The sequence below is a fragment of the Lolium perenne genome, chromosome 3 (assembly GCF_019359855.2).
Source record: "Lolium perenne isolate Kyuss_39 chromosome 3, Kyuss_2.0, whole genome shotgun sequence".
NCBI classification, from domain to species: Eukaryota; Viridiplantae; Streptophyta; class Magnoliopsida; order Poales; family Poaceae; genus Lolium; species Lolium perenne.
Genome location: NC_067246.2, coordinates 8,352,020 through 8,496,198, shown reverse-complemented (window position 1 = coordinate 8,496,198; position 144,179 = coordinate 8,352,020). Strand labels below are relative to the sequence as shown.

The following is a 144,179-nucleotide window of genomic DNA, read 5'->3' as shown; positions in this document are numbered from 1 at the left end:
AAAAAGATTGCTTCAACAAGCTTATGGAACATTTCGTTCTACCTCCGGAATACCGCAAATACGATGAGGAGGGTAACAAGATTGCGGAAAACAAGGAGAGGCGCAAGCTAGTCAAACAGTTCGCTCTTTCTAGGATGGCCAACGCATTCCGGAAATACAAGCAAAATCTAGCCCATGACTTTGTCAACCAGGGCAAGACTCCGGATTTCATAGGACAATATGAGAAACTGCAACATGATTGGCCAGAATTTGTGAAGCAAAAGAAATCGGAGCAGTTCCTTGAACTATCGAGAAAAATAAGGAAAATGCGGCCAAGAAGGAGTACAATCATAAAATGGGGCCAGGAGGGTATCGCTTTTGGCAGCCTAAGTGGGAGAAGATGGAGAACGAGCTGAGGGCGCGAGGAATCCGTCCAGGTACGGAGGGATGGGACCCAAGGGCCAAAAGCTGGTGGTACGGGCATGGGGGATCGCTGAACCCGGCGACCGGGGAGTGTGTTTATCAGGGCAAAATAATTACACCCACCCAAAAGCTTATTGAGGCAATGAGGGAGGCTCAAGAGGGGAGGATCAGGTTCAACAGAGAGAACGACGCCCTGACAAAAGCCCTCGGGAATCCTGAACACGGAGGACGTATACGAGGCATGGGGCCCATTCCGTGGAAAATAGGGTTCCCCCGGAACGATGACCCGTACGGTTACAGAAGCCGTAAGAGAAAGATGGATCGGGATGCAGATGTTGTGGCGAAGTTGGTAACTGAAATGGATGTGATGAAGAAAACCGTGAGTGTACTAGTCGCCGAAAGAGATGCAGCTCGGGCGCAGCATGCTGAAGATCATCCAATGGATCTCGGAAGCCAGCAGAGAAGAAGCAGCGTGGCTTCCACGGAGGCCTCACCGGCTGGTGCACCGACGATAGAAATTACTGCACCGGAGCCTCTGGTGGTCGAAATTACTGCACCGGAGCCTCCTCGCTACCCCGTGGACGATATAAAGGAGATGAAAGCATGTCATCTGTATTATCCTATCGGGAACATGTCCATGAAGGTAGCCATCGGCAGTGCTTTACCACCTGGAGCACTCCACCACAACAACCCCATTCAAGATGGCTATGCTCGTGTGACGGTGGAGGAGATAGTCCAAGGGTTTGAGAACCTGGACATTGACATTGCTACACCTGAAGGGGTGAAAAGACTTGGAGATGTCAAGCGCCAGTTCATTCTATGGCAGAAGAAATTTATCAAGTTTCCAGGCGAGGCGCCAACAAGTCCACCCCCGTACGGTGGTGGTGGTGGCGGTGGCGGTGACGGTGGCGGTGGCGGTGGCGGTGACGGTGGCGGTGGTGCTTCACCTAATACACCTCATTCACGTCAGCCCACGCCGCCGCCCCCCAGTCCTCGTCCGGCGGGTGATCAGACACCGGTACCGCCCCCCAATCCACCTCCGGCGAAGAAGCAGAAGCAGTCCTGGGTTATTAACCCGGACCCTTACGTACCTAAGAAAACAAAGGTACCGGAGGTATCACTGAAGCCTCTCCCCACGAGGCCTTGGGAAAGTAGTGCCGAGGAAGTCGAGGCGGGCGCGGCTGCTGATTTAGAGAAATGGAAGGCGAGCGTCAAGAGGAAAATAGAGGGCGAGCCCAAGCCAGTATATTCTGACAAGGAAAAGCAGTGGGCTAAGTCATTTTTGAACACACCGTCCCAAGCCGCGAAGAATCTGCCTGACGACTATTTACGTGAACTTCGTAGGCAAGCACTCGCGTTCAAGAACAGGAAAGAGTTGGCGGAGAAGAAAGCCGTGAAGGACGAGGCCGAGTCAAAATTAGAAAGGGGGAAAGAAGTTGCCCAGCTCGGGGAACAAAGTAAACAATCGATCGCCCCGCTCATAGTGCAAGCCGCCGATCCTGGATGCCCCGATATCACAGCAGCAGCCGCAGCACATGGATTGACTGTAACGAGTGACATAGAACAAGCGGCCGAGTTAGGTATCACTCTTCGTGCACTGCTAGGCCTTGATGAGGCGCCAATGAAGGACGTAGTATTTACATATGTGAAGAATGGCCCTCTCGTCGAGCCTGCGCAGGAAGGGGATCTACCTCGACAAATGCTAGGTCTGCTAAATTGGTACAAGGGTTACATAAAACATAAAAACGCCAAAGACTATATCTATGCGGAAGTTAGATATGAGCATCACTTCAAACATTACTGGGTACAAATTCCTCTGAGTGAATTGTTCCAGCTGTTCAATCTGCGCGACCTCGACAAATCTATCATCAGTTGCTACGTTCTGTAAGTGATTTATTAATTTCTACCCCATCTCGTTCATTGCCTGCACTGTCCTAACTATCTTGTTGTGTACGCTATTATGCAGAATGAAGAAGCGGGAAATGCGAATAAGGAACATCCATGATGTTGGGTTCATTGACCCACACATCGTTAATTCACATGTGTTAGAACACCACCCCGCCGACGTGGAGGATGACCTGTGGCGGTTTATTAGAAAACAGCAACAGAAAAGTGATATTCTATTTCCTTACCATTTTGGGTGAGTGTTTCTGTCTTGAGCACATTCTCTTTTGTTTACTCCATGCATGGTATGTGGCTAATCGATGAGTTATGCATGACTGTGCATGTATCGTGTCCGCAGGTTCCACTGGATTCTTATGGTAATTAAAGTTCAGACCTCCTCAGTTCTCGTCCACGACTCTCTGAATATGGATCCGGCGCTTTGGGGCGACATGAGAAAAATGTTGCAAAAGTAATTATTTTCATTCATTTGCGCTCTATATCGATCGGCCTATTTCGTTCATCATTTCCTAATATCAAGTAACTAATTAATAACTCTCTTGCTTATTTAATTTTCTTTGCCTCGTAGGGTTTGGAGACGGTTCGTAGATACCAAGGTCGGTGAATTCAAAAAAGAGCTATCTTTTAAAATGGCAGTGCGGACGACTGGGGATACTCAGCCACCGGGGACCAATCTATGTGGATACTATGTTTGTGAGAGGATCCGGAGATACTGCAATGAGCGGGACCAGACGTGTGAGAACAACATCCTGAGGAATAACCTCCGGAAGACGCTTAGTCCAGAAGCTCGCTTCCGACCACTTCAAGAGGAACTAGCTGGATGGTTGGCGAGGGAAGTCATCGATCCTAGAGGAGAACACTATTACGATGACGTAGAACTTTATATGCACCAGAATTTGTAACTAACTTGTTCAAAATTGTATATGGTCATCCGATATTGAATATATATTGTATATGGTGATCCGATATTGAATATATATTGTATATTCCTCTTGAATTCTTTTTGGTTCTAATTTCAAATTTGTTTGAAATTGTACATTCATATGCATGTATGTATACAGTACCGTAGAATATGTGAAACTCCTTCAAAATTAAAACCCAAAAGAAATAAAACAATACAAATTAAAAAGAAACCAGATTTAGGGGGAGGGGGGCTAAAACCCTAAACCCTGCGGAGGCCTTTAGTCGCGGTTGGCCAGAAGAACCGCGACTAAAGGTCCTCCGCCCTGGCGCTCGCCTGCGGCCCACGTGGACGGGCCTTTAGTCGCGGTTCGTAAGGAACCGCGACTAAAGGGGGGGGCCTTTAGTCGCGCTGCTTTGGTCGCGGTTGGGCCACCGCGACTAATGGCAGTTGCCAACCGCGACCAAAGCCCTTTTTTCCACCAGTGTATAAACATTTCAGTGATATGGAAAAATATGTGTTTTTATGTAAGATTAATTTTGCTTCTAACCAAACATTCAAAATGGCTTTACTTGTTTGCTTCCGTACCTGAAAGAAATGCTTCGATTCTATACAAAATATTTGTGTTTTATGTAAAATTAAGTTTTGCTTCTGAAGTATTACAATATTGCTTAGTGATTTTTTTAATGGAGGAGTTATTTATTTCCATCGAACATGACGTAAGTTCGGTATGAGAAGTACAACCATGCCAAGCTAAAATGTAAAGTGTTTCCAAAGAAAATGGCATTCATTTCCGTTGAATAGGAAATTTGCTTCAATGAAAATTGCTTCACACTATACTTGTACGGAAGCCACACGATCTGCAAGCGCACGGAGACGGCCTAGGTGCCGGCCGCTGTGCAACCATCCTTACTAGCACGGAATCGGCCAGGGATGTGGAAGCACCCACGGACGACGATAGAAGCTGAACGCCAGAACCGTCGATGCACCCTCGCTGAGGACACGGTGGAGGCAACATGGGCGGAGGCCGTGGAAGCACCCTCCAAATCTTCACCTAGTAAAACACTTGAAGAAAATGAAAATGGATATTGCTGCAGCTGAATTCCTTCTACTAGGGATGCTCCAGCCTTGTCTTGGAGTCATAGCTGCATGTCACAGCCACAAAATAAAACAGCACCCACTATATATGACAAAATATTATTCTAGTGATCCTCACAAGGTCAAAAATCACAAAATACATATGAAAAGTTGTGTTACTTCCTTTATCTGCTACTAGTAAAGGTGCATGTGTCATACACGTATAAAATACATAAACAACAATTAAGCATCATTGTATATAATATATTTATTTATGCACTGAGTATTTCGATAATGGAAATATATTAATATTAGGAGATACCAAATACAGCCAGCCTCTGCAACAAGACTCTGATCTTCACATGTGATGCCGTCCCTACTTTCATACTGCTGCTACGAAGGCCGGACCACCAAGCAAATTACACAACAAGGCAACGAATTAAACCTAATAAACCAATTATTAGGTCCATGCGGTGAACTAATAAACCTAATAAACCTACAGTTTTCCGGCCGGCCCCATCAGCAGAGCATCCGATCTACGCCGCCGCAAAAACTCCGATGATCCATGCCGGTGCCTCGCCGCCGCACGCAGCCCTGCAGGCTCCCTTTTCGGCGCATCTCACAGGAAACGAATCTGAGCAGACGGTGGTGACATGAACGAAGATGTAAAAAACGAGGGTATAGATGGATGTATCGATTCATGAAACAGAGCGAAAACGAAGAATCTGAGAATTACCGCCACCGGTCCACAATGACCATGAAACCGGAAGCCTCGACACACTGAATAGGCGACAGACCGCCCACTCTCCTCTCCTCTCCTCGACGAGTAAAGAGTCAAAGTCTAAGTCGTCACACACGACGCACGCGTTGGCTACACCCTTCCCTGTATTTATAGACTAGTAGAGAAGGTCAAGGTTGGAGGTTCAAATATTTTGAGGGGGTGCCTATGGCGGGAACAAGATTAGATGGAGGTAAAATTTCGGTTCTCTCTTTTGGCTGTAGATAGGCTCAGCTAGATCGAGAGACTTGATGGACCGCCAAGATTCAATGATACATCCCGTGTTCTCCCGGATCGGTGACGTGGAGGCCGATGGGGTGCATGGCTAGCTTAGATTGTTTTTCTGGCATTACGGCATTAATTGTTGATTAATTCTTTCCGCATATACTAATCACATTCTGTGTTCTGCCAAATGGCCGGAGCGACATTGGTGGAACCAGACTCGGTAACTCATTAAATGTGCGTGTATCATGCTCAGCTCTCCCAACTATGCCTTTTCTCTCTTTTCTAGCTCTTCTCTTTGCTAACTACTCCACCGATAATTAGTTTGGCACCTAAATACCGGCTCGTGAAATACATGCACGCACACTAGCTACCTACAAGCTCATGTATAGTTTACTTTTTTTCTCCTTTGCTAACTATATATAGTTGCTTTAGCATGCTAATCACCTCTAGTGTTCTACAAAACCGCCCAGATTCAACGATTCGTCGCGTGTTCTCTCAGATCGGTGACGTGATGGATGCCTAGTGAGCCAAAACGCTGGGGTGCATACATAGCTACCGACGATGGGTTCCATGCAATTAATTGCTGATTGATTCTCTCCTAAAAATTGCTTCCTCATGGTAATGGTATGTCGTACTAAACCGCCAGAAAATCATGCTCAGCTCTCCTGCCCGTGAAACCGTACATGCACGAGCACACTACCAACGAGGCTTTTCTCTTTGCTAACTATATCAATTACCATAATTAATTTTGAACCTAGAAATCAGCTCGTCATATTGACCTGTGTGGCTAATTGATTCTGTCCTAATAATTGCTTTTTCATGCTAATGTTATGTCGTACTGAACGGCCAAAGAGACATTAGCGGCAGCCGATGCGACGACTCAATAAACATGCACGTCTCAATCGTCTCAACTGTATCATGCTCAACTCTCCCTAGCCGTGAAATACATGCACGCACGCTACCTACGAGCTTATGTACATGTGACTTTTGTCTGGCTCTTTTATTTGCTAATTATATCAATTACGGTAATTAATTTGGTCCCTACCACAAATCAGTTGATTATTATAGGCGACAACCAAATGTTGGAGACTACTACTACCTCCGTCTCAGTTTAACAGGCACGCACGTAGTTTAAGAAATTGCTTTGACCATTATTTTGATCAATAATATGTCACAAAAAATATATCATTGGAAAACTTTTTAGCTTACGAATCTAATGATATAGATTTTGTAGACATAAAATTTATATTTTGTTGACCAAATCAATGGTCAAAGTTTGTATTAAACTGCGTGCGTACCTCTTAAACCGAGACGGAGGGAGTACCATGGATCAGTTGGTAGCGTGGACGCTCGTATCTTAAAACTAATATGGGTGGGCTCTTACTTTTGGAGCCCCAGTAATTATGCGACGGTATAGTTATGGATTGACAAACAACCCTTAATTCTACTATCTCTTTTCCTTTGCTTGTAGATCGGAAATGGATTTGCTCCTCAGGCTTTCCTTTGCTTGGACAGGAAATGAATTTGCCCCTTAGAGATACCCAGGATCAATCCGGGTCCTCTCTCTAGGGAAATAACCTTATTGGAGATACTGCTCAATTTGAGCTGCCATGCATGCATGCCTGGTCATATACATGGTACCTGTTTTAATTATTCGTGTTGCCAAAACATTGATCCTCTTTTCTCTCTCCCGATAATTAAGGTCTTTCTTCTCTCATCAAAAATTAACGTCACATGTAAAAAAAAAGTAACTTCCATGTAATTAGGGAGGAATTAACTTCTCCTAAATAATGAATCCTCTTTTTCCTCTCCCGATAACTAAGGATCAGGGCTCACTATTGTGGGTTTTTATTCTCACTGGAAAAAATAGGAAGGAGCGGAGGAAAACAAGGGATCTGACTGGAAGTTGTTTTTTGACAAAAAATAACCTTGGGGTTTACCTGCCTGGTGCGTGCTGAAACTGAAATTAAGGAAAAGCAGGAGTTTTTTTATTCATGTATGAGAACTATTTGATATGTGAATGTTCACATGTTAAAATTAAGGGCCTCAGAGAGAATGAGAAATCACTGATCGTTTCTTCTAGCTCAAACGTGCACAATTGGCTGTTTATCAAAAGTCAGATACGCGAGGGGCATCAGCAGGATCTTCTTTGGAAAATCACATTAGCAGTTCAGCCAATTAATCAGCTAGAGTTTCATCAGCTCGAAAGTCTCTTTCTCAGACATCATGATCACATAGCAAGTATTTACTGTACATCAAAAACTTGCTAGAGTGCACACAACACAACAAATTTGACATTCAAATATACAAGAGGTGTAAAACAATACTGAACAAGAAACATCAACGAAGTTGATAAAGCGCATATAGATTGTTCGACGACCAAGGCACATATACGATGACGACATCCCCTATCCCCCAGATGCACTAACCTGCAGCAGCTACATGTCACAGCTAAACTGGCTCGTCGTTGTCCTTGCCAGTCACATATCTTCGTTATGCACAATAACAATGATCTAGCATGCATAAGTACACGCGGACCTTGCATCGCACAACCTCACAATATGAAGGAATAAAAGAATTCGCTTTCCTAGATCTGTCGCATGTCATGGACATCGGGTGATCATTGGAACTGTGGGTCCATACTCCATAGAACCAAACCTTGCACCCGGACCGAGCCCGGCGTTGGTTGGCCAAGCCACGACCAGATTGTTGTCAGCAAACATCAGTCTTGATGAACAAAGGAGTCTTCACAGGATGCTGGCCAGTCACCAGAGGGTTCACATCTTCCAGGAAGTAATACACGTGGCCAGTAATCATACCCTGAAACGACAACAAGGTCACTGATTTATTTTAGATGCTAGAGCATACCCAAAATATATAAAAAAAAACAGTAGCAAATTATCCACAATTAGCTAACCAAACAGTTGCCAATTAGAGTTCATGTACAGCAGGACAATTATTGCTTTCATTTTTATTACTTGAAATAGGTCAGAAGAGGCAGCGGGAGGCACCTGCGGGTAGTTATCGTTCCTGTCCCCGGCGCAGACCGAGTGGGCTCCTTCCTGATCCATCCTCGCCATCACCACCACCGCCTTGGGCTGCTTGTACCACCACCAGACCCAAACATGAACCCTGAAGAACAGATGAGTTAAGCTAAGGCTTTTCACAGCAACCACAAAAGAAAAGCGTAGCATCAGCAAAGGAGGAACAAATGGCTAGAAAAGACAAGTATCCAGATTATTGCCACTCCTCATTATTAGATAGATAAACTACTACAAACAATAACATTGAACACCACATAATTTTCAATTGCAAGATCAGCACATGTGACATAAGTGCAAACACTCTAGGACTACTAGTGAACTACTTTGAAACCGAAATAAGTCGGAAAGGAACGAAGTCCATCTGGGAATATTGAGTAAGGCCCATGCAAGACCAATGAATTTATCAATCCATGTATAATGAAGAAATCACTAGATGGCTGCAAGACAATTTAGCAATGCCTGGCCATAATGAAGAAGTATGCTGCTCAGTTTTACGAGGAGTGGTTATTAGTAAACAAGTTACGATTAAATACAGCTTCAAATAAACAGACAGATGTGTCAACCAAAAAAAATGCAGATGCGGTAATTCCAGAAATTCTATGAGCAGAGTGGACTTCCAATGCAGCGCATGCACAAATGATCATGAGGATATACGAGGATTAAGTTGGAATAAAGCTTGATGGGCAGAATCTCACATTTCAAGAAGGCATCAAATAGTTTTCAGTAATGCCTTCAACTGTATCACCAATTGGATGAGTGCGGATACAATTCCCATATTTCACGTCAGGTTCTTCCTACGACCTTTTCCATCCTAACTTTAGGCTCCTCATAAGTGTCCTCCGCGTGCAAGGACAATGCAGATAGTGTCTTTCCTCTTCTTACCTACCAAATGTACCAACCAGAATCAGACTACAGCAGCGACATTCTGTCTAAATAAGTTGATCAGACTGGCCATCACGAAATAAACTAGCAAGCAGATGAGCCACTCTAGCAAGTGGAAGTTCCTGACAATGATATAAACATTTAGGCCTAGTACAATATGAATATATTATACTCATACAGAGTCTAAAAATCAACACAGCAAGTGGAGAAGACTTTGAACACCAAGTGAGGAAACCGGCAGTAGAAATATTAAATGAAGAAGAACCTTTCATCTAATGTTAAATACCAGAGCCGCAACATGCCGGTACTCACATCTGAGACCCCACCCATCCAGTATAAAATCTAACCTCACACTGAGCCCAACAGGAAAGCCAAAGCTTAATTAAACAATTTGCAGGGCTAAAGACGTTGCAATCCAAGGTTCGAATTAATCATCTGTGGACCAGATGGCACAGCCTCGTAACTTCGTTGAAAAATTCAACAAAAGCAATGAATTTGGCACCACATTAGCACTACTACTACATAGCACTTGCAATGCCAAACTAACTCGAACCATTGATTGGTTTGCAGCACATTAGGCAGCACCAAATAAAACATGACAGATTCATCGGTGGAAGACGGGCGGGCCGCGGGAGGAAACCTTACGGCGACACCCCAGTGGAAGACGGGCGGTCTGTCGTTCTTGTAGCCCGAATGGAGGAAGTCGCACACAGCTAGCTAGCTAGCTATGGTTTCTGCCCCACAACCACATACATGCAAGGAAAATAACGCAGCAATCCAGCATCAACATAGATGAGGTGGAGAAGGGAGGTGGTGCTCACCGGCATGCAACAGCAGGAGTTCGGAGTTCGTGGCAGGGAGGTGGTCCGTGTGTGGAGAAGGGAGGTCGGCCTCCCTTTCCAGGCAGCGCTGGCGCACCTGGAGGAGCCGGGTCTCACCGGACCAGCCCACCTTCGGCCGGGAGCAGCAGGAGGTATCTCACGCCGCGCAGCCTGCCGACGAGGGAGGCCGTCGTCGTCGGAGCCGGTACGGCCGGACCTACCCAGACCGGACCGCCGACGTGCGGGGGCTGCTGGGCACGGGCCGCCATTGATTTTCCAGCAAAGTGAATCACAGCCTCGAACCTGCACAACAATAACAACACGCCTAATGAGCATACAAAAACAAACAAGCTCAGGAAGATTAGCACATTAATGTCAAGATTCATAACGCAGTGCAGTACAAGTAATCCGTAGAAAAGGTGAAATAATACAACCAAGCTATAATGCATCAGAAACAAACAAACAAACATTCAGTTCAAAATTTTCTAATGCATTTTATGGACAGATCAGAGTTTGATATGCTAAATAATAACGGAACTTTGTATTCCTTTCCAAGACTGGGATTGCCAGGATAAATACATGGAGACAGGCATAACACGGATCAGCAACCAATATAATCTAAGTTGAACCATTTATGCTGAAAAAAACTATCATAATGATGTTTCACGATTTATAGCAGAGCGATCCTTCTAGTACATGTTGGAAAGTTCAATTCTCGATGTGAAACCGAGCTTGAACAGCAAATGCTATTATGCGCCGAAGGAACAGAGAAAAAACGTGAACAGCAGTAGTACACGGGAACAGCAGATCTTTATTAGTTCACAGGAATCTAGCTAGTAGTCAATCACATCTGACCAGGAACACTCACACGGGCAGATCAGTTTTATTTCACACGAAAACCAGACAACAACACAGGCCCATTCATTCCAATTTTCCACATGGCCTTCCCAGATTTTCTAGTACATTCAGGCCAAGACTACCCACCCATGCAAGTCAGCAAACAAAATGAACACGCAAATGAATCCCCCGACCACCAAGGTCGCAAACAATATGCCGTGGCCGTTCCAATCTTCCAAACAGCAGCCAGCAGCGCCACCCGACCACCAACGTCGCAAACGCAAACCCCCCAGCGAGGCCTCCTCAACACCAGGACGGCCATCCGCTCCCCTACTAGCAGATGATCAACTACAAAACTAGAGACTCTAAGCCATCAATGGGCTCAAACAGATACATACATAGATGTCTACCTGATGCACCACCAGAGCCAGAACGGCTTTACCTAAGCACCCGGAGGCAAGCCGACGCTACCAGCGCCAAGCACGTCTGCGAGGGATTCGGTGCGCAAGGCCAAGACCCTACCGAAGATGGATGCACAAATACATAAAGTAGAAGAATCTATCAGGTCTGAAATAAAAATAACACAACATCTTTTAAAATGGTGCAGACCAGATATAGAACAAACAGCTACAGATCAGGCCAACTGAACCAAACAGGCACGGACCAAGCCTCTGTGAATTGGCAACAAACTGCAATTGATACTTGTACAAGTATACAGAGAGAAACAGGCAGCAATACATGCTTCTACGGGCTAGCCATCTGTAACAGGAAAACAGAGATAACTATTGCATGTATGGAGTAGAGGCTTAAATCATTCTAAACTGACAGCTTCCTGGGGCTCTAGCTCTTGTACCGCAACCTGAATACAACACACTACTAATCATTTACTCAAACCGCGATGATAACACAATAGAAAACAAAGACACGGTTGCCAACACATCCTTGAGCTAATGAATCAGCTACATCAGGTCACGAATTTTTTTTGGCATGGAATCCTCTAAATTCTCAAACATCCGCATTGATAACATAGCAGCAAATACAGTGAGCAAGTCGCACAAGACCAACTCATTTGGCATCCAAATATGCACAGGTCAAGAAAATCTGCCATAAATTTAAGCTTCATTTGACAGAATCCACTATATCCAAGAAAGCAAACTTCACCTATATTTGAGGCCTATAAATACTACACAAGACTAGGAAATCATAGAGAGGAGCTAGATACTAACCCATAAAACACATGGAGTCGAAGAAGAAGGGGCCACTACGGTCGCTCAGTCCTCCTCGTTATCCTCGGACAAAATAAACAGAGCATGATAAGCAAAGCAAATACAGATATTTCGAAAGGACTGCAAAATAATAAGGCGACGATATTGTACACAACAGTTCAAGCATGATCGCGGAAGCGCGCGACGATTGGATCAAACGGAACCATGCGACGATTGGATCATACCAGCAGTGCATGCACCTATACTCACAGAGATGCTCAAGTACATATACCAAACTAAATAAGGAACCAAAAACAAATGTATGTGCATTCTGATCCTACATAAGTACAGATACTTATCATGGTAATCTAAATAATCCATGATACAGAAACCAGGGACAATTAACATTATTCCTTAAGAAACAACAAATGTACTAGTTCAGCTAAATCAAGAAACAAAGTGGAGCAAGAAAAAGGCATCAATATTAAATTATGTCAAATCACAAGCACAAAGATTCAATGAATAGCAATCATTTTCGAACTGGTTCGCTTCGAGAAAATATTAGGATTTTAATGGACTATATATACTTCACAATATTAATCTGCATCTAGCAAGTTTGGTAATTATAATGACCATCAAATGAAACACATGAAATAAAATCTACAGGAATCATCTCAAATTATGCATCTTGGAATATACCAAAATAGCAAACGGAGCAGGGAAGCCGGAAGCACCACAAGAGTAAAATTCATGTGATTCCTACCATCGTTCAACTAGAAAAAAGCAACCGAATTTATATCAGCAGCTACCATGTTTTTCAGAATTTCAAGCCCTTCACCAACAGTATCCAAACTTTCACCCTGCACAAACATTGCCAAACAGAGGTCCAGTTAGACAAAAATCTCAATGCATTCTGATCCTACATAATTAGAGATTAAATGCGTATCATGGTAAAGTAAATAATCCATGATAAGAAAACCAGGGACAGTTAAGATTATTCCTTAAGAAACAAATGTACTAGTTCAGCTAAATCAAATCAAAGACAAGAGTAACAGAAAAGAGCTTTCTGTGAAATCAAAGGAAGCTTTTACTAATTAGCCAACAATCATCATAAGCCCATATTACCTATAAGCTCAAATTTTACAAGATAAAATTAAAAGCGGCAAGAAAACCTAACCAATCTGGTTGAAGAAAACAACACATAATTCAAAACAAAAGCAATTATCTCAAAAGAAGAAGATCGTCGGAAGAACATGTACAGCAAGAAAGGTAAAAAGATGACCATTGTATCTCACAATCTTTCGATTCCCCAGGAAAATCTTACACCAGAACAAATACGCTCAATATTCTCACCTGGCAAAATCTCCAAACAGCAAAATGGTGCTGTATATTAGGGGGGAACATCAGTACACATGAGGGAAATTCAAGCGACTCTTAATCCTTGCTTGTAGAAGAGTGATGGTGCCGATGAGGGTGCCATCGTAGTAGAGCAGTGGGTTCAGCCCGACGAACTGAATCACGGCCTCGAACCTGCATGACAAGAACAACACGCCTAATGAGCATACAAGAAAACACAAGCTCAGGAAGATATTAATGTCAAGACTTATAGCGCAGTGCAGTACAAGTAATCCGTAGGACAGGCGAAATAATACCAACTAAGCTAGAATGCATCAGCAACAAACAAACATTCAGTTTAAAAATTTCTAAATACATTTTATGGACAGATCAGAGTCTGATATATGCTAAATAATAACGGAACATTGTATTCCTTTCCAAGATTGGGATTGCCAGTCTTGATAAATACAGAGAGACAGGCATAACATGGATGAGCAACCAATACTATAATCTAAGCTCAACCATTTATGATGAAAAAACTACTAGCATAATGGCGTTTCACGATTTATAGCAGAGCGATCCTGCTAGTACACGTTGGAAAGTTTCGGCGATTCTCGATGTGAAACCGAGCTTGAACAGCAAATGCTATTCTGCACCGAAGGAACAGAGAAAAAACATGAACAGCAGTAGTACTACACGGGAATAGCAAATCTTTATTAGTTGACATGAATGTAGTAGTCAATCACACCTGACCCGGAACACTCACGGGCAGATCTCAGTTTGCATTACACATGTATACAAATAAATTTGTGCTTCGTCAGGGACTAGTAGTATTGGAGCGATAGGAACAACTCTAATCAATCAAAAAGTAACTAGTAGCAAATACTGTGTGCACACTCATGGGCAGATCCTCCACCGCGTACACTGTAACTGAATATTTGCAGCGCGTATAAACAGAGAGAAAGGTGCAGGCGTGTTCATGAGCGAACTCGATCCAGTGTCTCCAAGATCCGAGTCCCTGTGCGCCGGGAAACCCTAGCAGAGAGGAGCGGGTCATGGGTGGAACCAATCGCGGGAGGGGCGGCGCTGGAAACAGAGCAAGGAGGACTAGTTGGAGGAGTACCTGCAGCTGCGCGCGTCGGGGGTCGCCGTTACCGGCGAGCACGCCGGAGGAGACGCCCAGGACGGATCCCTCTCCGCTGCTGGCCTCCCCTGCTTCGGCTCGCGAACGGGTGAGATGGCGGACGACGGCCCGCCGCCGCCGCCGCGTCATGGTGGCCGGCAACCCGCCGCCGTCGTGGAGGACCGCAGTGCAGGACCCGGCCACGGACACGACGCGGTCGGGCGAGCTCGACGGAGCCACGCGCACGGAGAGGCCGATGCACGCCGGCGCCGGCGAGCACGCCAGCGGCGCCGCCGCTTCTCTGGTGGGTCGATGGTGAGTGGTGGGAGGAGGGGAAATGTGGTTACCGTGACCACATTTTGGGTAGAAAATAAATACGCAGCCTTGCAAGGCAAGTTAATTAATGTCTCGCATCATTTTGGGAGGAAAAATAAAGAGCGGGTAATAAACAGCCATCCCCGATTCCTCCACCCAATCAACGACAAGCAATCATTAGCACATACTAAGTAATAATAATAGTAATATTATATTCATTCAGGAATTTCAAATAAGACAATTCTGAGATGAAATTGATTTCATTTGTCCTACCATCATATCCAAATCACACATCGAAATTATATAGAAATCAAATATCTCCGCCAAACTACTTTTCCTTTTTTTACTTTCCGATAATCTGAGTTTAGTTCCAAAACAAGCTTGCATCTACGGTGGTGGAGGTCTTGCGCTATCATACCATGAGCCGTATCATGGGCAAATTTTCTTAGTCTTATCTATCTTCGGCTTCTCCGCACCGTCACATAAAATAATAATACACAACAATGAGTCGACACATGAAATAAAATGTAGTAGTTGATTCCATGCATATATAAAAGAAGGACCCCTATAATGTGCGGCGACAAGACGAGACATGAAATGATAGATAATAACTATTTTTCTCCATGTCGGTCGTCTCGTCCTTCTTTGGGGGTACCGAATGAGTAGTAGCGTCAAACAATTGTTCATCTACCTCGCTAGACCTCCCGTAGTGCTCCAAGTCTGGTTGCCGCATGGTTAGACTGCCACCGCCCTCAACCGCATTGGATCTATTCTTTCTCGACCTCATCTAGGTCGGAACCGATCACCCCCGACATGGCAAAGTGGCGTCTACTAGGGAACTTTGAAGTCCATGTGGCCACCCTCGCCATAACCATTTAGTTCTCCTTTTTATTCTTCTCCTTGTTGTATAGACTTTGGATGTGAGTTGCCACCTAGACTAGGCCGATTTTGGCGTGGCAGTGCCGCTGGGAGTTAGATGTCAAGAGTGGCTTGTGTTGTGAAGGCATGATTTTTATGAAACTTATCTTTGATGTGTTGCCAATACCGCTTCCCGGTTTGATCCGTGTCGAACACCACATCCATCCCCACAGCCGCCCAAGCTCTGCACAACGTTGCATCTTCTATCATGGTGTAGTTAACGTCCCTTCTTCTCTTTACTTTACCCACATCGACCTCGAACACCTCATCGTCGTCCCCCCCCCCCCCGGTCGCCTCATCCCTCTCACTGTCAACATCATCCCCCACACATTACCGCCAACCGGAGCGAGTGGAGGATCGGCAATGTCAATCTCCTCTAAGAGATCCATGAAGGAAGAATCGCCAGTTCTTCAAAACCGGAGATTAATTTCCGCGCACAAATTCAATGGATTCGAGGATATAATTTTCTTAACTTGAAGATCCATCATCGAGAACGTTAGGGCACCGTTCGAGTTGTCGACATCGGGCGATGGAGAGGCAGTGGACGGTGGCGAGAGGGTGATGCGGTGGATTGTCTTCTTCAACTTCGTCTCCCTCGGCCTCGGTGACTAAATTTTGGGGCGGAACTCGGCATACCTCTGCCCGCCCCGGGAGACACGGTCACCACAGGAGAGGGTGGAAGAAGCTTCGAGTTGAGGCTCATCGCGCCGAGATCCGGCGGCAGCGATGCATTGAGGGAGGGCCAGTAACACTCTCTTGTTGCATGGAGTCCCCATGTTGGTATATAATGATGGCCTGCATGAATATGAATAACCAGTCGACAACTATAGAGTGGCACCACCTTCACAAATATGATTCTATCGCATAAGATTTTAGACGTATAATGTCAAGCCCACATTTTCAAGGTTGCTAGCCCAAGTCTCGCGGAAGTTTCACTCATGGGGCCACATTTCATGTGCATTGGGTCAAGGATAATCACACTAAAATTTTCAAATCTTGGATTGAAATAATATTCCTTTCTTTTATTGTTTGTATATATAAATTGACATCTTTTTACCCCAAATGAAGCAAAGAGAAAAGACACATGAAATATAACCACTTTTGACGGAAAATAATGGGATAGATGACACAGGGCCCTCTAATGGGGGTTCCGTCTCAAAGCGTTAGGGAGGGTCAGTACCACTCCCCTCTTGCATGGAGTCCCAATAGTTGTATATAATGACGGGATGCATGAAGACAAATAACCGATCGACAACTATAGAGTGGTACCTGCTTCACAAATATGATTCTCCCGCCAAAGATTTTAGACTTATAATGTCAACCCCCCATTTTCCAAGTCAGTGGCCCAAGTCTCAGGATCACTCATGAAGCCACATTGCATGTGCATTGGGTAAAGGATAAGGACTCAGAAATTTTCAAACACTGGATTGAAATAATCTTCCTTTATTTTATTGTTTGTATGTATAAATTGACATATTTTTACATGGTTCATGTTCCTATGACTTTTCCCAACTAAAACAAATAGAAAAGTCGCATGAAATATAACCACTTTAGATGAAAAATAATGGGGTAGATGACACGAGGCCCACTAGTGGGAGTTTCGTCTCAAAGCGTGAGGCAGGGTCAGTAGCATTCCCTTCTTGCGTGGAGTCCCCAGGTTGGTATATAATGATGGTATGCATGAAGATGAATAACCGATCGACAACTATAGAGTGGCACCTGCTTCAAAAATATAATTCTCTCGCCGAAGATTTTAGACACATAATGTCAAGCCCCCATTTTCCAGGTCAGTGACACAAGTCTCGCGGTCACTCATGAGTCCACATTTCATGTGCATTGGGTCAAGGACAAGGCTCAAAATTTTTGAAATCTTGGATTGAAATAATCTTCCTTTCTTTTTATTGTTTGTGTATATATAAATTGACATCTTTTTACGTGGTTCAATTTCCTATGATTTATCCCAACTAAAACAAAGAGAAAATTCGTATAAAATATAACCAATTTGACGGAAAATAATGGGGTAGATGACACGAGGCCCACTAATGGGTGTTTCGTCTCGAAGCATGAGGGATGGTCAGTAGCACTCTCCTCTTGCATGGAGTCCCAATGTTAGTATGTAATGGTGATATGCATGAAGATGGATAACATATCGACAACTATAGAGTGGCACGTGCTTCAAAAATATGATTCTCTCGCTGAAGATTTTAGACATATAATGTCAAGCCCCCATTTTCCACGTCAGTGGCCCAAGTCTCGCGGTCACTCTTGAGGCCACATTGCATGTGCATTGGATCAAGGACAAGGACTCAGAAATTTTCAAATCTTGGATTGAAATAATATTCCTTTATTTTATTGTTTGCATATATAAATTGACATATTTGTACATGGTTCATGTTCCTATGAATTATCACAACTGAAACAAAGAGAAAAGTCGCATGAAATATAACTACTTTTGAAAAAAAATGGGGTAGATGACACAAGGCCCACTAATGGGAACAAGGCCCACTGATGGGGGTTTCTTCTCAAAGAGTAGGGTAGGTCAGTAACACTCCCCTCTTGCATGGAGTCCTAATGTTGGTATATAATGACATTATGCATGAAGATGAATAACCGATCGACAACTATAGAGCGGCACCTGCTTCATAAATATGATTCTCTCGCGAAAGATTTTATATATAATGTCAAGCGCAGATTTTCAAGGTCACTAACCCAAGTATCGCGGAAGTTTCACTCATGAGGCCACATTGCATGTGCATTGACTCAAGAACAAGCACACTGGATTTTTCAGATCCTTGACTGAAATAATCTTTCTTTCTTTTATTGTTTGTATATCTTTGAACTTTTGTAAAGGGGCGGAGTTCTACTAAAATGTTGTGGGGATTTCGCACCACAGACGCTTGGTAAAAAAATGGCCTTATTGTGGGGGTAGACGTCACGGCGCCCACTAAACATCGTTCTTCTTGAAATACGCAACGCAAAAGGGGCACTTGCTTCACAAACAAGACTACCCTGCATGAAGATCCTCGACTTATAGTGCCAAACTACAACTTTGAGGACACCGACCCAACTCTTGTAATGAATTGACATATTTTTACATGGTTCATGTTCCTATGATTTATCCCAACTGAAACAAAGAGAAAACTCACACGAAAATATAACCACTTTTGAAGGAAAATAATACACGAGGCCCACTAGTGGGAGTTTCATCTCAAAGCGTGAGGGAGGGTGAGTAGCACTCCCCTCTTGCATGGAGTCATAATGTTGGTATATTATGACGGTATGCATGAAGATGAATAACCGATCGAAAACTATAGAGTGGCACCTGCTTCAAAAATATGATTCTCTCGCCGAAGATTTTAGACATATAATGTCAAGCCCCCATTTTCTCGGTCAGTGGCCCAAGTCTCGCGGCCACTCTCGTGGCCACATTGCATGTGCATTGGGTCAAGGACAAGGACTCAGAAATGTTCAATTCTTGGATTGAAATAATCTTCCTTTATTTTATTGTTTGTATATATAAATTGACATAATTTTATATGGTTCATGTTCCTATGACATTTTCCAACTGAAACAAAGAGAAAAGCCGCATGAAATATAACCACTTTTGACGGAAAATAATGGGGTAGATGACACGAGGCCCACTAATGGGGGTTTCGTCTCAAAGAGTAGGGAACGTCAGTAATACTCCCCTCTTGCAAGGAGTCCCAATGTTGGTATATAATGACAGTATGCATGAAGATGAATAACCGATCGACAACTATAGAGTGGTACCGCCTTCACAAATATTATTCTCTCGCCGAAGATTTTAGAGTTATAATGTCAATTCCCCATTTTCAAGGTCACTGGCCCAAGTCTCGTGGAAGTTTTACTCATGAGTCCACATTGCATGTTCATTGGGTCAAGGACAAGCACACTGGAATTTTCTAATCTTGGACTGAAATAATCTTCCTTTCTTTTATTGTTTGTGTATATCTTTGAACTTTTGTAAAGGGGCAGAGTTCTAATAAAATGTTGTAGGGGGTTTCGCACCATAGTCCCTTGGTAAAAAAATGGCATCATTGTGGGCTCGCCATGTTCGTATGACCTATCATAACACAATCAAATGGAAAAGGCCACATGGAATCACCACTTTTGTTGGAAAACTAGGGGCAGACATTCTGAGGTCCACATAATAGGTTTTCGCCTGAGATAACGTGAGGGAGGGTTAGAACCGTTTCCCTATTTCATGAGGTCCTAACATGGGTCTATAATGGTGATGTAAAGAGGAAACGCAAATATACAACCTGCAAGCGGCACCATCTTCACAAATAGGACCAGCCGGTAAGAAACATTAGGGTGACATTCTTGTAATAACTTGACCTCTTTTGAGATTCTTTATGTTTGTATGACTTAGAGCATCTCTATGCGAGGTGCCAAAAGATTTAGTGGAGCAAAATTCAGGAAAAGTTTCCCTTTTGATCCTCTAGCGTGCACCTAGATGAGCTCGGTTGTTGAAAAATGCCACCCGTTGGAGGATGGAGACGTCGTAGATCAACCGCCGCGGAGGTAGGCGTCCTTGGAACATACCCCCCAAGTTTTTTCTTCTTCGATGATTAGTATCCGGATGCGGCGAAGAGTGACGACCGCTAAGACCGCTTTCCGCGACCTCTACGTCGGCATCCGATCATCGCGCAACCCCGGTGGTCTTCTCTCTCACCCCTATGCGCCGTGGTTCCCACCTTCTCCACTTCTGAGGAGTAGCTAAGATATGTCTTTTTTATTTTGCTTATTTTCCAATTTCTTTGCGACCGACTGCTGCCTATAGATGAAGAGGTTGACGGAGATGATCTTCGGCAACTCTTTTTTCTATTCGGAGGGGGAGGAGGAGGAGGAGGAGGAAGACGACGACGATTTGGACATGCATGTGTTAATGATTATGAACGAGGATACACATCACTGGTGTCTCCATGCAGAATCTTAGTTGTGCCTTTATTGATGGATTTGAATTTCGATGTGTTTGAATTTGAGCCATATGATTTGTTACATTTATGAATTTGGTTTGTATTAAAAACATTTTAGGTTAACGGTTAATGTTGTTAAGTTAACATTTTATGTTAATTCCCCTTGAACGGGAACAAGGGCGCATTTGTTTTTTTGGATTAGGCGCGAGTGATTTTTTTATCGTCGCGAAATTGCCCCTGCTTCCATCTCCACCGTCCTGGAAAATCGGGAGCAGTTAAAGCTGTGGACGGCGTCCTTTCTTGGTAATCCTCGTCAGATTCCCAAAATATCGAAAACCAGGAGCAGCTAAAGCTGTGAGCTTATGAAAAATCGGCTCTTAATTGGCCTCGTGAATTAAGGAATGACTTTACCGAGATTTCATGCAACTAGAAACCACGATTTTACCAACAGATTGGAAAGTATAGTAATTTCGCTGCAACCTCTCCTTAATCACAGACATTCCAAAGATCGACTCTTGATTGACATCGTGAATTAAGGAATGACTTTTTTGGCTCTTGATGAGGAGATATTTTTTAGGAGCACGTACAAGAGCGCCAAATGCGTTAATGGCCAACCAAAACAATAAAGACCGTTAATTACTCTACTATATCCCTAATTCCCTCTTCCGCTATACTAAAACACAAAGAAAATATGCCGGCCTTGGAGGATCGATGGAGACGTCGTAGATCGACCGCCGCGGAGATAGTCATCCTTGGAACGTACCCCCAAGTTTTTCGTCTTTGACGATTAGTATCCGGACGCGGCGAAGAGCGACACGACCACTAAGACCGCTTTTTCCCCGACCTCTACATCAGCATCCAATCATCGCGCAGCTCCGACGGTCTTCTCTCTCACCCCTATGCGCCGGCTCAACTACGTCGGCCGCGGTTCCCAGCTCCTCCGCCGCTGAGGTGTTTTACAGAATAAGTAGGTGAGTCTATTTTTATTTTACTTGTTTTTAAATTTCTCTGCGGTCGATTTGGACATGCATGTGTTAATAATTATGAACGAGGATACACATCGTGGCTGGTGTCTCGCTGCAGAATCTTAGTTGTGTCTATATTGATGGATTTGAATTTCGATGTGTTTGGATTTGAGCCATATGATTTGTTACATTTATGAATCTTGTTTTGTATTAATAAACAAGCCAGGTTAGCGGTTAATTTTTTAGGTTAACATTTTATGTTAATTTCCATCGAATGGGAACGAAGGCGCATATTTATTTTTCAATTAGGCGCGGGTGAATTGTTTTTGTCGCCGCGAAATTACCCCTGCTTCCCTTTCCACCTTGTCCTGGAAAAACCAGGAGCAGTTAAAGCTATGGATGATCGACGTCCTTCCTTGGTATTGCTGGTCAATCAAATTTCCAAAATATGGGAGACACAGATTGATTGGCGCCTGGTTAATTAAGGAGTGACTTTATGTGTCTCTTGATGAAGAGAGATTTCGTGCAATAAGAAACCATTTACGTACTAGGAAAGATTTTACGGGGGCAGCAGCAAGATTGGAAAGTACTACTAGTTGTAATTTTCGCTGTGACCTCTCCTTGATATAAGGCTGGTGCCAATGCACCGTCCGCCTCCCGCCCCGCCACGTCAGCTTTTCTCTCACTCTCACCACACTCTCACCTCACTCTCACCCCACGGTGCCAGTGCACGGGCTATAGTGCGAACTCTCGCCTCCCTCTCGCCCCACTAGCGCCTCCCTACCGCCCCCACTAGCACCGCTATCGCCTCCCTCTCGCCCCACTCTCGCCTCCAACGCGGGCTATAGGCGGGCGGTACCGCGCCCTAACGCCGGGCGCCCGCGCCACCGCCCGACGCTACCGTCCCGCCCCTCTCCCGCCTGCCTCTCGCCCCGCGCTGGGCGGTAGCGCCTCCACTCCCGCCCCCATTGGCACCAGCCTAATCGTGGTGCAAGATTGGAAAGCAGTAACTTCGGTGAGCGGAGAAGAAATGCTAGTTATTGCGTCGCGAGAGAAGGAGAGTAAAGTTAAGGAACAAATCACGGGAAAGATTTCGTGTCAAATTTCCGAAGACTACTTATTGCGTGACCAAATATTTGCCTCAGATTATTTGCGTGACCCATTTTCTCTCCCAACACCGCGCCTCGCCGCAGCCTACCCAACCTCCGGCCTGTCCCCTCCGGCCGACCACCGCAGCTCCGGCGCCTCGTCCCCAGCCTATCCCCTCCGGCCGACCAAGTCCTTCGCGCATTCAATCGCGCCCCCGCGCGGAACCATTGCCGACCGCCGTCGATGCGGCCCGTCCTGGCTCCGGCGACCATCCTCCCGGCGAGACCTCGCAGCGGCTGGAGCTGCGGCGCCGCCGTCCCGCCGCAGACCGCCCCATCCCCGGCTTGACGCCCGCACCCTTGGGCGACCAACCAACAGCCGATGCTGAATCCATCCGGCGCTGCATCAGGGTGGAGCGAGACCCTTCTCCACGGCGACCACGCGCGTCGACCTCACCCGCCACGGTAACCTCCGGATCGATCCCGTCCCCTCTCCGCGTCCAGACCCCGATTAATTTCGTCACCCCCCTACCCCTGTCCCGTGCAGGTAAGCAGAAGCAGATCAAGGACGGCCTACCCACAGCTCCTCCTGCTGCAAGGCCAAGCAGAGGCCGGCGTCCGGAGATGGCCGACGACCACGCAAAAGGGCTCGTCCACTCCGACCTCGACGGCCAAGGAGGAGCTCGTCCGGTCAGATGACGCCCACCAATTTAAAGGTCCCTTCTTTGCCCCCTGTTCCGTTCTAGTTTCCCTTGTTCCCCATAGTCGCTCCACCAGCTGCAAAGTAGCCCGCCTGCCCTCTCTATGTGGGTCTAGTGCCCCAGCAATTTCCATTTCGACCTTGTAGTATTTCTCGTCTTGCTGGATCACAGCGAACACCGAACGCTACGCTCACCCTGTGCATTCGCAGATGGGGTGGATATCCAACTGACCGAGGAGAGCCGTCGCGGCTCAGCACCCGTGTGTTGTTATGCCGGTGGCGTCGACGACGGTGTCGGCACAGCCGCAGCCCCAATCGTTGTTAGGCCGATGTCGGTTGGGGGCGCTGGCTCACTTTGTAGCCCTGTTCCTAATAGTTGGTCTTTTTGCGGTTATACGCTGGCGTAACTAGTACAATGGCCAACTTACCAATCTCTGTATGCCAGCAATGAGGTCACGTACAGGGACCGATTGCTGATCACAGGAATGTATGTTTTGTAGCTGAACATTTCCGAAGCAAGACAATTCTAAGGGTTCAGGGTGTTCGTGTTTCTCTTTTTGCGTAAATCTAATCAGACCAATCAGTCTTATTTGACAAACCTGAAACTAGTCCTTTTTTTTTAAAAAAAATCATGCCTTGGTCATTTTCTAGCAATTGCAGTTGGTGAAAGTACTTATATTTACCATGCTGGGTTAACTACCTAATTCTTGATCATGTTTTAGTAATTGCATGACTCTGTACATGTATAAATGATCGTGCTGAGCATTATTAGACTGCAATAATTTGGCTGGAGTTTTGCTTATTTCAGCATGCCCTGTGCTAAATTTTTTGAATTCTCATGATGGAACTTGAGAATAAATTTTGATGTTACTGTACTAATATTGTGTTCTGTAGTTTTGCAACTGTTTGCTGCATCCTGGAATACTCATAATATATCTCATTATACTAGATTGACATATAATTTTTACTCTTTTTGTACTGAACTATATTTTGTTGAACAGGTCAGTTTATCCTGCATATGGAGCTAATGACTGTAGCCATCAAATGCCCCAGTCTGCTCCTCAAGCGGAACCTTATGGTGACAATCTTCCACACATCAATCCCAGGTACTGAATCTTGTTCATACAACATTTTCTAGCAGTCAAGTTCGTCTTGCAGCTCATCTTACTTAAATGTTCATACTGCACCTCACTAGAATTACCCTATAATTATCATCTTCACATGTGTGATAGGGGCCTACCGAAGCTGAGAAGAAAGAGATGGCGCCACGGTGGCTCTTGGCGACTTCGTGACCTTGGCCGGCTTGGAGGCTTGATGGGAGAGCTGCAGGTCTAGCTGTTCTGTCCAAGTTATATATGATAGTATTGGTTTGGCATTTTTAGTTGATTAACATTTAATCGCCACTGCTTAGGCTTATTAGGACAGTGGCTAGATTTATTGGTTGGGTAAATATTTACTTGCTCTACTTTAGCAGTTATGGTTAAATATTGACTTGCTCTGGTTTGAGTGGCGAAAAGGTTCAGACTAGCTCCGTTTTGTTTTTATAATGTGCTTGGTGTTACTTGGCAGGGAACCCGGAGGAAGCCGTTGAGCACCTGACCAAGGCGATCCTACTGAACCTCAAAAACCATATATGGTACAAAGAGGTATGATACGTAGGCAATTTACACAACGTTTCTTAATCCCGCTGTACATAGGGAACATCCTTGTGTTGGCTTTGAATCCACTCCAAAGGCCAAAGCACGTTCATGTTGGATGAATTGGCAAGTCATCCTGGTTATTAGACGTCCTGGCCCTGTTATGTGGGTGTGAATAACACTGGTTGTTATTGTGTGGCCTTTTTCTTTGATTGATAACTATGTATTTTCATCCTAGCACTCCATGGTTTAATTGTTTTCCTTGTCTACTCATTTAGAGAAGTATCATCTCTAGAGGAAGTTGAGTTTTTTATCTATTTAGAAAATGAACCATTCAGGTCATTGTTTACAATTTAGAAGAAAAGGGCACATGTTTATCATCATCAGAGCAAATTATTTTACCCTTTTATACGTTACCTTGTGCCAACTCACTTAAAGTTCTTGTAACCCCTGCTTCGTAGGTCAGTCACAATATCAGCAATGCTTGGAGAGCTTCCTGAGTTCAAAATGTCGCGACTCTTTGTATGTGGAGCTGTCCTCCTGAGGAGTTGGATGCAGAGTGAATGAACTTCTCAATCTCGACATGTAGAAGAAGGTGATTATGTTTTACCTGTAGTTTGTTTTAGTTGCACAAAATGCCTTGGACTGTGTGTGCTAGTAAAAAATGCCTTTAAGGTCATTGCAAAAACAGTATAGTTAAACATGCCTCATTTTTTTATATTAAATCAAATATGGTTTCAACATAACAACTGAAGAAATTGTTCTGTAGGTACTAAAACTTATATTGGTTTACAGATTTTGTGGTCACTATTAATTCGTACTAATAGACTAAATGGTCCGCCCAATGTGGACATAGTTGCTTTTAAATCTGAGATTTGGTGATAACTTCTGTGTTGGATTTCTCCTGAGGGATCTTATTCAATGATTTTTTTTAATCATTTTGTTGTTCATTGATCTTGAAGTTATTTTCAGGATTGATGACGGTGGGTCGGATCATGGAACATTATTTTTCATTGGTTTTGCCTTTTCTCATTGATCAAAACGTTTATTACACAAATGCATGATCTTGTTGATGTCATGTTAGAGCTTATACTCATGTTCCTGGTTCTTGTATATACCCAATTTGGGTCTTTCACTGTTACTTATATATGATAGTATTGATCTGGCATTTTTAGTTGACTGACATGCCACTACGAAGAATTATTAGGACAGCATGTAGATTTAGTGGTTTTGGTTAAAATATTTACTTGCTCTGCTTTAGCGGTTATGGTTAAATATTGACTTGTTCTGGTTGGAGTGACGAAAAAGTTCGGACCAACTCTGTTTTGTTTTTATAATCTGCTGTTACTTGGCAGGGACACAGAGGAAGCCGTTGAGCACCTGGCCAAGGCGTTCCTACTGAATCTCAAAAACCATGTATGGTACTAAGAGGTATGATATGAAGGCAATTTACGCAACGTTTCTTAATCCTGCTGTTCATGTTGAATCCACTCCAAAGGCCAAAGCATGTTCATGTTGAATGAATTGATACGTCGTCATGGTTATTATTAGAGGTAATCGGCCCTGTTAAGTGGGTGTGAATACCACTGGTTGGTATTGTGTGGCCTTCTTCTTGGATTGATAACTATATATTTTCATCCTAACACTCCATGGTTTAATTGTTTTCCTTGTCTACTGCATCTAGAGAAGTACCATGCCTAGAGGAAGTTGAGTTTTTTTTTCTCTATTTAGAAAAGGAACCATTCAGGTCATTGTTTACAATTTCGAGTCCATAGTAAGATCGTGATTTAGGAAGAAAAGGGAACATGTTTATCATCATCAGAGCAAATTATTTAACCCCTCGTTGTGTAATATTTGTGAACCGAAACATAGATTGTGGTCAGTTTGTATGTTTTGTGTTCTCTGATCTTTATTCCTCTCGGGTCTGTGATCTTGTAACTTAGATTGTTGGATCTAGAGCTTCTTAATCAAATAGATGCTTTATATTCATGTGTTCACTGATCTAGTAACTTAGATTGTTTGGTCTTATTCATGTGTTCTCTCGATATCAGAACTTAGATTGTTGGACCTGGAGCTTCTTAAACTAAAATTTTATTTAGTTGTTATCTGACTCAAGTATATGCCATTTGCTTATTTTATCTCAAGACTTGCTGCACATTTTCATTTTTCGTCATATAGAAAATGGTCAATGGTGGTAGACTCAAGAGCTGGATGTGTGTGAATTTCGCTCGAAACGTGCAAGACGGTGTTGCTACTGGATTCTCGTCACGAACTGGGTTTCATGTGCCAAGCCTCGTGGTCCCCGACATGCTTCAAGCCTGTTCTTCCGGCTATATACGTGCATCTGGATCAAGTGGAGCGCAAGGATCAGTTGACTTTGCTCGAAAGCTCAGAACATCATGCGATGACCATACTCAGATCGCAGCGCATGGAGCTTGAACAATGGCTCACTTTACGGTATGTGAACTTTCAGTTAAGATGATTTCTGTACTACTAGACTCAAGGTTCAATCCAAATTAATGATCATATTGTGCTGGTATCCGGGTGACCCGAAGCCTATGTGCATGATCGATCTTGGGCTTCTTTCCCAATGTTGTTTTACCAAGCAAGTGTTTAAGGTGAACAAGCAGATCCATGGCAAGCCTTGCTCTGAAGATAAATGTCAAGGTCGGTGTTCAAGCGAAACTTGCCACTTCTCGTTGTGCTTTGTGTGTTTCTTGAATCGTCGAGTCTAACATGGCACTATATTTTCGAAGGCTGATGCAAAGTGTCTAAGTTGCATCCCTCTGGTCACCGATAGGCCTGCGATAATATTTGGCGCTGATGCCACTCATCCCCATCCTCATTGTGGTGAAGGCATCATCCACCTGGCATCGTCTGCGATCATCCGAGTTCTCCAACGTTGGTGACCATCGCTGTCCCGAGGACCTAATTTCTCGATCTCCATGTACAAGCAAGTTTATATGTTGGTTCAGCTTATCTCAAGTGTCTGCTCAGTCCGCAGCCTAGCATAATTGTGTAGATTAGGTAGCTAGAAACTATTATATTAATCTAGCAGGGTTCTAGGTATATAGAGACCGCAATAACGTTGATCTGAAAGAACCCAACCCATTGATGTCAATTCCCCTGTGGAGATTGAAACTGGTTTACATCTATGTTGTCTGTGATGGCACAGAATAGAACAAAATCCATTTGAGCTCTTTAGTGTTACTGTCGTGCTGGCAACAAATCGATTTCTAAGTGCCAAAATAATTACCATAATTGATATAGTTGTTAGCATAGAAAAGAGGCAAGAAAAAGCCAAGTATAAATGAGTTCGTAGGTAGTGTGCGTGCATGTATGAACGACCGGAGAGGTGAGCATGATACAGTCGTCGTGACGATTGAGGCAAACGCATACAGGTTGAATGAGAGGCAACAACCATAGCCAAGCACGAGCTAAACTTAGCGTGCGACATTATTTTGCGGGTGTGACTTTGTGAGAGAAGTTTGTTGTACGATTTCTGACTTTGTGGTGATCACTAGAAAAAATATTGGCATATATTAATTAACAGATGCAGTTCATTTTTGGCCGTGACTTGCAACTTTGGCTGCAAGGAGCATCCCTAGTAGACTGAGTTCAGCTGCAACAATATCAATTTTCATTTCTTCAAGTGATGTTACTGGCTGAAGATTTGGCTCCAGATTTCATCTGTCTTCACCTGGCAGGATTGGTTAACCTGTAGCAACAACCAACTAGAGCATTGATGATTGATGGATCAGATCGTAGCCACGCAGGTGAATCACGATCGGAGGCTCTGCGGCCGCCGCGGCCACGCAGATGGGCGGCTACTGATAGGCCGGAAAAATATAGTCTCTTCTTTTTTCGTTTGGAACCCCGTAGCTGGCACACGCACGTATGTATTGATGCTTGTACTATCTACCTTGCACGTACCTGGAGTACATACGTATTGCGTATTGATCTTGATATGGTAGCGTGGAACACGTACTTGGGAAACTGGCACGCACCGAGTACCGTCGCGAGCATGGCCTGAATGTGGGGATGGAGGAATGCCACGTCACCGAGGGGGCAGGCGACCGCACCGCTGGGTTTGACCGGGCCGGGAATTAAGGAGGCGCAGCGGCGTACGTACGGCGCCTGTTGGACTCTGAGGAGTGCTTGACCCTCCATCCCTTTCTTAATTTTTCTCGCACAGCCACAGGTGATGCGACCCTCCACCGCCTAGGGTTAGCTCCCGCCGCCACCGAAATCCTCCTGTCCAGTGCCGCCGCCGGCGCAAATGGTCGCCAAGCTGTGGACAGGAGGTCGTCCTCCCGCTGCTCGCCCGCAGGCAGCGCCCTCAAACGTGTCGACCTGCACAACAGCTCGTCTATGGCAGATCCAAGCTCTGTATTGCCCCCATGGCACATCCAGTGATCCAGACCACGCCTGGAGCTCCCATGAATGAAACTGCCGCGTCCAACTCCCTCGTCAGCAGAAGATGACCACGCCCGGAGCGACACTGAATGAAACTGAACGGAACTTGCTGCTAAGCACTCCCTTCGCTGTTAACTGCTACTATTACATCTGATTCTCTAAACTTGAGCGGAAGGTGCAACATTTTCTTGCTCTGGATGCATGCGATATCTTCACTTGTCTATATCGCAAAAAGAAAAACCCTAGGAGCAACATAGAGATCACACATCTAATGACCCAAAACTCCATAAGCTCAAAAGAGGGGATTCATAGTTTCTACGAGCTTATTCAAACCACAACTTATTACCACCGATTTTCCATAAGCTTGCTTCTCCATAAGCATAAGTCCAAAAGAAGGGGGCCTTAGTGGCTCCTCAGTAATGCCAGGAGTGTGAGACATGGCCGGCAGGGATTTGTGGATACACTGAACCGACACACAACAATGATGCGTTTCTTATGCAGGCAGATGATTTGGTTGTGCTGCATTCAAGAAGTGGACAGAAACAAACAAGGAAACACACACAAAAAACCGAGACCATTCAGCACAATTTGAGTTCCATGCATCTGCCATCATACAATGCAAGCTACTTGGTGGCGGTGGTGCACCAGTAGACATGCCAACTATGTGGCGTCAACACAGATATTAAGGAACCAAAGTAAGACAGGTGAAGACATAGCAATGGTGATTCTGGGTGTGTGGCAGCCGTTTGCAAATCGGTGCGAAATACGATCAAAATTTGTGAAATCCTTATATCAGATAAATGTTCGAAAGAGATTCCTTCTGAAACCCAAATCTTCCTTCGTGACGTGCATCAATGCTGTCGGCTAAGCTTAGCAAATCAAGGAAGCAAGAGTAGTATTTCACAAGAGTCTCTTGAAGAAACTCCTCTCGGACCATGTGCCAAAAATTTTAGTCAGATCTTTCAGCTCATCCGCAATGGCCTGATAGCAGAACATGTATTGCTCCTGCAAATCACAAGATGGTCTTAGGGTGGAGTGCTACGATCTGCTTTGCAGTGTTCTGGGACACTACTTCATTAATCTATCTTGTACATGAGCTACCGATATATAAATTGAGTAACACGGCTCATTAAATAGTAAACAATTTCCCAATTTGATTTGAGACTTGAGAGAATATTGCGACTGACTCAGAAACAGAAATAAGTAAAAAAAAAACATTTATACCTCTGTTTGGACCATTCCAGGACGCTGGGATCTAAACATATTGACAGTTGCTGCAATATCTATAGCAGATTGTTCACCAAGCATTACCCTCTCTACTGCATTATGGATGGTGATGTAAGCACCAGTTCTCCCAATGCCTGCACTGCAAAAACGAGAAAAGGGAACACAATATTATCTGAGAGTGTGCAAGGGTGAAAAAGAAAAGGGAAATACTTTTGTACACCCACGCATGGGTGTAGGTGTTTCCGTCACCGTCCATTTATTTCTCGAGAATCAAACCTGCCATGTGCAACTATTTGGTACCCTTTCGGAATGTAATATAATCTTTTTAGAATGTTCCGTACATCACTGGTTTCATTTGGCACGCCATGGTCAGGCCATGTAGAGTGCTGGATGTGGAGAACATTATGCATTTTAAGTGACTGTAAAATAAAGACTGATAAGTTGCAAGGTATTTCTTACGCAATTATGTTCAGGAAAACAAGAGGAAAAGTAAACTTGGAAGAAAATTAGTATATGTTGAAAAATAAAGAATCTGCAGAATTTATAGCAACATGATAAATATTCACCAATTGTGTAAGCTAACGTGTACTAAAAATTGCTACTCCCTCCGATCTATAATAATAAGTGTCGGGGTTTAGTTCATTTAGTTCAAATTTAAACTAAAACTCCGACACTTGTCATGGATTGGAGGGAGTAGATCAAGTATAGCGGTTGGAGGAGGAATTCATTCATCACAGTACAATCAGGACACTATATGATAAGACTGATGAATCAATGCCTTCAAAGCTGAACTGAAATCTTCACTACCTCTGTAAGCATGATTGTCATAACAAAATGGAAGAAAAGTACGGTGATTATATAACTGATGATGAAAGATATCATTCATCAGATATAATCCATAATGTTATATGAGAGGACCTTTTCCTCAAATGTGAAATACATCAAGTTCCTTCTCATGAAAGCAAAAGCATTACATGCTTCTAAAGGGTACAAGAACTGTCTATGCATCAGTGAACAAGAGTAATGGAATAAAATAGAGTAAAACACAGAATAGAAGAGTCCCTCACTTGTACAATTGCGCAAGATATCTTCAAAATTTGACAAGACACGAAAGCAACAAATATATAGTATATGTACACATCTTTACCTCATTATGTTGCACCTTCACACTGCGCAAAATTAATTGGCCATCTTGTCTGACCTTTGTGATATTAATGTTAAATTTTCCGTAATTTCCTTGGCACTTGCTCAATGGAAGATACTCATCACACTGCCATTATTTAAATGTAAATCATATTAGATAGAATTTTACCAAAGGAAATGCATGGTTAAAATTTCGAACTGTGTGACTATTTACAAGATTAATGATCCCAGAATTTTATCATGGTAACAAAGCTGCAAGTACACCTGAAATATGTATCTCCCGGAGGTACAAGATAAACCAACAGACTCCCCCTTTTGGAAGGGATTGATGAGGGTTAAGGACGATTTTTTTTAGAAGAGGTTTTTTCAAGATAGGTAATGGTGTAAATACCCGTTTCTGGGAAGATACCTGGTTAGGTAAAACACCATTAGCTCAACAATATCCATCCTTATATAACATTGTGCATCACAAGAATGTAACAGTATCTCATGTGTTATCTCAAACGCCTCTGAATATCAGTTTCAGAAGGCTTTTGGTGGGAAACAAATGGACTTTATGGTTACAGTTATGTCGAAAACTTATGAGGATTAATCTATCTGATGAGAATGATCAGTTTGTTTGGAATTTGTCAACAACTGGCATGTTTACAGTGAAATCTATGTATGAGGATCTTATGAATGACCATACCCCCTTTTTGCGAAAATATCTTTGGAAAGTTAAAGTTCCTTTAAACATAAAAATATTTATGTGGTTCTTAAGTAATAAGGTTTTACTTACTAAAGACAATTTAGCCAAAAGAAGATGGCATGGTTGTACAAAATGTGTTTTTTGTGGTGAGCAGGAGACTATTGAGCATTTGTTCATCACTTGTCCTTTAGCTAAAATTCTTTGGTGCACGATTAATTTTACTTTTGCTCTCCCACCTCCAACCACTATTACGAATATGTTTGGTAATTGGCTAAATGAAGTTGATAGGCAATCAAAGGCTTTCATCTGTATTGGGGTTTCTGCCTTATGTTGGTCTATCTGGAGGACAAGGAATGATATTATTTTTAACAAAAAAACATTCTTTTCACTTTTTGCAGGTTATCCATATGGTGTCACATTGGGTCCAGTTGTGGGCTCTTCTGTCACCGGAGGGACAGCGGGATGCTATGGCTACTAGATGCACACGGCTCCAGATGGTCGCTCAGGATATCTTGTGCCAGGCTGGCTGGTGGCACAATAGGCGGATACAATGATGTGTAGTCCGTTTTATTTTGGTTTCTTTCGCTGGTTGATTCTTGTATCAATTATGGGTGATGCCTGAGATGTTTTAACTTTGTACTCTTAAACTTTTAATAAAAGGCCGTGTGCATCATCATGATGCAGAAGCCGGGGTTCCATTCCCCATTTCGAAAAAATGTATCTCCCGGAGTGGCAACTTCAAAATGGTAAATGATTGCATAGAAAAAGAACCAAATCTCTCCCTCCCTCCCTCCCTCCCTCCCTCATTCATCTATCTAGTTAGGGAAATTATGGGTCCATTATTAAGGAAGGAGGAAAAGACAGATTACATGTTTTGGTTTCTTCTTAATGATACCAAAGGGGTAGATACCCCTTGTTTGTTTCTAAGAAACCAGGATTCCATGATCCATAGGTAGGAGAGCGGGGGAAGCATATGTAACATGCTAAAAAAATAGATACGGTGTTTCCCTATCCTGTTGAGTTTTGAAAATTTCTCTAGGGAAACCTGACACAAGTGTTTTTGTGCAGGCATGCTTTCATTGTGTCCATTTTGTTTTCATGATCCAAACAACTGAATTACATATGAGAAGCTGAGAAGTCTACATGCAACCAAATCCATATAGCGATGCAAAAATCGCTGAGCATTTAGCATCCTTCAAATATATAAAGCAGAAAATAGACTTGTCAGTAGAATGTGACATTATGAAAGAAAAAATGAAGTGATAATAAAATAACACATCACTGTAGGCAAACATGTAGAGTAAGGCCGTGCTAGAACTATGGAAGACAAGAGAAATTTGATATTAGGTCAACTCAACAAAACTGCAAGTCACAAGTGTTCGTTATTCATACCTTAATATTGTCAAATCTGCCGAGCATAACAATTACAGATGCCTGTTCTCAACGACCATCTGCCAGAAATCTTCTAATGTATTGACTAGGGGTCCTTGAGTAGAAATGAACTTAGTTTGATCTATGCCATAATGCTGCGGATTTTAAATGAACTTAGTTTGATCTATGCCATAAGAAAGAAAAGGACAAAGAAACAATAATTACCAGGAAATATACTGTTTTTACCTTTATAAGGCATGCATTGATGTAGTCATTGCCTGTTGAGGACCGTAGTCTTATCCTGGTTTCATCAACTAAACAAAAGAAAAGTCAAGTTACATCCAATAATTTATTCCACATGGAAACATGGTGCTCTTGCAGAATATGCATGACAGACTTCACAAGTTAATAGTGCTCACATGGAATGACATCAGTAAAGCGGTTCCTTTTCCTATTATCAGGATCTAGAGCCACTTTAAAATTCTGAGTCGACTGGAGCGTTTTTCTTAGGTCCTGAAATAATTCATTGAACCAATTGTTGCATGATTTGCTTCAGAGGAAATATTCATTAATTCTTATAACAGGAAACTTCAAAATATTCTTCATATATACGACCGATAAAATAATTAGTCCACAATCTACTGTTTCTAGTCAATACTTATATCTGAATTGTTGCTTTTGCTTGCATTGAAAGGAATGTTGATGAGCTAGTGCGGTACCATGAAGTTAGAATTCAATCGGATCAGGCAACCCTTGCAGCATCACGGTGACAGATCAATATCCAATTAAAGAAACAGAAAATCCAGTAATACTTGCTTTGTCTGGTGGCCTAGATGAACAAAATTGATGAAGTATTTTCCTCAGAGAAAATACCGAGATACTTCATTGTGCCATCTTAAGTCCATCTCAGGTAAGCGCATGAGAAAACTACAAAGTCCATGGGTAGGTTCATTACTTCATTCCAAGGAAGAGACAATGCCACAAGAGAAGCAGATTATTCGAAGTTCTAGTTTTATTTGGTGAATGCTAATGTTGATGATGTACTCTGGAGAAAGCAGCATAACTCTTCAGAGTTGAAGCCACATTTTAGATGTAGCTTTGGAAATAATCTATATTAAACCTTAATCATATCCAGCGCATCCATTTCTGGTTGCACACCTATTGTCCACTCTCATGCTTCACTTTGAAACAAGGCTGCGAAGATCATCTGGCATAAACCTTTAAACAAAAAGGGGAAAAAGAACACCTCATACATCGTTCACAACTCAAACTTGAATGATTGCAGAACTAGAGACTCTAGCTACAGCCACTTTTGTAAAGTTAGTTTGAAAATTGATGGTGTTCTTAGTTTCACAAAGGAAAGAAAAGGCTGGTGCTAATTTGGCCATGCATTACCAGAGTCAGCCTAGCTCAAATAGGAGGATGAAGAGGATGACTATACCGTAAGGTCTCTAAACTCCCGGGAGATGACAAGCGGCTGCTTGAGCTTTTTGTCGAATGCCTTCAGCGCCTTCTTGCAGTACTTCACCTCGCTCGGTGTCAGCGCTCGGGTCGGCGGGTCCACAGCCGGGTCAAGAATGTTAAGCCTTTGATGCAGTAGCTCAGGCGGGTCAAAATGGATCAGCTCGTTTGAGGTACATGGGCTTGGCTGCCAAAAAAGAATACATCCGTGGATTAATTGGGTCCAAATAAGATCATCACTTCACCTTTACTGATTAAAATCAATCACCAGTGACCATATATAAACAACCATCCATAAAGGATGTCTTAGATTTATCTAAATTTAAATGTATCTAGACATTATTTAGTGTTAGATATATCTAACTCTAGACAAATCTAAGATATACTTTATGATATAGGGAGTAGTATATATTGCGTAATTAGGATCTCACCTTAGTAAGAATCAAGGGAAGTTTCTTACTTTCTTCCTCAACCATGTAACTAATGATGTCTCCACTTTCGACACCTTCAGTCACAACATGGTTCCACACAAATAAATCTTCTGAGGGCTCCATGGCATCTAGTTCAGTTTGGTTTGTTGCCCATGAGATTAATATTTTTGTAGTGCATCCAGGTGGCAGGATTCCTTTCTCTTTTGATCTTATGTCCCGCGGAGCAATCCTTTGAATCCAATATGCATGGAAAGCAACATAGAAATCTGTAGTGTTGATTACATTTACACTGAACAACATTCTCGTGTTTAGCAAGGCCGGGATGCGGAGCTCAGCAGGATCCAATTGGATCAGCCCACCTTCGATTGATGAGGTTATCTACAAAAGGAACACGACTTTCATGCCAAGAGAAAACATCTCAATTCGTTTCTGCTGAAATGAATAAACTTGGACTAGAAGTGTATCACCATTAGCAAAAGTATATAATGAGAGAAGAACCAAGCACTTGCTTGGTGGCTAGAGCTCGGGGTGTTGAGTTAGCCCATCTGGATTTGAGCCGCAGGTGAAACGTTTGAACTGAACGGGTTGCAATCCGTGTGAAAAATCGTTGGAGAGATTTCATCTATCCATCTAGTAACATATAACTCAATTCTGTTCCAAAAAAGCCATCTGTCGAGGAAGTGATAGCTTTTGGAGGAATACCGCGTCCCACTGCGACCGAAGTGCGGATCAGCGAGCGAATCGGTGCCCAATCGGATGCAGACTTAACTCAGATGGAGCGTGCAATGAAGAAAACTCAGATGCGTAATTCTATCAATTCAGGTAATCATGTACCTAAATTTTCTATTATATCTATACCTGATAGCGAAATTGAGAAAAGAGCCAAGTGTACGGGGATCTCTTTAGGAAAATCTTTTGATGAGGTTGCTAGTAGTATAAATGGGATAAAGAACCGCAGGGGGAGAGAACTCTATTAATTTTACAAAAAAATGCTGATGAAAACATGAATAAAAATGATGGCCCCGCTTCCCTTATTGTTTCTAAAGCATCAGATTTATGTGATGACCTATTAGATGATGAAGAGGCACATGCAGAGATGGGTGATCATTTGGATCATCCATTACTGAATACTAAAGGCAAAACACAGCGACGGAAAAAAAACCTATGATTTCTCTAATATCCGCAAAAGTACAAGGATAAAAATTAAAAAAAAATACTCATAATGCAAAATATCAAAGGTTTAAATTGGAATAGTGAGGGTTTTAAGGATACGGCAAAACACTTGTTTGTTAAGGAAGCTATTCGAGAACATAAATTGGACTTCATTGCCTTGTTGGAGACAGGGAGATCCAATTTCTCGATACCCTTTTTAAATCAGTTGGCGGATGGCTTTAATTATAATTGGTTCTGTTTACCACCTCATGGACGATCTGGAGGTATACTAGTGGGTGTAAATTCAGATACGTTGCAGGTGCTAAATGTGAGCAATGGTGATTATTGTGTCAAGTTGCATTTTAAATGTAAGAACGATGGTTTTGAATGGATTTTTGTGCCTGTCTACGGGGCTGCCCAAGAGATGCATAAGTCAGATTTCCTGGCTGAATTGGTCCGAACATGTGAACATGAACCGCTTCCTATGTTGGTAGGAGGTGATTTCAACATCATTAGGAAAAGAGAGGAAAAAAATAATGATAATTTCAATGCCCACTGGCCTTTTGTTTTCAACGCTATCATTGAACATCTCAATTTGAGAGAGATTGATCTCTCGGGGAGACAATTCACGTGGGCTAATCGTAGGGAGACGCCTACATATGAGAAACTAGATAGAGTCCTTGCGAGTATTTCTTGGGAACAGAAATTTCCTTTGGTTACAGTTAGAGCTCTATCTAGAGCTGAATCAGATCATACCCCCATCCTTATTGACTCAGGTGTGAAGGCACATTTGGGAAATAAGGCTGATTTCTCTTTCGAGTTGTACTGGTTACGACAAGAAGGCTTTTATGAGATGATTGAGAAAGAGTGGAACTCGGTACTGACCGGAAACTCTCCTATGGATAGATGGCTAAATAAACTGCGTCATATTAGACGCTTTTTGAAAGGGTGGGCAAAAAGTTTAAGTGGAAAATATAAAAAGGAAAAAGAGAGACTGCTCTCCATAATTGATGTTTTAGATTTGAAAGCTGAAAATCAACCACTGAATGCAGCTGAACGAGAAGCTCTTAACAAGGCGAATGACAGTATTAGGAAATTAAGAAGAGATGAGGAAACAAAATGGGCCCAGAGAGCTAAAGTAAGGCATATACAAGAAGGGGGAAACAATACTAGATATTTTCACTTAATTGCTAATGGAAAGCATAGGAAGAAGAAAAATTTTCAATTAGAGCAGCAAGAAGGAACCATTGTTGGTCAAGACAATCTAAAAATCTATATTACCGAGTTCTACAAAAAATTGTTCGGACCTCCGGAGCCGACCAATGTATCTTTGATGGAGGACTTTGTACAGGATATTCCACAATTATCAGCTGAAGAAAATGAGATCCTAACAACTCCTTTTACTGAGAAGGAGGTGTTTGATGCGATTTCACAAATGGAACACAACAAAGCTCCTGGTCCGGATGGTTTCCCGGCGGAGTTTTATCAGATGTTCTGGGAAGTGATTAAAGATGACATTATGGCACTATTTCTTCAGCTTAGTTCAGGGGACTTGCCTCTTTACAAACTGGATTTTGGTGTTATCACTTTACTTCCAAAGAAACAGGATGTGATCCAGATTCAGCAATATAGGCCTATTTGCCTTCTGAATGTTTGTTTCAAAATCTTCACTAAAGTAGCTACCAATCGTATTACGGGGATTGCCCCCAAAGTAATAAAACCTACTCAGTCCGCATTTATGCCGGGCCGTAACATTCTGGAGGGGGTGGTGATTTTACATGAAACTATCCATGAATTACATAGTAAAAAAATGGATGGTGTTCTCTTTAAAATTGATTTTGAGAAGGCATACGATAAAGTAAAATGGTCCTTCTTGCAACAATCGCTGCGAATGAAAGGTTTTGCAACTGGCTGGTGTAAGTTAATTGAATCTTTCATGCATGGAGGAAGTGTTGGTGTTAAAGTAAATGACGACATTGGTCGCTATTTTCAAACAAAAAAAGGTGTCAGGCAGGGTGACCCATTATCTCCAATGCTTTTTGATATTATAGCAGACATGCTTGCTATTTTAATTGAAAGAGCAAAGGAGGATGGTCAAGTAGGTGGTCTCATTCCTCATCTTGTTGAGGGTGGAATCTCTATCCTACAGTATGCTGATGATACAATTCTCTTCTTAGAACACGATTTGCAAAAGGCGGTAAATATGAAATTAATTCTATGTTTATTTGAAGAACTATCGGGCCTCAAGATTAATTTTCACAAAAGTGAGCTATTCTGTTTCGGGAAGGCTAAAGAGGAAGAACAACAATATAAACAAATTTTTGGATGTGATATTGGGGCTTTCCCATTCAGATACTTGGGAATCCCTATTCATTATAGGAAGCTTAAAAATTCAGATTGGTACCCAGTAGAGACCCGGTTTGAAGGAAAATTGGGATGCTGGAAAGGAAAATTACTATCGTATGGCGATAGATTAGTACTTATCAATTCTGTCTTAACAAGTCTTCCAATGTTCATGTTATCTTTTCTAGAAATACCCGTCGGGGTAAGGAAGCGTCTTGATTTCTATAGATCTAGATTCTTCTGGCAATCGGATGAAGATAAGAGAAAATATAGGCTCACAAGATGGAATATAATTTGCCGACCAAAGGATCAAGGAGGTTTAGGTATTGAAGTCCTTGAACTCAAAAATAAATGGTTACTGAGTAAATGGCTCTTTAAATTACTTAATGAGGAAGGGATGTGGCAAGAATTACTACATAACAAATACCTAAGCTAAAAAACACTTGCAGAAGTACAAGCAAAACCGACTGATTCCCCCTTTTGGAAGGGGCTCATGCGGATAAAAAACGATTTTTTTACTAAAGGATATTTTAAAATTGGTAATGGTACATCGACAAGATTCTGGGAAGATATTTGGTTAGGGGAATCCTCGTTAGCTAGTCAGTACCCATCTTTATATAATATTGTGAACCATAAGAATGTGTTGGTGGCTCACGTATTAGCACACGTACCACTGAATATTGGTTTCAGACGTGTACTATCTGGTAATAAGTGGACAGCGTGGTTACACTTATGCCAAAGATTAATGATGGTTAATTTAAATAATGAACCGGACTGTTTTATGTGGAAGCTAACAACTAATGGGTTGTTTACAGTCAAATCTATGTATGAGGATCTTATGAATGATCATACAACGTACTTGCGGAAATATCTTTGGAAGATGAAAATCCCCCTAAAAATTAAAATTTTTATGTGGTTCCTAAGTAATAAGGTGCTATTAACAAAAGATAATCTAGCAAAGAGACAATGGAATGGGTGTACTAAATGTGTTTTTTGCGGAGAACAAGAGACGGTGGAACACTTATTCTTATCGTGTCCCTTTGCTAAACTAATATGGCGAACTGTTAATTTCACTAATAATCTCCCTCCGCCAACCAATATTACAAATATGTTTGGAAATTGGTTAAACGGTGTTGACAAACAATCCAAGGTTTTAATTCGCATTGGCGTATCAGCCTTATGTTGGTCAATATGGAGATGCCGCAATGATATAATTTTTAACAACAAGAAAAATTTCAATTTTTTACAGGTGATCTTCTCCATGGTGCATTGGATCCAACTCTGGGCTCTCCTTTCACCGCAAGAGCAACAGGATGTCATGGCTTCTGGATGCACACGGCTCCAGATGGTCGCTCAGGATATTTTGTGCCGGGCTGGCTAGCAGCATATTAGTCGACTAGAGGATGCTTAGTCACTTTGTGCTGTTTTCCTTTTTTCGCTGGTTGACTTTTGTATCAACTTTAAGCGAACCTTGAGATGTAATAAGTACTTCTGAACAAAATATGCTGGATGTTAATAAAAGGCTGTGTGCATCATCACGATGCAGAAGCCGGGTTTATCCCTTTAAAAAAAAAAATCTAGTAACATATAACCAAGGGATGGATCATTCTCCCGTTGGTCACTATGTTAAAAGTATATAATAAAATGAGATAATTTGAGCACCAACTCACGTGTAAACCCTATCTACGGTAACTTCTTCATGGAGATAATCCATTCGATGTTTAAACCATCTATGTACATGTAGTTCAATACATGTAGTTCGTACAACAAAGTCGATCATGATGCCATCGTGTCCAACAAGTCCGCTATCCTCTATCCTTTCTCCACTTCCGTCCAGTTAATTAAATTTTTTCTACCACTGGAGGTCATGCTTGTGGCAGTTAGCCCCAGGTTCTGTCTTTCACAAAAAAAAAAAAAGGTTCTGTCTTGTAGTTTGAAGAAAAATGAACTAATCTGCACAAAGGCATGGAGGGGTTAACTGGTGAATTCGTATTCGCCCTGTAGTGCGAAGAGAGCAGGAACCGCTCCGAGACCAGGAACCGCTTCGAGGCGGTCTCTGCCGCTAAACTACAGCGGCTAGCCGCCGGTCCCTGCCTCCTCCGTCGGCCGCTCCGGCGACAGGAGGGGGTGGGGACCCCGGAGTATCGGCTTCGGTCTTGGCAAAGTGTTTTCTTGGGGGGATGTTCTATGGAGGAGACTGCGTTGCGTCGCGTCGGAATAATTTGCCTCTGCTTTTTCTCCATCCTGGCGTTGCTCCAATCGGTGGCATCGGGGGGCAGGTGGCCTAGTCTTCTCGCCGGTCTTCGGATCTGGTGAGACTCGTGTCTGGTGGTTGGCGTTCGGCACTCTCGCGGGTGACGGTTGCGTTGGCTGCTGCAGTTATGTGTGGCGTCTTGCAGTTGGGTGTGTGGATGACGGCAGGTGGCGGCGTTCGTCTTCTTCGACTGAGTCTGGGGAAGATGACGGCGCTGAGATCTGGTGACCACGGGGAAGATCCCCGGCCGACGTGCCACAAAGTCTCGGGCTCGTCGTCCGCGATGACCCGGTTCATCGGCTCAAAAAGCATCATTGAATGCGATGGTGCTCTCCCAGACCTTGGAGAACATCATGGACGAATCTCAAGCCGCCCTGGACAAAAGGGGCGAGAAGAAGCGTCTAGACAAAGAGGCAACAACTGTCATCTACCTCAACCTCACCAAAGAGATCATTAAGGCTCAAATGATGGATGTCGGGGCTAAAAACGCAAACACCGAGACCGGAAGGATGGATGCCGAGACCAAGATTTGGGCAGAAGACACAAAGATCATTAAGGTAACACTAAACTATGCCAAATATGCACACTTCTTTGTACAATGCAGCAACTTGCGTGCCCACACACACGACATCACGATAATGGAAAGCCACATTAACAATGAGCAATAATAATCTTATTAATAGTGTAAATGTGCGATACTCATAATAGCATGACACGAAGTTGGGCCGTTGGACTAGCTGGTTTGTGTGGATACTTTATGGATATATCTGGCGTCGGATTCCTTAGTGCATAGCCAATGAGGACGTGGAGCACGAATTATTATATATCCATAAAGTACTTTTTTTACGGATCGTGTCATGTTGTATGATGAGCTAGCTAGCAGAAAATTCGGCGCAGACGATCCCACTTACCAAATCTCCAACCATTCGTGTGCAGCGGCGGTCACCTGGATGGATCCGCTGACGCACGTGTAGCAGCAGGCCGACATTCTCCCGCACCAAATAGGCCCTCGACTCGAGTGCCGTGCAACATTCTCCAGCTAACGCCTGCCGGGCCCACTAGCGCACGCACCACCGGATTCCCCTCACTTTCCGTGCAAACCCACTTTTCTTGTCTTTTGGCCCACACCTCGGTGACTTGAGCTGGCCCACACCGACGGAGGACCGCCGCTGACGAGGGAGACGCTATATGAGCAGGTCGGCAGCGAGAATGCTTTGAATATTTTTTGAATTTTAGAAATCTCGAATCTGCACATTTTTAAAACTTCAGCAATTCTTAAATCTGGATATTTTGAACAACTCTCGAATTTCAACAGATCTAGAGACTTAAACAAATCCAGATATTCGAAAGAATTTTTCGGAATTTGAACGAATTTCGAATCTAAATAATTTTCGAATCTCAACAAAAAAAAATTATATTGATATTTTCAACATTTTTGGAAACTTGAACAAATTTTGAATCTGGTAAAATTTGCAACATTTTTTAAAATTATATTTTTGTTGTGAAAGAAGAAAAACCTATCAACAAAGGAAAACCGGATAGAAAATCCAAACGGAAAAAACCTCAGCATGCTTCGAGGGGTAGGCTCACCTCAACATTTCGCGTGACTCTCGTGTCGAAAGGTTTTTGTTTCGGTGGACATAGACGGATAGATAAATGACTCACAAGTATACTGTACGTGTGATTATATTTTGGAGTGCTCTTGCTCAACTTCTCATTTGCCATCTTCGTAGATTGCGACATGGTGATGATAGGTGAGAAGTGAGTGGTGACCATCCTCTTCGTCGGTGGAGGCATGGTGGTGTTCAGCTTCGTGGTCGACGACTTGGTGATCGGCGGTGTCATGGTGGTATTCAGCTTCGTGGTTGTGGACATGGTGATGCTTGTGACGGGCTTGACCGGCGGTGTCATGGTGGTATTCAGCTTCGTGGTCGGGGACATGGTGATGCTTGTGATCAGCGTGAACGGTGTCATGGTGGTGTCTGGCTTCGTGATGCAAGACGTGGTGATGCTTGTGACCGACATGAACGGTGGTGCCATGGTGGTGTCTGGCTTTGTGATCGCCGACACGCAAGTGCTTGTGAACGGCGGTGCCATGGTGGTATCTGGCTTCATGATCGCCGACGTGTTGTTTGTGAACGGCGGTGCCATGGTGGTGATGGGTGAGGTAAGATCACCATGTTGCCATATTTAGGAAATTCTGAAAATACAAAAAAGTGCAAAAATTGCCTTGGATAGATCTCTCTGCTTGCTGAGTTTTATATGGTTTTGATCTGATACAAACTTGTCTTTGGTCTTGATCTAACTTTCCCTTGCGCCCTTGCCAATTTTCTCATGAATTGAAAAAATTCGGGGCCAATTTCCACTCGAAGTGAATAAATTCCTCGTAAGAAAAAGGGACCGGTACTTCCACCAGCACAACCGGAACTTCCGACCACAAGGACAGAACTTAGGGGCGCCCAAAATTTTGACAGCAACCTTCGATTTTTTTTTTTTTTGAATTTGATTTTTTTTGTTTGAGCTTTTGTGTTGGTTTTCTAACAAGCTTTCGTAACTCATCGACATCGACGACAACACCGCGAAGGTCAAGCGATTCTCTTGACACCATTCATCACCACATGTTCAACATCCTTGTTGAAAGGACGAGATGTCGCATGTAGGGGTGAATAGGCATTTAAAAACAATTACATATTTGGCTTGAAAGAATGTGGTATTAAACTAACATTTATTATACAAGAAAAAACCTAAATATACTAGGCTCAACTAAGTGCAACAACAACAACAACAACTAGAGCTAAGCAAGATATGCATAAGCTATATATAGCACAAGTGATAGCAAGATATAAATACTTCAAGCACGGTGGCTGTCACAAGGAAAGTAAACTCAGGTATAGAGATAACCAAGGCACACGAAGACGAAGATGTATTCTCGTGTTCCCTCATATGAAGTGAGGTACGTCACGTTGGTGAGATGTGGGCTACCACGAAGGTCTCCCGAACGCCATGAAGGCTCACCTTCTTCTCCAAGCCAATATCATGATGGACAGAGGACTTTTCCTAATGGCTAGGTGTTCCTCAACTACGGAAATGGCAAGCCCCACAACCACTTAACAACCTCCACAAAGGATAAGCACGGGCCTCTTCACAATCTTACACGAAGAGATCGTCGGAGCACCAACTGCCAACCCAACTAGGAGGTAACCCCTCCAAGAGTAACAAGCTTACGATCTCTCACTCGAACAAATCGTAATGGAGAGATCAACACTTATGCAAGGATGCAAAAGCAAGAATACAAAGGGTGTTCAAATCCTTCAAACACAAATCCTACCCAAGCAATAAATTCTAGGGAGGAACTAGAGAGGAAGAACAAAGAGGAAATCAACAAATAACTCCAAGATCTAGATCGCAAGAGTTACCCTCACTAAGAGGATGAATTGATTGGTGGAGATTGTAGATCTAGATCTCCTCTTCCAAAACCCTCAAGAATATGCAAGATTCATGAGAGGGAATGTAGAGGAAGAAGCTTTTGAGGTTCAACAATGGAGTATGAGAGAGAGAGAGCAAATAGAATGGTTGACCTTACCTCCTCAATGAGGAAGAAATACTATTTATAGTCCAAGAGATAAAACTAACCATTTGGGGGTTTTCTACGAGCCAGCCGGGCAGAAGTCGGCAGCGCCAAGCCTCAAGCTGAACCAACCAGCGAGCAACAAGCGGGACGACTCTACCGCCAACCAACCGCCATGCCGAAACCTAGGTCGGACCAACCAGCGGTCGTCGGCCCACAACATAAATGGTGCCCTACGTTCGGTCGGTCAATCCGGTGGTGGGTCCGGCGATGCCGGTTTGGCCACCAGTCTCGTAGAGAAACCCTCAAACGCAGTTTGCTCAAAAGAACTTGAGCTTTCACATAGTTCCCGAACTCTGATTGATCATAAACCAATTTTTTGGAAAGATAACAACAAATAGAACCCCAACCAAAACAAAATTGGAAGTATTAGGACTCCTCACAAAATGTTTTTGCACATTTTTAGAAGTGAAACCTCTCAACGGTAAAGACGTTCAAAGTAAAAACGCAATAGAAGATGCATACGGATTCCATTTTCGATGAACTTTGGCTTGTTGAAAAGATAAGCGGCAAGCTCAAGAACCTCACACGAGGGAACACCAAGAAGCAACAAGAATATAGGTATGCAAAGGATTGAGCTCCCTAAGACGATGTGATCAAGTTACCCAACCAAAAATAAAATCTTGATAGCGCGACTATCTATCCTATAACCCGATCTCCCAACAACCACATTGCGACTGGAAAAAGGAAACCTAGCAAGGCCATACATTTTCGTTGCGCATCCCGCTTGATCTTGATGACAATGATTCAAGCAGATCTGTCCGCAGGTGATCTTGTCTCCTATGTGGCTGCCAATGACAACATGGCCAAAGCAGGAGAAAGACTCATGGTGATGAACCGTGTCAACGGACCCTATCACAACCTTGCTTTGAAGTCAAGAGCAGACCAAGAAAGAGAAGAAGTCTATGAGATCGAAGAAGAAGAAGAAGAAGAAGAAGAAGAAGAGATGACTTCAACTAGCTAGTGACATTGGGACAGATTTTGCTTTCTTTGTCAAGAAGTACAAGAAGAAGTTCCCAATCTCCTTCAATGAGAAGAAGAGAATGTGCTACAGCTGTGATGAAGATAAGCACTTTGCAAATGAGTGCCCTTATGAGAAGAGGGCAGACAAGCCAAAGTTTGTCAAAGGTGTCAACATACATAGAGGTGTTCAGTAATTAGCCATGGCAATACAAAACAAATCAAGCCATACATCCAAACCCTAACCCTTCTCCTATTATAGCAAACCCTAACATTAAAAAACTAGGGTTGGGAAATCAACCAAAAGCTAGGGTTTCACATGAAAGTCAACCAAATCCATGCAAATCTTGGATGAAAAGAAGGGGATCAGAGGAGATTACCTTAAGGGACGGGTTGGGAACACAATTCACATACATATGCAGAAATCCAAAGGGATTTGAGAGGTATTTGAGTTGGTGAGAGAGGTAAGGTGTTGGCTAGAGGATAAGGAAGAGGGAAAAGAGAGAATAGTGAGATGGGTCAGGCTAGGGCAACTCGGGCAGCACACATAAGTCAATGTGTGGCACACATGAGAGCGGCACCACACACCCATGCCACGTAGGCAAATGCACACCACACATGCACGCAAGCCACGATGTGTGGTGACGCTCACATAGGAATTCTGATGGATGGAATTCTCTCTCAGACTGGACATCCAATCTGGATGCTAGAAACGAGGAGTATGGGAGAGAATTGATTCGAGGGAAAGAACGAGTAATTAGGAGCAGTTTTGGAATGAGAATTAGGAGCGAGGAGTGTGGCTGAAAAGAAGGGAAAGATTTAAATAGGTATCCAAAACGATTAGCACCTGCTGTTATTAAACTAAAAATAAATAAACAATGGTGGTTCTGGATTAACTATGCTGTAAAAACAAAAGAGAAATTATAAGGGTCCTCGCTAAAAAACAGGTTTATCCATGTATACTAAATCGAGAAACAAGCAGGAAATAGGAAATATGGTACTACGTCCCTTTCCCTCGTATACTTACCTGAAAAATAGGCCTACCTAAGAAGGAATGCCAAATATGAGTGTGGCATTTTGTAGCTCGATCTACATGTAGCCTGTTTTTCTCAAAAAATTAATAATGTCATTTCATAGTTTCATAAAATGACAGAACGAGATTTGTTGAGATAGTTAATGTTGTACTCTACCACTCTGGAAAAAAACAATACGAAAGACTGAGTATTTTGGGCTGTGCAAAATCACAAATCCATAGATCTGAATAAGTGAACAGTGCAAATTTTGAAACCTCCAAAATTTGTCAGAATTTATCATTGTTCTGTAGCCTCAAATATAATGTATTTCATCCTGAGATTTTGCACAGTAGTAGAGTACATCATTGCCTACATCAAGATTCATTTTAAAAAAAATTAAAACTTCAAAATGTTGAATTCGAATTTTGTAAAAAGAAGAGAGCCATGCAGCTCGTGCTACATTTGAACTTTCTGTGCCAAACATCATAACTGCCGCCCTTTTAGAAAGGGAAGGCAGCCGGGAAGTTATGCTGATTGATTACATGCCACATAATTCAGGGGGATTAAACATGGCCACCCCTATGATTAAATGTGGCATGCCCAATTTACGGGTTAGCTTGACCAGCTCTGTCAACACGCAACTAGCAGGCGGAAACAGATTGGAGAAGGCGCTCACATTCTTCTTCCCTCAAGAACTTAAACACACACGCGGAGACCAAATATTTTCCTTCATCCCGCCATGTTCTTTCCCTCCCTCGAAATTTGAATCGCTCCAAAAGCTTGCTTGTTGTATAGCGATTGCTACCATGCATATATGCGACTCGGTATGGAGCTAGCATTTGAAGCATTGGCTCCAGCTTTATATTTGTATTCACATACACGGTGGTATTGGTTAACTAAAGGCAACAACCATCGCCAAGCACGAATGATCTTGTGACATTATTTCGTGGGTGTGATTTTGTGAGAAAAATTTGTTTTGTGCATGATTTCCGATCGTGTGATGATCACTAGAACAATACCGGCATATACGATTGGTGCAGTTCATTTTGTCGTTCTGACTTGCAGCCTGGAGCATCCCTACTAGAATGAATTCAGCTGCAATGATTAACCTGAAGCAACATCCAACTAGGGCACTGGAGCATCCATAGTAGATGAAGTTTTGGCTCGAGTTTACATTTGTTTTCACCTGGAAGCATTGGCTAACCTAAAGCAACAACCAACTAGGACGCTAATCGATGAATCATATGGTTGCCACATAGGTCAATCAAGAGCCGATTGCTAATTGCAAAATTAATTACTGTAATTGATATAATTAGCAAAGAAAAGAGGCAAGGAAAAGAGTAGGTAGTGTGCATGAAAAAGAGCTCCAGTATAAAGATCGTCATTGATGCGTAATCCTATTGTATACCACCACTGATAAACTCCAGAATAGGCGATATTAACTGGACCAGCAGCACCTCCTCGAGTAAAGGCTTCCACAGCGGGTTGACCAAAATGAGGATCCCAAATAGCATGAGCAATAGGTCTTACGTGTAAAGGATCCTATATCCATGATTCAAAATTTCCTTGCCAAGCTACATGAAACAGATTTCCAGACGTCCATAAAAAGATTATTGCTAACTATCCAAAGTGAGAAGCAAAAATGTTCTGATAAAGACGTTCTTCAGTAATATCATCATGACTTTCGAAATGTTATTTCACGGCCAGGAGAGCTGAGCATGATACAGTTTGTACGATTAAGGTATGAGTCACTGTACTGTGGGCATCCGCTAATGTCGCACCAGCCGTTTCGGTAGAATACGGGATCTAATTATAGCATGCAAAAGCAATTATTACTAGAAGGAAATCAATCAGCAATTAATGCGAGAGAACTAATCGTGGCTATCCATGCGCCCCAGCATCGGCTTCTGCCAATGTCTTCCGTTAGTGCCGCTCCGGCCGTTCCGTAGAACATGAGATGCGATTAGTGTGGAAATGTAGTTATTAGGAAAAAAACAATCAGCACTTAATGCTACAGAATCAATTGCCGGTAGCCATGCACCCCAGCGTTTTTTAGGCTCACGATTGAGGCCTCCACGTCACCGATCCAGGCAATGCGCGAGGTATCCGAATCTTGGCGGTCGATTGCTTCTAGCTCAGCCGGGCCAAAAGGGAGGACCGAAAATTATCTCATCTCATCTTTACGATTTTTTCCATGTGCCAAGCATTTATCTCCAAAATTTCGAACCTATATGTCTTCACCTTTTTCGCTCCATAATAACTAAAAACCCAGGCGTGGGGACCGAATATTTTCCTTCTTCCCGCCATTTTCTTTCCCTCCCTCGAAATTTGAATCGCCTCCAAAAGCTCTATATATACTAAGGGAGGTTGAGCCAACGCGTGCGTCGTGTGTGACGACTTAGACTTTGACTCTTTACTCGTCGAGGAGAGGAGAGGAGAGGAGAGCGGGCACTCTGGTGTTCACCCGGTTTCATCGTCGTCGCGGCGGCCCGGTAATTCTTGGATTATTCATTTCGATTTGGTTGAGGAATCCGGCCATATCCATCCATCTAGCTAGCGCGCCACGACCGAGTGCATCATCGACCATGTGTCACCGCCGTCTGCTCAGGTTCGTTTCATGCAGGTTCGCCGAAAAGTGAGCCAGTGCTGCGCGCGGCGGCGAGTCACCGGCATGGATGGATCATCGGCGGAGGTTCTGCTGCGCAGATCGGATGGGGCCGGCCGGAGAAGCGTGGTCAGTTTTGTTTTGTGTCTTGTTTTGGATTCCCGTACGTAGCTGCTGCTAGCTAGGCATGCAGGGGCGGGCGTATCCTTGTACCGTGTAACCTTAGTACGCACGTATACGTACGTAGTGATCTGGATGGGTCTGGGGTAGGAGGCAGCTGATTGCGTTGTTTGGGGAAAAAAATCGATGAATTCCTTGATTAGGGAGCGAGCGAGACAGACAATACGTATTAAGGTCTGAAGCAGCCGGTCCATCTCGCGGCGAGATGGACCAGCACGGCCTGAGTTGCACCGATCGGCCGGTTCGCTGGAGCCAGCCTGGCAGCTGATAGAGACCGCATGGCCAAGGCTGGACGCGTCAGCTTTCCCAGCTTCCGGCGTTGGCCGCGGGGGCGGGGGCGGGCAGGAAGGGGAGGAGCTGCCCGCGCGGAGGGGTGACTTCGAGGAGCAGCTGGTCTATGTCAGAGAGGGAATGGCGGCCGCCGTCGCCTATGTCCGGCTGCGCCTCAATGGGATGAAACAACACGGGTCGACGGCAGGGACAATCGTGCCCTTGTACAATAGGGGCGGCGCGGCGCCCGCGTGGTGACGGTCTGTCAGTTCAGAACGGGGAGCTGTGTCGATCATGGCGCTGATACGTCCGGTGATCCACCTCGCGTGGCCAACCTCCATCATGGTGCAAAACACGATTGCCCAAAAACAACTGCCAGGGGTTCCTCAAGTTTCTTGAACAAGCAATTTCTGAAACTCCTCGAGCTCCTGACACTGTTAATCACTTGACCCTATATCTATATGTTTGTGGCGAATCAAGTTACCACGGCCGGACGGTTTCAGGGAACCAGCCGTGATGCAACTCTCAAGCTCGATCTTCTCTCTTCCCCAAGGGAAAAACAGAGGATAGTTGCGACCAATCTTATTCAGACACATAGGTGTACTAACTCCAGGTTCCATTAGGAGTTCAGTAAAACCACTAACTTACTAGTGTTTCAAATGATCAAGACAAGCAAAGCATCTACATCACTAGGTCATTTTGTACCTTTCCATGCAAACTTCCTAGTATCAGGTTGTGACAACAGTCACATAGCTAACACGATTCATGCATTAGCCACAAGCCAAAACCATCATTATTCGAACCTTTTAATTACATGCTAGAACCCTCGATTAGCCACAGGAACATCCTCCCTCGTCAACCTCCTTCTCACAGGCCGCGCGCCTCCTGCAGCCAACACGAAGTTGATAAGGCGCATATAGATTGTTCGACGACCAAGGCGCATATAAGATGACGACGTCCACTATCCCCGTATGCACTAAGCTGCAGCAGCTACATGTCACAGCTACCCTGGCTCGTCGTTGTCCTTGCCAGTCACATATCTTCGTTATGCACAATAACTATGATCTAGCATGCATAAGTACACGCGGACCTTGCATCGCACAACCTCACAATATGAAGGAATAAAAGAATTCGCTTTCCTAGATCTGTCGCATGTCATGGACATCGGGTGATCATTGGAACTGTGGGTACATACTCCATAGAACCAAACCTTGCACCCGGACCGAGCCCGGCGTTGGTTGGCCAAGCCACGACCAGATTGTTGTCAGCAAACATCAGTCTTGATGAACAAAGGAGTCTTCACAGATGCTGGCCAGTCACCGTGAGGGTTCACATCTTCCAGAAGTAATACACGTGGCCGTAATCATACCCTAAAACGACAACAAGGTCACTGATTTATTTTAGACGCTAGAGCATACCCAAAATATATAAAAAAACAGTAGCAAATTATCCACAATTAGCTAACCAAACAGTTGCCAATTAGAGTTCATGTACAGCAGGACAATTATTGCTTTCATTTTTATTACTTGAAATAGGTCAGAAGAGGCAGCGGGAGGCACCTGCGGGTAGTTATCGTTCCCGTCCCCGGCGCAGACCGAGTGGGCTCCTTCCTGATCCATCCTCGCCATCACCACCACCGCCTTGGGCTGCTTGTACCACCACCAGACCCAAACATGAACCCTGAAGAACAGATGAGTTAAGCTAAGGCTTTTCACAAAGCAACCACAAAAGAAAAGCGTAGCATCAAGCAAAGGAGGAACAAATGGCTAGAAAAGACAAGTATCCAGATTATTGCCACTCCTCATTATTAGATAGATAAACTACTACAAACAATAACATTGAACACCACATAATTTTCAATTGCAAGATCAGCACATGTGACATAAGTGCAAACACTCTAGGACTACTAGTGAACTACTTTGAAACCGAAATAAGTCGGAAAGGAACGAAGTCCATCTGGGAATATTGAGTAAGGCCCATGCAAGACCAATGAATTTATCAATCCATGTATAATGAAGAAATCACTAGATGGCTGCAAGACAATTTAGCAATGCCTGGCCATAATGAAGAAGTATGCTGCTCAGTTTTACGAGGAGTGGTTATTAGTAAACAAGTTACGATTAAATACAGCTTCAAATAAACAGACAGATGTGTCAACCAAAAAATGCAGATGCGGTAATTCCAGAAATTCTATGAGCAGAGTGGACTTCCAATGCAGCGCATGCACAAATGATCATGAGGATATACGAGGATTAAGTTGGAATAAAGCTTGATGGGCAGAATCTCACATTTCAAGAAGGCATCAAATAGTTTTCAGTAATGCCTTCAACTCGTATCACCAATTGGATGAGTGCGGATACAATTCCCATATTTCACGTCAGGTTCTTCCTACGACCTTTTCCATCCTAACTTTAGGCTCCTCATAAGTGTCCTCCGCGCGCAAGGACAATGCAGATAGTGTCTTTCCTCTTCTTACCTACCAAATGTACCAACCAGAATCAGACTACAGCAGCGACATTCTGTGTAAATAAGTTGATCAGACTGGCCATCACGAAATAAACTAGCAAGCAGATGAGCCACTCTAGCAAGTGGAAGTTCCTGACAATGATATAAACATTTAGGCCTAGTACAATATGAATATATTATACTCATACAGAGTCTAAAAATCAACACAGCAAGTGGAGAAGACTTTGAACACCAAGTGAGGAAACCGGCAGTAGAAATATTAAATGAAGAAGAACCTTTCATCTAATGTTAAATACCAGAGCCCCAACATGCCGGTACTCACATCTGAGACCCCACCCATCCAAAGTATAAAATCTAACCTCGCACCGAGCCCAGCAGGAAAGCCAAAGCTTAATTAAACAATTTGCAGTGGCTAAAGACGTTGCAATCCAAGGTTCGAATTAATCATCTGTGGACCAGATGGCACAGCCTCGTAACTTCGTTGAAAAATTCAAAAAAAACAATGAACTTGGCACCACATTAGCACTACTACTACATAGCACTTGCAATGCCAAACTAACTCGAACCATCGATTGGTTTGCAGCACATTAGGCAGCACCAAATAAAACATGACAGATTCATCGGTGGAAGACGGGCGGGCCGCGGGAGGAAACCTTACGGCGACACCCCGGCGGAAGACGGGCGGTCTGTCGTTCTTGTAGCCCGAGTGGAGGAAGTCGCACACAGCTAGCTATGGTTTCTGCCCCACAACCACATACATGCAAGGAAAATAACGCAGCAATCCAGCATGAACATAGATGAGGTGGAGAAGGGAGGTGGTGCTCACCGGCATGCAACAGCAGGAGTTCGGAGTTCGTGGCAGGGAGGTGGTCCGTGTGTGGAGAAGGGAGGTCGGCCTCCCTTTCCGTGCAGCGCCGGCGCACTGGAGGAGCCGGGTCTCACCGGACCAGCCCACCTTCGGCCGGGAGCAGCAGGAGGTATCTCACGCCGCGCAGCCTGCCGACGAGGGAGGCCGTCGTCGTCGGAGCCGGTACGGCCGGACCTACCCAGACCGGACCGCCGACGTGCGGGGGCTGCTGGGCACGGGCCGCCATTGATTTTCCAAAGCAAAGTGAATCACAGCCTCGAACCTGCACAACAATAACAACACGCCTAATGAGCATACAAAAACAAACAAGCTCAGGAAGATTAGCACATTAATGTCAAGATTCATAACGCAGTGCAGTACAAGTAATCCGTAGAAAAGGCGAAATAATACAACCAAGCTATAATGCATCAGAAACAAACAAACAAACATTCAGTTCAAAATTTTCTAATGCATTTTATGGACAGATCAGAGTTTGATATGCTAAATAATAACGGAACTTTGTATTCCTTTCCAAGACTGGGATTGCCAGATAAATACATGGAGACAGGCATAACACGGATCAGCAACCAATATAATCTAAGTTGAACCATTTATGCTGAAAAAACTATCATAATGATGTTTCACGATTTATAGCAAGAGCGATCCTGCTAGTACATGTTGGAAAGTTCAATTCTCGATGTGAAACCGAGCTTGAACAGCAAATGCTATTATGCGCCGAAGGAACAGAGAAAAATGTGAACAGCAGTAGTACACGGAACTGCATATCTTTATTAGTTCACAGGAATCTAGCTAGTAGTCAATCACATCTGACCAGGAACACTCACACGGGCAGATCAGTTTTATTTCACACGAAAACCAGACAACAACACAGGCCCATTCATTCCAATTTTCCACATGGCCTTCCCAGATTTTCTAGTACATTCAGGCCAAGACTACCCACCCATGCAAGTCAGCAAACAAAATGAACACGCAAATGAATCCCCCGACCACCAAGGTCGCAAACAATATGCCGTGGCCGTTCCAATCTTCCAAACAGCAGCCAACAGCCAGCAGCGCCACCCGACAACCAACGTCGCAAACGCAAACACCCCAGCGAGGCCTCCTCAACACCAGGACGGCCATCCGCTCCCCTACTAGCAGATGATCAACTACAAAACTAGAGACTCTAAGCCATCAATGGGCTCAAACAGATACATACATCGATGTCTACCTGATGCACCACCGTGAGCGTAACGGCTTTACCTAAGCACCCGGAGGCAAGCCGACGCTACCAGCGCCAAGCACGTCATGAGGGACTTCGGTGCGCAAGGCCAAGACCCTACCGAAGATGGATGCACAAATACATAAAGTAGAAGAATCTATCAGGTCTGAAATAAAAATAACACAACATCTTTTAAAATGGTGCAGACCAGATATAGAACAAACAGCTACAGATCAGGCCAACTCAACCAAACAGGCACGGACCAAGCCTCGTGAATTGGCAACAAACTGCAATTGATACTTGTACAAGTATACAGAGAGAAACAGGCAGCAATACATGCTTCTACGGGCTAGCCATCTCGTAACAGAAAACAGAGATAACTATTGCATGTATGGAGTAGAGGCTTAAATCATTCTAAACCGACAGCCTTCCTGGGCTCTAGCTCTTGTACCGCAACCTGAATACAACACACTACTAATCATTTACTCAAACCGCGATGATAACACAATAGAAAACAAAGACACGGTTGCCAACACATCCTTGAGCTAATGAATCAGCTACATCAGGTCACGAAATTTTTTTGGCATGGAATCCTCTAAATTCTCAAACATCCGCATTGATAACATAGCAGCAAATACAGTGAGCAAGTCGCACAAGACCAACTCATTTGGCATCCAAATATGCACAGGTCAAGAAAATCTGCCATAAATTTAAGCTTCATTTGACAGAATCCACTATATCCAAGAAAGCAAACTTCACCTATATTTGAGGCCTATAAATACTACACAAGACTAGGAAATCATAGAGAGGAGCTAGATACTAACCCATAAAACACATGGAGTCGAAGAAGAAGGGGCCACTACGGTCGCTCAGTCCTCCTCGTTATCCTCGGACAAAATAAACAGAGCATGATAAGCAAAGCAAATACAGATATTTCGAAAGGACTGCAAAATAATAAGGCGACGATATTGTACACAACAGTTCAAGCATGATCGCGGAAGCGCGCGACGATTGGATCAAACGGAACCATGCGACGATTGGATCATACCAGCAGTGCATGCACCTATACTCACAGAGATGCTCAAGTACATATACCAAACTAAATAAGGAACCAAAAACAAATGTATGTGCATTCTGATCCTACATAAGTACAGATACTTATCATGGTAATCTAAATAATCCATGATACAGAAACCAGGGACAATTAACATTATTCCTTAAGAAACAACAAATGTACTAGTTCAGCTAAATCAAGAAACAAAGTGGAGCAAGAAAAAGGCATCAATATTAAATTATGTCAAATCACAAGCACAAAGATTCAATGAATAGCAATCATTTTCGAACTGGTTCGCTTCGAGAAAATATTAGGATTTTAATGGACTATATATACTTCACAATATTAATCTGCATCTAGCAAGTTTGGTAATTATAATGACCATCAAATGAAACACATGAAATAAAATCTACAGGAATCATCTCAAATTATGCATCTTGGAATATACCAAAATAGCAAACGGAGCAGGAAGCCGGAAGCACCACAAGAGTAAAATTCATGTGATTCCTACCATCGTTCAACTAGAAAAAAGCGACCGAATTTATATCAGCAGCTACCATGTTTTTCAGAATTTCAAGCCCTTCACCAACAGTATCCAAACCTTCACCCTGCACAAACATTGCCAAACAGTGGTCCAGTTAGACAAAAATCTCAATGCATTCTGATCCTACATAATTAGAGATTAAATGCGTATCATGGTAAAGTAAATAATCCATGATAAGAAAACCAGGGACAGTTAAGATTATTCCTTAAGAAACAAATGTACTAGTTCAGCTAAATCAAATCAAAGACAAGAGTAACAGAAAAGAGCTTTCTATGAAGTCAAAAGAAGCTTTTACTAATTAGCCAACAATCATCATAAGCCCATATTACCTATAAGCTCAAATTTTACAAGATAAAATTAAAAGCGGCAAGAAAACCTAACCAATCTGGTTGAAGAAAACAACACATAATTCAAAAGAAAAGCAATTATCTCAAAGGGAGAAGATCGTCGAAGAACATGTACAGCAAGAAAGGTAAAAAGATGACCATGGTATCTCCCAATCTTTCGATTCCCCAAGAAAATCTTACACCAGCACAGATACGCTCAGTATTCTCACCTGGCAAAATCTCCAAACAGCAAAAAGGTGCTGTATATTAGGAGGGAACATCAGTACACATGAGGGAAATTCAAGCGACTCTTAATCCTTGCTTGTAGAAGAGTGATGGTGCCGATGTGGCTGTCATCGTAGTAGAGCAGCGGGTTCAGCCCGGCAAAACGAGTCACGGCCTCGAACCTGCACAACAATAACAACACGCCTAATGAGCATTCAAAAACAAACAAGCAGCTCAGGAAGATTAGCACATTATTGCCAAGATTTATAGCACATTGCAGTACAAGTAATCCGCAGGACAGGCGAAATAAAACCAACCAAGCTAGAATGCATCAGCAACAAACAAATAGTCAGTTTAAAATTTCCTAATGCATTTTACCGACAGATCAGAGTTTGATATGCCAAATAATAACGGAACATTGTATTCCTTTCCAAGACTGGGATTGCCAGTCTTGATAAATACATAGAGGCAGGCATAACACGGATCAGCACCTAATATAATCTAAGCCCAACCATTTATGATGAAAAAACTAGCATAATGGCGCTTCACGCATTATAGCAGAGCTATCCTGCTAGTACGTGTTGTAAAGTTTCAGCGATTCTAGATGTGAAACCGAGCTTGAACAGCAAACGATATTCTGCACCGAAGGAACAGAGAAAAACGTGAACAGCACTAGTACTACACGGGAACAACAAATCTTTATTAGTTCACAGGAATCTAGTAGTCAATCACACCTGACAAGCAACACTCACGGGCAGATCTCAGTTTGCATTACACATGTATACAAATAAATTTGTGCTTCGTCAGGGACTAGTAGTATTAGGAGCCATCTCCGCTGCTGGCCGCCCCTGCTTCGGCTCGCGAACGGGTGAGATGGCGGACGGCGGGCCGCCACCGCCGGCGCGTCATTGTGGCCGGCAACCCGCCGCCGTCGTGGAGGACCGCAGTGCAGACCCCGGCCACGGACACGACGCGGTCGGGCGAGCTCGATGGAGCCGCGCGCACGGCGAGGCCGATGGTGAGTGGTGGGAGGAGGGGAAATGCCCACCAAATTTTGGGACGCATACTAATCCAAAAATCATCATGCATAACAAGGCAAGTTAACTAATGCCAGGCATCCTTTTGGGTAGAAAATAATGGCAGCCTCCTTGATTCCTCCAGCCAAAATCATCCATCAAAGTATACGTAAAATCAACCTCCCCAGAAATCACGGAGCTCTTTATTTTGGGGCCAAAATAAATACTACGTAGCCTCGTCGAGGCAAGTTAATTAATGTCTCGCATCATTTTAGGAGGAAAAATAAAGAGTGGGTCAATAAACAGTCATCCCCGATTCCTCCGATCAAATTCGCCCACTCAGCATCATGCTCGTCGCTTTCCATCCGAGCGCCCCATTTGCCTCTTTCAATACCAATGGCAATGTAATTCCGGGTGGATGCCTCGATTTTCTAGGGGCAGTTATGCTCCTTCCTTTATGTGGGCGCCTGTATTTTCTCAACTTGCATCGCCGCCATCAACGACAAGCAATCATTAGCACATACTAAGTAATACTACCTCCGATTCAAGGAATAAGGCGTCCTCGTTTTACGTGTTTTTTGTTTGACCAAGAATTACTTCAAATATATAAAGATTATTTGTATGAAATTAGCATCATTAGAAAGTGCTTTTCAATACGAATCCAACGATACTAATTACATATAATATAATCAAGATTATGTTGCCCTATTTTTATGGTCAAAGTTCGTCTTGGAATACGTGTGCGCCTTATTCCTTGGGACGGAGGTAGTAATAGTAGTAATATTATATTCATTCAGCAATTTCAAAATAAGACAATTCTGAGATGAAATTGATTTCACTTGCCCTACCATCGTATCCAAATCACACATCGAAATTATATAGAAATCAAATATCTCCGTCAAACTACTTTTCCTTTTTTACTTTCCGATAATCTGAATTTAGTTTCAAAACAAGCTTTCATCTACGGCGCTGGAGGTCTTGCGGTATCATAACATGAGCCGTATCATGGGCAAACTTTCTTTGTCTTATCTATCTTCGGCTTCTCCGCCTTTCGATGTACCGTCACATAAAATAATAATACACAACAATGAGTCGACACATGAAATAAAATGTAGTAGTTGATTCCATGCATATATAAAAGAAGGACCCCTATAATGTGCGGTGACAAGACGAGACATGAAATGAAGATAATAACTATTTTTCTCCATGTCGGTCGTCTCTTCCTTCTTTGGGGGTACCGAATGAGTAGTAGCGTCCAACAATTGTTCATCTACCTCGCTAGACCTCCCGCAGTGCTCCAAGTCTGGTTGCCGCATGGTTCGACTACCACCGCCCACGGCCGCATTGGATCTATTCTTTCTCGACCTCATCTAGGCCGGAACCGATCACCCCCGACATGGCCAAGTGGCGTCTACTAGAGAACTTTGAAGTCCATGTGGCCACCCTCGCCATAACCATTTAGTTCTCTTTTTTATTCTTCTCCTTGTTGTATAGACTTTGGATGTGATTTGCCACCTAGACTAGGCCGATTTTGGCGTGGCAGTGCCGCTGGGAGTTAGATGTCAAGAGTGGTTTGTGTTGTGAAGGCATGATTTTTATGAAACTTATATTTGATGTGTTGCCAATACCGCTTCCAGGTTTGATCTGTGCCGAACACCACATCCATCCCCACAGCCGCCCAAGCTTAGCACAACGTTGCATCTTCTATCATGGTGTAGTTGACAACCCTTCTTCTCTTCACTTTACCCACATCAACCTCGACCACCTCATCGTCGTCCCTTCCACCCCGGCCGCCTCATCCCTCTCACCGCCAACATCATCCCCCACACCGTTACCGCCAACCGGAGCGAGTGGAGGATCAGCAATGTCAAGCTCCTCTAAGAGATCCATGAAGGAAGAATCGCCAGTTCTACAAAATCGGAGATTAATTTCCGCGCACAAATTCAATGGATTCGAGGATATAATTTTCTTAACTTGAAGATCCATCATCGAGAATGTTAGGGCGCCGTTCGAGTTGTTAACATCGGGCGATGGAGAGGCAAAGTGGACGGTGGCGAGAGGGTGTTGCGGTGGATTGTCTTCTTCAAATTCGTCTCCCTCGGCCCCGACGACTAAATATTGGGGCGGAACTCGGCATACCTCCGCCCGCCCGGGAGACACGGTCTACCACGGAAGAGGGTGGAAGAAGCTTCGAGTTGAGGCTCATCGCGCCGAGATCCGGTGGCAGCGTTGCATTGAGGGAGGGCCAGTAACACCCACGTCTTGCATGGAGTCCCCATGTTGGTATATAATGATGGCCTGCATGAATATAAATAACCGGTCGACAACTATAGAGTGGCACCACCTTCACAAATATGATTCTATCGCCTAAGATTTTAGACGTATAATGTCAAGCCCACACTTTCAAGGTCGGTGGCCCAAGTCTCGCGGAAGTTTCACTCATGAGGCCACATTTCATGTGCATTGGGTCAAGGACAATCACACTAAAATTTTCAAATCTTGGATTGAAATAATTTTCCTTTCTTTTTATTGTTTGTATATATAAATTGACATCTTTTTACGTGATTCATTTTCCTATGACTTATCCCAAATGAAGCATAGAGAAAAGACACATGAAATATAACCACTTTTGTCGGAAAATAATGGGGTAGATGACAGGAGGCCCACTAGTGGGAGTTTCGTCTCAAAGCGTTAGGGAGGGTCAGTAGCACTCCTCTTGCATGGAGTCCCAATAGTTGTATATAATGACAGGATGCATGAAGATGAACAACCGATCGAAAACTATAGAGTGGTACCTTCTTCACAAATATGATTCTCCCACTCGAAGATTTTGGGCTTGTAATGTCAAGCCCCCATTTTCCAAGTCATGGCCCAAGTCTCGTGGTCACTCATGAGGTCACATTGCATGTGCATTGGGTCAAGGACAAGGACTCATAAATTTCAAACATTGGATTGAAATAATCTTCCTTTATTTTATTGTTTGTATATATAAATTGAGATATTTTTACATGGTTCATGTTCCTATGACTTGTCCCAACTAAAACAAATATAAAAGTCGCATGAAATATAACCACTTTTGTCGGAAAATAATGGGGTAGATGACAGGAGGCTCGCTAATGGGGGTTTTGCCTCAAAGCGTGAGGTAGGGTCAGTAGCACTCTCTTCTTGTGTGGAGTCCCCATGTTGGTATATAATGATGGTATGCATGAAGATGAATAACCGATCGACAACTATAGAGTGACACCTGCTTCAAAAATATTATTCTCTCGCCGAAGATTTTAGACACATAGTGTCAAGCCCCCATTTTCCAGGTCAGTGGCCCAAGTCTCGCGGTCACTCATGAGTCCACATTTCATGTGCATTGGGTCAAGGACAAGGCTAGGAATTTTTGAAATCTTGGATTGAAATAATCTTCCTTTCTTTTATTGTTTGTGTATACATAAACCGACATCTTTTTACCTGGTTCAATCTCCTATGATTGATCCCAACTAAAACAAAGAGAAAAGTCGTATAAAATATAACCAATTTTGACGGAAAATAATGGGGTAGATGACACCCGGCTCGCTAATGGGGGTTTTGCCTCAAAGCATGAGGGAGGGTCAGTAGCAGTCCCCTCTTGCATGGAGTCCCAATGTTAGTATGTAATGGCGATATGCATGAAGATGAATAACATATCGACAATTATAGAGTAGCACGTGCTTCAAAAATATGATTCTCTCGTTGAAGATTATAGACATATAATGTCAAGCCCCCATTTTCCACGTCAGTGTCCCAAGTCTCGCGGTCACTCTTGAGGCCACATTGCATGTGCATTGGGTCAATGACAAGGACTCAGAAATTTTCGAATCTTGGATTGAAATAATATTCCTTTATTTTATTGTTTGCATATATAAATTGAAATATTTTTACATGGTCATGTTCCTATGACTTATCACAACTGAAACAAAGAGAAAAGTCGCATGAAATATAACCACTTTTGACAGAAAATAATGGGGTAGATGACACAAGGCCCACTAATGGGAACAAGGCCCACTGATGGGGATTTCTTCTCAAAGAGTAGGGAAGGTCAAGAACGCTCGCCTCTTGCATGGAGTCCCAATGTTGGTATATAATGACATTATGCATGAAGATGAATAACCGATTGACAACTATAGAGTGGCACATGCTTCATAAATATGATCCTCTCGCCAAAGATTTTATATATAATGTCAAGCGCAAATTTTCAAGGTCACTAACCCAAGTCTCGCGGAAGTTTCACTCATGAGGCCACATTGCATGTGCATTGACTCAAGGACAAGCACACTGGATTTTTCAAATCCTTGACTGAAATAATCTTTCTTTCTTTTATTGTTTGTATATCTTGGAACTTTTGTAAAGGGGCGGAGTTCTACTAAAATGTTGTGGGGGTTTTGCACCACAGACGCTTGGTAAAAAAGTGGCCTTTTTGTGGGGCTAGGCGTCACGGCGCCCACTAAACATCGTTCTTCTTGAAATACGCAACGCAAAAGTGGCACTTGCTTCGCAAACAAGACTACCCTACATGAAGACCCTCGACTTATAGTGCTAAACTACAACTTCGAGGACACCGACCCAACTCTTGTAATGAATTGACATATTTTTACGTGGTTCATGTTCCTATGACTTATCCCAACTGAAACAAAGAGAAAACTCGCATCAAATATAACCAGTTTTGAAGGAAAATAATGGGGTAGATGACACCAGGCCCACTAGTGGGAGTTTCATCTCAAAGCGTGAGGGAGGGTCAGTAGCACTCCCCTCTTGCATGGAGTCCTAATGTTGGTATATTATAACGGTATGCATGAAAATGAATAACCGATCGAAAACTACAGAGTGGCACCTGCTTCAAAAATATGATTCTCTCGCCGAAGATTTTAGACGTATATTGTCAAGCCCCCATTTTCTCGTCAGTCGCCCAAGTCTCGCGGCCACTCTCGTGGCCACATTGCATATGCATTGGGTCAAGGACAAGGACTTGGAAATGTTCAAATCTTGGATTGAAATAATCTTCCTTTATTTTATTGTTTGTATTTATAAATTGACATAATTTTATATGGTGCATGTTCCTATGACATTTCAAAACTGAAACAAAGAGAAAAGCCACATGAAATATAACCACTTTTGATGGAAAATAATGGGGTAGATGACACAAGGCCCACTAATGGGGGTTTCGTCTCAAAGAGTAGGGAATGTCAGTAATACTCCCCTCTTGCAAGGAGTCCCAATGTTGGTATATAATGACAATATGCATGAAGATGAACAACGGATCGACAACTATATAGTGGCACCTCCTTCACAAATATTATTCTCTCGCCGAAGATTTTAGACTTATAATGTCAATTCCCCATTTTCAAGATCACCGGCCCAAGTCTCGCGAAAGTTTTACTCATGAGACCACATTGCATGTGCATTGGGTCAAGGACAAGCACACTGGAATTTTCTAATCCTGGACTGAAATAATCTTCCTTTCTTTTATTGTTTGTGTATATCTTTGAACTTTTGTAAAGGGGCAGAGTTCTAATAAAAATGTTGTGGGGGGTTTCGCACCATAGTCCCTTGGTCAAAAAAAATTGGCATCCACAATCAAATGGCAAAGGCCACATGGAATCACCACTTTTTTTTTGGAAAACTAGGGGCAGACATTGTGAGGTCCACATAACAGGTTTTCACCTGAGATAACGTGAGGGAGGGTCAGAACCGTTTCCCTATTTCATGAGGTCCTAACATGGCTCTGTAATGGTGATGTAAAGAGGAAAGGCAAATATACAACCTCGAAGCGGCACCATCTTCACAAATAGGACCAGCCGGTAAGAAACATTATGGACTTACGGGGTGACATTCCAATTTCGATGTCACTGCCCCAACTCTTGTAATAACTTGACCTCTTTTGAGATTCTTTGTATTTGCATGACTTAGAGCATCTCTATGCGAGGTGCCAAAAGATTTAGTGGAGCAAAATTTAGGAAAAAGATTCCCTTTTGATCCTCTAGCGTGCACCTAGATGAGCTCGGTTGTTGAAAAATGCCACTCGTTGGAGGATGGAGACGTCGTAGATCGACCGCCGCGGAGATAGGCGTCCTTGGAACATACCCCCAAGTTTTTTCTTCTTCGACGATTAGTATCCGGACGCGGCGAAGAGTGACGACCGCTAAGACCATTTTTCCGCGACCTCTACGTTGGCATCCGATCATCGCGCAACCCCGACGGTCTTCTCTCTCACCCCTATGCGCCGTGGTTCCCACGTCCTCCACTTCCGAGGTGTTTTACGGAATACTCCCTCCATTATGAAATAGTCTACATTGTAGCTCCAAAATTTGTTCTAAAATACTCTACATTCTAGCTTTTAGTCAACAACAACACTGAAAACGATGTGGTTTTGCTCTCTTTATTGGATGTTGCTATTATCAATGTTGATTTGACTGGTTGTTCACATATCTAAGTAATACTAATAAATGCTATACTAGTTTGTCTCATTTCCCTATAATGTAGACTAAATCAGAACGGAGGGAGTAACTAGGTAAGTCTTTTTTATTTTGCTTATTTTCCAATTTCTTTGCGACCGACTGCTTCAACGATGAATTCTACCTATAGATGAAGAGGTTGACGGAGATGGTCTTCGCCAACCCGTTTTTTTCTTCGGAGGGGAGGAGGACGACGATGATTTGGACATGCATGTGTTAATGATTATGAACGAGGATACGCATCGTCGTTGGTGTCTCCGTGCAGAATCTTAGCCTTTATTGATGGATTTGAATTTTGATGTGTTTAAATTTGAGCCAGATGATTTGTTACATTTATGAATCTTGTTTTGTATTAATAAACATTCTAGGTTAACGGTTAATGTTTTTAGGTTAACATTTTATGTTAATTTCCTCGAATGGAATGAAGGTGTATATTTTTATTTCGATTAGGCGCGGGTGGATTGTTTGTTGTCGCCGCGAAATTACCCCCGCTTCCCTTTTCACCTTGTCCGGAAAACCGGGAGTAGTTAAAGCTATGGACGATCGACGTCCTTCCTTGATATACCCCGTCAATCAAATTCCAAAAATATGGGAAACACGGATTGATTGGCGCCTGGTGAATTAAGGAGTGACTTTATGTGTCTCTTGATGAATAGAGATTTCGTGCAACAAGAAACCATTTACGTAGTAGGAAAGATTTTACGGACAGCAGCAAGATTGGAAAGTACTACGTACTAGTTGTAATTTTCGCTGTGACCTCTCCTTGATATAATCGTGGTGCAAGATTGGAAAGCAGTAACTTCGCTGAGCGGAGAAGAAATGCTAGTTATTGCGTCGCGAGAGAAGGAGAGTAAAGTTAAGGAACAAATCACGGGAAAGATTTCGTGTCAAATTTCCGAAGATTACTTATTGCGTTGAGTTGAGTTGGTTGCAAGTGTATGCGGCGAGGGAAGGCTACTTATTGCGTGACCAAATATTTGCCTCAGATTATTTGCGTGACCCATTTTCTCTCCCAACACCGCGCCTCGCCGCAGCCTACCCAACCTCCGGCCTGTCCCCTCCGGCCGACCACCGCAGCTCCGGCGCCTCGTCCCCAACCTATCCTCCGGCCGACCAAGTCCTTCGCGCATTCAATCGCGCCCCCGCGCGAGCCATTGCCGACCGCCGTCGATGCGGCCCGTCCCGGCTCCGGCGACCATCCTCCCGGCCAGACCTCGCAGCGGCTGGAGCTGCGGCGCCGCCGTCCCGCCGCAGACCGCCCCATCCCCGGCTTGACGCCCGCACCCGTGGGCGACCAACCAACAGCCGATGCTGAATCCATCCGGCGCTGCATCAGGGTGGAGCGAGACCCTTCTCCACGGCGACCACGCGCGTCGACCTCACCCGCCACGGTAACCTCCGGATCGATCCCGTCCCCTCTCCGCGTCCAGACCCCGATTCATTTCGTCACCCCCCTACCCCTGTCCCGTGCAGGTAAGCAGAAGCAGATCAAGGACGGCCTACCCACAGCTCCTCCTGCTGCAAGGCCAAGGAGAGGCCGGCGTCCGGAGATGGCCGACGACCACGCACAAGGGCTCGTCCACTCCGACCTCGACCACTCCGACCTCGTCCGGTCAGATGACGCCCACCAAATTAAAGGTTATTTCTTCGCCCCCTGTTCCGTTCTAGTTTCCGTTCCCCATAATCGCTCCACCTGCTGCAAAGTAGCCCGCCTGCCCTCTCTGTGTGTGTCTAGTGCCCCAGCAATTTCCATTTCGACCTAGTAGTATTTCTCGTCTTGCTGGATCACACCGAACGCTACGCTCACCCTGTGCATTCGCAGATGGGGTGGATATCCAACTGACCGAGGAGAGCCGTCACGGCTCAGCACCCGTGTGTTGTTATGCCGGTGGCGTCGACGACGGTGTCGGCACAGCCGCAGCCCCAATCGTTGTTAGGCCGATGTCGGTTGGGGGCGCTGGCTCACTTTGTAGCCCTGTTCCTAATAGTTGGTCTTTTTGCGGTTATACGCTGGCGTAACTAGTACAATGGCCAACTTACCAATCTCTGTATGCCAGCAATGAGGTCACGTACAGGGACCGATTGCTGATCACAGGAATGTATGTTTTGTAGCTGAACATTTCCGAAGCAAGACAATTCTAAGGGTTCAGGGTGTTCGTGTTTCTCTTTTTGCGTAAATCTAATCAGACCAATCAGTCTTATTTGACAAACCTGAAACTAGTCCTTTTTTTTAAAAAAAAATCATGCCTTGGTCATTTTCTAGCAATTGCAGTTGGTGAAAGTACTTATATTTACCATGCTGGGTTAACTACCTAATTCTTGATCATGTTTTAGTAATTGCATGACTCTGTACATGTATAAATGATCGTGCTGAGCATTATTAGACTGCAATAATTTGGCTGGAGTTTTGCTTATTTCAGCATGCCCTGTGCTAAATTTTTTGAATTCTCATGATGGAACTTGAGAATAAATTTTGATGTTACTGTACTAATATTGTGTTCTGTAGTTTTGCAACTGTTTGCTGCATCCTGGAATACTCATAATATATCTCATTATACTAGATTGACATATAATTTTTACTCTTTTTGTACTGAACTATATTTTGTTGAACAGGTCAGTTTATCCTGCATATGGAGCTAATGACTGTAGCCATCAAATGCCCCAGTCTGCTCCTCAAGCGGAACCTTATGGTGACAATCTTCCACACATCAATCCCAGGTACTGAATCTTGTTCATACAACATTTTCTAGCAGTCAAGTTCGTCTTGCAGCTCATCTTACTTAAATGTTCATACTGCACCTCACTAGAATTACCCTATAATTATCATCTTCACATGTGTGATAGGGGCCTACCGAAGCTGAGAAGAAAGAGATGGCGCCACGGTGGCTCTTGGCGACTTCTGGTGACCTTGGCCGGCTTGGAGGCTTGATGGGAGAGCTGCAGGTCTAGCTGTTCTGTCCAAGTTATATATGATAGTATTGGTTTGGCATTTTTAGTTGATTAACATTTAATCGCCACTGCTTAGGCTTATTAGGACAGTGGCTAGATTTATTGGTTGGGTAAATATTTACTTGCTCTACTTTAGCAGTTATGGTTAAATATTGACTTGCTCTGGTTTGAGTGGCGAAAAGGTTCAGACTAGCTCCGTTTTGTTTTTATAATGTGCTTGGTGTTACTTGGCAGGGAACCCGGAGGAAGCCGTTGAGCACCTGACCAAGGCGATCCTACTGAACCTCAAAAACCATATATGGTACAAAGAGGTATGATACGTAGGCAATTTACACAACGTTTCTTAATCCCGCTGTACATAGGGAACATCCTTGTGTTGGCTTTGAATCCACTCCAAAGGCCAAAGCACGTTCATGTTGGATGAATTGGCAAGTCATCCTGGTTATTAGACGTCCTGGCCCTGTTATGTGGGTGTGAATAACACTGGTTGTTATTGTGTGGCCTTTTTCTTTGATTGATAACTATGTATTTTCATCCTAGCACTCCATGGTTTAATTGTTTTCCTTGTCTACTCATTTAGAGAAGTATCATCTCTAGAGGAAGTTGAGTTTTTTATCTATTTAGAAAATGAACCATTCAGGTCATTGTTTACAATTTAGAAGAAAAGGGCACATGTTTATCATCATCAGAGCAAATTATTTTACCCTTTTATACGTTACCTTGTGCCAACTCACTTAAAGTTCTTGTAACCCCTGCTTCGTAGGTCAGTCACAATATCAGCAATGCTTGGAGAGCTTCCTGAGTTCAAAATGTCGCGACTCTTTGTATGTGGAGCTGTCCTCCTGAGGAGTTGGATGCAGAGTGAATGAACTTCTCAATCTCGACATGTAGAAGAAGGTGATTATGTTTTACCTGTAGTTTGTTTTAGTTGCACAAAATGCCTTGGACTGTGTGTGCTAGTAAAAAATGCCTTTAAGGTCATTGCAAAAACAGTATAGTTAAACATGCCTCATTTTTTTATATTAAATCAAATATGGTTTCAACATAACAACTGAAGAAATTGTTCTGTAGGTACTAAAACTTATATTGGTTTACAGATTTTGTGGTCACTATTAATTCGTACTAATAGACTAAATGGTCCGCCCAATGTGGACATAGTTGCTTTTAAATCTGAGATTTGGTGATAACTTCTGTGTTGGATTTCTCCTGAGGGATCTTATTCAATGATTTTTTTTAATCATTTTGTTGTTCATTGATCTTGAAGTTATTTTCAGGATTGATGACGGTGGGTCGGATCATGGAACATTATTTTTCATTGGTTTTGCCTTTTCTCATTGATCAAAACGTTTATTACACAAATGCATGATCTTGTTGATGTCATGTTAGAGCTTATACTCATGTTCCTGGTTCTTGTATATACCCAATTTGGGTCTTTCACTGTTACTTATATATGATAGTATTGATCTGGCATTTTTAGTTGACTGACATGCCACTACGAAGAATTATTAGGACAGCATGTAGATTTAGTGGTTTTGGTTAAAATATTTACTTGCTCTGCTTTAGCGGTTATGGTTAAATATTGACTTGTTCTGGTTGGAGTGACGAAAAAGTTCGGACCAACTCTGTTTTGTTTTTATAATCTGCTGTTACTTGGCAGGGACACAGAGGAAGCCGTTGAGCACCTGGCCAAGGCGTTCCTACTGAATCTCAAAAACCATGTATGGTACTAAGAGGTATGATATGAAGGCAATTTACGCAACGTTTCTTAATCCTGCTGTTCATGTTGAATCCACTCCAAAGGCCAAAGCATGTTCATGTTGAATGAATTGATACGTCGTCATGGTTATTATTAGAGGTACTGGCCCTGTTAAGTGGGTGTGAATACCACTGGTTGGTATTGTGTGGCCTTCTTCTTGGATTGATAACTATATATTTTCATCCTAACACTCCATGGTTTAATTGTTTTCCTTGTCTACTGCATCTAGAGAAGTACCATGCCTAGAGGAAGTTGAGTTTTTTTTTTCTCTATTTAGAAAAGGAACCATTCAGGTCATTGTTTACAATTTCGAGTCCATAGTAAGATCGTGATTTAGGAAGAAAAGGGAACATGTTTATCATCATCAGAGCAAATTATTTAACCCCTCGTTGTGTAATATTTGTGAACCGAAACATAGATTGTGGTCAGTTTGTATGTTTTGTGTTCTCTGATCTTTATTCCTCTGGTCTGTGATCTTGTAACTTAGATTGTTGGATCTAGAGCTTCTTAATCAAATAGATGCTTTATATTCATGTGTTCACTGATCTAGTAACTTAGATTGTTTGGTCTTATTCATGTGTTCTCTGACATCAGTAACTTAGATTGTTGGACCTGGAGCTTCTTAAACTAAAATTTTATTTAGTTGTTATCTGACTCAAGTATATGCCATTTGCTTATTTTATCTCAAGACTTGCTGCACATTTTCATTTTTCGTCATATAGAAAATGGTCAATGGTGGTAGACTCAAGAGCTGGATGTGTGTGAATTTCGCTCGAAACGTGCAAGACGGTGTTGCTACGGATTACATCACGAACTGGGTTTCATGTGCCAAGCCTCAGGGTCCCTGACATGCTTCTGAAGCCTGTTCTTCCGGCTATATACGTGCATCTGGATCAAGTGGAGCGCAAGGATCAGTTGACTTTGCTCTGAAAGCTCTGTAACATCATGCGATGACCATACTCAGACTGCAGCGCATGGAGCTTGAACAATGGCTCACTTTACGGTATGTGAACTTTCAGTTAAGATGATTTCTGTACTACTAGACTCAAGGTTCAATCCAAATTAATGATCATATTGTGCTGGTATCTCAGGTGACCTGAAGCCTATGTGCATGATCGATCTTGGGCTTCTTTCCCAATGTTGTTTTACCAAGCAAGTGTTTAAGGTGAACAAGCAGATCCATGGCAAGCCTTGCTCTGAAGATAAATGTCAAGGTCGGTGTTCAAGCGAAACTTGCCACTTCTCGTTGTGCTTTGTGTGTTTCTTGAATCGTCGAGTCTAACATGGCACTATATTTTCGAAGGCTGATGCAGTGTCTAAGTTGCATCCCTCTGGTCACCGATAGGCCTGCGATAATATTTGGCGCTGATGCCACTCATCCCCATCCTCATTGTGGTGAAGGCATCATCCCTGGCATCGTCTGCGATCATCCGAGTTCTCCAACGTTGGTGACCATCGCTGTCCTGAGGACCTAATTTCTCGATCTCCATGTACAAGCAAGTTTATATGTTGGTTCAGTTATCTGAAGTGTCTGCTCAGTCCGCAGCCTAGCATAATTGTGTAGATTAGGTAGCTAGAAACTATTATATTAATCTAGCAGGGTTCTAGGTATATAGAGACCGCAATAACGTTGATCTGAAAGAACCCAACCCATTGATGTCAATTCCCCCTGTGGAGATTGAAACTGGTTTACATCTATGTTGTCTGTGATGGCACATTGAATAGAACAAAATCCATTTGAGCTCTTTAGTGTTACTGTCGTGCTGGCAACAAATCGATTTCTAAGTGCCAAAATAATTACCATAATTGATATAGTTGTTAGCATAGAAAAGAGGCAAGAAAAAGCCAAGTATAAATGAGTTCGTAGGTAGTGTGCGTGCATGTATGAACGACCGGAGAGGTGAGCATGATACAGTCGTCGTGACGATTGAGGCAAACGCATACAGGTTGAATGAGAGGCAACAACCATAGCCAAGCACGAGCTAAACTTAGCGTGCGACATTATTTTGCGGGTGTGACTTTGTGAGAGAAGTTTGTTGTACGATTTCTGACTTTGTGGTGATCACTAGAAAAAATATTGGCATATATTAATTAACAGATGCAGTTCATTTTTTGGCCGTGACTTGCAACTTTGGCTGCAAGGAGCATCCCTAGTAGACTGAGTTCAGCTGCAACAATATCAATTTTCATTTCTTCAAGTGATGTTACTGGCTGAAGATTTGGCTCCAGATTTCATCTGTCTTCACCTGGCAGGATTGGTTAACCTGTAGCAACAACCAACTAGAGCATTGATGATTGATGGATCAGATCGTAGCCACGCAGGTGAATCACGATCGGAGGCTCTGCGGCCGCCGCGGCCACGCAGATGGGCGGCTACTGATAGGCCGGAAAAATATAGTCTCTTCTTTTTTCGTTTGGAACCCCGTAGCTGGCACACGCACGTATGTATTGATGCTTGTACTATCTACCTTGCACGTACCTGGAGTACATACGTATTGCGTATTGATCTTGATATGGTAGCGTGGAACACGTACTTGGGAAACTGGCACGCACCGAGTACCGTCGCGAGCATGGCCTGAATGTGGGGATGGAGGAATGCCACGTCACCGAGGGGGCAGGCGACCGCACCGCTGGGTTTGACCGGGCCGGGAATTAAGGAGGCGCAGCGGGGTACGTACGGCGCCTGTTGGACTCTGAGGAGTGCTTGACCCTCCATCCCTTTCTTAATTTTTCTCGCACAGCCACAGGTGATGCGACCCTCCACCGCCTAGGGTTAGCTCCCGCCGCCACCGAAATCCTCCTGTCCAGTGCCGCCGCCGGCGCAAATGGTCGCCAAGCTGTGGACAGGAGGTCGTCCTCCCGCTGCTCGCCCGCAGGCAGCGCCCTCAAACGTGTCGACCTGCACAACAGCTCGTCTATGGCAGATCCAAGCTCTGTATTGCCCCCATGGCACATCAAGTGATCAAGACCTCGCCAGGAGATGCAATGAATGAAACTGCCGCGTCCAACTCCCTCGTCAGCAGAAGATGACCACGCCCGGAGCGACACTGAATGAAACTGAACGGAACTTGCTGCTAAGCACTCCCTTCGCTGTTAACTGCTACTATTACATCTGATTCTCTAAACTTGAGCGGAAGGTGCAACATTTTCTTGCTCTGGATGCATGCGATATCTTCACTTGTCTATATCGCAAAAAGAAAAACCCTAGGAGCAACATAGAGATCACACATCTAATGACCCAAAACTCCATAAGCTCAAAAGAGGGGATTCATAGTTTCTACGAGCTTATTCAAACCACAACTTATTACCACCGATTTTCCATAAGCTTGCTTCTCCATAAGCATAAGTCCAAAAGAAGGGGGCCTTAGTGGCTCCTCAGTAATGCCAGGAGTGTGAGACATGGCCGGCAGGGATTTGTGGATACACTGAACCGACACACAACAATGATGCGTTTCTTATGCAGGCAGATGATTTGGTTGTGCTGCATTCAAGAAGTGGACAGAAACAAACAAGGAAACACACACAAAAAACCGAGACCATTCAGCACAATTTGAGTTCCATGCATCTGCCATCATACAATGCAAGCTACTTGGTGGCGGTGGTGCACCAGTAGACATGCCAACTATGTGGCGTCAACACAGATATTAAGGAACCAAAGTAAGACAGGTGAAGACATAGCAATGGTGACTCTGGGTGTGTGGCAGCCGTTTGCAAATCGCTGCGAAATACGATCAAAATTTGTGAAATCCTTATATCAGATAAATGTTCGAAAGAGATTCCTTCTGAAACCCAAATCTTCCTTCGTGACGTGCATCAATGCTGTCAGCTAAGCTTAGCAAATCGAGGAAGCAAGAGTAGTATTTCACAAGAGTCTCTGGAAGAAACTCCTCTCGGACCTTGTGCTATAAATTTTAGTCAGATCTTTCAGCTCATCCGCAATGGCCTGATAGCAGAACATGTATTGCTCCTGCAAATCACAAGATGGTCTTAGGGTGGAGTGCTACGATCTGCTTTGCAAGTGTTGCAGGACACTACTTCATTAATATATCTTGTACATGAGCTACCGATATATAAATTGAGTAACACGGCTCATTAAATGGTAAACAATTTCCCAATTTGATATTTTTTTTGAAACAGGGGCCCCAATTTGATTTGAGACTTGAGAGAATATTGCGACTGACTCAGAAACAGAAATAATTAAAAAACATATATACCTCTGTTTGGACCATCCCAGGACGCTGGGATCTAAACTTATTGACAGTTGCTGCAATATCTATAGAAGATTGTTCACCAAGTAATACCCTCTCTCTTGTATTATGGATGGTGATGTAAGCACCAGTTCTCCCAATGCCTGCACCGCAAAAACCAGAAAAGGGAACACAGTATTATCTGAGAGTGTGCAAGGGTGAAAAAGAAATCATGGCATTACAAATCAAACCTGCCATGTGCAACTATTCGGTACCCTTTCGGAATCTTATATAATCTTTTTAGAATGTTCCGTACAGCACTGGTATCATTTGGCACGCCATGGTCAGGCCATGTAGAGTGCTGGATGTGGAGAACATGATGCACTTTAAGTGACTGTAAAATAAAGAGTGATAAGTTGCAAGCTATTTCTTACGCAGTTATGTTTAGAAAACCAGAGGAAAAGTAAACTTGGAAGAAAATAAGTATATGTTGCAAAATAAAGAATCTGCAGAATTTATAGCAGCATGATAAATATTCACCAATTGTGTAAGCTAACGTGTAGTAAAAATTGCTACTCCCTCCTATCTAAAATAAGTGTCGGGGTTTTAGTTCATTTAGTTCAAATTTGAAGTAAAACTCTGACACTTATTATGGATTGGAGGGAGTACATCAAGTAGTGGTAAAAGGAGAAATTCATTCATCGTAGTACAATCAGGACACTAAATGATAAGACTGATGAATCAATGCCTTAAAAGCTGAACTGAAATCTTCACTAGCTCAGAAGCATGATTGTCATAACAAAATGGAAGAAAAAGTACGGTGATTATATAACTAATGATGAAAGATATCATTCATCAGATATAATCCAGAATGCAATATGAGAGGACCTTTTCCTCAAATGTGAAATACATCAGGTTCCTTCTCACGAAAGCAAAAGCATTACATGCCTCTAAAGGGTACAACTGTACAAGAACTTAAGTCTATGCATTAGTGAACAAGAGTAATGGAATAAAATAGAGTAAAACACAGAATAAAAGAGTCCCTCACTTGTACAATTGCGCAAGATATCTTCAAAATTTGTCAAGACACAAAAGCTACAAATATATAGTATATGTACACATGTTTACCTCATTATGTTGCACCTTCACACTGCGCAAAATTAATTCACCATCTTGTCTGACCTTCGTGATGTTAACAATAAATTTTCCGTATTTTCCTTGGCACTTGCTCAATGGAAGATACTCATCACACTGCCGGTATTTAAATGTAAATCATATTAGATAGAATTTTACCAAAGAAAATGCATGGTTAAAATTTTGAACTGTGTGACTATTTACAAGATTAATGATCTCAGAATTTTATCATGGTACCAAAGCTGCAAGTACACCTGAAATATGTATCTCCCGGAGTGGAAACTTCAAAATGGTAAATGATTGCATAGAAAAAGAATCAAATCTCTCCCTCCCTCCATTCATCTCTCTAGTTAGGGAAATTATGGGTCTATTATTAAGGAAGGAGGAAAAGAAAGATTACATGTTTTGGTTTCTCCTTAATGATACCAAAGGGGCAGACACCCCTTGTTTGTTTCTAAGATGAAGCCAGGATTCCATGATCCATATGTAGGAGAGCTGGGGAAGCATATGTAACATGCTAAAAATACAGATACGGTGTTTCCCTATCCTGTTGAGTTTTGAAAATTTCTCTAGGAAAACCTGACAAGTGTATATGTGCAGGCATGCTTTCATTGTGTACATTTTGTTTTCATGTTCCAAGCAACTGAATTACATATGACAAGCTGAGAAGTCTACATGCAACCACATCCATATAGCGAGGCAAAAATCGCTGAGCATTTAGCATCCTTCAAATATATAAAGCAGAAAATAGACTTGTCAGTAGAATGTGACTTTATGAAAGAAAAAATGAAGTGATAATAAAATAACACATCACTGTATGCAAACATGTAGAGTAAGGTCGTGCTAGAACTATGGAAGACAAGAGAAATTTGATATTAGGTCAACACAACAAAACTGCAAGTCACGAGTGTTCGTTGTTCGTACCTTAATATAGTCAAATTTGCAGAGCATAACAATTACCGGAGAGCTGTTCTCAACGACCATCCGCAGAAATCTTCTAATGTATTGACTGGTGGTCCTTGAGTAGAAATGAACTTAGTTTGATCTATGTCATAATGCTGCAGATTTTAAATGCAACAATGCTAATTATGATTAGAAAGAAAGAAAAGGGCAAAGAAAAATAATTACCAGGAAATATACTGTTTTTACCTTTATAAGGCTTGCATTGATGTAGTCATTGCTTTTCTGAATGCCTGTTGAGGACTGTAGTCTTATCCTGGTTTCATCAACTAAAGAAAAGAAAAGTCAAGTTACATCCAATAATTTATTCCACATGGAAACATGGTGCTCTTGCAGAATATGCATGACAGCCTTCACAAATTAATACTGCTCACATGGAATGGCATCAGTATAGCGGTTCCTTTTCCTATTATCAGGATTTAGAGCCACTTCAAAATTCTGAGTCGACTGGAGCGTTTTTCTTACGTCCTGAAATAATTCATTGAACCAATAGTTGCATGATTTGCTTCAGATGAAATATTTCTTAATTCTTATAACAGAAATTTCAAATTATTCTTAATATATACGACCAATAAAATAATTAGTCCACAATCTTCTGTTTCTTGTCAATACTTATATCTTAATTGTTGCTTTTGCTTGCATTGAAAGAAATATGTTGATGAGCTAGTGCGGTACCATGAAGTTAGAATTCAATGGGATCAGGAAACCCTCTCGGCATTCACGGTGACAGATCAATAACCAATTAAAGAAACACAAATCCAGTCTTGCTTTGTCTGGTGGCCTAGATGAACAAAATTGGTGAACTATTTTCCTCCGAAAAAATACCGAGCTACTTCATTGTTCCAGCTTAAGTCCATCTCAGGTAACCGCATGAGAAAAATACAAAGTCCATGGGTAGGTTCATTACTTCATTCCAAGGAAGAGACAATGCCACAAGAGAAGCAGATTATTCGAAGTTCTAGTTTTGTTTGGTGAATGCTAATGTTGATGATGTACTGGAGAAAGCAGCATAACTCTTCGTAGTTGAAGCCACATTTTAGATGTAGCTTTGGAAATAGTCTATATTAAATCTTAATCATATCCAGCACATTCATTTCTGGTTGCACACCTATTTTCCACTCTCATGCTTCACTTGGAAACAAGGCTGCGAAGATCATCTGGCACTAACCTTTATACAAAAAGGGGAAAAAGAACACCTCAAACATCGTTCACAACTCAAACTCGATCGATTGCAGAATTAGAGACTCTAGCTACAACCACTTTTGTTAAGTGATGGTCTCATTTTGGGTTGTCATGTCCTTTTAGTGGATCTTTTGCGGTGTTGTGCTCTTGGGTTGTCGGTTCTAGTTGGCTTAGAGGTTGCTTTCTTTAGGTGTTCTCTCGTGGATGTGCTCTTGGTGTGAGCTTGGCCCTATTGTTGTAGGTTTTCGCTCGGTTTTCTCCTAAAAACTTAGCACCTTCTTCTTAATTAATTGATGAGGCAAAGCTTTTGCCTCCGTTTCAAAAAAAAAGACGGTGTTATTAGTTTCGCAAAGGAAAGAAAAGGTTGGTGATAATTTGGCCATGCATTACCAGAGTCGACTAGCTCAAATAGGAGGATAAGAGGATGACTATACCGTAAGGTCTATATACTCCCGGTGGATGGCGAGTGGCTGCTTGAGCTTTTTGTCGAATGCCTTGAGCGCCTTCTTGCAGTACTTCACCTCGCTTGGTGCCGGTGCTCGGGGCGGCGGGTCCATGGTGGGGTCGAGTGTAAAACATTTGATGCGGTAGCTCGGGCAGGTCAAACTGGATCAGCTCGTTTGAGGTACATGGGCTTGGCTGCCAAGAAAGAACACAGCCGTGGATTAATTGGGTCCAAATATTACCTTCGTCCCAGTTCATAGGGCTTACACGTATCCCTAGGTTCTCAATTTGGTCAACATAATATTAATTGTACAACACAAAAAATATATCATTAGAAAGTAGAACACGTGAGCTTTCTAATGATATATATTTTGTAATATATATCTTGTATTATCATTGTCAAATTTACGACCTAGGAACATGCGCAAACCCTATGAACTGGCACGGAGGGAGTAAAATCATCACTTCGCCTTTACTGATTAAATTCGATCACCTGTGACCATATAAACTACCCATCCATCAAAGATGTCTTAGATTTATCTAAATTCAGATTAATGTCTAGATATATCGGAAATTCAATTTGACTCCCGAAAAATTGTACATGTACATCTCCACAATATATGTGTGCCCGCCAAGGTTCGCAAAAAGGATAATTTTTATGGTCTATGTAAAAAAGAGAAAAAAAACTTGTGAAAAGCCTTATTTTTAGCATCGTATTTTTTTATACACGTCACACGATAAGTGGATTTTTCATGAAACGACTTTGTGAGCGTGTAGCACATGAAGATCAACTGCCAACCCAACTAGGAGGTAACCCCTCCAAGAGTAACAAGCTTACGATCTCTCACTCGAACAAATCGTAATGGAGAGATCAACACTTATGCAAGGATGCAAAAGCAAGAATACAAAGGGTGTTCAAATCCTTCAAACACAAATCCTACCCAAGCAATAAATTCTAGGAGGAACTAGAGAGGAAGAACAAAGAGGAAATCAACAAATAACTCCAAGATCTAGATCGCAAGAGTTACCCTCACTAAGAGGATGAATTGATTGGTGGAGATTGTAGATCTAGATCTCCTCTTCCAAAACCCTCAAGAATATGCAAGATTCATGAGAGGGAATGTAGAGGAAGAAGCTTTTGAGGTTCAACAATGGAGTATGAGAGAGAGAGAGCAAATAGAATGGTTGACCTTACCTCCTCAATGAGGAAGAAATACTATTTATAGTCCAAGAGATAAAACTAACCATTTGGGGTTTTCTACGAGCCAGGCCGGCAGAAGTCGGCAGCGCCAAGCCTCAAGCTGAACCAACCAGCGAGCAACAAGCGGGACGACTCTACCGCCAACCAACCGCCATGCCGAAACCTAGGTCGGACCAACCAGCGGTCGTCGGCCCACAACATAAATGGTGCCCTACGTTCGGTCGGTCAATCCGGTGGTGGGTCCGGCGATGCCGGTTTGGCCACCAGTCTCGTAGAGAAACCCTCAAACGCAGTTTGCTCAAAAGAACTTGAGCTTTCACCTCGTTCCCGAACTCGATTGATCATAAACCAATTTTTTGGAAAGATAACAACAAATAGAACCCCAACCAAAACAAAATTGGAAGTATTAGGACTCCTCACAAAATGTTTTTGCACATTTTTAGAAGTGAAACCTCTCAACGGTAAAGACGTTCAAAGTAAAAACGCAATAGAAGATGCATACGGATTCCATTTTCGATGAACTTTGGCTTGTTGAAAAGATAGCGGCAAGCTCAAGAACCTCACACGAGGGAACACCAAGAAGCAACAAGAATATAGGTATGCAAAGGATTGAGCTCCCTAAGACGATGTGATCAAGTTACCCAACCAAAAATAAAATCTTGATAGCGCGACTATCTATCCTATAACCCGATCTCCCAACAACCACATTGCGACTGGAAAAAGGAAACCTAGCAAGGCCATACATTTTCGTTGCGCATCCCGCTTGATCTTGATGACAATGATTCAAGCAGATCTGTCCGCAGTGATCTTGTCTCCTATGTGGCTGCCAATGACAACATGGCCAAAGCAGGAGAAAGACTCATGGTGATGAACCGTGTCAACGGACCCTATCACAACCTTGCTTTGAAGTCAAGAGCAGACCAAGAAAGAGAAGAAGTCTATGAGATCGAAGAAGAAGAAGAAGAAGAAGAAGAAGAAGAAGAGATGACTTCAACTAGCTAGTGACATTGGGACAGATTTTGCTTTCTTTGTCAAGAAGTACAAGAAGAAGTTCCCAATCTCCTTCAATGAGAAGAAGAGAATGTGCTACAGCTGTGATGAAGATAAGCACTTTGCAAATGAGTGCCCTTATGAGAAGAGGGCAGACAAGCCAAAGTTTGTCAAAGGTGTCAACATACATAGAGGTGTTCAGTAATTAGCCATGGCAATACAAAACAAATCAAGCCATACATCCAAACCCTAACCCTTCTCCTATTATAGCAAACCCTAACATTAAAAAACTAGGGTTGGGAAATCAACCAAAAGCTAGGGTTTCACATGAAAGTCAACCAAATCCATGCAAATCTTGGATGAAAAGAAGGGGATCAGAGGAGATTACCTTAAGGGACGGGTTGGGAACACAATTCACATACATATGCAGAAATCCAAAGGGATTTGAGAGGTATTTGAGTTGGTGAGAGAGGTAAGGTGTTGGCTAGAGGATAAGGAAGAGGGAAAAGAGAGAATAGTGAGATGGGTCAGGCTAGGGCAACTCGGGCAGCACACATAAGTCAATGTGTGGCACACATGAGAGCGGCACCACACACCCATGCCACGTAGGCAAATGCACACCACACATGCACGCAAGCCACGATGTGTGGTGACGCTCACATAGGAATTCTGATGGATGGAATTCTCTCTCAGACCGGACATCCAATCTGGATGCTAGAAACGAGGAGTATGGGAGAGAATTGATTCGAGGGAAAGAACGAGTAATTAGGAGCAGTTTTGGAATGAGAATTAGGAGCGAGGAGTGTGGCTGAAAAGAAGGGAAAGATTTAAATAGGTATCCAAAACGATTAGCACCTGCTGTTATTAAACTAAAAATAAATAAACAATGGTGGTTCTGGATTAACTATGCTGTAAAAACAAAAGAGAAATTATAAGGGTCCTCGCTAAAAACAGGTTTATCCATGTATACTAAATCGAGAAACAAGCAGAAATAGGAAATATGGTACTACGTCCCTTTCCCTCGTATACTTACCTGAAAAATAGGCCTACCTAAGAAGGAATGCCAAATATGAGTGTGGCATTTTGTAGCTCGAGCTACAAGTAGCCTGTTTTTCTCAAAAAATAAAAAATGTCATTTCATAGTTTCAAAAAAAAATGAACGAAAATTGTTGAGATAGTTAATGTTGTACTCTACCACTCGGAAAAAACAATACGAAAGACTGAGTATTTTGGGCTGTGCAAAATCACAAATCCATAGATCTGAATAAGTGAACAGTGCAAATTTTGAAACCTCCAAAATTTGTCGAATTTATCATTGTTCTCAGTAGCCTCAAATATAATGTATTTCATCCTGAGATTTTGCACAGTAGTAGAGTACATCATTGCCTACATCAAGATTCATTTTAAAAAATTAAAACTTCAAAATGTTGAATTCGAATTTTGTAAAAAGAAGAGAGCCATGCAGCTCGTGCTACATTTGAACTTTCTGTACCAAACATCATAACTGCCGCCCTTTTAGAAAGGGAAGGCAGCCGGGAAGTTATGTTGATTGATTACATGCCACATAATTCAGGGATTAAACATGGCCACCCCTATGATTAAATGTGGCATGCCCAATTTACGGGTTAGCTTGACCAGCTCTGTCAACACGCAACTAGCAGGCGGAAACAGATTGGAGAAGGCGCTCACATTCTTCTTCCCTCAAGAACTTAAACACACACGCGGAGACCAAATATTTTCCTTCATCCCGCCATGTTCTTTCCCTCCTCGAAATTTGAATCGCTCCAATAGCTTTCTTGTTGTATAGCGATTGCTACCATGCATATATGCGACTCGGTATGGAGCTAGCATTTGAAGCATTGGCTCCAGTTTATATTTGTATTCACATACACGGTGGTATTGGTTAACTAAAGGCAACAACCATCGCCAAGCACGAATGATCTTGTGACATTATTTCGTGGGTGTGATTTTGTGAGAAAAATTTGTTTTGTGCATGATTTCCGATCGTGTGATGATCACTAGAACAATACCGGCATATACGATTGGTGCAGTTCATTTTGTCGTTCGACTTGCAGCCTGGAGCATCCCTACTAGAATGAATTCAGCTGCAATGATTAACCTGAAGCAACATCCAACTAGGGCACCGGAGCATCCATAGTAGATGAAGTTTTGGCTCGAGTTTACATTTGTTTTCACCTGGAAGCATTGGCTAACCTAAAGCAACAACCAACTAGGACGCTAATCGATGAATCATATGGTTGCCACATAGGTCAATCAAGAGCCGATTGCTAATTGCAAAATTAATTACTGTAATTGATATAATTAGCAAAGAAAAGAGGCAAGGAAAAGAGTAGGTAGTGTGCATGAAAAAGAGCTCCAAAGATAAAGATCGTCATTGATGCGTAATCCTATTGTATACCACCACCGATAAACTCCAGAATAGGCGATATTAATCGACCAGCAGCACCTCCTCGAGTAAAGGCTTCCACAGCGGGTTGACCAAAATGAGGATCCCAAATAGCATGAGCAATAGGTCTTACGTGTAAAGGATCCTATATCCATGATTCAAAATTTCCTTGCCAAGCTACATGAAACAGATTTCCAGACGTCCATAAAAAGATTATTGCTAACTATCCAAAGTGAGAAGCAAAAATGTTCTGATAAAGACGTTCTTCAGTAATATCATCATGACTTTCGAAATGTTATTTCACGGCCAGGAGAGCTGAGCATGATACAGTTTGTACGATTAAGGTATGAGTCATCAGACTGTGGGCATCCGCTAATGTCGCACCAGCCGCTTTCGGTAGAATACGGGATCTAATTATAGCATGCAAAAGCAATTATTACTAGAAGGAAATCAATCAGCAATTAATGCGAGAGAACTAATCGTGGCTATCCATGCGCCCAAAGATCGGCTTCGCCAATGTCTTCCGTTAGTGCCGCTCCGGCCGTTCCGTAGAACATGAGATGCGATTAGTGTGGAAATGTAGTTATTAGGAAAAAAACAATCAGCACTTAATGCTACAGAATCAATTGCCGGTAGCCATGCACCCCAGCGTTTTTTAGGCTCACGATTGAGGCCTCCACGTCACCGATCCAGGCAATGCGCGAGGTATCCGAATCTTGGCGGTCGATTGCTTCTAGCTCAGCCGGGCCAAAAGGGAGGACCGAAAATTATCTCATCTCATCTTTACGATTTTTTCCATGTGCCAAGCATTTATCTCCAAAATTTCGAACCTAGATGTCTTCACCTTTTTCGCCTCCATAATAACTAAAAACCCAGTGCGTGGGGACCGAATATTTTCCTTCTTCCCGCCATTTTCTTTCCCTCCTCGAAATTTGAATCGCCTCCAAAAGCTCTATATATACTAAGGGAGGTTGAGCCAACGCGTGCGTCGTGTGTGTGACGACTTAGACTTTGACTCTTTACTCGTCGAGGAGAGGAGAGGAGAGGAGAGCGGGCACTCTGGTGTTCACCCGGTTTCATCGTCGCCGCGGCGGCCCGGTAATTCTTGGATTATTCATTTCGATTTGGTTGAGGAATCCGGCCATATCCATCCATCTAGCTAGCGCGCCACGACCGAGTGCATCATCGACCATGTGTCACCGCCGTCTGCTCAGGTTCGTTTCATGCAGGTTCGCCGAAAAGTGAGCCTGCTGCGCGCTAAGGCGGCGTAGTCACCGGCATGGATGGATCATCGGCGGAGGTTCGCTGCGCAGATCGGATGGGGCCGGCCGGAGAAGCGTGGTCAGTTTTGTTTTGTGTCTTGTTTTGGATTCCCGTACGTAGCTGCTGCTAGCTAGGCATGCAGGGGCGGGCGTATCCTTGTACCGTGTAACCTTAGTACGCACGTATACGTACGTAGTGATCTGGATGGGTCTGGGGTAGGAGGCAGCTGATTGCGTTGTTTTGGGAAAAAAATCGATGAATTCCTTGATTAGGGAGCGAGCGAGACAGACAATACGTATTAAGGTCTGAAGCAGCCGGTCCATCTCGCGGCGAGATGGACCAGCACGGCCTGAGTTGCACCGATCGGCCGGTTCGCTGGAGCCAGCCTGGCAGCTGATAGAGACCGCATGGCCAAGGCTGGACGCGTCAGCTTTCCCAGCTTCCGGCGTTGGCCGCGGGGGCGGGGGCGGGCAGGAAGGGGAGGAGCTGCCCGCGCGGAGGGGTGACTTCGAGGAGCAGCTGGTCTATGTCAGAGAGGGAATGGCGGCCGCCGTCGCCTATGTCCGGCTGCGCCTCAATGGGATGAAACAACACGGGTCGACGGCAGGGACAATCGTGCCCTTGTACAATAGGGGCGGCGCGGCGCCCGCGTGGTGACGGTCTGTCGCTCAGAACGGGGAGCTGTGTCGATCATGGCGCTGATACGTCCGGTGATCCACCTCGCGTGGCCAACCTCCATCATGGTGCAAAACACGATTGCCCAAAAACAACTGCCGTGGGTTCCTCAAGTTTCTTGAACAAGCAATTTCTGAAACTCCTCGAGCTCCTGACACTGTTAATCACTTGACCCTATATCTATATGTTTGTGGCGAATCAAGTTACCACGGCCGGACGGTTTCAGGGAACCAGCCGTGATGCAACTCTCAAGCTCGATCTTCTCTCTTCCCCAAGGGAAAAACAGAGGATAGTTGCGACCAATCTTATTCAGACACATAGGTGTACAAACTCCAGGTTCCATTAGGAGTTCGGACAAACCACTAACTTACTAGTGTTTCAAATGATCAAGACAAGCAAAGCATCTACATCACTAGGTCATTTTGTACCTTTCCATGCAAACTTCCTAGTATCAAGGTTGTGACAACAAATACATAGCTAACACGATTCATGCATTAGCCACAAGCCAAAACCATCATTATTCGAACCTTTTAATTACATGCTAGAACCCTCGATTAGCCACAGAACATCCTCCCTCGTCAACCTCCTTCTCACAGGCCGCGCGCCTCCCTGCAGCCAACACGAAGTTGATAAGGCGCATATAGATTGTTCGACGACCAAGGCGCAGATAAGATGACGACGGCCACTATCCCCCAGATGCACTAAGCTGCAGCAGCTACATGTCACAGCTACCCTGGCTCGTCGTTGTCCTTGCCAGTCACATATCTTCGTTATGCACAATAACTATGATCTAGCATGCATAAGTACACGCGGACCTTGCATCGCACAACCTCACAATATGAAGGAATAAAAGAATTCGCTTTCCTAGATCCGTCGCATGTCATGGACATCGGGTGATCATTGGAACTGTGGGTACATACTCCATAGAACCAAACCTTGCACCCGGACCGAGCCCGGCGTTGGTTGGCCAAGCCACGACCAGATTGTTGTCAGCAAACATCAGTCTTGATGAACAAAGGAGTCTTCACAGATGCTGGCCAGTCACCGTGAGGGTTCACATCTTCCAGAAGTAATACACGTGGCCGTAATCATACCCTAAAACGACAACAAGGTCAACTGATTTATTTTAGACGCTAGAGCATACCCAAAATATATAAAAAAACAGTAGCAAATTATCCACAATTAGCTAACCAAACAGCTTGCCAATTAGAGTTCATGTACAGCAGAGACAATTATTGCTTTCATTTTTATTACTTGAAATAGGTCGAAGAGGCAGCGGGAGGCACCTGCGGGTAGTTATCGTTCCCGTCCCCCCGCAGACCGAGTGGGCTCCTTCCCGATCCATCCTCGCCATCACCACCACCGCCTTGGGCTGCTTGTACCACCACCAGACCCAAACATGAACCCCGAAGAATGATGAGTTAAGCTAAGGCTTTTCACAAAGCAACCACAAAAGAAAAGCGTAGCATCAGCAAAGGAGGAACAAATGGCTAGAAAAGACAAGTATCCAGATTATTGCCACTCCTCATTATTAGATAGATAAACTACTACAAACAATAACATTGAACACCACATAATTTTCAATTGCAAGATCAGCACATGTGACATAAGTGCAAACACTCTAGGACTACTAGTGAACTACTTTGAAACCGAAATAAGTCGGAAAGGAACGAAGTCCATCTCTGGGAATATTGAGTAAGGCCCATGCAAGACCAATGAATTTATCAATCCATGTATAATGAAGAAATCACTAGATGGCTGCAAGACAATTTAGCAATGCCTGGCCATAATGAAGAAGTATGCTGCTCAGTTTTACGAGGAGTGGTTATTAGTAAACAAGTTACGATTAAATACAGCTTCAAATAAACAGACAGATGTGTCAACCAAAAAAATGCAGATGCGGTAATTCCAGAAATTCTATGAGCAGAGTGGACTTCCAATGCAAATAAGATGCACAAATGATCATGAGGATAGACGAGGATTAAGTTGGAATAAAGCTTGATGGGCAGAATCTCACATTTCAAGAAGGCATCAAATAGTTTTCAGTAATGCCTTCAACTGTATCACCAATTGGATGAGTGCGGATACAATTCCCATATTTCACGTCAGGTTCTTCCTACGACCTTTTCCATCCTAACTTTAGGCTCCTCATAAGTGTCCTCCGCGCGCAAGGACAATGCAGATAGTGTCTTTCCTCTTCTTACCTACCAAATGTACCAACCAGAATCAGACTACAGCAATGACATTCTCTGTAAATAAGTTGATCAGATCGGCCATCACGAAATAAACTAGCAAGCAGATGAGCCACTCTAGCAAGTGGAAGTTCCTGACAATGATATAAACATTTAGGCCTAGTACAATATGAATATATTATACTCATACGTAGTCTAAAAATCAACACAGAAGTGGAGAAGACTTTGAACACCAAGTGAGGAAACCGGCAGTAGAAATATTAAATGAAGAAGAACCTTTCATCTAATGTTAAATACCAGAGCCCCAACATGCCGGTACTCACATCCGAGACCCCACCCATCCAAAGATAAAATCTAACCTCGCACCGAGCCCAAAGCAGAAAGCCAAAGCTTAATTAAACAATTTGCAGGGCTAAAGACGTTGCAATCCAAGGTTCGAATTAATCATCTGTGGACCAGATGGCACAGCCTCGTAACTTCGTTGAAAAATTCAAAAAAAACAATGAACTTGGCACCACATTAGCACTACTACTACATAGCACTTGCAATGCCAAACTAACTCGAACCATCGATTGGTTTGCAGCACATTAGGCAGCACCAAATAAAACATGACAGATTCATCGGTGGAAGTCGGGCGGGCCGCGGGAGGAAACCTTACGGCGACACCCCAGCCGGAAGACGGCGGTCTGTCGTTCTTGTAGCCCGAGTGGAGGAAGTCGCACACAGCTAGCTATGGTTTCGCCCACAACCACATACATGCAAGGAAAATAACGCAGCAATCCAAAGCATGAACATAGATGAGGTGGAGAAGGGAGGTGGTGCTCACCGGCATGCAACAGCAGGAGTTCGGAGTTCGTGGCAGGAGGTGGTCCGTGTGTGGAGAAGGGAGGTCGGCCTCCCTTTCCGTGCAGCGCTGGCGCACTGGAGGAGCCGGGTCTCACCGGACCAGCCCACCTTCGGCCGGGAGCAGCAGGAGGTATCTCACGCCGCGCAGCTCGCCGACGAGGGAGGCCGTCGTCGCCGGAGCCGCACGGCCGGACCTACCAGCACCGGACCGCCGACGTGCGGGGCTGCCGGGCACGGGCCGCCATTGATTTTCCAAAGAAAGTGAATCACAGCCTCGAACCCGCACAACAATAACAACACGCCTAATGAGCATACAAAAACAAACAAGCTCAGGAAGATTAGCACATTAATGTCAAGATTCATAACGCAGGCAAGACAAGTAATCCGTAGAAAAGGCGAAATAATACAACCAAGCTATAATGCATCGTAAACAAACAAACAAACATTCAGTTCAAAATTTTCTAATGCATTTTATGGACAGATCAGAGTTTGATATGCTAAATAATAACGGAACTTTGTATTCCTTTCCAAGACTGGGATTGCCAGGATAAATACATGGAGACAGGCATAACACGGATCAGCAACCAATATAATCTAAGTTGAACCATTTATGCTGAAAAAAACTATCATAATGATGTTTCACGATTTATAGCAGAGCGATCCTGCTAGTACATGTTGGAAAGTTCAATTCTCGATGTGAAACCGAGCTTGAACAGCAAATGCTATTATGCGCCGAAGGAACAGAGAAAAATGTGAACAGCAAAGTAGTACACGGGAACCGCATATCTTTATTAGTTCACAGAATCTAGCTAGTAGTCAATCACATCTGACCAGGAACACTCACACGGCAGATCAGTTTTATTTCACACGAAAACCAGACAACAACACAGGCCCATTCATTCCAATTTTCCACATGGCCTTCCCAGATTTTCTAGTACATTCAGGCCAAGACTACCCACCCATGCAAGTCAGCAAACAAAATGAACACGCAAATGAATCCCCCGACCACCAAGGTCGCAAACAATATGCCGTGGCCGTTCCAATCTTCCAAACAGCAGCCAACAGCAGCAGCGCCACCCGACCACCAACGTCGCAAACGCAAACACCCCAGCGAGGCCTCCTCAACACCAGGACGGCCATCCGCTCCCCTACTAGCAGATGATCAACTACAAAACTAGAGACTCTAAGCCATCAATGGGCTCAAACAGATACATACATCGATGTCTACCTGATGCACCACCAGAGCGTAACGGCTTTACCTAAGCACCCGGAGGCAAGCCGACGCTACCAGCGCCAAGCACGTTCGCGAGGGACTTCGGTGCGCAAGGCCAAGACCCTACCGAAGATGGATGCACAAATACATAAAGTAGAAGAATCTATCAGGTCTGAAATAAAAATAACACAACATCTTTTAAAATGGTGCAGACCAGATATAGAACAAACAGCTGCGTATCAGGCCAACTGAACCAAACAGTGCACGGACCAAGCCTCCGTGAATTGGCAACAAACTGCAATTGATACTTGTACAAGTATACAGAGAGAAACAGGCAGCAATACATGCTTCTACGGGCTAGCCATCTCAGAACAGGAAAACAGAGATAACTATTGCATGTATGGAGTAGAGGCTTAAATCATTCTAAACTGACAGCTTCCTGGGGCTCTAGCTCTTGTACCGCAACCTGAATACAACACACTACTAATCATTTACTCAAACCGCGATGATAACACAATAGAAAACAAAGACACGGTTGCCAACACATCCTTGAGCTAATGAATCAGCTACATCAGGTCACGAAATTTTTTTGGCATGGAATCCTCTAAATTCTCAAACATCCGCATTGATAACATAGCAGCAAATACAAGAGCAAGTCGCACAAGACCAACTCATTTGGCATCCAAATATGCACAGGTCAAGAAAATCTGCCATAAATTTAAGCTTCATTTGACAGAATCCACTATATCCAAGAAAGCAAACTTCACCTATATTTGAGGCCTATAAATACTACACAAGACTAGGAAATCATAGAGAGGAGCTAGATACTAACCCATAAAACACATGGAGTCGAAGAAGAAGGGGCCACTACGGTCGTCAGTCCTCCTCGTTATCCTCGGACAAAATAAACAAGAGCATGATAAGCAAAGCAAATACAGATATTTCGAAAGGACTGCAAAATAATAAGGCGACGATATTGTACACAACAGTTCAAGCATGATCGCGGAAGCGCGCGACGATTGGATCAAACGGAACCATGCGACGATTGGATCATACCAGCAGTGCATGCACCTATACTCACAGAGATGCTCAAGTACATATACCAAACTAAATAAGGAACCAAAAACAAATGTATGTGCATTCTGATCCTACATAAGTACAGATACTTATCATGGTAATCTAAATAATCCATGATACGTAGAAACCAGGGACAATTAACATTATTCCTTAAGAAACAACAAATGTACTAGTTCAGCTAAATCAAGAAACAAAGTGGAGCAAGAAAAAGGCATCAATATTAAATTATGTCAAATCACAAGCACAAAGATTCAATGAATAGCAATCATTTTCGAACTGGTTCGCTTCGAGAAAATATTAGGATTTTAATGGACTATATATACTTCACAATATTAATCTGCATCTAGCAAGTTTGGTAATTATAATGACCATCAAATGAAACACATGAAATAAAATCTACAGAATCATCTCAAATTATGCATCTTGGAATATACCAAAATAGCAAACGGAGCAGGGAAGCCGAAGCACCACAAGAGTAAAATTCATGTGATTCCTACCATCGTTCAACTAGAAAAAGCGACCGAATTTATATCAGCAGCTACCATGTTTTTCAGAATTTCAAGCCCTTCACCAACAGTATCCAAACCTTCACCCTGCACAAACATTGCCAAACAGTGGTCCAGCTTAGACAAAAATCTCAATGCATTCTGATCCTACATAATTAGAGATTAAATGCGTATCATGGTAAAGTAAATAATCCATGATAAGAAAACCAGGGACAGTTAAGATTATTCCTTAAGAAACAAATGTACTAGTTCAGCTAAATCAAATCAAAGACAAGAGTAACAGAAAAGAGCTTTCTATGAAGTCAAAAGAAGCTTTTACTAATTAGCCAACAATCATCATAAGCCCATATTACCTATAAGCTCAAATTTTACAAGATAAAATTAAAAGCGGCAAGAAAACCTAACCAATCTGGTTGAAGAAAACAACACATAATTCAAAAGAAAAGCAATTATCTCAAAGGGAGAAGATCGTCGAAGAACATGTACAGCAAGAAAGGTAAAAAGATGACCATGGTATCTCCCAATCTTTCGATTCCCCAAGAAAATCTTACACCAGCACAGATACGCTCAGTATTCTCACCTGGCAAAATCTCCAAACAGCAAAAAGGTGCTGTATATTAGGAGGGAACATCAGTACACATGAGGGAAATTCAAGCGACTCTTAATCCTTGCTTGTAGAAGAGTGATGGTGCCGATGTGGCTGTCATCGTAGTAGAGCAGCGGGTTCAGCCCGGCAAAACGAGTCACGGCCTCGAACCTGCACAACAATAACAACACGCCTAATGAGCATTCAAAAACAAACAAGCAGCTCAGGAAGATTAGCACATTATTGCCAAGATTTATAGCACATTGCAGTACAAGTAATCCGCAGGACAGGCGAAATAAAACCAACCAAGCTAGAATGCATCAGCAACAAACAAATAGTCAGTTTAAAATTTCCTAATGCATTTTACCTGACAGATCAGAGTTTGATATGCCAAATAATAACGGAACATTGTATTCCTTTCCAAGACTGGGATTGCCAGTCTTGATAAATACATAGAGGCAGGCATAACACGGATCAGCACCTACTAGAATCTATGCCCAACCATTTATGATGAAAAACTAGCATAATGGCGCTTCACGCATTATAGCAGAGCTATCCTGCTAGTACGTGTTGTAAAGTTTCAGCGATTCTAGATGTGAAACCGAGCTTGAACAGCAAACGATATTCTGCACCGAAGGAACAGAGAAAAACGTGAACAGCACTAGTACTACACGGGAACAACAAATCTTTATTAGTTCACAGGAATCTAGTAGTCAATCACACCTGACAAGCAACACTCACGGGCAGATCTCAGTTTGCATTACACATGTATACAAATAAATTTGTGCTTCGTCAGGGACTAGTAGTATTAGGAGCCATCTCCGCTGCTGGCCGCCCCTGCTTCGGCTCGCGAACGGGTGAGATGGCGGACGGCGGGCCGCCACCGCCGGCGCGTCATTGTGGCCGGCAACCCGCCGCCGTCGTGGAGGACCGCAGTGCAGACCCCTGCCACGGACACGACGCGGTCGGGCGAGCTCGATGGAGCTGCGCGCACGGCGAGGCCGATGGTGAGTGGTGGGAGGAGGGGAAATGCCCACCAAATTTTGGGACGCATACTAATCCAAAAATCATCATGCATAACAAGGCAAGTTAACTAATGCCAGGCATCCTTTTGGGTAGAAAATAATGGCAGCCTCCTTGATTCCTCCAGCCAAAATCATCCATCAAAGTATACGTAAAATCAACCTCCCCAGAAATCACGGAGCTCTTTATTTTGGGGCCAAAATAAATACTACGTAGCCTCGTCGAGGCAAGTTAATTAATGTCTCGCATCATTTTAGGAGGAAAAATAAAGAGTGGGTCAATAAACAGTCATCCCCGATTCCTCCGATCAAATTCGCCCACTCAGCATCATGCTCGTCGCTTTCCATCCGAGCGCCCCATTTGCCTCTTTCAATACCAATGGCAATGTAATTCCGGGTGGATGCCTCGATTTTCTAGGGGCAGTTATGCTCCTTCCTTTATGTGGGCTCCTGTATTTTCTCAACTTGCATCGCCGCCATCAACGACAAGCAATCATTAGCACATACTAAGTAATACTACCTCCGATTCAAGGAATAAGGCGTCCTCGTTTTACGTGTTTTTTGTTTGACCAAGAATTACTTCAAATATATAAAGATTATTTGTATGAAATTAGCATCATTAGAAAGTGCTTTTCAATACGAATCCAACGATACTAATTACATATAATATAATCAAGATTATGTTGCCCTATTTTTATGGTCAAAGTTCGTCTTGGAATACGTGTGCGCCTTATTCCTTGGGACGGAGGTAGTAATAGTAGTAATATTATATTCATTCAGCAATTTCAAAATAAGACAATTCTGAGATGAAATTGATTTCACTTGCCCTACCATCGTATCCAAATCACACATCGAAATTATATAGAAATCAAATATCTCCGTCAAACTACTTTTCCTTTTTTACTTTCCGATAATCTGAATTTAGTTTCAAAACAAGCTTTCATCTACGGCGCTGGAGGTCTTGCGGTATCATAACATGAGCCGTATCATGGGCAAACTTTCTTTGTCTTATCTATCTTCGGCTTCTCCGCCTTTCGATGTACCGTCACATAAAATAATAATACACAACAATGAGTCGACACATGAAATAAAATGTAGTAGTTGATTCCATGCATATATAAAAGAAGGACCCCTATAATGTGCGGTGACAAGACGAGACATGAAATGATAGATAATAACTATTTTTCTCCAAGTCGGTCGTCTCTTCCTTCTTTGGGGGTACCGAATGAGTAGTAGCGTCCAACAATTGTTCATCTACCTCGCTAGACCTCCCGCAGTGCTCCAAGTCTGGTTGCCGCATGGTTCGACTACCACCGCCCACGGCCGCATTGGATCTATTCTTTCTCGACCTCATCTAGGCCGGAACCGATCACCCCGACATGGCCAAGTGGCGTCTACTAGAGAACTTTGAAGTCCATGTGGCCACCCTCGCCATAACCATTTAGTTCTCTTTTATTCTTCTCCTTGTTGTATAGACTTTGGATGTGATTTGCCACCTAGACTAGGCCGATTTTGGCGTGGCAGTGCCGCTGGGAGTTAGATGTCAAGAGTGGTTTGTGTTGTGAAGGCATGATTTTTATGAAACTTATATTTGATGTGTTGCCAATACCGCTTCCAGGTTTGATCTGTGCCGAACACCACATCCATCCCCACAGCCGCCCAAGCTTAGCACAACGTTGCATCTTCTATCATGGTGTAGTTGACAACCCTTCTTCTCTTCACTTTACCCACATCAACCTCGACCACCTCATCGTCGTCCCTTCCACCCCGGCCGCCTCATCCCTCTCACCGCCAACATCATCCCCCACACCGTTACCGCCAACCGGAGCGAGTGGAGGATCAGCAATGTCAAGCTCCTCTAAGAGATCCATGAAGGAAGAATCGCCAGTTCTACAAAATCGGAGATTAATTTCCGCGCACAAATTCAATGGATTCGAGGATATAATTTTCTTAACTTGAAGATCCATCATCGAGAATGTTAGGGCGCCGTTCGAGTTGTTAACATCGGGCGATGGAGAGGCAGTGGACGGTGGCGAGAGGGTGTTGCGGTGGATTGTCTTCTTCAAATTCGTCTCCCTCGGCCCCGACGACTAAATATTGGGGCGGAACTCGGCATACCTCCGCCCGCCCCGGGAGACACGGTCTACCACGGAAGAGGGTGGAAGAAGCTTCGAGTTGAGGCTCATCGCGCCGAGATCCGGTGGCAGCGTTGCATTGAGGGGAGGGCCAAGAACACCCACGTCTTGCATGGAGTCCCCATGTTGGTATATAATGATGGCCTGCATGAATATAAATAACCGGTCGACAACTATAGAGTGGCACCACCTTCACAAATATGATTCTATCGCCTAAGATTTTAGACGTATAATGTCAAGCCCACACTTTCAAGGTCGGTGGCCCAAGTCTCGCGGAAGTTTCACTCATGAGGCCACATTTCATGTGCATTGGGTCAAGGACAATCACACTAAAATTTTCAAATCTTGGATTGAAATAATTTTCCTTTCTTTTATTGTTTGTATATATAAATTGACATCTTTTTACGTGATTCATTTTCCTATGACTTATCCCAAATGAAGCATAGAGAAAAGACACATGAAATATAACCACTTTTGACGGAAAATAATGGGATAGATGACACAGTGGCCCTCTAGTGAGGGTTTCGTCTCAAAGCGTTAGGGAGGGCCGTAGCACTCCCTCTTGCATGGAGTCCCAATAGTTGTATATAATGACAGGATGCATGAAGATGAACAACCGATCGAAAACTATAGAGTGGTACCTTCTTCACAAATATGATTCTCCCACCGAAGATTTTGGGCTTATAATGTCAAGCCCCCATTTTCCAAGTCATGGCCCAAGTCTCGTGGTCACTCATGAGGTCACATTGCATGTGCATTGGGTCAAGGACAAGGACTCATAAATTTCAAACATTGGATTGAAATAATCTTCCTTTATTTTATTGTTTGTATATATAAATTGAGATATTTTTACATGGTTCATGTTCCTATGACTTGTCCCAACTAAAACAAATATAAAAGTCGCATGAAATATAACCACTTTTGTCGGAAAATAATGGGGTAGATGACAGGAGGCCCACTAGTGGGAGTTTCGTCTCAAAGCGTGAGGTAGGGTCAGTAGCACTCTCTTCTTGTGTGGAGTCCCCATGTTGGTATATAATGATGGTATGCATGAAGATGAATAACCGATCGACAACTATAGAGTGACACCTGCTTCAAAAATATTATTCTCTCGCCGAAGATTTTAGACACATAGTGTCAAGCCCCCATTTTCCAGGTCAGTGGCCCAAGTCTCGCGGTCACTCATGAGTCCACATTTCATGTGCATTGGGTCAAGGACAAGGCTAGGAATTTTTGAAATCTTGGATTGAAATAATCTTCCTTTCTTTTATTGTTTGTGTATACATAAACCGACATCTTTTTACCTGGTTCAATCTCCTATGATTGATCCCAACTAAAACAAAGAGAAAAGTCGTATAAAATATAACCAATTTTGACGGAAAATAATGGGGTAGATGACACCAGGCTCGCTAATGGGGGTTTTGCCTCAAAGCATGAGGGAGGCTCAGTAGCAGTCCCCTCTTGCATGGAGTCCCAATGTTAGTATGTAATGGCGATATGCATGAAGATGAATAACATATCGACAATTATAGAGTAGCACGTGCTTCAAAAATATGATTCTCTCGTTGAAGATTATAGACATATAATGTCAAGCCCCCATTTTCCACGTCGTTGTCCCAAGTCTCGCGGTCACTCTTGAGGCCACATTGCATGTGCATTGGGTCAATGACAAGGACTCAGAAATTTTCGAATCTTGGATTGAAATAATATTCCTTTATTTTATTGTTTGCATATATAAATTGAAATATTTTTACATGGTCATGTTCCTATGACTTATCACAACTGAAACAAAGAGAAAAGTCGCATGAAATATAACCACTTTTGACAGAAAATAATGGGGTAGATGACACAAGGCCCACTAATGGGAACAAGGCCCACTGATGGGGATTTCTTCTCAAAGAGTAGGGAAGGTCAGTAACGCTCGCCTCTTGCATGGAGTCCCAATGTTGGTATATAATGACATTATGCATGAAGATGAATAACCGATCGACAACTATAGAGTGGCACATGCTTCATAAATATGATCCTCTCGCCAAAGATTTTATATATAATGTCAAGCGCAAATTTTCAAGGTCACTAACCCAAGTCTCGCGGAAGTTTCACTCATGAGGCCACATTGCATGTGCATTGACTCAAGGACAAGCACACTGGATTTTTCAAATCCTTGACTGAAATAATCTTTCTTTCTTTTATTGTTTGTATATCTTGGAACTTTTGTAAAGGGGCGGAGTTCTACTAAAATGTTGTGGGGGTTTTGCACCACGTACGCTTGGTAAAAAAGTGGCCTTTTTGTGGGGCTAGGCGTCACGGCGCCCACTAAACATCGTTCTTCTTGAAATACGCAACGCAAAAGTGGCACTTGCTTCGCAAAACAAGACTACCCTACATGAAGACCCTCGACTTATAGTGCTAAACTACAACTTCGAGGACACCGACCCAACTCTTGTAATGAATTGACATATTTTTACGTGGTTCATGTTCCTATGACTTATCCCAACTGAAACAAAGAGAAAACTCGCATCAAATATAACCAGTTTTGAAGGAAAATAATGGGGTAGATGACACCAGGCCCACTAGTGGGAGTTTCATCTCAAAGCGTGAGGGAGGGTCAGTAGCACTCCCTCTTGCATGGAGTCCTAATGTTGGTATATTATAACGGTATGCATGAAAATGAATAACCGATCGAAAACTACAGAGTGGCACCTGCTTCAAAAATATGATTCTCTCGCCGAAGATTTTAGACGTATATTGTCAAGCCCCCATTTTCTCGTCAGTCGCCCAAGTCTCGCGGCCACTCTCGTGGCCACATTGCATATGCATTGGGTCAAGGACAAGGACTTGGAAATGTTCAAATCTTGGATTGAAATAATCTTCCTTTATTTTATTGTTTGTATTTATAAATTGACATAATTTTATATGGTGCATGTTCCTATGACATTTCAAAACTGAAACAAAGAGAAAAGCCACATGAAATATAACCACTTTTGATGGAAAATAATGGGGTAGATGACACAAGGCCCACTAATGGGGGTTTCGTCTCAAAGAGTAGGGAATGTCAGTAATACTCCCCTCTTGCAAGGAGTCCCAATGTTGGTATATAATGACAATATGCATGAAGATGAACAACGGATCGACAACTATATAGTGGCACCTCCTTCACAAATATTATTCTCTCGCCGAAGATTTTAGACTTATAATGTCAATTCCCCATTTTCAAGATCACCGGCCCAAGTCTCGCGAAAGTTTTACTCATGAGACCACATTGCATGTGCATTGGGTCAAGGACAAGCACACTGGAATTTTCTAATCCTGGACTGAAATAATCTTCCTTTCTTTTATTGTTTGTGTATATCTTTGAACTTTTGTAAAGGGGCAGAGTTCTAATAAAAATGTTGTGGGGGGTTTCGCACCATAGTCCCTTGGTCAAAAAAAAATTGGCATCCACAATCAAATGGCAAAGGCCACATGGAATCACCACTTTTTTTTGGAAAACTAGGGGCAGACATTGTGAGGTCCACATAACAGGTTTTCACCTGAGATAACGTGAGGGAGGGTCAGAACCGTTTCCCTATTTCATGAGGTCCTAACATGGCTCTGTAATGGTGATGTAAAGAGGAAAGGCAAATATACAACCTCGAAGCGGCACCATCTTCACAAATAGGACCAGCCGGTAAGAAACATTATGGACTTACGGGGTGACATTCCAATTTCGATGTCACTGCCCCAACTCTTGTAATAACTTGACCTCTTTTGAGATTCTTTGTATTTGCATGACTTAGAGCATCTCTATGCGAGGTGCCAAAAGATTTAGTGGAGCAAAATTTAGGAAAAAGATTCCCTTTTGATCCTCTAGCGTGCACCTAGATGAGCTCGGTTGTTGAAAAATGCCACTCGTTGGAGGATGGAGACGTCGTAGATCGACCGCCGCGGAGATAGGCGTCCTTGGAACATACCCCCCAAGTTTTTTTTCTTCTTCGACGATTAGTATCCGGACGCGGCGAAGAGTGACGACCGCTAAGACCATTTTTCCGCGACCTCTACGTTGGCATCCGATCATCGCGCAACCCCGACGGTCTTCTCTCTCACCCCTATGCGCCGTGGTTCCCACGTCCTCCACTTCCGAGGTGTTTTACGGAATACTCCCTCCATTATGAAATAGTCTACATTGTAGCTCCAAAATTTGTTCTAAAATACTCTACATTCTAGCTTTTAGTCAACAACAACACTGAAAACGATGTGGTTTTGCTCTCTTTATTGGATGTTGCTATTATCAATGTTGATTTCGTAGTGCAGTGCAGTACAAGTAATCCGTAGGACAGGCGAAATAATACCAACTAAGCTAGAATGCATCAGCAACAAACAAACATTCAGTTTAAAAATTTCTAAATACATTTTATGGACAGATCAGAGTCTGATATATGCTAAATAATAACGGAACATTGTATTCCTTTCCAAGATTGGGATTGCCAGTCTTGATAAATACAGAGAGACAGGCATAACATGGATGAGCAACCAATACTATAATCTAAGCTCAACCATTTATGATGAAAAAACTACTAGCATAATGGCGTTTCACGATTTATAGCAGAGCGATCCTGCTAGTACACGTTGGAAAGTTTCGGCGATTCTCGATGTGAAACCGAGCTTGAACAGCAAATGCTATTCTGCACCGAAGGAACAGAGAAAAAACATGAACAGCAGTAGTACTACACGGGAATAGCAAATCTTTATTAGTTGACATGAATGTAGTAGTCAATCACACCTGACCCGGAACACTCACGGGCAGATCTCAGTTTGCATTACACATGTATACAAATAAATTTGTGCTTCGTCAGGGACTAGTAGTATTGGAGCGATAGGAACAACTCTAATCAATCAAAAAGTAACTAGTAGCAAATACTGTGTGCACACTCATGGGCAGATCCTCCACCGCGTACACTGTAACTGAATATTTGCAGCGCGTATAAACAGAGAGAAAGGTGCAGGCGTGTTCATGAGCGAACTCGATCCAGTGTCTCCAAGATCCGAGTCCCTGTGCGCCGGGAAACCCTAGCAGAGAGGAGCGGGTCATGGGTGGAACCAATCGCGGGAGGGGCGGCGCTGGAAACAGAGCAAGGAGGACTAGTTGGAGGAGTACCTGCAGCTGCGCGCGTCGGGGTCGCTGCGTTACCGGCGAGCACGCCGGAGGAGACGCCCAGGACGGATCCCTCTCCGCTGCTGGCCTCCCCTGCTTCGGCTCGCGAACGGGTGAGATGGCGGACGACGGCCCGCCGCCGCCGCCGCGTCATGGTGGCCGGCAACCCGCCGCCGTCGTGGAGGACCGCAGTGCAGGACCCGGCCACGGACACGACGCGGTCGGGCGAGCTCGACGGAGCCACGCGCACGGAGAGGCCGATGCACGCCGGCGCCGGCGAGCACGCCAGCGGCGCCGCCGCTTCTCTGGTGGGTCGATGGTGAGTGGTGGGAGGAGGGGAAATGTGGTTACCGTGACCACATTTTGGGTAGAAAATAAATACGCAGCCTTGCAAGGCAAGTTAATTAATGTCTCGCATCATTTTGGGAGGAAAAATAAAGAGCGGGTAATAAACAGCCATCCCCGATTCCTCCACCCAATCAACGACAAGCAATCATTAGCACATACTAAGTAATAATAATAGTAATATTATATTCATTCAGGAATTTCAAATAAGACAATTCTGAGATGAAATTGATTTCATTTGTCCTACCATCATATCCAAATCACACATCGAAATTATATAGAAATCAAATATCTCCGCCAAACTACTTTTCCTTTTTTTACTTTCCGATAATCTGAGTTTAGTTCCAAAACAAGCTTGCATCTACGGTGGTGGAGGTCTTGCGCTATCATACCATGAGCCGTATCATGGGCAAATTTTCTTAGTCTTATCTATCTTCGGCTTCTCCGCACCGTCACATAAAATAATAATACACAACAATGAGTCGACACATGAAATAAAATGTAGTAGTTGATTCCATGCATATATAAAAGAAGGACCCCTATAATGTGCGGCGACAAGACGAGACATGAAATGATAGATAATAACTATTTTTCTCCATGTCGGTCGTCTCGTCCTTCTTTGGGGGTACCGAATGAGTAGTAGCGTCAAACAATTGTTCATCTACCTCGCTAGACCTCCCGTAGTGCTCCAAGTCTGGTTGCCGCATGGTTAGACTGCCACCGCCCTCAACCGCATTGGATCTATTCTTTCTCGACCTCATCTAGGTCGGAACCGATCACCCCCGACATGGCAAAGTGGCGTCTACTAGGGAACTTTGAAGTCCATGTGGCCACCCTCGCCATAACCATTTAGTTCTCCTTTTTATTCTTCTCCTTGTTGTATAGACTTTGGATGTGAGTTGCCACCTAGACTAGGCCGATTTTGGCGTGGCAGTGCCGCTGGGAGTTAGATGTCAAGAGTGGCTTGTGTTGTGAAGGCATGATTTTTATGAAACTTATCTTTGATGTGTTGCCAATACCGCTTCCCGGTTTGATCCGTGTCGAACACCACATCCATCCCCACAGCCGCCCAAGCTCTGCACAACGTTGCATCTTCTATCATGGTGTAGTTAACGTCCCTTCTTCTCTTTACTTTACCCACATCGACCTCGAACACCTCATCGTCGTCCCCCCCCCCCCCGGTCGCCTCATCCCTCTCACTGTCAACATCATCCCCCACACATTACCGCCAACCGGAGCGAGTGGAGGATCGGCAATGTCAATCTCCTCTAAGAGATCCATGAAGGAAGAATCGCCAGTTCTTCAAAACCGGAGATTAATTTCCGCGCACAAATTCAATGGATTCGAGGATATAATTTTCTTAACTTGAAGATCCATCATCGAGAACGTTAGGGCACCGTTCGAGTTGTCGACATCGGGCGATGGAGAGGCAGTGGACGGTGGCGAGAGGGTGATGCGGTGGATTGTCTTCTTCAACTTCGTCTCCCTCGGCCTCGGTGACTAAATTTTGGGGCGGAACTCGGCATACCTCTGCCCGCCCCGGGAGACACGGTCACCACAGGAGAGGGTGGAAGAAGCTTCGAGTTGAGGCTCATCGCGCCGAGATCCGGCGGCAGCGATGCATTGAGGGAGGGCCAGTAACACTCTCTTGTTGCATGGAGTCCCCATGTTGGTATATAATGATGGCCTGCATGAATATGAATAACCAGTCGACAACTATAGAGTGGCACCACCTTCACAAATATGATTCTATCGCATAAGATTTTAGACGTATAATGTCAAGCCCACATTTTCAAGGTTGCTAGCCCAAGTCTCGCGGAAGTTTCACTCATGGGGCCACATTTCATGTGCATTGGGTCAAGGATAATCACACTAAAATTTTCAAATCTTGGATTGAAATAATATTCCTTTCTTTTATTGTTTGTATATATAAATTGACATCTTTTTACCCCAAATGAAGCAAAGAGAAAAGACACATGAAATATAACCACTTTTGACGGAAAATAATGGGATAGATGACACAGGGCCCTCTAATGGGGGTTCCGTCTCAAAGCGTTAGGGAGGGTCAGTACCACTCCCCTCTTGCATGGAGTCCCAATAGTTGTATATAATGACGGGATGCATGAAGACAAATAACCGATCGACAACTATAGAGTGGTACCTGCTTCACAAATATGATTCTCCCGCCAAAGATTTTAGACTTATAATGTCAACCCCCCATTTTCCAAGTCAGTGGCCCAAGTCTCAGGATCACTCATGAAGCCACATTGCATGTGCATTGGGTAAAGGATAAGGACTCAGAAATTTTCAAACACTGGATTGAAATAATCTTCCTTTATTTTATTGTTTGTATGTATAAATTGACATATTTTTACATGGTTCATGTTCCTATGACTTTTCCCAACTAAAACAAATAGAAAAGTCGCATGAAATATAACCACTTTAGATGAAAAATAATGGGGTAGATGACACGAGGCCCACTAGTGGGAGTTTCGTCTCAAAGCGTGAGGCAGGGTCAGTAGCATTCCCTTCTTGCGTGGAGTCCCCAGGTTGGTATATAATGATGGTATGCATGAAGATGAATAACCGATCGACAACTATAGAGTGGCACCTGCTTCAAAAATATAATTCTCTCGCCGAAGATTTTAGACACATAATGTCAAGCCCCCATTTTCCAGGTCAGTGACACAAGTCTCGCGGTCACTCATGAGTCCACATTTCATGTGCATTGGGTCAAGGACAAGGCTCAAAATTTTTGAAATCTTGGATTGAAATAATCTTCCTTTCTTTTTATTGTTTGTGTATATATAAATTGACATCTTTTTACGTGGTTCAATTTCCTATGATTTATCCCAACTAAAACAAAGAGAAAATTCGTATAAAATATAACCAATTTGACGGAAAATAATGGGGTAGATGACACGAGGCCCACTAATGGGTGTTTCGTCTCGAAGCATGAGGGATGGTCAGTAGCACTCTCCTCTTGCATGGAGTCCCAATGTTAGTATGTAATGGTGATATGCATGAAGATGGATAACATATCGACAACTATAGAGTGGCACGTGCTTCAAAAATATGATTCTCTCGCTGAAGATTTTAGACATATAATGTCAAGCCCCCATTTTCCACGTCAGTGGCCCAAGTCTCGCGGTCACTCTTGAGGCCACATTGCATGTGCATTGGATCAAGGACAAGGACTCAGAAATTTTCAAATCTTGGATTGAAATAATATTCCTTTATTTTATTGTTTGCATATATAAATTGACATATTTGTACATGGTTCATGTTCCTATGAATTATCACAACTGAAACAAAGAGAAAAGTCGCATGAAATATAACTACTTTTAAAAAAAAATGGGGTAGATGACACAAGGCCCACTAATGGGAACAAGGCCCACTGATGGGGGTTTCTTCTCAAAGAGTAGGGTAGGTCAGTAACACTCCCCTCTTGCATGGAGTCCTAATGTTGGTATATAATGACATTATGCATGAAGATGAATAACCGATCGACAACTATAGAGCGGCACCTGCTTCATAAATATGATTCTCTCGCGAAAGATTTTATATATAATGTCAAGCGCAGATTTTCAAGGTCACTAACCCAAGTATCGCGGAAGTTTCACTCATGAGGCCACATTGCATGTGCATTGACTCAAGAACAAGCACACTGGATTTTTCAGATCCTTGACTGAAATAATCTTTCTTTCTTTTATTGTTTGTATATCTTTGAACTTTTGTAAAGGGGCGGAGTTCTACTAAAATGTTGTGGGGATTTCGCACCACAGACGCTTGGTAAAAAAATGGCCTTATTGTGGGGGTAGACGTCACGGCGCCCACTAAACATCGTTCTTCTTGAAATACGCAACGCAAAAGGGGCACTTGCTTCACAAACAAGACTACCCTGCATGAAGATCCTCGACTTATAGTGCCAAACTACAACTTTGAGGACACCGACCCAACTCTTGTAATGAATTGACATATTTTTACATGGTTCATGTTCCTATGATTTATCCCAACTGAAACAAAGAGAAAACTCACACGAAAATATAACCACTTTTGAAGGAAAATAATACACGAGGCCCACTAGTGGGAGTTTCATCTCAAAGCGTGAGGGAGGGTGAGTAGCACTCCCCTCTTGCATGGAGTCATAATGTTGGTATATTATGACGGTATGCATGAAGATGAATAACCGATCGAAAACTATAGAGTGGCACCTGCTTCAAAAATATGATTCTCTCGCCGAAGATTTTAGACATATAATGTCAAGCCCCCATTTTCTCGGTCAGTGGCCCAAGTCTCGCGGCCACTCTCGTGGCCACATTGCATGTGCATTGGGTCAAGGACAAGGACTCAGAAATGTTCAATTCTTGGATTGAAATAATCTTCCTTTATTTTATTGTTTGTATATATAAATTGACATAATTTTATATGGTTCATGTTCCTATGACATTTTCCAACTGAAACAAAGAGAAAAGCCGCATGAAATATAACCACTTTTGACGGAAAATAATGGGGTAGATGACACGAGGCCCACTAATGGGGGTTTCGTCTCAAAGAGTAGGGAACGTCAGTAATACTCCCCTCTTGCAAGGAGTCCCAATGTTGGTATATAATGACAGTATGCATGAAGATGAATAACCGATCGACAACTATAGAGTGGTACCGCCTTCACAAATATTATTCTCTCGCCGAAGATTTTAGAGTTATAATGTCAATTCCCCATTTTCAAGGTCACTGGCCCAAGTCTCGTGGAAGTTTTACTCATGAGTCCACATTGCATGTTCATTGGGTCAAGGACAAGCACACTGGAATTTTCTAATCTTGGACTGAAATAATCTTCCTTTCTTTTATTGTTTGTGTATATCTTTGAACTTTTGTAAAGGGGCAGAGTTCTAATAAAATGTTGTAGGGGGTTTCGCACCATAGTCCCTTGGTAAAAAAATGGCATCATTGTGGGCTCGCCATGTTCGTATGACCTATCATAACACAATCAAATGGAAAAGGCCACATGGAATCACCACTTTTGTTGGAAAACTAGGGGCAGACATTCTGAGGTCCACATAATAGGTTTTCGCCTGAGATAACGTGAGGGAGGGTTAGAACCGTTTCCCTATTTCATGAGGTCCTAACATGGGTCTATAATGGTGATGTAAAGAGGAAACGCAAATATACAACCTGCAAGCGGCACCATCTTCACAAATAGGACCAGCCGGTAAGAAACATTAGGGTGACATTCTTGTAATAACTTGACCTCTTTTGAGATTCTTTATGTTTGTATGACTTAGAGCATCTCTATGCGAGGTGCCAAAAGATTTAGTGGAGCAAAATTCAGGAAAAGTTTCCCTTTTGATCCTCTAGCGTGCACCTAGATGAGCTCGGTTGTTGAAAAATGCCACCCGTTGGAGGATGGAGACGTCGTAGATCAACCGCCGCGGAGGTAGGCGTCCTTGGAACATACCCCCCAAGTTTTTTCTTCTTCGATGATTAGTATCCGGATGCGGCGAAGAGTGACGACCGCTAAGACCGCTTTCCGCGACCTCTACGTCGGCATCCGATCATCGCGCAACCCCGGTGGTCTTCTCTCTCACCCCTATGCGCCGTGGTTCCCACCTTCTCCACTTCTGAGGAGTAGCTAAGATATGTCTTTTTTATTTTGCTTATTTTCCAATTTCTTTGCGACCGACTGCTGCCTATAGATGAAGAGGTTGACGGAGATGATCTTCGGCAACTCTTTTTTCTATTCGGAGGGGGAGGAGGAGGAGGAGGAGGAAGACGACGACGATTTGGACATGCATGTGTTAATGATTATGAACGAGGATACACATCACTGGTGTCTCCATGCAGAATCTTAGTTGTGCCTTTATTGATGGATTTGAATTTCGATGTGTTTGAATTTGAGCCATATGATTTGTTACATTTATGAATTTGGTTTGTATTAAAAACATTTTAGGTTAACGGTTAATGTTGTTAAGTTAACATTTTATGTTAATTCCCCTTGAACGGGAACAAGGGCGCATTTGTTTTTTTGGATTAGGCGCGAGTGATTTTTTTATCGTCGCGAAATTGCCCCTGCTTCCATCTCCACCGTCCTGGAAAATCGGGAGCAGTTAAAGCTGTGGACGGCGTCCTTTCTTGGTAATCCTCGTCAGATTCCCAAAATATCGAAAACCAGGAGCAGCTAAAGCTGTGAGCTTATGAAAAATCGGCTCTTAATTGGCCTCGTGAATTAAGGAATGACTTTACCGAGATTTCATGCAACTAGAAACCACGATTTTACCAACAGATTGGAAAGTATAGTAATTTCGCTGCAACCTCTCCTTAATCACAGACATTCCAAAGATCGACTCTTGATTGACATCGTGAATTAAGGAATGACTTTTTTGGCTCTTGATGAGGAGATATTTTTTAGGAGCACGTACAAGAGCGCCAAATGCGTTAATGGCCAACCAAAACAATAAAGACCGTTAATTACTCTACTATATCCCTAATTCCCTCTTCCGCTATACTAAAACACAAAGAAAATATGCCGGCCTTGGAGGATCGATGGAGACGTCGTAGATCGACCGCCGCGGAGATAGTCATCCTTGGAACGTACCCCCAAGTTTTTTTCGTCTTTGACGATTAGTATCCGGACGCGGCGAAGAGCGACACGACCACTAAGACCGCTTTTTCCCCGACCTCTACATCAGCATCCAATCATCGCGCAGCTCCGACGGTCTTCTCTCTCACCCCTATGCGCCGGCTCAACTTCGTCGGCCGCGGTTCCCAGCTCCTCCGCCGCTGAGGTGTTTTACAGAATAAGTAGGTGAGTCTATTTTTATTTTACTTGTTTTTAAATTTCTCTGCGGTCGATTTGGACATGCATGTGTTAATAATTATGAACGAGGATACACATCGTGGCTGGTGTCTCGCTGCAGAATCTTAGTTGTGTCTATATTGATGGATTTGAATTTCGATGTGTTTGGATTTGAGCCATATGATTTGTTACATTTATGAATCTTGTTTTGTATTAATAAACAAGCCAGGTTAGCGGTTAATTTTTTAGGTTAACATTTTATGTTAATTTCCATCGAATGGGAACGAAGGCGCATATTTATTTTTCAATTAGGCGCGGGTGAATTGTTTTTGTCGCCGCGAAATTACCCCTGCTTCCCTTTCCACCTTGTCCTGGAAAAACCAGGAGCAGTTAAAGCTATGGATGATCGACGTCCTTCCTTGGTATTGCTGGTCAATCAAATTTCCAAAATATGGGAGACACAGATTGATTGGCGCCTGGTTAATTAAGGAGTGACTTTATGTGTCTCTTGATGAAGAGAGATTTCGTGCAATAAGAAACCATTTACGTACTAGGAAAGATTTTACGGGGGCAGCAGCAAGATTGGAAAGTACTACTAGTTGTAATTTTCGCTGTGACCTCTCCTTGATATAAGGCTGGTGCCAATGCACCGTCCGCCTCCCGCCCCGCCACGTCAGCTTTTCTCTCACTCTCACCACACTCTCACCTCACTCTCACCCCACGGTGCCAGTGCACGGGCTATAGTGCGAACTCTCGCCTCCCTCTCGCCCCACTAGCGCCTCCCTACCGCCCCCACTAGCACCGCTATCGCCTCCCTCTCGCCCCACTCTCGCCTCCAACGCGGGCTATAGGCGGGCGGTACCGCGCCCTAACGCCGGGCGCCCGCGCCACCGCCCGACGCTACCGTCCCGCCCCTCTCCCGCCTGCCTCTCGCCCCGCGCTGGGCGGTAGCGCCTCCACTCCCGCCCCCATTGGCACCAGCCTAATCGTGGTGCAAGATTGGAAAGCAGTAACTTCGGTGAGCGGAGAAGAAATGCTAGTTATTGCGTCGCGAGAGAAGGAGAGTAAAGTTAAGGAACAAATCACGGGAAAGATTTCGTGTCAAATTTCCGAAGACTACTTATTGCGTGACCAAATATTTGCCTCAGATTATTTGCGTGACCCATTTTCTCTCCCAACACCGCGCCTCGCCGCAGCCTACCCAACCTCCGGCCTGTCCCCTCCGGCCGACCACCGCAGCTCCGGCGCCTCGTCCCCAGCCTATCCCCTCCGGCCGACCAAGTCCTTCGCGCATTCAATCGCGCCCCCGCGCGGAACCATTGCCGACCGCCGTCGATGCGGCCCGTCCTGGCTCCGGCGACCATCCTCCCGGCGAGACCTCGCAGCGGCTGGAGCTGCGGCGCCGCCGTCCCGCCGCAGACCGCCCCATCCCCGGCTTGACGCCCGCACCCTTGGGCGACCAACCAACAGCCGATGCTGAATCCATCCGGCGCTGCATCAGGGTGGAGCGAGACCCTTCTCCACGGCGACCACGCGCGTCGACCTCACCCGCCACGGTAACCTCCGGATCGATCCCGTCCCCTCTCCGCGTCCAGACCCCGATTAATTTCGTCACCCCCCTACCCCTGTCCCGTGCAGGTAAGCAGAAGCAGATCAAGGACGGCCTACCCACAGCTCCTCCTGCTGCAAGGCCAAGCAGAGGCCGGCGTCCGGAGATGGCCGACGACCACGCAAAAGGGCTCGTCCACTCCGACCTCGACGGCCAAGGAGGAGCTCGTCCGGTCAGATGACGCCCACCAATTTAAAGGTCCCTTCTTTGCCGCCTGTTCCGTTCTAGTTTCCCTTGTTCCCCATAGTCGCTCCACCAGCTGCAAAGTAGCCCGCCTGCCCTCTCTATGTGGGTCTAGTGCCCCAGCAATTTCCATTTCGACCTTGTAGTATTTCTCGTCTTGCTGGATCACAGCGAACACCGAACGCTACGCTCACCCTGTGCATTCGCAGATGGGGTGGATATCCAACTGACCGAGGAGAGCCGTCGCGGCTCAGCACCCGTGTGTTGTTATGCCGGTGGCGTCGACGACGGTGTCGGCACAGCCGCAGCCCCAATCGTTGTTAGGCCGATGTCGGTTGGGGGCGCTGGCTCACTTTGTAGCCCTGTTCCTAATAGTTGGTCTTTTTGCGGTTATACGCTGGCGTAACTAGTACAATGGCCAACTTACCAATCTCTGTATGCCAGCAATGAGGTCACGTACAGGGACCGATTGCTGATCACAGGAATGTATGTTTTGTAGCTGAACATTTCCGAAGCAAGACAATTCTAAGGGTTCAGGGTGTTCGTGTTTCTCTTTTTGCGTAAATCTAATCAGACCAATCAGTCTTATTTGACAAACCTGAAACTAGTCCTTTTTTTAAAAAAAAAATCATGCCTTGGTCATTTTCTAGCAATTGCAGTTGGTGAAAGTACTTATATTTACCATGCTGGGTTAACTACCTAATTCTTGATCATGTTTTAGTAATTGCATGACTCTGTACATGTATAAATGATCGTGCTGAGCATTATTAGACTGCAATAATTTGGCTGGAGTTTTGCTTATTTCAGCATGCCCTGTGCTAAATTTTTTGAATTCTCATGATGGAACTTGAGAATAAATTTTGATGTTACTGTACTAATATTGTGTTCTGTAGTTTTGCAACTGTTTGCTGCATCCTGGAATACTCATAATATATCTCATTATACTAGATTGACATATAATTTTTACTCTTTTTGTACTGAACTATATTTTGTTGAACAGGTCAGTTTATCCTGCATATGGAGCTAATGACTGTAGCCATCAAATGCCCCAGTCTGCTCCTCAAGCGGAACCTTATGGTGACAATCTTCCACACATCAATCCCAGGTACTGAATCTTGTTCATACAACATTTTCTAGCAGTCAAGTTCGTCTTGCAGCTCATCTTACTTAAATGTTGATACTGCACCTCACTAGAATTACCCTATAATTATCATCTTCACATGTGTGATAGGGGCCTACCGAAGCTGAGAAGAAAGAGATGGCGCCACGGTGGCTCTTGGCGACTTCTGGTGACCTTGGCCGGCTTGGAGGCTGGATGGGAGAGCTGCAGGTCTAGCTGTTCTGTCCAAGTTATATATGATAGTATTGGTTTGGCATTTTTAGTTGATTAACATTTAATCGCCACTGCTTAGGCTTATTAGGACAGTGGCTAGATTTATTGGTTGGGTAAATATTTACTTGCTCTACTTTAGCAGTTATGGTTAAATATTGACTTGCTCTGGTTTGAGTGGCGAAAAGGTTCAGACTAGCTCCGTTTTGTTTTTATAATGTGCTTGGTGTTACTTGGCAGGGAACCCGGAGGAAGCCGTTGAGCACCTGACCAAGGCGATCCTACTGAACCTCAAAAACCATATATGGTACAAAGAGGTATGATACGTAGGCAATTTACACAACGTTTCTTAATCCCGCTGTACATAGGGAACATCCTTGTGTTGGCTTTGAATCCACTCCAAAGGCCAAAGCACGTTCATGTTGGATGAATTGGCAAGTCATCCTGGTTATTAGACGTCCTGGCCCTGTTATGTGGGTGTGAATAACACTGGTTGTTATTGTGTGGCCTTTTTCTTTGATTGATAACTATGTATTTTCATCCTAGCACTCCATGGTTTAATTGTTTTCCTTGTCTACTCATTTAGAGAAGTATCATCTCTAGAGGAAGTTGAGTTTTTTATCTATTTAGAAAATGAACCATTCAGGTCATTGTTTACAATTTAGAAGAAAAGGGCACATGTTTATCATCATCAGAGCAAATTATTTTACCCTTTTATACGTTACCTTGTGCCAACTCACTTAAAGTTCTTGTAACCCCTGCTTCGTAGGTCAGTCACAATATCAGCAATGCTTGGAGAGCTTCCTGAGTTCAAAATGTCGCGACTCTTTGTATGTGGAGCTGTCCTCCTGAGGAGTTGGATGCAGAGTGAATGAACTTCTCAATCTCGACATGTAGAAGAAGGTGATTATGTTTTACCTGTAGTTTGTTTTAGTTGCACAAAATGCCTTGGACTGTGTGTGCTAGTAAAAAATGCCTTTAAGGTCATTGCAAAAACAGTATAGTTAAACATGCCTCATTTTTTTATATTAAATCAAATATGGTTTCAACATAACAACTGAAGAAATTGTTCTGTAGGTACTAAAACTTATATTGGTTTACAGATTTTGTGGTCACTATTAATTCGTACTAATAGACTAAATGGTCCGCCCAATGTGGACATAGTTGCTTTTAAATCTGAGATTTGGTGATAACTTCTGTGTTGGATTTCTCCGAGGGATCTTATTCAATGATTTTTTTAATCATTTTGTTGTTCATTGATCTTGAAGTTATTTTCAGGATTGATGACGGTGGGTCGGATCATGGAACATTATTTTTCATTGGTTTTGCCTTTTCTCATTGATCAAAACGTTTATTACACAAATGCATGATCTTGTTGATGTCATGTTAGAGCTTATACTCATGTTCCTGGTTCTTGTATATACCCAATTTGGGTCTTTCAACGTTACTTATATATGATAGTATTGATCTGGCATTTTTAGTTGGTGACATGCCACTACGAAGAATTATTAGGACAGCATGTAGATTTAGTGGTTTTGGTTAAAATATTTACTTGCTCTGCTTTAGCGGTTATGGTTAAATATTGACTTGTTCTGGTTGGAGTGACGAAAAGTTCGGACCAACTCTGTTTTGTTTTTATAATCTGCTGTTACTTGGCAGGGACACAGAGGAAGCCGTTGAGCACCTGGCCAAGGCGTTCCTACTGAATCTCAAAAACCATGTATGGTACTAAGAGGTATGATATGAAGGCAATTTACGCAACGTTTCTTAATCCTGCTGTTCATGTTGAATCCACTCCAAAGGCCAAAGCATGTTCATGTTGAATGAATTGATACGTCGTCATGGTTATTATTAGAGGTACTGGCCCTGTTAAGTGGGTGTGAATACCACTGGTTGGTATTGTGTGGCCTTCTTCTTGGATTGATAACTATATATTTTCATCCTAACACTCCATGGTTTAATTGTTTTCCTTGTCTACTGCATCTAGAGAAGTACCATGCCTAGAGGAAGTTGAGTTTTTTCTCTATTTAGAAAAGGAACCATTCAGGTCATTGTTTACAATTTCGAGTCCATAGTAAGATCGTGATTTAGGAAGAAAAGGGAACATGTTTATCATCATCAGAGCAAATTATTTAACCCCTCGTTGTGTAATATTTGTGAACCGAAACATAGATTGTGGTCAGTTTGTATGTTTTGTGTTCTCTGATCTTTATTCCTCCGGTCTGTGATCTTGTAACTTAGATTGTTGGATCTAGAGCTTCTTAATCAAATAGATGCTTTATATTCATGTGTTCACTGATCTAGTAACTTAGATTGTTTGGTCTTATTCATGTGTTCTCTGATCTGTAACTTAGATTGTTGGACCTGGAGCTTCTTAAACTAAAATTTTATTTAGTTGTTATCTGACTCAAGTATATGCCATTTGCTTATTTTATCTCAAGACTTGCTGCACATTTTCATTTTTCGTCATATAGAAAATGGTCAATGGTGGTAGACTCAAGAGCTGGATGTGTGTGAATTTCGCTCGAAACGTGCAAGACGGTGTTGCTACTGGATTCTGTCACGAACTGGGTTTCATGTGCCAAGCCTCGGGGTCCCCGACATGCTTCGAAGCCTGTTCTTCCGGCTATATACGTGCATCTGGATCAAGTGGAGCGCAAGGATCAGTTGACTTTGCTCTGAAAGCTCTGTAACATCATGCGATGACCATACTCAGACTGCAGCGCATGGAGCTTGAACAATGGCTCACTTTACGGTATGTGAACTTTCAGTTAAGATGATTTCTGTACTACTAGACTCAAGGTTCAATCCAAATTAATGATCATATTGTGCTGGTATACGTCGGGTGACACGAAGCCTATGTGCATGATCGATCTTGGGCTTCTTTCCCAATGTTGTTTTACCAAGCAAGTGTTTAAGGTGAACAAGCAGATCCATGGCAAGCCTTGCTCTGAAGATAAATGTCAAGGTCGGTGTTCAAGCGAAACTTGCCACTTCTCGTTGTGCTTTGTGTGTTTCTTGAATCGTCGAGTCTAACATGGCACTATATTTTCGAAGGCTGATGCAGTGTCTAAGTTGCATCCCTCTGGTCACCGATAGGCCTGCGATAATATTTGGCGCTGATGCCACTCATCCCCATCCTCATTGTGGTGAAGGCATCATCCCTGGCATCGTCTGCGATCATCCGAGTTCTCCAACGTTGGTGACCATCGCTGTCCTGAGGACCTAATTTCTCGATCTCCATGTACAAGCAAGTTTATATGTTGGTTCAGTTATCTGAAGTGTCTGCTCAGTCCGCAGCCTAGCATAATTGTGTAGATTAGGTAGCTAGAAACTATTATATTAATCTAGCAGGGTTCTAGGTATATAGAGACCGCAATAACGTTGATCTGAAAGAACCCAACCCATTGATGTCAATTCCCCCTATGGCACAGAATAGAACAAAATCCATTTGAGCTCTTTAGTGTTACTGTCGTGCTGGCAACAAATCGATTTCTAAGTGCCAAAATAATTACCATAATTGATATAGTTGTTAGCATAGAAAAGAGGCAAGAAAAAGCCAAGTATAAATGAGTTCGTAGGTAGTGTGCGTGCATGTATGAACGACCGGAGAGGTGAGCATGATACAGTCGTCGTGACGATTGAGGCAAACGCATACAGGTTGAATGAGAGGCAACAACCATAGCCAAGCACGAGCTAAACTTAGCGTGCGACATTATTTTGCGGGTGTGACTTTGTGAGAGAAGTTTGTTGTACGATTTCTGACTTTGTGGTGATCACTAGAAAAAATATTGGCATATATTAATTAACAGATGCAGTTCATTTTTTGGCCGTGACTTGCAACTTTGGCTGCAAGGAGCATCCCTAGTAGACTGAGTTCAGCTGCAACAATATCAATTTTCATTTCTTCAAGTGATGTTACTGGCTGAAGATTTGGCTCCAGATTTCATCTGTCTTCACCTGGCAGGATTGGTTAACCTGTAGCAACAACCAACTAGAGCATTGATGATTGATGGATCAGATCGTAGCCACGCAGGTGAATCACGATCGGAGGCTCTGCGGCCGCCGCGGCCACGCAGATGGGCGGCTACTGATAGGCCGGAAAAATATAGTCTCTTCTTTTTTCGTTTGGAACCCCGTAGCTGGCACACGCACGTATGTATTGATGCTTGTACTATCTACCTTGCACGTACCTGGAGTACATACGTATTGCGTATTGATCTTGATATGGTAGCGTGGAACACGTACTTGGGAAACTGGCACGCACCGAGTACCGTCGCGAGCATGGCCTGAATGTGGGGATGGAGGAATGCCACGTCACCGAGGGGCAGGCGACCGCACCGCTGGGTTTGACCGGGCCGGGAATTAAGGAGGCGCAGCGGCGTACGTACGGCGCCTGTTGGACTCGAGGAGTGCTTGACCCTCCATCCCTTTCTTAATTTTTCTCGCACAGCCACGGGTGATGCGACCCTCCACCGCCTAGGGTTAGCTCCCGCCGCCACCGAAATCCTCCTGTCCACAAGCGCCGCCGGCGCAAATGGTCGCCAAGCTGTGGACAGGAGGTCGTCCTCCCGCTGCTCGCCCGCAGGCAGCGCCCTCAAACGTGTCGACCTGCACAACAGCTCGTCTATGGCAGATCCAAGCTCTGTATTGCCCCCATGGCACATCCAGTGATCCAGACCACGCCTGGAGCTCCCATGAATGAAACTGCCGCGTCCAACTCCCTCGTCAGCAGAAGATGACCACGCCCGGAGCGACACTGAATGAAACTGAACGGAACTTGCTGCTAAGCACTCCCTTCGCTGTTAACTGCTACTATTACATCTGATTCTCTAAACTTGAGCGGAAGGTGCAACATTTTCTTGCTCTGGATGCATGCGATATCTTCACTTGTCTATATCGCAAAAAGAAAAACCCTAGGAGCAACATAGAGATCACACATCTAATGACCCAAAACTCCATAAGCTCAAAAGAGGGGATTCATAGTTTCTACGAGCTTATTCAAACCACAACTTATTACCACCGATTTTCCATAAGCTTGCTTCTCCATAAGCATAAGTCCAAAAGAAGGGGGCCTTAGTGGCTCCTCAGTAATGCCAGGAGTGTGAGACATGGCCGGCAGGGATTTGTGGATACACTGAACCGACACACAACAATGATGCGTTTCTTATGCAGGCAGATGATTTGGTTGTGCTGCATTCAAGAAGTGGACAGAAACAAACAAGGAAACACACACAAAAAACCGAGACCATTCAGCACAATTTGAGTTCCATGCATCTGCCATCATACAATGCAAGCTACTTGGTGGCGGTGGTGCACCAGTAGACATGCCAACTATGTGGCGTCAACACAGATATTAAGGAACCAAAGTAAGACAGGTGAAGACATAGCAATGGTGATTCTGGGTGTGTGGCAGCCGTTTGCAAATCGGTGCGAAATACGATCAAAATTTGTGAAATCCTTATATCAGATAAATGTTCGAAAGAGATTCCTTCTGAAACCCAAATCTTCCTTCGTGACGTGCATCAATGCTGTCGGCTAAGCTTAGCAAATCAAGGAAGCAAGAGTAGTATTTCACAAGAGTCTCTTGAAGAAACTCCTCTCGGACCATGTGCCAAAAATTTTAGTCAGATCTTTCAGCTCATCCGCAATGGCCTGATAGCAGAACATGTATTGCTCCTGCAAATCACAAGATGGTCTTAGGGTGGAGTGCTACGATCTGCTTTGCAGTGTTCTGGGACACTACTTCATTAATCTATCTTGTACATGAGCTACCGATATATAAATTGAGTAACACGGCTCATTAAATAGTAAACAATTTCCCAATTTGATTTGAGACTTGAGAGAATATTGCGACTGACTCAGAAACAGAAATAAGTAAAAAAACATTTATACCTCTGTTTGGACCATTCCAGACGCTGGGATCTAAACATATTGACAGCTTGCTGCAATATCTATAGCAGATTGTTCACCAAGCATTACCCTCTCTCGCATTATGGATGGTGATGTAAGCACCAGTTCTCCCAATGCCTGCACTGCAAAAACGAGAAAAGGGAACACAATATTATCTGAGAGTGTGCAAGGGTGAAAAAGAAAAGGGAAATACTTTTGTACACCCACGCATGGGTGTAGGTGTTTCCGTCACCGTCCATTTATTTCTCGAGAATCAAACCTGCCATGTGCAACTATTTGGTACCCTTTCGGAATGTAATATAATCTTTTTAGAATGTTCCGTACATCACTGGTTTCATTTGGCACGCCATGGTCAGGCCATGTAGAGTGCTGGATGTGGAGAACATTATGCATTTTAAGTGACTGTAAAATAAAGACTGATAAGTTGCAAGGTATTTCTTACGCAATTATGTTCAGGAAAACAAGAGGAAAAGTAAACTTGGAAGAAAATTAGTATATGTTGAAAAATAAAGAATCTGCAGAATTTATAGCAACATGATAAATATTCACCAATTGTGTAAGCTAACGTGTACTAAAAATTGCTACTCCCTCCGATCTATAATAATAAGTGTCGGGGTTTAGTTCATTTAGTTCAAATTTAAACTAAAACTCCGACACTTGTCATGGATTGGAGGGAGTAGATCAAGTATAGCGGTTGGAGGAGGAATTCATTCATCACAGTACAATCAGGACACTATATGATAAGACTGATGAATCAATGCCTTCAAAGCTGAACTGAAATCTTCACTACCTCTGTAAGCATGATTGTCATAACAAAATGGAAGAAAAGTACGGTGATTATATAACTGATGATGAAAGATATCATTCATCAGATATAATCCATAATGTTATATGAGAGGACCTTTTCCTCAAATGTGAAATACATCAAGTTCCTTCTCATGAAAGCAAAAGCATTACATGCTTCTAAAGGGTACAAGAACTGTCTATGCATCAGTGAACAAGAGTAATGGAATAAAATAGAGTAAAACACAGAATAGAAGAGTCCCTCACTTGTACAATTGCGCAAGATATCTTCAAAATTTGACAAGACACGAAAGCAACAAATATATAGTATATGTACACATCTTTACCTCATTATGTTGCACCTTCACACTGCGCAAAATTAATTGGCCATCTTGTCTGACCTTTGTGATATTAATGTTAAATTTTCCGTAATTTCCTTGGCACTTGCTCAATGGAAGATACTCATCACACTGCCAGTATTTAAATGTAAATCATATTAGATAGAATTTTACCAAAGGAAATGCATGGTTAAAATTTCGAACTGTGTGACTATTTACAAGATTAATGATCCCAGAATTTTATCATGGTAACAAAGCTGCAAGTACACCTGAAATATGTATCTCCCGGAGGTACAAGATAAACCAACAGACTCCCCCTTTTGGAAGGGATTGATGAGGGTTAAGGACGATTTTTTTTAGAAGAGGTTTTTTCAAGATAGGTAATGGTGTAAATACCCGTTTCTGGGAAGATACCTGGTTAGGTAAAACACCATTAGCTCAACAATATCCATCCTTATATAACATTGTGCATCACAAGAATGTAACAGTATCTCATGTGTTATCTCAAACGCCTCTGAATATCAGTTTCAGAAGGCTTTTGGTGGGAAACAAATGGACTTTATGGTTACAGTTATGTCGAAAACTTATGAGGATTAATCTATCTGATGAGAATGATCAGTTTGTTTGGAATTTGTCAACAACTGGCGTGTTTACAGTGAAATCTATGTATGAGGATCTTATGAATGACCATACCCCCTTTTTGCGAAAATATCTTTGGAAAGTTAAAGTTCCTTTAAACATAAAAATATTTATGTGGTTCTTAAGTAATAAGGTTTTACTTACTAAAGACAATTTAGCCAAAAGAAGATGGCATGGTTGTACAAAATGTGTTTTTTGTGGTGAGCAGGAGACTATTGAGCATTTGTTCATCACTTGTCCTTTAGCTAAAATTCTTTGGTGCACGATTAATTTTACTTTTGCTCTCCCACCTCCAACCACTATTACGAATATGTTTGGTAATTGGCTAAATGAAGTTGATAGGCAATCAAAGGCTTTCATCTGTATTGGGGTTTCTGCCTTATGTTGGTCTATCTGGAGGACAAGGAATGATATTATTTTTAACAAAAAAACATTCTTTTCACTTTTTGCAGGTTATCCATATGGTGTCACATTGGGTCCAGTTGTGGGCTCTTCTGTCACCGGAGGGACAGCGGGATGCTATGGCTACTAGATGCACACGGCTCCAGATGGTCGCTCAGGATATCTTGTGCCAGGCTGGCTGGTGGCACAATAGGCGGATACAATGATGTGTAGTCCGTTTTATTTTGGTTTCTTTCGCTGGTTGATTCTTGTATCAATTATGGGTGATGCCTGAGATGTTTTAACTTTGTACTCTTAAACTTTTAATAAAAGGCCGTGTGCATCATCATGATGCAGAAGCCGGGGTTCCATTCCCCATTTCGAAAAAATGTATCTCCCGGAGTGGCAACTTCAAAATGGTAAATGATTGCATAGAAAAAGAACCAAATCTCTCCCTCCCTCCCTCCCTCCCTCCCTCCCTCATTCATCTATCTAGTTAGGGAAATTATGGGTCCATTATTAAGGAAGGAGGAAAAGACAGATTACATGTTTTGGTTTCTTCTTAATGATACCAAAGGGGTAGATACCCCTTGTTTGTTTCTAAGAAACCAGGATTCCATGATCCATAGGTAGGAGAGCGGGGGAAGCATATGTAACATGCTAAAAAAATAGATACGGTGTTTCCCTATCCTGTTGAGTTTTGAAAATTTCTCTAGGGAAACCTGACACAAGTGTTTTTGTGCAGGCATGCTTTCATTGTGTCCATTTTGTTTTCATGATCCAAACAACTGAATTACATATGAGAAGCTGAGAAGTCTACATGCAACCAAATCCATATAGCGATGCAAAAATCGCTGAGCATTTAGCATCCTTCAAATATATAAAGCAGAAAATAGACTTGTCAGTAGAATGTGACATTATGAAAGAAAAAATGAAGTGATAATAAAATAACACATCACTGTAGGCAAACATGTAGAGTAAGGCCGTGCTAGAACTATGGAAGACAAGAGAAATTTGATATTAGGTCAACTCAACAAAACTGCAAGTCACAAGTGTTCGTTATTCATACCTTAATATTGTCAAATCTGCCGAGCATAACAATTACAGGACAGCTGTTCTCAACGACCATCTGCCAGAAATCTTCTAATGTATTGACTAGGGGTCCTTGAGTAGAAATGAACTTAGTTTGATCTATGCCATAATGCTGCGGATTTTAAATGAACTTAGTTTGATCTATGCCATAAGAAAGAAAAGGACAAAGAAACAATAATTACCAGGAAATATACTGTTTTTACCTTTATAAGGCATGCATTGATGTAGTCATTGCCTGTTGAGGACCGTAGTCTTATCCTGGTTTCATCAACTAAACAAAAGAAAAGTCAAGTTACATCCAATAATTTATTCCACATGGAAACATGGTGCTCTTGCAGAATATGCATGACAGACTTCACAAGTTAATAGTGCTCACATGGAATGACATCAGTAAAGCGGTTCCTTTTCCTATTATCAGGATCTAGAGCCACTTTAAAATTCTGAGTCGACTGGAGCGTTTTTCTTAGGTCCTGAAATAATTCATTGAACCAATTGTTGCATGATTTGCTTCAGAGGAAATATTCATTAATTCTTATAACAGGAAACTTCAAAATATTCTTCATATATACGACCGATAAAATAATTAGTCCACAATCTACTGTTTCTAGTCAATACTTATATCTGAATTGTTGCTTTTGCTTGCATTGAAAGGAATGTTGATGAGCTAGTGCGGTACCATGAAGTTAGAATTCAATCGGATCAGGCAACCCTTGCAGCATCACGGTGACAGATCAATATCCAATTAAAGAAACAGAAAATCCAGTAATACTTGCTTTGTCTGGTGGCCTAGATGAACAAAATTGATGAAGTATTTTCCTCAGAGAAAATACCGAGATACTTCATTGTGCCATCTTAAGTCCATCTCAGGTAAGCGCATGAGAAAACTACAAAGTCCATGGGTAGGTTCATTACTTCATTCCAAGGAAGAGACAATGCCACAAGAGAAGCAGATTATTCGAAGTTCTAGTTTTATTTGGTGAATGCTAATGTTGATGATGTACTCTGGAGAAAGCAGCATAACTCTTCAGAGTTGAAGCCACATTTTAGATGTAGCTTTGGAAATAATCTATATTAAACCTTAATCATATCCAGCGCATCCATTTCTGGTTGCACACCTATTGTCCACTCTCATGCTTCACTTTGAAACAAGGCTGCGAAGATCATCTGGCATAAACCTTTAAACAAAAAGGGGAAAAAGAACACCTCATACATCGTTCACAACTCAAACTTGAATGATTGCAGAACTAGAGACTCTAGCTACAGCCACTTTTGTAAAGTTAGTTTGAAAATTGATGGTGTTCTTAGTTTCACAAAGGAAAGAAAAGGCTGGTGCTAATTTGGCCATGCATTACCAGAGTCAGCCTAGCTCAAATAGGAGGATGAAGAGGATGACTATACCGTAAGGTCTCTAAACTCCCGGGAGATGACAAGCGGCTGCTTGAGCTTTTGGTCGAATGCCTTCAGCGCCTTCTTGCAGTACTTCACCTCGCTCGGTGTCAGCGCTCGGGTCGGCGGGTCCACAGCCGGGTCAAGAATGTTAAGCCTTTGATGCAGTAGCTCAGGCGGGTCAAAATGGATCAGCTCGTTTGAGGTACATGGGCTTGGCTGCCAAAAAGAATACATCCGTGGATTAATTGGGTCCAAATAAGATCATCACTTCACCTTTACTGATTAAAATCAATCACCAGTGACCATATATAAACAACCATCCATAAAGGATGTCTTAGATTTATCTAAATTTAAATGTATCTAGACATTATTTAGTGTTAGATATATCTAACTCTAGACAAATCTAAGATATACTTTATGATATAGGGAGTAGTATATATTGCGTAATTAGGATCTCACCTTAGTAAGAATCAAGGGAAGTTTCTTACTTTCTTCCTCAACCATGTAACTAATGATGTCTCCACTTTCGACACCTTCAGTCACAACATGGTTCCACACAAATAAATCTTCTGAGGGCTCCATGGCATCTAGTTCAGTTTGGTTTGTTGCCCATGAGATTAATATTTTTGTAGTGCATCCAGGTGGCAGGATTCCTTTCTCTTTTGATCTTATGTCCGCGGAGCAATCCTTTGAATCCAATATGCATGGAAAGCAACATAGAAATCTGTAGTGTTGATTACATTTACACTGAACAACATTCTCGTGTTTAGCAAGGCCGGGATGCGGAGCTCAGCAGGATCCAATTGGATCAGCCCACCTTCGATTGATGAGGTTATCTACAAAAGGAACACGACTTTCATGCCAAGAGAAAACATCTCAATTCGTTTCTGCTGAAATGAATAAACTTGGACTAGAAGTGTATCACCATTAGCAAAAGTATATAATGAGAGAAGAACCAAGCACTTGCTTGGTGGCTAGAGCTCGGGGTGTTGAGTTAGCCCATCTGGATTTGAGCCGCAGGTGAAACGTTTGAACTGAACGGGTTGCAATCCGTGTGAAAAATCGTTGGAGAGATTTCATCTATCCATCTAGTAACATATAACTCAATTCTGTTCCAAAAAAGCCATCTGTCGAGGAAGTGATAGCTTTTGGAGGAATACCGCGTCCCACTGCGACCGAAGTGCGGATCAGCGAGCGAATCGGTGCCCAATCGGATGCAGACTTAACTCAGATGGAGCGTGCAATGAAGAAAACTCAGATGCGTAATTCTATCAATTCAGGTAATCATGTACCTAAATTTTCTATTATATCTATACCTGATAGCGAAATTGAGAAAAGAGCCAAGTGTACGGGGATCTCTTTAGGAAAATCTTTTGATGAGGTTGCTAGTAGTATAAATGGGATAAAGAACCGCAGGGGGAGAGAACTCTATTAATTTTACAAAAAAATGCTGATGAAAACATGAATAAAAATGATGGCCCCGCTTCCCTTATTGTTTCTAAAGCATCAGATTTATGTGATGACCTATTAGATGATGAAGAGGCACATGCAGAGATGGGTGATCATTTGGATCATCCATTACTGAATACTAAAGGCAAAACACAGCGACGGAAAAAAAACCTATGATTTCTCTAATATCCGCAAAAGTACAAGGATAAAAATTAAAAAAAAATACTCATAATGCAAAATATCAAAGGTTTAAATTGGAATAGTGAGGGTTTTAAGGATACGGCAAAACACTTGTTTGTTAAGGAAGCTATTCGAGAACATAAATTGGACTTCATTGCCTTGTTGGAGACAGGGAGATCCAATTTCTCGATACCCTTTTTAAATCAGTTGGCGGATGGCTTTAATTATAATTGGTTCTGTTTACCACCTCATGGACGATCTGGAGGTATACTAGTGGGTGTAAATTCAGATACGTTGCAGGTGCTAAATGTGAGCAATGGTGATTATTGTGTCAAGTTGCATTTTAAATGTAAGAACGATGGTTTTGAATGGATTTTTGTGCCTGTCTACGGGGCTGCCCAAGAGATGCATAAGTCAGATTTCCTGGCTGAATTGGTCCGAACATGTGAACATGAACCGCTTCCTATGTTGGTAGGAGGTGATTTCAACATCATTAGGAAAAGAGAGGAAAAAAATAATGATAATTTCAATGCCCACTGGCCTTTTGTTTTCAACGCTATCATTGAACATCTCAATTTGAGAGAGATTGATCTCTCGGGGAGACAATTCACGTGGGCTAATCGTAGGGAGACGCCTACATATGAGAAACTAGATAGAGTCCTTGCGAGTATTTCTTGGGAACAGAAATTTCCTTTGGTTACGATTAGAGCTCTATCTAGAGCTGAATCAGATCATACCCCCATCCTTATTGACTCAGGTGTGAAGGCACATTTGGGAAATAAGGCTGATTTCTCTTTCGAGTTGTACTGGTTACGACAAGAAGGCTTTTATGAGATGATTGAGAAAGAGTGGAACTCGGTACTGACCGGAAACTCTCCTATGGATAGATGGCTAAATAAACTGCGTCATATTAGACGCTTTTTGAAAGGGTGGGCAAAAAGTTTAAGTGGAAAATATAAAAAGGAAAAAGAGAGACTGCTCTCCATAATTGATGTTTTAGATTTGAAAGCTGAAAATCAACCACTGAATGCAGCTGAACGAGAAGCTCTTAACAAGGCGAATGACAGTATTAGGAAATTAAGAAGAGATGAGGAAACAAAATGGGCCCAGAGAGCTAAAGTAAGGCATATACAAGAAGGGGGAAACAATACTAGATATTTTCACTTAATTGCTAATGGAAAGCATAGGAAGAAGAAAAATTTTCAATTAGAGCAGCAAGAAGGAACCATTGTTGGTCAAGACAATCTAAAAATCTATATTACCGAGTTCTACAAAAAATTGTTCGGACCTCCGGAGCCGACCAATGTATCTTTGATGGAGGACTTTGTACAGGATATTCCACAATTATCAGCTGAAGAAAATGAGATCCTAACAACTCCTTTTACTGAGAAGGAGGTGTTTGATGCGATTTCACAAATGGAACACAACAAAGCTCCTGGTCCGGATGGTTTCCCGGCGGAGTTTTATCAGATGTTCTGGGAAGTGATTAAAGATGACATTATGGCACTATTTCTTCAGCTTAGTTCAGGGGACTTGCCTCTTTACAAACTGGATTTTGGTGTTATCACTTTACTTCCAAAGAAACAGGATGTGATCCAGATTCAGCAATATAGGCCTATTTGCCTTCTGAATGTTTGTTTCAAAATCTTCACTAAAGTAGCTACCAATCGTATTACGGGGATTGCCCCCAAAGTAATAAAACCTACTCAGTCCGCATTTATGCCGGGCCGTAACATTCTGGAGGGGGTGGTGATTTTACATGAAACTATCCATGAATTACATAGTAAAAAAATGGATGGTGTTCTCTTTAAAATTGATTTTGAGAAGGCATACGATAAAGTAAAATGGTCCTTCTTGCAACAATCGCTGCGAATGAAAGGTTTTGCAACTGGCTGGTGTAAGTTAATTGAATCTTTCATGCATGGAGGAAGTGTTGGTGTTAAAGTAAATGACGACATTGGTCGCTATTTTCAAACAAAAAAAGGTGTCAGGCAGGGTGACCCATTATCTCCAATGCTTTTTGATATTATAGCAGACATGCTTGCTATTTTAATTGAAAGAGCAAAGGAGGATGGTCAAGTAGGTGGTCTCATTCCTCATCTTGTTGAGGGTGGAATCTCTATCCTACAGTATGCTGATGATACAATTCTCTTCTTAGAACACGATTTGCAAAAGGCGGTAAATATGAAATTAATTCTATGTTTATTTGAAGAACTATCGGGCCTCAAGATTAATTTTCACAAAAGTGAGCTATTCTGTTTCGGGAAGGCTAAAGAGGAAGAACAACAATATAAACAAATTTTTGGATGTGATATTGGGGCTTTCCCATTCAGATACTTGGGAATCCCTATTCATTATAGGAAGCTTAAAAATTCAGATTGGTACCCAGTAGAGACCCGGTTTGAAGGAAAATTGGGATGCTGGAAAGGAAAATTACTATCGTATGGCGATAGATTAGTACTTATCAATTCTGTCTTAACAAGTCTTCCAATGTTCATGTTATCTTTTCTAGAAATACCCGTCGGGGTAAGGAAGCGTCTTGATTTCTATAGATCTAGATTCTTCTGGCAATCGGATGAAGATAAGAGAAAATATAGGCTCACAAGATGGAATATAATTTGCCGACCAAAGGATCAAGGAGGTTTAGGTATTGAAGTCCTTGAACTCAAAAATAAATGGTTACTGAGTAAATGGCTCTTTAAATTACTTAATGAGGAAGGGATGTGGCAAGAATTACTACATAACAAATACCTAAGCTAAAAAACACTTGCAGAAGTACAAGCAAAACCGACTGATTCCCCCTTTTGGAAGGGGCTCATGCGGATAAAAACGATTTTTTTACTAAAGGATATTTTAAAATTGGTAATGGTACATCGACAAGATTCTGGGAAGATATTTGGTTAGGGGAATCCTCGTTAGCTAGTCAGTACCCATCTTTATATAATATTGTGAACCATAAGAATGTGTTGGTGGCTCACGTATTAGCACACGTACCACTGAATATTGGTTTCAGACGTGTACTATCTGGTAATAAGTGGACAGCGTGGTTACACTTATGCCAAAGATTAATGATGGTTAATTTAAATAATGAACCGGACTGTTTTATGTGGAAGCTAACAACTAATGGGTTGTTTACAGTCAAATCTATGTATGAGGATCTTATGAATGATCATACAACGTACTTGCGGAAATATCTTTGGAAGATGAAAATCCCCCTAAAAATTAAAATTTTTATGTGGTTCCTAAGTAATAAGGTGCTATTAACAAAAGATAATCTAGCAAAGAGACAATGGAATGGGTGTACTAAATGTGTTTTTTGCGGAGAACAAGAGACGGTGGAACACTTATTCTTATCGTGTCCCTTTGCTAAACTAATATGGCGAACTGTTAATTTCACTAATAATCTCCCTCCGCCAACCAATATTACAAATATGTTTGGAAATTGGTTAAACGGTGTTGACAAACAATCCAAGGTTTTAATTCGCATTGGCGTATCAGCCTTATGTTGGTCAATATGGAGATGCCGCAATGATATAATTTTTAACAACAAGAAAAATTTCAATTTTTTACAGGTGATCTTCTCCATGGTGCATTGGATCCAACTCTGGGCTCTCCTTTCACCGCAAGAGCAACAGGATGTCATGGCTTCGGATGCACACGGCTCCAGATGGTCGCTCAGGATATTTTGTGCCGGGCTGGCTAGCAGCATATTAGTCGACTAGAGGATGCTTAGTCACTTTGTGCTGTTTTCCTTTTTTCGCTGGTTGACTTTTGTATCAACTTTAAGCGAACCTTGAGATGTAATAAGTACTTCTGAACAAAATATGCTGGATGTTAATAAAAGGCTGTGTGCATCATCACGATGCAGAAGCCGGGTTTATCCCTTTAAAAAAAAAAATCTAGTAACATATAACCAAGGGATGGATCATTCTCCCGTTGGTCACTATGTTAAAAGTATATAATAAAATGAGATAATTTGAGCACCAACTCACGTGTAAACCCTATCTACGGTAACTTCTTCATGGAGATAATCCATTCGATGTTTAAACCATCTATGTACATGTAGTTCAATACATGTAGTTCGTACAACAAAGTCGATCATGATGCCATCGTGTCCAACAAGTCCGCTATCCTCTATCCTTTCTCCACTTCCGTCCAGTTAATTAAATTTTTTCTACCACTGGAGGTCATGCTTGTGGCAGTTAGCCCCAGGTTCTGTCTTTCACAAAAAAAAAAAAAGGTTCTGTCTTGTAGTTTGAAGAAAAATGAACTAATCTGCACAAAGGCATGGAGGGGTTAACTGGTGAATTCGTATTCGCCCTGTAGTGCGAAGAGAGCAGGAACCGCTCCGAGACCAGGAACCGCTTCGAGGCGGTCTCTGCCGCTAAACTACAGCGGCTAGCCGCCGGTCCCTGCCTCCTCCGTCGGCCGCTCCGGCGACAGGAGGGGGTGGGGACCCCGGAGTATCGGCTTCGGTCTTGGCAAAGTGTTTTCTTGGGGGGATGTTCTATGGAGGAGACTGCGTTGCGTCGCGTCGGAATAATTTGCCTCTGCTTTTTCTCCATCCTGGCGTTGCTCCAATCGGTGGCATCGGGGGGCAGGTGGCCTAGTCTTCTCGCCGGTCTTCGGATCTGGTGAGACTCGTGTCTGGTGGTTGGCGTTCGGCACTCTCGCGGGTGACGGTTGCGTTGGCTGCTGCAGTTATGTGTGGCGTCTTGCAGTTGGGTGTGTGGATGACGGCAGGTGGCGGCGTTCGTCTTCTTCGACCGAACTGGGGAAGATGACGGCGCTGAGATCTGGTGACCACGGGAAGATCCCGGCCGACGTGCCACAAAGTCTCGGGCTCGTCGTCCGCGATGACCCGGTTCATCGGCTCAAAAAGCATCATTGAATGCGATGGTGCTCTCCCAGACCTTGGAGAACATCATGGACGAATCTCAAGCCGCCCTGGACAAAAGGGGCGAGAAGAAGCGTCTAGACAAAGAGGCAACAACTGTCATCTACCTCAACCTCACCAAAGAGATCATTAAGGCTCAAATGATGGATGTCGGGGCTAAAAACGCAAAACACCGAGACCGGAAGGATGGATGCCGAGACCAAGATTTGGGCAGAAGACACAAAGATCATTAAGGTAACACTAAACTATGCCAAATATGCACACTTCTTTGTACAATGCAGCAACTTGCGTGCCCACACACACGACATCACGATAATGGAAAGCCACATTAACAATGAGCAATAATAATCTTATTAATAGTGTAAATGTGCGATACTCATAATAGCATGACACGAAGTTGGGCCGTTGGACTAGCTGGTTTGTGTGGATACTTTATGGATATATCTCAAGGCGTCGGATTCCTTAGTGCATAGCCAATGAGGACGTGGAGCACGAATTATTATATATCCATAAAGTACTTTTTTTACGGATCGTGTCATGTTGTATGATGAGCTAGCTAGCAGAAAATTCGGCGCAGACGATCCCACTTACCAAATCTCCAACCATTCGTGTGCAGCGGCGGTCACCTGGATGGATCCGCTGACGCACGTGTAGCAGCAGGCCGACATTCTCCCGCACCAAATAGGCCCTCGACTCGAGTGCCGTGCAACATTCTCCAGCTAACGCCTGCCGGGCCCACCAGCGCACGCACCACCGGATTCCCCTCACTTTCCGTGCAAACCCACTTTTCTTGTCTTTTGGCCCACACCTCGGTGACTTGAGCTGGCCCACACCGACGGAGGACCGCCGCTGACGAGGGAGACGCTATATGAGCAGGTCGGCAGCGAGAATGCTTTGAATATTTTTTGAATTTTAGAAATCTCGAATCTGCACATTTTTAAAACTTCAGCAATTCTTAAATCTGGATATTTTGAACAACTCTCGAATTTCAACAGATCTAGAGACTTAAACAAATCCAGATATTCGAAAGAATTTTTCGGAATTTGAACGAATTTCGAATCTAAATAATTTTCGAATCTCAACAAAAAAAAATTATATTGATATTTTCAACATTTTTGGAAACTTGAACAAATTTTGAATCTGGTAAAATTTGCAACATTTTTTAAAATTATATTTTTGTTGTGAAAGAAGAAAAACCTATCAACAAAGGAAAACCGGATAGAAAATCCAAACGGAAAAAACCTCAGCATGCTTCGAGGGGTAGGCTCACCTCAACATTTCGCGTGACTCTCGTGTCGAAAGGTTTTTGTTTCGGTGGACATAGACGGATAGATAAATGACTCACAAGTATACTGTACGTGTGATTATATTTTGGAGTGCTCTTGCTCAACTTCTCATTTGCCATCTTCGTAGATTGCGACATGGTGATGATAGGTGAGAAGTGAGTGGTGACCATCCTCTTCGTCGGTGGAGGCATGGTGGTGTTCAGCTTCGTGGTCGACGACTTGGTGATCGGCGGTGTCATGGTGGTATTCAGCTTCGTGGTTGTGGACATGGTGATGCTTGTGACGGGCTTGACCGGCGGTGTCATGGTGGTATTCAGCTTCGTGGTCGGGGACATGGTGATGCTTGTGATCAGCGTGAACGGTGTCATGGTGGTGTCTGGCTTCGTGATGCAAGACGTGGTGATGCTTGTGACCGACATGAACGGTGGTGCCATGGTGGTGTCTGGCTTTGTGATCGCCGACACGCAAGTGCTTGTGAACGGCGGTGCCATGGTGGTATCTGGCTTCATGATCGCCGACGTGTTGTTTGTGAACGGCGGTGCCATGGTGGTGATGGGTGAGGTAAGATCACCATGTTGCCATATTTAGGAAATTCTGAAAATACAAAAAAGTGCAAAAATTGCCTTGGATAGATCTCTCTGCTTGCTGAGTTTTATATGGTTTTGATCTGATACAAACTTGTCTTTGGTCTTGATCTAACTTTCCCTTGCGCCCTTGCCAATTTTCTCATGAATTGAAAAAATTCGGGGCCAATTTCCACTCGAAGTGAATAAATTCCTCGTAAGAAAAAGGGACCGGTACTTCCACCAGCACAACCGGAACTTCCGACCACAAGGACAGAACTTAGGGGCGCCCAAAATTTTGACAGCAACCTTCGATTTTTTTTTTTTTTGAATTTGATTTTTTTTGTTTGAGCTTTTGTGTTGGTTTTCTAACAAGCTTTCGTAACTCATCGACATCGACGACAACACCGCGAAGGTCAAGCGATTCTCTTGACACCATTCATCACCACATGTTCAACATCCTTGTTGAAAGGACGAGATGTCGCATGTAGGGGTGAATAGGCATTTAAAAACAATTACATATTTGGCTTGTAAGAATGTGGTATTAAACTAACATTTATTATACAAGAAAAAACCTAAATATACTAGGCTCAACTAAGTGCAACAACAACAACAACAACTAGAGCTAAGCAAGATATGCATAAGCTATATATAGCACAAGTGATAGCAAGATATAAATACTTCAAGCACGGTGGCTGTCACAAGGAAAGTAAACTCAGGTATAGAGATAACCAAGGCACACGAAGACGAAGATGTATTCTCGTGTTCCCTCATATGAAGTGAGGTACGTCACGTTGGTGAGATGTGGGCTACCACGAAGGTCTCCCGAACGCCATGAAGGCTCACCTTCTTCTCCAAGCCAATATCATGATGGACAGAGGACTTTTCCTAATGGCTAGGTGTTCCTCAACTACGGAAATGGCAAGCCCCACAACCACTTAACAACCTCCACAAAGGATAAGCACGGGCCTCTTCACAATCTTACACGAAGAGATCGTCGGAGCACCAACTGCCAACCCAACTAGGAGGTAACCCCTCCAAGAGTAACAAGCTTACGATCTCTCACTCGAACAAATCGTAATGGAGAGATCAACACTTATGCAAGGATGCAAAAGCAAGAATACAAAGGGTGTTCAAATCCTTCAAACACAAATCCTACCCAAGCAATAAATTCTAGGGAGGAACTAGAGAGGAAGAACAAAGAGGAAATCAACAAATAACTCCAAGATCTAGATCGCAAGAGTTACCCTCACTAAGAGGATGAATTGATTGGTGGAGATTGTAGATCTAGATCTCCTCTTCCAAAACCCTCAAGAATATGCAAGATTCATGAGAGGGAATGTAGAGGAAGAAGCTTTTGAGGTTCAACAATGGAGTATGAGAGAGAGAGAGCAAATAGAATGGTTGACCTTACCTCCTCAATGAGGAAGAAATACTATTTATAGTCCAAGAGATAAAACTAACCATTTGGGGGTTTTCTACGAGCCAGGCTGGCAGGAAGTCGGCAGCGCCAAGCCTCAAGCTGAACCAACCAGCGAGCAACAAGCGGGACGACTCTACCGCCAACCAACCGCCATGCCGAAACCTAGGTCGGACCAACCAGCGGTCGTCGGCCCACAACATAAATGGTGCCCTACGTTCGGTCGGTCAATCCGGTGGTGGGTCCGGCGATGCCGGTTTGGCCACCAGTCTCGTAGAGAAACCCTCAAACGCAGTTTGCTCAAAAGAACTTGAGCTTTCACATAGTTCCCGAACTCTGATTGATCATAAACCAATTTTTTGGAAAGATAACAACAAATAGAACCCCAACCAAAACAAAATTGGAAGTATTAGGACTCCTCACAAAATGTTTTTGCACATTTTTAGAAGTGAAACCTCTCAACGGTAAAGACGTTCAAAGTAAAAACGCAATAGAAGATGCATACGGATTCCATTTTCGATGAACTTTGGCTTGTTGAAAAGATAGCGGCAAGCTCAAGAACCTCACACGAGGGAACACCAAGAAGCAACAAGAATATAGGTATGCAAAGGATTGAGCTCCCTAAGACGATGTGATCAAGTTACCCAACCAAAAATAAAATCTTGATAGCGCGACTATCTATCCTATAACCCGATCTCCCAACAACCACATTGCGACTGGAAAAAGGAAACCTAGCAAGGCCATACATTTTCGTTGCGCATCCCGCTTGATCTTGATGACAATGATTCAAGCAGATCTGTCCGCAGGTGATCTTGTCTCCTATGTGGCTGCCAATGACAACATGGCCAAAGCAGGAGAAAGACTCATGGTGATGAACCGTGTCAACGGACCCTATCACAACCTTGCTTTGAAGTCAAGAGCAGACCAAGAAAGAGAAGAAGTCTATGAGATCGAAGAAGAAGAAGAAGAAGAAGAAGAAGAAGAGATGACTTCAACTAGCTAGTGACATTGGGACAGATTTTGCTTTCTTTGTCAAGAAGTACAAGAAGAAGTTCCCAATCTCCTTCAATGAGAAGAAGAGAATGTGCTACAGCTGTGATGAAGATAAGCACTTTGCAAATGAGTGCCCTTATGAGAAGAGGGCAGACAAGCCAAAGTTTGTCAAAGGTGTCAACATACATAGAGGTGTTCAGTAATTAGCCATGGCAATACAAAACAAATCAAGCCATACATCCAAACCCTAACCCTTCTCCTATTATAGCAAACCCTAACATTAAAAAACTAGGGTTGGGAAATCAACCAAAAGCTAGGGTTTCACATGAAAGTCAACCAAATCCATGCAAATCTTGGATGAAAAGAAGGGGATCAGAGGAGATTACCTTAAGGGACGGGTTGGGAACACAATTCACATACATATGCAGAAATCCAAAGGGATTTGAGAGGTATTTGAGTTGGTGAGAGAGGTAAGGTGTTGGCTAGAGGATAAGGAAGAGGGAAAAGAGAGAATAGTGAGATGGGTCAGGCTAGGGCAACTCGGGCAGCACACATAAGTCAATGTGTGGCACACATGAGAGCGGCACCACACACCCATGCCACGTAGGCAAATGCACACCACACATGCACGCAAGCCACGATGTGTGGTGACGCTCACATAGGAATTCTGATGGATGGAATTCTCTCTCAGACTGGACATCCAATCTGGATGCTAGAAACGAGGAGTATGGGAGAGAATTGATTCGAGGGAAAGAACGAGTAATTAGGAGCAGTTTTGGAATGAGAATTAGGAGCGAGGAGTGTGGCTGAAAAGAAGGGAAAGATTTAAATAGGTATCCAAAACGATTAGCACCTGCTGTTATTAAACTAAAAATAAATAAACAATGGTGGTTCTGGATTAACTATGCTGTAAAAACAAAAGAGAAATTATAAGGGTCCTCGCTAAAAAACAGGTTTATCCATGTATACTAAATCGAGAAACAAGCAGGAAATAGGAAATATGGTACTACGTCCCTTTCCCCTCGTATACTTACCTGAAAAATAGGCCTACCTAAGAAGGAATGCCAAATATGAGTGTGGCATTTTGTAGCTCGAGCTACATGTAGCCTGTTTTTCTCAAAAAATTAAAAATGTCATTTCATAGTTTCAAAAAAAAAATGAACGAAAATTGTTGAGATAGTTAATGTTGTACTCTACCACTCTGGAAAAAAAAACAATACGAAAGACTGAGTATTTTGGGCTGTGCAAAATCACAAATCCATAGATCTGAATAAGTGAACAGTGCAAATTTTGAAACCTCCAAAATTTGTCAGAATTTATCATTGTTCTGTAGCCTCAAATATAATGTATTTCATCCTGAGATTTTGCACAGTAGTAGAGTACATCATTGCCTACATCAAGATTCATTTTAAAAAAAATTAAAACTTCAAAATGTTGAATTCGAATTTTGTAAAAAGAAGAGAGCCATGCAGCTCGTGCTACATTTGAACTTTCTGTGCCAAACATCATAACTGCCGCCCTTTTAGAAAGGGAAGGCAGCCGGGAAGTTATGCTGATTGATTACATGCCACATAATTCAGGGGGATTAAACATGGCCACCCCTATGATTAAATGTGGCATGCCCAATTTACGGGTTAGCTTGACCAGCTCTGTCAACACGCAACTAGCAGGCGGAAACAGATTGGAGAAGGCGCTCACATTCTTCTTCCCTCAAGAACTTAAACACACACGCGGAGACCAAATATTTTCCTTCATCCCGCCATGTTCTTTCCCTCCCTCGAAATTTGAATCGCTCCAAAAGCTTGCTTGTTGTATAGCGATTGCTACCATGCATATATGCGACTCGGTATGGAGCTAGCATTTGAAGCATTGGCTCCAGTTTATATTTGTATTCACATACACGGTGGTATTGGTTAACTAAAGGCAACAACCATCGCCAAGCACGAATGATCTTGTGACATTATTTCGTGGGTGTGATTTTGTGAGAAAAATTTGTTTTGTGCATGATTTCCGATCGTGTGATGATCACTAGAACAATACCGGCATATACGATTGGTGCAGTTCATTTTGTCGTTCTGACTTGCAGCCTGGAGCATCCCTACTAGAATGAATTCAGCTGCAATGATTAACCTGAAGCAACATCCAACTAGGGCACTGGAGCATCCATAGTAGATGAAGTTTTGGCTCGAGTTTACATTTGTTTTCACCTGGAAGCATTGGCTAACCTAAAGCAACAACCAACTAGGACGCTAATCGATGAATCATATGGTTGCCACATAGGTCAATCAAGAGCCGATTGCTAATTGCAAAATTAATTACTGTAATTGATATAATTAGCAAAGAAAAGAGGCAAGGAAAAGAGTAGGTAGTGTGCATGAAAAAGAGCTCCAGTATAAAGATCGTCATTGATGCGTAATCCTATTGTATACCACCACTGATAAACTCCAGAATAGGCGATATTAACTGGACCAGCAGCACCTCCTCGAGTAAAGGCTTCCACAGCGGGTTGACCAAAATGAGGATCCCAAATAGCATGAGCAATAGGTCTTACGTGTAAAGGATCCTATATCCATGATTCAAAATTTCCTTGCCAAGCTACATGAAACAGATTTCCAGACGTCCATAAAAAGATTATTGCTAACTATCCAAAGTGAGAAGCAAAAATGTTCTGATAAAGACGTTCTTCAGTAATATCATCATGACTTTCGAAATGTTATTTCACGGCCAGGAGAGCTGAGCATGATACAGTTTGTACGATTAAGGTATGAGTCACTGTACTGTGGGCATCCGCTAATGTCGCACCAGCCGTTTCGGTAGAATACGGGATCTAATTATAGCATGCAAAAGCAATTATTACTAGAAGGAAATCAATCAGCAATTAATGCGAGAGAACTAATCGTGGCTATCCATGCGCCCCAGCATCGGCTTCTGCCAATGTCTTCCGTTAGTGCCGCTCCGGCCGTTCCGTAGAACATGAGATGCGATTAGTGTGGAAATGTAGTTATTAGGAAAAACAATCAGCACTTAATGCTACAGAATCAATTGCCGGTAGCCATGCACCCCAGCGTTTTTTAGGCTCACGATTGAGGCCTCCACGTCACCGATCCAGGCAATGCGCGAGGTATCCGAATCTTGGCGGTCGATTGCTTCTAGCTCAGCCGGGCCAAAAGGGAGGACCGAAAATTATCTCATCTCATCTTTACGATTTTTTCCATGTGCCAAGCATTTATCTCCAAAATTTCGAACCTATATGTCTTCACCTTTTTCGCTCCATAATAACTAAAAACCCAGGCGTGGGGACCGAATATTTTCCTTCTTCCCGCCATTTTCTTTCCCTCCCTCGAAATTTGAATCGCCTCCAAAAGCTCTATATATACTAAGGAGGTTGAGCCAACGCGTGCGTCGTGTGTGACGACTTAGACTTTGACTCTTTACTCCTCGAGGAGAGGAGAGGAGAGGAGAGCGGGCACTCCGTGTTCACCCGGTTTCATCGTCGTCGCGGCGGCCCGGTAATTCTTGGATTATTCATTTCGATTTGGTTGAGGAATCCGGCCATATCCATCCATCTAGCTAGCGCGCCACGACCGAGTGCATCATCGACCATGTGTCACCGCCGTCTGCTCAGGTTCGTTTCATGCAGGTTCGCCGAAAAGTGAGCTGCTGCTGCGCGGCGGCGGCGAGTCACCGGCATGGATGGATCATCGGCGGAGGTTCTGCTGCGCAGATCGGATGGGGCCGGCCGGAGAAGCGTGGTCAGTTTTGTTTTGTGTCTTGTTTTGGATTCCCGTACGTAGCTGCTGCTAGCTAGGCATGCAGGCGGGCGTATCCTTGTACCGTGTAACCTTAGTACGCACGTATACGTACGTAGTGATCTGGATGGGTCTGGGGTAGGAGGCAGCTGATTGCGTTGTTTTGGGAAAAAATCGATGAATTCCTTGATTAGGGAGCGAGCGAGACAGACAATACGTATTAAGGTCTGAAGCAGCCGGTCCATCTCGCGGCGAGATGGACCAGCACGGCCTGAGTTGCACCGATCGGCCGGTTCGCTGGAGCCAGCCTGGCAGCTGATAGAGACCGCATGGCCAAGGCTGGACGCGTCAGCTTTCCCAGCTTCCGGCGTTGGCCGCGGGGGCGGGGGCGGGCAGGAAGGGGAGGAGCTGCCCGCGCGGAGGGGTGACTTCGAGGAGCAGCTGGTCTATGTCAGAGGGAATGGCGGCCGCCGTCGCCTATGTCCGGCTGCGCCTCAATGGGATGAAACAACACGGGTCGACGGCAGGGACAATCGTGCCCTTGTACAATAGGGGCGGCGCGGCGCCCGCGTGGTGACGGTCTGTCGATTCAGAACGGGGAGCTGTGTCGATCATGGCGCTGATACGTCCGGTGATCCACCTCGCGTGGCCAACCTCCATCATGGTGCAAAACACGATTGCCCAAAAACAACTGCCGGGGTTCCTCAAGTTTCTTGAACAAGCAATTTCTGAAACTCCTCGAGCTCCCGACACTCGTTAATCACTTGACCCTATATCTATATGTTTGTGGCGAATCAAGTTACCACGGCCGGACGGTTTCAGGGAACCAGCCGTGATGCAACTCTCAAGCTCGATCTTCTCTCTTCCCCAAGGGAAAAACAGAGGATAGTTGCGACCAATCTTATTCAGACACATAGGTGTACAAACTCCAGGTTCCATTAGGAGTTCAGACAAACCACTAACTTACTAGTGTTTCAAATGATCAAGACAAGCAAAGCATCTACATCACTAGGTCATTTTGTACCTTTCCATGCAAACTTCCTAGTATCAGGTTGTGACAACAGTCACATAGCTAACACGATTCATGCATTAGCCACAAGCCAAAACCATCATTATTCGAACCTTTTAATTACATGCTAGAACCCTCGATTAGCCACAGGAACATCCTCCCTCGTCAACCTCCTTCTCACAGGCCGCGCGCCTCCTGCAGCCAACACGAAGTTGATAAGGCGCATATAGATTGTTCGACGACCAAGGCGCATATAAGATGACGACGTCCACTATCCCCCAGATGCACTAAGCTGCAGCAGCTACATGTCACAGCTACCCTGGCTCGTCGTTGTCCTTGCCAGTCACATATCTTCGTTATGCACAATAACTATGATCTAGCATGCATAAGTACACGCGGACCTTGCATCGCACAACCTCACAATATGAAGGAATAAAAGAATTCGCTTTCCTAGATCTGTCGCATGTCATGGACATCGGGTGATCATTGGAACTGTGGGTACATACTCCATAGAACCAAACCTTGCACCCGGACTGAGCCCGGCGTTGGTTGGCCAAGCCACGACCAGATTGTTGTCAGCAAACATCAGTCTTGATGAACAAAGGAGTCTTCACAGGATGCTGGCCAGTCACCAGAGGGTTCACATCTTCCAGGAAGTAATACACGTGGCCAGTAATCATACCCTAAAACGACAACAAGGTCACTGATTTATTTTAGACGCTAGAGCATACCCAAAATATATAAAAAAACAGTAGCAAATTATCCACAATTAGCTAACCAAACAGTTGCCAATTAGAGTTCATGTACAGCAGGACAATTATTGCTTTCATTTTTATTACTTGAAATAGGTCAGAAGAGGCAGCGGGAGGCACCTGCGGGTAGTTATCGTTCCCGTCCCCGGCGCAGACCGAGTGGGCTCCTTCCTGATCCATCCTCGCCATCACCACCACCGCCTTGGGCTGCTTGTACCACCACCAGACCCAAACATGAACCCTGAAGAACAGATGAGTTAAGCTAAGGCTTTTCACAGCAACCACAAAAGAAAAGCGTAGCATCAGCAAAGGAGGAACAAATGGCTAGAAAAGACAAGTATCCAGATTATTGCCACTCCTCATTATTAGATAGATAAACTACTACAAACAATAACATTGAACACCACATAATTTTCAATTGCAAGATCAGCACATGTGACATAAGTGCAAACACTCTAGGACTACTAGTGAACTACTTTGAAACCGAAATAAGTCGGAAAGGAACGAAGTCCATCTGGGAATATTGAGTAAGGCCCATGCAAGACCAATGAATTTATCAATCCATGTATAATGAAGAAATCACTAGATGGCTGCAAGACAATTTAGCAATGCCTGGCCATAATGAAGAAGTATGCTGCTCAGTTTTACGAGGAGTGGTTATTAGTAAACAAGTTACGATTAAATACAGCTTCAAATAAACAGACAGATGTGTCAACCAAAAAAATGCAGATGCGGTAATTCCAGAAATTCTATGAGCAGAGTGGACTTCCAATGCAGCGCATGCACAAATGATCATGAGGATATACGAGGATTAAGTTGGAATAAAGCTTGATGGGCAGAATCTCACATTTCAAGAAGGCATCAAATAGTTTTCAGTAATGCCTTCAACTGTATCACCAATTGGATGAGTGCGGATACAATTCCCATATTTCACGTCAGGTTCTTCCTACGACCTTTTCCATCCTAACTTTAGGCTCCTCATAAGTGTCCTCCGCGCGCAAGGACAATGCAGATAGTGTCTTTCCTCTTCTTACCTACCAAATGTACCAACCAGAATCAGACTACAGCAGCGACATTCTGTGTAAATAAGTTGATCAGACTGGCCATCACGAAATAAACTAGCAAGCAGATGAGCCACTCTAGCAAGTGGAAGTTCCTGACAATGATATAAACATTTAGGCCTAGTACAATATGAATATATTATACTCATACAGAGTCTAAAAATCAACACAGCAAGTGGAGAAGACTTTGAACACCAAGTGAGGAAACCGGCAGTAGAAATATTAAATGAAGAAGAACCTTTCATCTAATGTTAAATACCAGAGCCCCAACATGCCGGTACTCACATCTGAGACCCCACCCATCCAGTATAAAATCTAACCTCGCACTGAGCCCAGCAGGAAAGCCAAAGCTTAATTAAACAATTTGCAGGGCTAAAGACGTTGCAATCCAAGGTTCGAATTAATCATCTGTGGACCAGATGGCACAGCCTCGTAACTTCGTTGAAAAATTCAAAAAAAACAATGAACTTGGCACCACATTAGCACTACTACTACATAGCACTTGCAATGCCAAACTAACTCGAACCATCGATTGGTTTGCAGCACATTAGGCAGCACCAAATAAAACATGACAGATTCATCGGTGGAAGACGGGCGGGCCGCGGGAGGAAACCTTACGGCGACACCCCAGCGGAAGACGGGCGGTCTGTCGTTCTTGTAGCCCGAGTGGAGGAAGTCGCACACAGCTAGCTATGGTTTCTGCCCCACAACCACATACATGCAAGGAAAATAACGCAGCAATCCAGCATGAACATAGATGAGGTGGAGAAGGGAGGTGGTGCTCACCGGCATGCAACAGCAGGAGTTCGGAGTTCGTGGCAGGGAGGTGGTCCGTGTGTGGAGAAGGGAGGTCGGCCTCCCTTTCCAGGCAGCGCTGGCGCACCTGGAGGAGCCGGGTCTCACCGGACCAGCCCACCTTCGGCCGGGAGCAGCAGGAGGTATCTCACGCCGCGCAGCCTGCCGACGAGGGAGGCCGTCGTCGTCGGAGCCGGTACGGCCGGACCTACCCAGACCGGACCGCCGACGTGCGGGGGCTGCTGGGCACGGGCCGCCATTGATTTTCCAGCAAAGTGAATCACAGCCTCGAACCTGCACAACAATAACAACACGCCTAATGAGCATACAAAAACAAACAAGCTCAGGAAGATTAGCACATTAATGTCAAGATTCATAACGCAGTGCAGTACAAGTAATCCGTAGAAAAGGCGAAATAATACAACCAAGCTATAATGCATCAGAAACAAACAAACAAACATTCAGTTCAAAATTTTCTAATGCATTTTATGGACAGATCAGAGTTTGATATGCTAAATAATAACGGAACTTTGTATTCCTTTCCAAGACTGGGATTGCCAGGATAAATACATGGAGACAGGCATAACACGGATCAGCAACCAATATAATCTAAGTTGAACCATTTATGCTGAAAAAAACTATCATAATGATGTTTCACGATTTATAGCAGAGCGATCCTGCTAGTACATGTTGGAAAGTTCAATTCTCGATGTGAAACCGAGCTTGAACAGCAAATGCTATTATGCGCCGAAGGAACAGAGAAAAAATGTGAACAGCAGTAGTACACGGGAACTGCATATCTTTATTAGTTCACAGGAATCTAGCTAGTAGTCAATCACATCTGACCAGGAACACTCACACGGGCAGATCAGTTTTATTTCACACGAAAACCAGACAACAACACAGGCCCATTCATTCCAATTTTCCACATGGCCTTCCCAGATTTTCTAGTACATTCAGGCCAAGACTACCCACCCATGCAAGTCAGCAAACAAAATGAACACGCAAATGAATCCCCCGACCACCAAGGTCGCAAACAATATGCCGTGGCCGTTCCAATCTTCCAAACAGCAGCCAACAGCCAGCAGCGCCACCCGACCACCAACGTCGCAAACGCAAACACCCCAGCGAGGCCTCCTCAACACCAGGACGGCCATCCGCTCCCCTACTAGCAGATGATCAACTACAAAACTAGAGACTCTAAGCCATCAATGGGCTCAAACAGATACATACATCGATGTCTACCTGATGCACCACCAGAGCCAGAACGGCTTTACCTAAGCACCCGGAGGCAAGCCGACGCTACCAGCGCCAAGCACGTCTGCGAGGGACTTCGGTGCGCAAGGCCAAGACCCTACCGAAGATGGATGCACAAATACATAAAGTAGAAGAATCTATCAGGTCTGAAATAAAAATAACACAACATCTTTTAAAATGGTGCAGACCAGATATAGAACAAACAGCTACAGATCAGGCCAACTGAACCAAACAGGCACGGACCAAGCCTCTGTGAATTGGCAACAAACTGCAATTGATACTTGTACAAGTATACAGAGAGAAACAGGCAGCAATACATGCTTCTACGGGCTAGCCATCTGTAACAGGAAAACAGAGATAACTATTGCATGTATGGAGTAGAGGCTTAAATCATTCTAAACTGACAGCTTCCTGGGGCTCTAGCTCTTGTACCGCAACCTGAATACAACACACTACTAATCATTTACTCAAACCGCGATGATAACACAATAGAAAACAAAGACACGGTTGCCAACACATCCTTGAGCTAATGAATCAGCTACATCAGGTCACGAAATTTTTTTGGCATGGAATCCTCTAAATTCTCAAACATCCGCATTGATAACATAGCAGCAAATACAGTGAGCAAGTCGCACAAGACCAACTCATTTGGCATCCAAATATGCACAGGTCAAGAAAATCTGCCATAAATTTAAGCTTCATTTGACAGAATCCACTATATCCAAGAAAGCAAACTTCACCTATATTTGAGGCCTATAAATACTACACAAGACTAGGAAATCATAGAGAGGAGCTAGATACTAACCCATAAAACACATGGAGTCGAAGAAGAAGGGGCCACTACGGTCGCTCAGTCCTCCTCGTTATCCTCGGACAAAATAAACAGAGCATGATAAGCAAAGCAAATACAGATATTTCGAAAGGACTGCAAAATAATAAGGCGACGATATTGTACACAACAGTTCAAGCATGATCGCGGAAGCGCGCGACGATTGGATCAAACGGAACCATGCGACGATTGGATCATACCAGCAGTGCATGCACCTATACTCACAGAGATGCTCAAGTACATATACCAAACTAAATAAGGAACCAAAAACAAATGTATGTGCATTCTGATCCTACATAAGTACAGATACTTATCATGGTAATCTAAATAATCCATGATACAGAAACCAGGGACAATTAACATTATTCCTTAAGAAACAACAAATGTACTAGTTCAGCTAAATCAAGAAACAAAGTGGAGCAAGAAAAAGGCATCAATATTAAATTATGTCAAATCACAAGCACAAAGATTCAATGAATAGCAATCATTTTCGAACTGGTTCGCTTCGAGAAAATATTAGGATTTTAATGGACTATATATACTTCACAATATTAATCTGCATCTAGCAAGTTTGGTAATTATAATGACCATCAAATGAAACACATGAAATAAAATCTACAGGAATCATCTCAAATTATGCATCTTGGAATATACCAAAATAGCAAACGGAGCAGGGAAGCCGGAAGCACCACAAGAGTAAAATTCATGTGATTCCTACCATCGTTCAACTAGAAAAAAGCGACCGAATTTATATCAGCAGCTACCATGTTTTTCAGAATTTCAAGCCCTTCACCAACAGTATCCAAACCTTCACCCTGCACAAACATTGCCAAACAGTGGTCCAGTTAGACAAAAATCTCAATGCATTCTGATCCTACATAATTAGAGATTAAATGCGTATCATGGTAAAGTAAATAATCCATGATAAGAAAACCAGGGACAGTTAAGATTATTCCTTAAGAAACAAATGTACTAGTTCAGCTAAATCAAATCAAAGACAAGAGTAACAGAAAAGAGCTTTCTATGAAGTCAAAAGAAGCTTTTACTAATTAGCCAACAATCATCATAAGCCCATATTACCTATAAGCTCAACTTTTACAAGATAAAATTAAAAGCGGCAAGAAAACCTAACCAATCTGGTTGAAGAAAACAACACATAATTCAAAAGAAAAGCAATTATCTCAAAGGGAGAAGATCGTCAGAAGAACATGTACAGCAAGAAAGGTAAAAAGATGACCATGGTATCTCCCAATCTTTCGATTCCCCAAGAAAATCTTACACCAGCACAGATACGCTCAGTATTCTCACCTGGCAAAATCTCCAAACAGCAAAAAGGTGCTGTATATTAGGAGGGAACATCAGTACACATGAGGGAAATTCAAGCGACTCTTAATCCTTGCTTGTAGAAGAGTGATGGTGCCGATGTGGCTGTCATCGTAGTAGAGCAGCGGGTTCAGCCCGGCAAAACGAGTCACGGCCTCGAACCTGCACAACAATAACAACACGCCTAATGAGCATTCAAAAACAAACAAGCAGCTCAGGAAGATTAGCACATTATTGCCAAGATTTATAGCACATTGCAGTACAAGTAATCCGCAGGACAGGCGAAATAAAACCAACCAAGCTAGAATGCATCAGCAACAAACAAATAGTCAGTTTAAAATTTCCTAATGCATTTTACTGACAGATCAGAGTTTGATATGCCAAATAATAACGGAACATTGTATTCCTTTCCAAGACTGGGATTGCCAGTCTTGATAAATACATAGAGGCAGGCATAACACGGATCAGCACCTAATATAATCTAAGCCCAACCATTTATGATGAAAAAAACTAGCATAATGGCGCTTCACGCATTATAGCAGAGCTATCCTGCTAGTACGTGTTGTAAAGTTTCAGCGATTCTAGATGTGAAACCGAGCTTGAACAGCAAACGATATTCTGCACCGAAGGAACAGAGAAAAAACGTGAACAGCACTAGTACTACACGGGAACAACAAATCTTTATTAGTTCACAGGAATCTAGTAGTCAATCACACCTGACAAGCAACACTCACGGGCAGATCTCAGTTTGCATTACACATGTATACAAATAAATTTGTGCTTCGTCAGGGACTAGTAGTATTAGGAGCCATCTCCGCTGCTGGCCGCCCCTGCTTCGGCTCGCGAACGGGTGAGATGGCGGACGGCGGGCCGCCACCGCCGGCGCGTCATTGTGGCCGGCAACCCGCCGCCGTCGTGGAGGACCGCAGTGCAGACCCCGGCCACGGACACGACGCGGTCGGGCGAGCTCGATGGAGCCGCGCGCACGGCGAGGCCGATGGTGAGTGGTGGGAGGAGGGGAAATGCCCACCAAATTTTGGGACGCATACTAATCCAAAAATCATCATGCATAACAAGGCAAGTTAACTAATGCCAGGCATCCTTTTGGGTAGAAAATAATGGCAGCCTCCTTGATTCCTCCAGCCAAAATCATCCATCAAAGTATACGTAAAATCAACCTCCCCGAAATCACGGAGCTCTTTATTTTGGGGCCAAAATAAATACTACGTAGCCTCGTCGAGGCAAGTTAATTAATGTCTCGCATCATTTTAGGAGGAAAAATAAAGAGTGGGTCAATAAACAGTCATCCCCGATTCCTCCGATCAAATTCGCCCACTCAGCATCATGCTCGTCGCTTTCCATCCGAGCGCCCCATTTGCCTCTTTCAATACCAATGGCAATGTAATTCCGGGTGGATGCCTCGATTTTCTAGGGGCAGTTATGCTCCTTCCTTTATGTGGGCGCCTGTATTTTCTCAACTTGCATCGCCGCCATCAACGACAAGCAATCATTAGCACATACTAAGTAATACTACCTCCGATTCAAGGAATAAGGCGTCCTCGTTTTACGTGTTTTTTGTTTGACCAAGAATTACTTCAAATATATAAAGATTATTTGTATGAAATTAGCATCATTAGAAAGTGCTTTTCAATACGAATCCAACGATACTAATTACATATAATATAATCAAGATTATGTTGCCCTATTTTTATGGTCAAAGTTCGTCTTGGAATACGTGTGCGCCTTATTCCTTGGGACGGAGGTAGTAATAGTAGTAATATTATATTCATTCAGCAATTTCAAAATAAGACAATTCTGAGATGAAATTGATTTCACTTGCCCTACCATCGTATCCAAATCACACATCGAAATTATATAGAAATCAAATATCTCCGTCAAACTACTTTTCCTTTTTTACTTTCCGATAATCTGAATTTAGTTTCAAAACAAGCTTTCATCTACGGCGCTGGAGGTCTTGCGGTATCATAACATGAGCCGTATCATGGGCAAACTTTCTTTGTCTTATCTATCTTCGGCTTCTCCGCCTTTCGATGTACCGTCACATAAAATAATAATACACAACAATGAGTCGACACATGAAATAAAATGTAGTAGTTGATTCCATGCATATATAAAAGAAGGACCCCTATAATGTGCGGTGACAAGACGAGACATGAAATGATAGATAATAACTATTTTTCTCCATGTCGGTCGTCTCTTCCTTCTTTGGGGGTACCGAATGAGTAGTAGCGTCCAACAATTGTTCATCTACCTCGCTAGACCTCCCGCAGTGCTCCAAGTCTGGTTGCCGCATGGTTCGACTACCACCGCCCACGGCCGCATTGGATCTATTCTTTCTCGACCTCATCTAGGCCGGAACCGATCACCCCCGACATGGCCAAGTGGCGTCTACTAGAGAACTTTGAAGTCCATGTGGCCACCCTCGCCATAACCATTTAGTTCTCTTTTTATTCTTCTCCTTGTTGTATAGACTTTGGATGTGATTTGCCACCTAGACTAGGCCGATTTTGGCGTGGCAGTGTTACTGGGAGTTAGATGTCAAGAGTGGTTTGTGTTGTGAAGGCATGATTTTTATGAAACTTATATTTGATGTGTTGCCAATACCGCTTCCAGGTTTGATCTGTGCCGAACACCACATCCATCCCCACAGCCGCCCAAGCTTAGCACAACGTTGCATCTTCTATCATGGTGTAGTTGACAACCCTTCTTCTCTTCACTTTACCCACATCAACCTCGACCACCTCATCGTCGTCCCTTCCACCCCGGCCGCCTCATCCCTCTCACCGCCAACATCATCCCCCACACCGTTACCGCCAACCGGAGCGAGTGGAGGATCAGCAATGTCAAGCTCCTCTAAGAGATCCATGAAGGAAGAATCGCCAGATCTACAAAATCGGAGATTAATTTCCGCGCACAAATTCAATGGATTCGAGGATATAATTTTCTTAACTTGAAGATCCATCATCGAGAATGTTAGGGCGCCGTTCGAGTTGTTAACATCGGGCGATGGAGAGGCAGTGGACGGTGGCGAGAGGGTGTTGCGGTGGATTGTCTTCTTCAAATTCGTCTCCCTCGGCCCCGACGACTAAATATTGGGGCGGAACTCGGCATACCTCCGCCCGCCCCGGGAGACACGGTCTACCACGGAAGAGGGTGGAAGAAGCTTCGAGTTGAGGCTCATCGCGCCGAGATCCGGTGGCAGCGTTGCATTGAGGGAGGGCCAGTAACACCCACGTCTTGCATGGAGTCCCCATGTTGGTATATAATGATGGCCTGCATGAATATAAATAACCGGTCGACAACTATAGAGTGGCACCACCTTCACAAATATGATTCTATCGCCTAAGATTTTAGACGTATAATGTCAAGCCCACACTTTCAAGGTCGGTGGCCCAAGTCTCGCGGAAGTTTCACTCATGAGGCCACATTTCATGTGCATTGGGTCAAGGACAATCACACTAAAATTTTCAAATCTTGGATTGAAATAATTTTCCTTTCTTTTATTGTTTGTATATATAAATT

At 43.3% G+C, this 144,179-nt stretch overlaps 6 protein-coding genes, 3 long non-coding RNA genes and 2 pseudogenes across 10 annotated transcripts; 4 read left to right on the top strand and 7 right to left on the bottom strand.

Annotated features, from left to right (window-relative positions):
• The first annotated feature begins 1,969 nt into the window (after positions 1-1,969).
• On the top strand, positions 1,970-3,237 carry LOC139837469 (uncharacterized). The gene is made up of 4 exons (XM_071826903.1): positions 1,970-2,286; positions 2,369-2,542; positions 2,645-2,755; positions 2,873-3,237. The coding sequence occupies exons 1-4, from the start codon at positions 2,024-2,026 to the stop codon at positions 3,204-3,206; spliced, it is 882 nt and encodes a 293-aa protein (XP_071683004.1). The 5' UTR covers positions 1,970-2,023; the 3' UTR covers positions 3,207-3,237.
• A 4,240-nt stretch (positions 3,238-7,477) lies between these two features.
• On the bottom strand, positions 7,478-16,468 carry LOC127325603 (uncharacterized). Its single transcript, XM_071828792.1, has 9 exons — positions 16,402-16,468; positions 14,533-14,915; positions 14,333-14,444; positions 13,428-13,604; positions 12,096-12,934; positions 10,033-10,335; positions 9,025-9,211; positions 8,297-8,417; positions 7,478-8,105 (listed from the first exon to the last, which is right to left on the bottom strand). Exons 1-4 carry the CDS (start codon positions 16,466-16,468, stop codon positions 13,591-13,593), a joined length of 576 nt encoding a protein of 191 aa, XP_071684893.1. The 3' UTR covers positions 7,478-8,105; positions 8,297-8,417; positions 9,025-9,211; positions 10,033-10,335; positions 12,096-12,934; positions 13,428-13,590.
• A 6,353-nt stretch (positions 16,469-22,821) lies between these two features.
• On the top strand, positions 22,822-26,569 carry LOC139830123 (uncharacterized). The gene is made up of 7 exons (XM_071827783.1): positions 22,822-23,223; positions 23,320-23,474; positions 24,460-24,564; positions 24,691-24,787; positions 25,028-25,104; positions 25,557-25,690; positions 26,451-26,569. Exons 1-4 carry the CDS (start codon positions 23,141-23,143, stop codon positions 24,705-24,707), a joined length of 360 nt encoding a protein of 119 aa, XP_071683884.1. The 5' UTR covers positions 22,822-23,140; the 3' UTR covers positions 24,708-24,787; positions 25,028-25,104; positions 25,557-25,690; positions 26,451-26,569.
• A 2,632-nt stretch (positions 26,570-29,201) lies between these two features.
• On the bottom strand, positions 29,202-35,955 carry LOC127325640 (protein-tyrosine-phosphatase PTP1-like; annotated as a pseudogene).
• Positions 35,956-51,795: 15,840 nt separating this feature from the next.
• On the bottom strand, positions 51,796-53,626 carry LOC139838365 (uncharacterized). The gene is made up of 3 exons (XR_011754575.1): positions 53,530-53,626; positions 52,526-52,713; positions 51,796-51,917 (listed from the first exon to the last, which is right to left on the bottom strand). It is a non-coding gene; the product is annotated as an uncharacterized lncRNA (long non-coding RNA).
• A 4,168-nt stretch (positions 53,627-57,794) lies between these two features.
• On the top strand, positions 57,795-69,920 carry LOC139837780 (uncharacterized). Its single transcript, XM_071827048.1, has 9 exons — positions 57,795-58,016; positions 65,403-65,807; positions 65,904-66,054; positions 67,030-67,134; positions 67,261-67,359; positions 67,600-67,676; positions 68,129-68,262; positions 69,023-69,098; positions 69,844-69,920. The coding sequence occupies exons 1-5, from the start codon at positions 57,795-57,797 to the stop codon at positions 67,275-67,277; spliced, it is 900 nt and encodes a 299-aa protein (XP_071683149.1). The 3' UTR covers positions 67,278-67,359; positions 67,600-67,676; positions 68,129-68,262; positions 69,023-69,098; positions 69,844-69,920.
• A 2,708-nt stretch (positions 69,921-72,628) lies between these two features.
• LOC139837779 (protein-tyrosine-phosphatase PTP1-like) lies at positions 72,629-119,655 on the bottom strand. The gene is made up of 9 exons (XM_071827047.1): positions 119,533-119,655; positions 119,083-119,289; positions 118,061-118,154; positions 117,888-117,955; positions 117,662-117,796; positions 115,582-115,704; positions 114,717-114,853; positions 73,336-73,483; positions 72,629-73,088 (listed from the first exon to the last, which is right to left on the bottom strand). Exons 1-9 carry the CDS (start codon positions 119,653-119,655, stop codon positions 72,984-72,986), a joined length of 1,140 nt encoding a protein of 379 aa, XP_071683148.1. The 3' UTR covers positions 72,629-72,983.
• Positions 73,535-84,454, bottom strand: LOC139838677 (protein-tyrosine-phosphatase PTP1-like; annotated as a pseudogene).
• Positions 89,413-98,626, bottom strand: LOC139838364 (uncharacterized). Its single transcript, XR_011754574.1, has 3 exons — positions 98,279-98,626; positions 89,979-90,155; positions 89,413-89,485 (listed from the first exon to the last, which is right to left on the bottom strand). It is a non-coding gene; the product is annotated as an uncharacterized lncRNA (long non-coding RNA).
• Positions 106,571-111,131, top strand: LOC127325599 (uncharacterized). 2 transcript variants are annotated; one of them, XM_071827782.1, is made up of 7 exons: positions 106,571-106,972; positions 107,069-107,223; positions 108,209-108,313; positions 108,440-108,855; positions 109,313-109,441; positions 110,198-110,273; positions 111,013-111,131. In XM_071827782.1, exons 1-4 carry the CDS (start codon positions 106,890-106,892, stop codon positions 108,454-108,456), a joined length of 360 nt encoding a protein of 119 aa, XP_071683883.1. In that variant the 5' UTR covers positions 106,571-106,889; the 3' UTR covers positions 108,457-108,855; positions 109,313-109,441; positions 110,198-110,273; positions 111,013-111,131. The 2 variants fall into 2 exon arrangements, with proteins under 2 accessions (XP_071683883.1, XP_071683882.1); XM_071827781.1 differs by having other exon boundaries at positions 109,308-109,441.
• A 15,507-nt stretch (positions 119,656-135,162) lies between the features above and the next one.
• LOC139838363 (uncharacterized) lies at positions 135,163-140,808 on the bottom strand. Its single transcript, XR_011754573.1, has 6 exons — positions 140,622-140,808; positions 139,290-140,128; positions 137,219-137,521; positions 136,219-136,405; positions 135,492-135,612; positions 135,163-135,302 (listed from the first exon to the last, which is right to left on the bottom strand). It is a non-coding gene; the product is annotated as an uncharacterized lncRNA (long non-coding RNA).
• Between the last annotated feature and the right edge of the window lie 3,371 nt (positions 140,809-144,179).

Excerpts from the sequence above, each read along its gene's own strand:
- LOC139837469 (XM_071826903.1), top strand. The coding sequence starts at position 2,024 with ATGAAGGACGTAGTATTTACATATGTGAAGAATGGCCCTCTCGTCGAG. Across the intron at positions 2,287-2,368 it reads ATCATCAGTTGCTACGTTCT|AATGAAGAAGCGGGAAATGC; the intron begins GTAAGTGATTTA and ends GCTATTATGCAG. Across the intron at positions 2,756-2,872 it reads ATGAGAAAAATGTTGCAAAA|GGTTTGGAGACGGTTCGTAG; the intron begins GTAATTATTTTC and ends TTTGCCTCGTAG.
- LOC127325603 (XM_071828792.1), bottom strand. The coding sequence starts at position 16,468 with ATGAGCCTCAACTCGAAGCTTCTTCCACCCTCTCCTGTGGTGACCGTG. Across the intron at positions 14,916-16,401 it reads GTCTCCCGGGGCGGGCAGAG|GCTGCGTATTTATTTTCTAC; the intron begins GTATGCCGAGTT and ends TTGCCTTGCAAG. Across the intron at positions 14,445-14,532 it reads CCCGACGCGCGCAGCTGCAG|GGTTTCCCGGCGCACAGGGA; the intron begins GTACTCCTCCAA and ends CCTCTCTGCTAG.
- LOC139830123 (XM_071827783.1), top strand. The coding sequence starts at position 23,141 with ATGCTGAATCCATCCGGCGCTGCATCAGGGTGGAGCGAGACCCTTCTC. Across the intron at positions 23,224-23,319 it reads CGTCGACCTCACCCGCCACG|ATCAAGGACGGCCTACCCAC; the intron begins GTAACCTCCGGA and ends AAGCAGAAGCAG. Across the intron at positions 23,475-24,459 it reads TGACGCCCACCAATTTAAAG|GTCAGTTTATCCTGCATATG; the intron begins GTCCCTTCTTTG and ends TTTGTTGAACAG.
- LOC139837780 (XM_071827048.1), top strand. The coding sequence starts at position 57,795 with ATGGCGGACGGCGGGCCGCCACCGCCGGCGCGTCATTGTGGCCGGCAA. Across the intron at positions 65,808-65,903 it reads CGTCGACCTCACCCGCCACG|ATCAAGGACGGCCTACCCAC; the intron begins GTAACCTCCGGA and ends AAGCAGAAGCAG. Across the intron at positions 66,055-67,029 it reads TGACGCCCACCAAATTAAAG|GTCAGTTTATCCTGCATATG; the intron begins GTTATTTCTTCG and ends TTTGTTGAACAG.
- LOC127325599 (XM_071827782.1), top strand. The coding sequence starts at position 106,890 with ATGCTGAATCCATCCGGCGCTGCATCAGGGTGGAGCGAGACCCTTCTC. Across the intron at positions 106,973-107,068 it reads CGTCGACCTCACCCGCCACG|ATCAAGGACGGCCTACCCAC; the intron begins GTAACCTCCGGA and ends AAGCAGAAGCAG. Across the intron at positions 107,224-108,208 it reads TGACGCCCACCAATTTAAAG|GTCAGTTTATCCTGCATATG; the intron begins GTCCCTTCTTTG and ends TTTGTTGAACAG.
- LOC139837779 (XM_071827047.1), bottom strand. The coding sequence starts at position 119,655 with ATGGAGCCCTCAGAAGATTTATTTGTGTGGAACCATGTTGTGACTGAA. Across the intron at positions 118,155-119,082 it reads GGGAGTTTAGAGACCTTACG|GACCTAAGAAAAACGCTCCA; the intron begins GTATAGTCATCC and ends GAATTATTTCAG. Across the intron at positions 73,089-73,335 it reads CTGGGATGGTCCAAACAGAG|GAGCAATACATGTTCTGCTA; the intron begins GTATATATGTTT and ends TGTGATTTGCAG.